Here is a 144,179-nt window from a genome sequence, read left to right on the forward strand (position 1 = left end):
TACTATCCACAACCTAGAATAAATGGAATGCTATCCACAACCTTCAATAAATGGAATGCTATCCACAACCTAGAATAAATGGAAAGTATCCGCAACCTAGAATAAATGGAATGCTATCCACAACCTTGAATAAATGGAAAGTATCCACAACCTAGAATAAATGGAATGCTATCCACAACCTTGAATAAATGGAATGCTATCCACAACCTAGAATAAATGGAATGCTATTCACAACCTTGAATAAATGGAATGCTATCCACAACGTTGAATAAATGGAATACTATCCACAACGTTGAATAAATGGAATACTATCCACAAGCTAGAATAAATGGAATGCTATCCACAACCTAGAATAAATGGAATGCTATCCACAACCTTGAATATATGGAATGCTATCCACAACCTTGAATAAATGGAATACTATCCACAACCTAGAATAAATGGAATGCTATCCAAAACCTAGAATAAATGGAAAGCTATCCACAACCTTGAATAAATGGAATGTTATCCAAAACCTTGAATAAATGGAATGGTATCCACAACATTGAATAAATTGAATACTATCCACAACGTTGAATAAATGGAAAGCTATCCAAAACCTAGAATAAATGGAAAGCTATCCACAACCTTGAATAAATGGAATGCTATCCAAAACCTAGAATAAATGGAAAGCTATCCACAACCTTGAATAAATGGAATTTTATCCAAAACCTTGAATAAATGGAATACTATCCACAACCTAGAATAAATGGAATGCTATCCAAAACCTAGAATAAATGGAAAGCTATCCAAAACCTTGAATAAATGGAATGCTATCCAAAACCTTGAATAAATGAAATGCTATCCACAACGTTGAATAAATGGAATACTATCCACAACCTAGAATAAATGGAAAGCTATCCAAAACCTTGAATAAATGGAATGCTATCCAAAACCTTGAATAAATGGAATGCTATCCAAAACCTTGAATAAATGGAATGTTATCCAAAACCTTGAATAAATGGAATACTACCCACAACCTAGAATAAATGGAATGCTATCCAAAACCTAGAATAAATGGAAAGCTATCCAAAACCTTGAATAAATGGAATGCTATCCAAAACCTTGAATAAATGGAATGCTATCCACAACGTTGAATAAATGGAATACTATCCACAACCTAGAATAAATGGAATGCTATCCACAACCTAGAATAAATGGAAAGCTATCCACAACCTTGAATAAATGGAATGTTATCCACAACCTTGAATAAATGGAATGCTATCCACAACCTAGAATAAATGGAAAGCTATCCAAAACATTGAATAAATGGAATGCTATCCACAACCTTGAATAAATGGAATGCCATCCGCAACCTAGAATAAATGGAATGCTATCCACAACCTAGAATAAATGGAAAGCCATCCACAACCTTGAATAAATGGAAAGCTATCCACAACCTAGAATAAATGGAAAGCTATCCACAGCCTAGAATAAATGGAAAGTATCCAAAACCTAGAATAAATGGAATGCTATCCACAATATAGAATAAATGGAATGCTATCCACAACCTTGAATAAATGGAAAGTATCCACAACCTTGAATAAATGGAATGCTATCCAAAACCTTGAATAAATGGAATGCTATCCCCAAACTAAAACAAATAAATGCTATCCACAACTTTGAGTAAATGGAATGCTATCCACAACCTTGAATAAATGGAATCTTATCCACAACCTTGAATAAATGGAATGCTATCCACAACCTTGAGTAAATGGAATGCTATCCACAACCTTGAGTAAATGGTATGCTATCCACAACCTTGAATAAATGGAATGCTATCCACAACCTAGAATAAATGAAATATTATCCAGTTCCTCAGCCAGTGGAAAACCATCCAGAACTTTTGAATTTCCTTCATCGGGAATAAATATACTTCTATTCTCTAATCGTAATTACTGAGAGAAACTATAAGTAACCCCTGGAATAAGCAGCGTTGAAAAAGAAAATATAAACTATGTACATTGAAAAAGAAAATGGCTAGTTTCCTGAAGGGGGAAACGATTATAATTAGTATCCAGTTGATATCTTCGGAGAAAGTGTGATGTCAACAAATATCACAATTAATGGATTTACTGATTAATTTATGGCGTTTGAGCTATATGACCAGGCGCTGGGGTTTGGGAGCCCATTCAGGGACAAAGGGTAGATGGGGAAAATCCATAGCTGTATTATCATCATGATTACTTGCTAAGTTACAACCCCAGTTGGAAGAGCAGGATGCTATAAGCCCAGGGGCCACAAGGAAAATAGCCCAGTGAGGAAAGAAAACATGGAAGACTAAAATATTCTAATAACAGCAACATTAAAAATATTTCCTATGCAAACTATAAAAATTTCAACAAACCTTCCACTGTCTTGGGTTAGAGATCTCTAGCTTGAGGGTACACTCTAGCACACTATTCTATCTTAGTTCTCTTTCTTTTCTTTTGTTAGTTGTTATAGCTAATATATGAACTGTTTATTTTAGTATTGTTACTGTTCTTAAAATACTCTATTTTAATTCTTCATTACTTCTCTTATTTCCTTTCCTCACTGGGCTATTTTCCCTGTTGGGGCCCCTAGGCTTATAGCATCCTGCTTTTCCAACTAGTGTTGTAGCTTAGAAAGTAATAATAATAATAATAATAATAATAAAAAGAAGAAAGATGGTATAAACAACCAGCAAAGTACCTGCAAGAATTAAACCTGGATATAAGGCCAATAAGAAGGACCAAGAGAGGCATAAAATCAGAAACCAGAAAGTGTGATACTGAATAATGGAAAGAGGAATTAGGTGGTGAAGTGAGCCTTGAAATAGACAGAAAGTAGAAAGAAAAATTGAAAAAGAACAAATATATGACAATCAATTGGCATAAGTATAACACTTTAAAAAAGGAACAAACACATTAAAACTAAACATTACAAACAGACCAAATGGGGAAAGTGTAAACAGTAATTTTGGTGAATATATTAACGAAGATTCAAGCTATTTTCTTTATCAGGAAAAGAAATAAATGAATAAATTGAAATACAAAAACCTTACAAAGAAGACTTAAAGAAAATAGTAAGATAATTTTGATTTTGTAAAATAAATATATAAAATAAGAAAGACATCGGAAACCTGATGTGGTTATTTCCATTTTGTAAACGAAACGTAGAAAATAAGAAAGAAATTGTAAACCTGGCGTGGAGACAAAGACAAAATATAGAAGAAATATAAACTCAAATCTAAAATACGCCGCAAGATTTCTAGATGCAGATGATACTACTCTCTTAGCATCAATTCCATCACCTAAATGTGGTAGATCTCTGGTTGCTGAATCCCTTGATAGAGATCTAGCTAAAATCAGTGCACGATCATTTTCCTTTTGTAAAAGAAATATATAAAACAAGAAAGAAATTATATCCGTGATGTGGAGACAAAGACGAAATATCGAAATATAAACTCAAATCTAAAATACATCGCAAGATCATTAGATGCGCCGTTACAAAGGCTATACCTCGACAGCGAACACAACCAATGATTCAATCTAAAAGTCAAAGATAATGAATTCGTGGTCCAAAACGTTCTTCTAACCCTTCTTATTGCCCAGCAAATGCAATTGCAAGCAATTCCCTGGAAGAGCAACGGCCTCCATAAAGGGGCGAAGGGAGAGGTTCCAATTAGGAAAAGTGAGAGAGAATCTTCCTTTGAAACAACGAAAACTCTTTGTCTCCCAAGAGACATTTCCACCACACTGGAAGAGAACAATTTTAGCCAGTGCTAATAAGAATTCAAGTTTGGTTTTAGCAATGGAGATAACCCGCGTTTCTTTGCAAATATATTGCTGTTTCTATCGGAGAGAGAGAGAGAGAGAGAGAGAGAGAGAGAGAGAGAGAGAGAGAGAGAGAGAGAGAGAGAGAGAGAGAGAGAAGTACAAGAGGTTTACACAAATAGAAATCATTGAGAGAGAGAGAGAGAGAGAGAGAGAGAGAGAGAGAGAGAGAGAGAGAGAGAGAGAGAGAGACTCCAATTGAAGTACAAAAGGTTTACACAAATAGAAATCATTGAGAGAGAGAGAGAGAGAGAGAGAGAGAGAGAGAGAGAGAGAGAGAGAGAGAGAGAGAGAGAGAGAGAGAGAGAGAGAGAGACTCACCCCAAGGTTACGCCTTCCATTTCAAGACAGTAAAGCCACTCGTTTAAATAAAAGAACAAAATTGAATCAAACAAAACCTGCAACAACATTCAGAGAATTCCCCCAAAGCAAGCAAATGCACACTCCTTCGACAGAGTCCAAAACGCCACAATTTCTATGCATTTTTTTTTTTCTTTTTTCTTTGTGCAGCTAAACTCGCCAGCGACATTTCGGAGGGCGGCGCCTTTCGGGTGGTTGCGTTTAATCTTGGGACGTGTGCCGGAAATAATTTCGTCAGCAATGGCCTATTTTGGGGCAGGATGAATTGTAGCGTTCTTAATATTTGTAGCACGGCAAGACTTCACACCAAGTCTTTTTCTTTTTTCATTTTACTGACTGAATATTCAAACAAGTACAATACATGTGTGAGGATGGGTGTAAGAATTTGTTTCGCAAATATAGCATGCATAATTTATATGTATATTACGGTGTATGTTAAGTGTATAATTGATAAGAGCTATATATATATATATATATATATATATATATATATATATATATATATATATATATATATATATATATATATATATATATATATATATATATAATCATTACTAAGCTATAACCCTAGTTAGAAAAGCATGATTCTATAAGCCCAAGGGCTCCAACAGAGAAAAATAGCCCATGGAATAAAGGAAATAAACAAACTACAAAAATAATGAACAATTAAAGTAAAGCACTTTAAGAATAACAAAACAAATCAAAACATCTTTCATATATAAACTATAAAAAGACTTATGGTATCCTGTTAAAAATTATATTTTCATAATAAAATAAATTTTTGAATATACTTACCCGCTGGTTATATAAAAGAGCTGAAATCCCCTGACGCCAGGCCAGAAAATTCAAATCTCGCGCTATCGAAGATACGCCAGGTGTACCCATCGCACCCTAGCGGTAGAACAGGTGGAACCACACACCAACTCCAGTTCTTCCATGCCTCATAGCCATACCATAGGTAGTCTCTAGAGGGGAGGAGGGTGGGTGTTAAATTTATATAACCAGCGGGTAAGTATATTCAAAAATTTATTTTATTATGAAAATATCATTTTTAAATATAAAACTTACCCGCTGGTTATATAAAAGAGCTGATTGACACCCCTTGGTGGCGGGTCAGAGACAGCTACATATAGAAAATTCACTTAAGGGTTACATACAATAAACTTAAGCAGTTCTCACCTGATAAGGAAGCTGACAGCAATGATACTCTGCCTCATTTCGTCCGCTATCCTTAAGAGATCCAGTAATCCACTCGGGCTGAAAATCTCTAGGAGCTGTCAAACGGTACAACCACCTATAACATGACAGAACCTCAACCAATACCCTTGTTACGGGTGCACTCAAGGAACAAATTGACCACCTAACCAAATCAAAGATTGCGGAAGACTGACGCCCAATCTCCACAAACAACCATAACAAACGAGTTCCAAGAGATAGAAAAGGGGTATTAGGAAAAAAGGGAACGTAGTGGTAGATCATTCACCTACTATCGCATTTGCCGCTATAAAAGGACCCAACGTAAAAAAGTCCTCATAGCGAGTCTGAACATTCTTCAAATAATGGGATGCAAAAACAGACTTACTTCTCCAAAATGTTGTATCCATCAGACTTTGCAGAGAACGGTTGTTTAAAGGCCACTGAAGTCGCTACCGCTCTGACTTCATGTGTCTTGACTTTGAGGAGCCTCTGATCCGACTCATCACACTGAGCATGAGCTTCTCGAATCAACAATCTAACGAAAAAAGACAAGGCATTCTTAGACATGGGCATCGAGGGTTTCCGGACTGCACACCACAGAGCGTCTGAGTTACCTCTCAGATTCTTAGTCCTGTCCACATAAAGCCGTAGCGCTCTAACTGGACAGAGAACCCTTTCCAATTCACCGCCAGCCAAATCAGAAAGGTTAGAAATCTCGAAGGATTTGGGCCATGGCCGAGAAGGGTTTTCGTTCTTGGCCAGAAACCCCAGTTGCAAAGAACAAATGGCTTTCCCATTCCGAAAACCAATGTTCCTGCTTAAAGCGTGTACTTCACTAACTCTTTTCGCAGTGGCGAGGGTAACCAGAAAAAGGGTTTTCAAGGTTAAGTCCTTAAATGAAGCCGAGTGTAAAGGCTCAAATCTGTCACTCATGAGAAATTTAAGGACAACATCCAAATTCCAGGCGATGGAAGCTGTTTGAATCTTCTTGGTCGTATCAAAAGACCTAAGTAAATCTCGTAGATCTTTATTATTAGAAAGGTCTAGGTTCCTGTGTCGAAAAAAAGTGTCGCCAACATACTCCTGTAACCTTTAATAGTAGATGACGAGAAGTTATGCTTAACTTTAAGGTCCAAGAAAAAATCTGCTATTTGGGAAAGCGAGGTACTGGAAGAGGAAATCGCGTTAGTTCTACACCACTCCCTGAACAACTCCCACTTGGACTGATACACCTTGATGGTTGAAGACCTTCTTGCCCTTGCAATTGCCTTGGCTGCCTTCTTCGAAAATCCTCTAGCTCTAGCGAGTTTTTCGATAGTTTGAAGGCAGTCAGACGTAGAGCTCGGAGGTTTTGATGATTTCGGGCCAAGTGAGGTTGTCTGAGAAGATCGGGTCTCATGGGAAGGCTTCTCGGAACATCCACCATCCATTCCAGTACCTCTGGAAACCAGCTCCTTGACGGCCAGAACGGAGCTATCAGTGTCATTCTGGTCTCCTCGTGCGAAATGAACTTCTGAATCACTTTGTAAAGGATCTTGAACGGAGGGAAAGCATAAACCTCCATGTGTGACCAGTTCATCAGAAAAGCGTCTATGTGCAAAGCTTCGGGGTCTGGAACCGGAGAGCAGTAACACTCTAGCCGTTTGGTCTTCGCGGTGGCAAAGAGATCCACGAGAGGTCGACCCCATAACCGCCACAGACTCTTGCAGATGTCCGGGTGCAGAATCCATTCTGTGGAGAGAACCTGACCTTTCCTGCTGAGTCTGTCTGCGCTCACATTGTTGACCCCCTGGATGAACCGCGTCAAAAGAGTCACCTTCCTTTCCTCCGCCCAGACGAGAAGCAGTCTTGCAATCTCGTACAGAGGCCAAGAGTGGGTCCCGCCTTGCTTCACAATATAGGCCAGAGCTGTCGTGCTGTCCGCATTGACTTGGACCACCTTGCCCCTGATCTGCTTTTCGAAGCCAATGAGAGCCAGATGAATAGCTAAAAGCTCCTTTTGATTGATGTGGAGAGAGGTTTGCTCCACCGTCCAAGTCCCCGAAAGCTCCTGCTTCTCTAGAGTGGCTCCCCACCCCGAATTGGAGGCGTCGGAACACAACACGAGGTCTGGGTTCCTCTGAAGTAAATACAAGCCTTCTTTCAGTCTGGGCTCGTTGTCCCACCATTGAAGATGAGACTTGATGGAAGCCGAGATGGGAATGCAATCCCTGTCGAGGCTGTCCCCTTTCTTCCAATGGCGGTTGAGATGAAACTGAAGAGGACGCAAGTACAACCTCCCCAGGGTCACGAACTTCTCTAACGACGAGAGAGTCCCCAGAAGGCTCATCCAATCTCTGACGGAGCAAAGATCTCTCTTCAGGAACGTTTGGACTTTTAGGAGGGCTGCTTGGATTCTCACCGACGACGGAAAAGCCCGAAAACTCCGACTGTGAATCTCCATCCCCAAATAAAGAATCTCCTGGGATGGAATCAGTTGTGATTTTTCCGAGCTCACCAGGAGACTCAGTTCTCTGGAGAGATCTAAAGTCATCTTGAGGTCCTTCAAACAACAATCGGCTGAGGAGGCTCTTATCAGCCAATCGTCCAGATACAGAGAGGCCCTGATTCCCCTCGAATGCAGCATGCTTGCCACGTTCAGCATGATCTTGGTAAACAATAGAGGAGCCGTGCAGAGTCCGAAACAAAGAGCCCTGAACTGGAAGACCTTGTTTCCGTCCATGAACCTCAGATAACGTCTGCAGCTGGGATGAATCGGAAGGTGGAAATAGGCATCCTGAAGATCTAAAGAGACCATCCAATCGTCCCTCCTCACAGCTGCCAGAACTGTTTTCTGAGTCTCCATAGTGAACGTCGAGTTCTGGACGTAACCATTTAGCACACTTACGTCCAGAACCGGTCTCCACCCCCCGGAACTCTTGGGTACTAGAAAAGGCGGTTGTAAAACCCCGGAGACTTAACATCCTGCACTTCCTCTATTGCTTGCTTCTCTAATAAAAGAGACATCTGCAGAAGCATGGCTTGCTTCTTGGGACCCTCTCTGTATTTGGGCAAAAGGTCCACTGGATCTGTGACTAAAGGAGGATTGGCCAGGAAGGGGATCTTGTAGCCTTCCTTTAACACTTGGACGGACCAGGGGTCCGCTCCATTCCTCTCCCAAGCCTCCCAGAAGTGAGTCAACCTGGCACCCACTGCTGTCTGAAGGAAAGGGCAGTCAGACTTTACCTCGGCCGGACTTGCCCCCTCTGCCTCTAGGCTTCCTTCCTTCTGGTTTAAAAGAGCCTCTTCCAGAGGACTTCCCACGAAAGGACTGAGGTCGAAACCCAGAAGATGATTCCTTAGGTTTACGAGAGGAGAATGGCGGAGGCAAAACTTTCCTAGTCGAATGAGTAACTAAGTCATGAGTGGCCTTCTGCGTGAGGGCAGTAGCCACCTCCCCTACCAATTCCTGCGGAAATAAGGTATTAGACAAAGGTGCGAAAAGAAGGCCCGTTTTCTGGTAGGGAGACACTCCTGCAGAGAGAAAAGAGCACATCGTGGCCCTTTTCTTGAGAATTCCAGCTGTAAACAAGGCAGCAAGTTCGTTGGAGCCATCCCTCACACCTTTGTCCAAGCAGGACATCAAATGAACCAAACCACTAGTGTCCGTTTCCGTCATATCAGAGACCCTCTTACTCAAAGCCCCCAAAGCCCAGTCCAAGAAATTAAAAACTTCGAAGGCCCTGAACAGACCTTTAAGCAAATGGTCGAACTCTGGAATGGACCACCAAATCTTCATTTTCCTTAAGGCAAGACGACGAGAAGCATCTACCAAACTTGAAAAATCCCCTTGGGCAGACGAAGGAAAACTCAAGCCCAACACTTCACCAGTCTCGTACCACACACTAGATTTAGAGGCTAACCTAGCGGGAGGAAAGGCAAAGGCCGTCTTGCCAAAAGATTTCTTGGAGTCCAACCAAGAACCCATTAATTTCAAGGCCCGCTTAGAGGATCGAGAAAGAACCATCTTGGTATAAACTGGAACCTTGGTAGCTTTACCTAAGATGAATTCAGAAGGCGGAGAACGAGGGGCCACAGGGGTAAGTTGATCCGGGAAAATTCCAGTCAGAATAAGCATAAACTTGCGAAGATCCACAGCATGCTGATAATGCTTCTCCTCCTCATTCTCAGAGACTTCCTCAATAGGATCATCCTCATCCGACTTTTCCTCAGGCTCGTCTTCTGGCAGTGCAGCAACAGCCGCAGCCTGAACCGCAGGAACGTCTGGATGGGCTGCCTGTCAAGGCCAACATCTGCGTCAACCTGATGGGGAGAAGTAGAAGTAGATTGATGCGAAACACGGACGGGTAGACGATCTTCCTCAACCAACAACTGCCTAGACCGCTTCGAATCCGACTGCTGTTGAACAGAAGAACGCTTGAAATCAGAAGGTAACTGTCGAAGATCGCTGAGAGGTCGCGTAAAGTCCGAAGACTGTTGACGCGAACGATCAAAGTAGTCAGGATGTCGACGCTGCGAATCAATGTTTTGACGCGAAGTGTCCAAAAGTTGTTGACGCGGACGATCCACTACTTCAAATCGTTGACGCGTCTCGTCCACTTGTCGACGCCGATGTTCTTCCCCGCGACCAGAATACGAAAACTGGTCAACCAAAACTCTCTGACGCGACTCATCAAAATCAACCTGGCGTTGAACACTATGACTGGGAGACCGCCTAAGCGATAACTCGTCAAGACCAGAGACCATCGAACGTCTGTGCGATAACTGGTCTGACATCGAACGCCCAGACATAACGCCAACACCTGGTTGATATGAATCCATCAACGACGAGAGTTGTTCCTTCATAGACACAAGCGCAGACCATTTCGGATCAACAGAACTCCTAGAAGGAAGATTCGCACCAACGTCACCACGCATTTCGGGGGAAGAAAGCCAATCCGATGGAAGAGGGGGTGCATGAATAGTAACAAGGTCCGAATCGGAAGGAATCATATCCACACGAACACGGTGATCTGTACGTTTGGCCGGAGTGCAAGCGCTGGGAGAACGGAAACGTTCCGGTGAACCCCACGAACTACATCCTGGACGCACAGGCGATTCCCGACGCTGTGAAACATCATGCGTCCGTTTAAGCGGTCTTGACGCGCGACGCCAGATCTCACTCCCCGACCCTTCATCGGAAGACGGGGATAACGCATGAACCTCACCTTTCCTACGATGAGGATGAACGACCTGAGCTACGGCAACAGGAACGTTCGAGGGGACGTCTGCACGATTGATGACGCTTCTCGTTCCCTTACGCCGTTCGACATTACTTCTCCCATGGGTTCGAGAGCTCGAAAGAGGTCTTAGGCTAGGTGAACGACAAGATCGTGCCGACGCACCCTCCGCAACACTAAACACATTAGCAACACTTGTCACAACACCGAGAGAGTCACGATTTTTCGGTACCACATCAGACACTGAAACACTTTCCACAGTTCCGATAGGATCACGGTTTTTCAATACCTTTAACTCGGAAAAGATTGTATTTCTATCGGCTGCTAAGGACTCAACTTTCTCACCAAGAGACAAAATAGCAGTAAACATGTCTTTCATAGTAGGTTCCTGATCTACCACCACAGGGGAAGGAATAGGATTAGGAACAGGTAAATTAGGTAAGGCTCTATCCACAGATCGGGAAGAACTACGCCTAACTCTATCTCTCTCTAGTCTCCTAACATAACGATCGAAAGTAACAAAATCATCATCAGTTAAGGAAAGACACTCATTACACCTATCATCTAATGAACAAAATTTACCCCTACATTTCACACAAATAGTATGAGGATCAATAGATCCTTTAGGAAGTCGAGTACGACAACCCTCACTAACACACCTACGCTGAGCAGGGGAGGAGTCGGCCATTTTGAATGCTAACGTGAGAGACCGACACGCAAAAAGTAAGGGAAAAAAACAATAAAGAAAATCTCAAACAAAAAGATTTCAAGATAAGAACCAAGGGAAAATAATCAACGATAGCTTAAACTCAAAAAAGAACATTGTACATCACCAAACAACTTCCCAAGAGAGTAAAACACGAGAGCGAACTTCTATATGTCAGCCAGCTATGACGGCAGAGAGAAGAACTGGAGTTGGTGTGTGGTTCCACCTGTTCTACCGCTAGGGTGCGGTTGGTACACCTGGTGTATCTTCGATAGCGCGAGATTTGAATTTTCTGCCCTGGCGTCAGGGGACTTCAGCTCTTTTATATAACCAGCGGGTAAGTTTTATATTTAAAACATAAAAGCATGGGCTGCAATTTTGAACTTTAGAAGTTCCACCAATTTAACTATCTGATTAGGAAGATCATTCCACGAGTTGGTCACAGCTGGAGTAAAATTCTGGAATACTGTCTTGTATTGAGCCTCATGATGAAGAAGGCATGGCTATTAGAATTAAAAGCATGCCTCAGAATTATGGAAAATCGTATGCAACATGCACAACGAATTAACTGAACGATGGTACCAGAGATTAATAACTAAGATCAGGAATATGAAATTTAATAGACTGTAAGTTCCTATCCAACAAATTAAGATGAGATTCGGCAGCTGAAGACCAGACAGAAGAAAAATGCTCGAAACAAGGCAAAATGAAAGAATTAAAACACTTTTTCAGAATAGATTGATCAACAAAAAAAAAAAAAACTTTCTCAATAAGCCAATTTTATCCAATTGAGGAAGACAGACCTAATGTGTTTCTCAAAATTAAATTTGCTATTAAGAATCACACCCAAAATTTTAAAAATCATTCAGTTAAAGAAATATTATCAATGCACAGATCCGGATGTTGAGTAACCACTGTCCTTGACCTACTTGCAATAATACTTTGAGTTTTGTTAGGGTTCAACTTCATGCCCAATTATTTGCACCATGCACTAATTTTAGCAAGATCTTTATCATGAGATTCAGCAACCCCAGACCTACATTCAGGAGATGGAATTGATGCAAAGAGAGTAGCATCATCTGCATATGCAACGAGCTTGTTTTCTAGGCCAAACCACATGACATGTGGATATAGTGGGAAGAGTAATGGGCCAAGAACGCTACCCTGAGGAACACCAGCTATCACATTCCTATACTCACCATGGTGCATATCAACAACTCTTTGTGATCTACTAAAAAAAATTCAATAATAGTTCTAAGAAAAGATCCACCCACTCCCAATTGTTTGAGTTTGAAAATAACAGAATTATGATTAATGAAGTCATAGGTAGCACCGTACACACACACACACACACACACACACATATATATATATATATATAAACTTTCTTCACTTTATCTAAGGTGGATCCTGAAGGGTAAATATATCCTCACAATTCTCGCCCTACAAACGTAAACCCAATGATCTAACAATCCCCCCCCCCCCCCCAACAGGTAAAACCTCCAGAAAAAAAAGCAATTAAATTAGCCACTGCTACATTGTGGATGAGTCCGCCGTGCAGTAAAACTTCCACAACATACATGGCTTCACAAATCTACACAGCAAGCTCATCAGCAGTGTCGAATCACCCAAGACATTCTGTAATATACACCTGCATCTTCATTGCAACGCTGAGCTCTCCGAGTATAAAAGCCTTTCCTTCCAAAGAAGTGTTTCATGAAAACTATTGAACCCTTTCTATACCTTCCTCTACTTGAAGGTTTAATGTTTGTTCATAAATGGTAGAGGCAAGGGACAGGACATATCATAGAAGCTGAGCATATGATTATGATCAATACCAAAGCCTTCTCTCCATAGAGGGCCTGGCAATGACTGCTAAGGACTCACTATGTAGACTTATAGGTTCCTGTTAAACCGCTCATCCCTAGCTCACAAAGATGGTGAGGTTGCAGATCCTACTGGAAACTATCGGGTTTGAGCGGGTCTCAAATTCTCCTTCTACATCTACTTTTGTTGCTCATGAATTGCAGAAGCAAGGGACAGTGACATTGACCATATATACATATGATCAGCATCCAAAGCACCTCTCCACCCAAGCTAGGACCAGGGAGGGCTAAGCAATGGGTGCTGATGACTCAGCAGATAGACTATAGGCTCCCCCAAACCCAACATCCTTAGCTCACAAGGATGGTGAGATTGCAGATATAAAAAACTTTTGAGCTCGAGTATGACTTGAACCTCAGTCCAGCTGATTACCAGGCATGAACTTTTCCCAATCGGCTACCTCAACTATCATCCATTCTATCTATATGACCAAACCTCTTTAAAATGCTCCGATCCATCCTTTGACTTGCCCTTGTTTTTTTACTAAAGCATTCCACAACCCTACGAATTTTCTCAGAGTATACTGTACATACTAAGCAAGCTGTTCATCTCAACAGCTTCCAACTATTTCCTTTCATTTCCACACACATCCAACCACATACCTATGTGAGGTGAAATGACCCATAATAAGCACAGCGGCATAGTAGTACAAGATTCAGTACTCAACTCACTTCTAGCTACTGCCTGTCGCTAGTACATTCAGTTGATAATGAGTACCAGTGTTATTGGGTTAAAGAAAATGTGCTTGGGGCTAACCCCAGTTGCCACATCATATGTGATGACATTCTGAAATATCAGAGGGCTGCAACCTTCTGGTGTAACCCCTTTCAAAAGAAGTACTGTACAGTATTATGGGGATTTTCTTTTTATCATTAAGCCTTTTCCCCTGAAACGTAGTGACTCCAAAGAAAAGGAACCACACCAATCACTGGCAAATTCTCATTTCAACAAATGAATTGTGGATAGATCCTGATGAAAATTTCTACATTATTGGCCACTTCCTACACTGACACAGAAAGCTCTCCAGCAGTACACTGAACTTCTTACTCGCACAGTACTAATCATTTCTCTTACACCCACTCCCCAGCCTTTTGTATCATCATCCCATATGCAAACATCCATAAGAATAAACAAAAACTATATGCAAGAGAAGAAAGATAAGAGTAAACGTGAGCAGGAATGTGTAAAAAATGAGGAAGATGGAGTAATAAGTGTTTGTATGGATGGTGAATGAATAAATGTTGCTAATTCATAGACAGCAAAAATCTAGGAGTAACTATAATGGATGAAGGTAAGGTAAGAGGAGAGGTGTGACTGACTCTGATTAGGAAAGTGAAGAAAGTTAGCTAAGTGTGAGCAAAAGATTATTAAGAGATTTAAATTATCTATGTAACACAAGGTAGATTTATACGAAGGATCTGTCGAGCAAACTCTCCTTAATGGAAGTGATGTAATGATGCTAAATGCAACTAAAAGGATAACGGCTGAAGATACTGATATGAACTACTTGTGTATATGTGGTATACATGGTGTAAAAAATTGACAGGGACAGAAATATGGAAACAGAGGAAATGGTAGAAATGATTACATATGTGAAAGCATGGATTAGATATTAAGCTGTTCAGTCATGTGGAGAAAATGGACGACAACTCATCTGTGAGTATTTAATACAGAGGAGCTAGGATGTGGAAGGAAAGAAAGCCGTAGAAAGGTTTGGATAAATGTCCTGAAGGACATATTGGAGAGAAAGAGCCTTAATATCTGGAAGATCAGGAGTGTGTTCAAGATAAGGGTAAATGATGCGATGTGTATAGAGAAGCTCAATGCACTACTCGTGAGCTTTTTGTGATGGGGTTTAAAGCCACAAATCTTGAGTAACTTTTACTTCACTGAGGTTTCATTCACAATTCTTCAGTAAAGCAATGAATGTGGCAGTGAATTATGTTGTTTTTGCTATTGGGAAAAAGATTTAATGCTGAAAAAAATTAGAAAAACTAAACAGTATTGTATTTAATACACAAACATGATACAGTATATACTGTATATGTATATGTATATATGTATATATATATATATATATATATATATATATATATATATATATATATATATATATATATATATATATATATATGTATGCATATATACATATATATATATAATATATATATATACAGTATATATATATATATATATATATATATATATATATATATATATTACAGTATATATATACAGTGGTACCTCTACATTTGAATTTAATCCGTTCCACAACCGACTTCGGGTGTAGAAAATGTTCGTTTGTAAAAACGAATTTTCCCATAATACATTGAAATAGGATTAATCCGTGGTTGAGCCCAAAAACCTATGATAACTCCTTAATAAATTACTACACATAATTACACATGACAATAATGTACACTAAATTAGATACTAGACAGGTAAAAATGAATAATTATAAAGAAATAATAAATAACAAACGGGTTTTTAGCGTCACTTTACTTTAGAAAGTCCAGCGCAGGTGTCGGTCTTGCTATGCAGAGAGGAGACGGACGGGCGGCGAGGAGCTAGAGAGGGTGACTACGATAAACGTACACTACCATAACTTATTCTAACTTACACTAAGTGAACTTTAACCTAACTCAGCTTATTTATTTTTATTTTTTATTTTTTTTTTTACATTTTCTATTTTTATTTTTGATGATTAATATTAATCACTTTCACTCTACACTTAAAATTGATTGAATTTTTTTCTCTTCAATCTTTGCCATTTTCTTTGTTTCACTTTCTTTCGCTTCACTCTTTGCCGTTTTCTTTGAACCACTTCCTTCCTCTTCATCACGAGTTTGCTTCGTAGTTTTTTTAAAGAAGCTATCGATAGAAAGTTGCTTGGTACAGCTTTTCAGAATGTTTCGAAAAATAAGTTAGGGAAACTTCATCGAACTGCGCAACTACACGACAAACCTGCAATTTTTTGGATGGTATTTGTCGATGAAGTCGACCACGTCTTGATATTTTCCTAACACCTCTTTTATTTGCACCAAACCTAACACATGCTCTACCTCCTCGATCCCTTCCTTGTCATCACTCATGTGCTCAGACATAGCATGGAGTACCTTGAGCTCCTCTGTAGTAAGTTCGTCGTGATGTTCTTTTGCAAGTTCACTCACGCAGATGCCACGCTCATGCTTTTCAATAATTTCTTGCTTTACTTCTAAAGAAAGCATTTCCTTATTCCTTTTCTCACCACTACCACTACCACTTGCAAAACTAAGCCTTTTAGGACCCATGATTTACGTAAAATACCGTAAAAGGATGAACATAAAAAATCACGATTAAAACACAGTTAATAGCAGAACGCACAGGGCACAACCACAAGAAGCCGACGAGAACAGAGGAATGTCCCAAGCCACGCTAATTGAGGGTCCCTCGGAGGTAGAAATACTGCCTTCTATCGGCGGAAATAAAAAATACATCCGGCGCTATGAGTACTATTTACGTGTACGGGTATTGTTTACTTCGTGTGTCGAAAAAAAATTCGGGTGTAGAGCAGGAACGTGTTCGAATTGTACTTCACGTGTCGAAAAATTCGGATACAACCGGTACAACGAAAATTGCTTACTTCGTGTGTCGAAATAAAATTCGGGTGGAGTCGAAAAATTGCTTGAATTTTACTTCGGGTGTTGGAAAATTCGGATGTAGATAAGTTCGTGTGTAGAGGTTCCACTGTATATATATATATATATATATATATATATATATATATATATATATATATATATATATATATATATATATATATATATATATATATACTGTATACTGTAAGGACACCGCTCCCTTCATCGTCCAGAAAATCAACAAACTTTATTTATTTGAAATCTCCTTTTGCCACACCGTGGTTTCCCATGTATATGTATTCCACTCTATTAGAGCTACATTTTGACATATGTACTACTGTATTTCATTACATGTTTCTGTTAACTCATAATTCGTATATTTGTAAGTGTAAGAAAACACATATTTTGGCGGGCAATTCAATCTGATTTGGCGCCAGCGCCATCCTACCTTTCCGTCCGCACCTTGTAATATACTCCCACGCACATTTGAATAAAGTATCAGTTGATCTTGGTGACGCTTGTCTCACTGTCCTTACAACTGGTGACCCCGGAGTTGAAAGTAGCATCAGCGGTTTTGGCTTTGCCATTAACGGACTTATTACGGACGTGCTACCTTCTCTATACTCCGTTACCTTAGGCGTAAGGTTCTCCCACACTTCGGTGCATGCAAGGCAGTAGGATGAGCTTAACCGTCATATCAACTTCTTACCTCTTCGCCGACTTGTCGTCTGGCCACGATGCAGGAAGCAACACGCCCATCGCACCCAACGGCCTCGCCTCCACGCCCAAAGTCAAACTGTCGCCCTTTTCTCAACACAACACCGCTTCCTGGTTCCTGAGAGCAGACGTACTCTTCCGCGTCGCTAGACTCCTGCGCCAAGGCTGACATTGTTCTCACCTCCATACCTGAAGAGGTATTCGACAAGATTTCCCCATGGCTCGACGCCCAGGCAGGCCAAGTTTCATACGACGACCTGAGAACGAAACTCATCGGTATCTACTAACTCTCCGTCTCAGCAAGGGCACAGAAAGTCCTGGACCTCGCCGGCAAGCCCATGGGTGACACCTCTCCTGTCGAGGCGTGGGACGAGTTATCTGGCCTGCTTATGCTCCCCAAAACAGACAGCAATGGCCAACGACATGAGATTAGCTTATCTCGCGAGATCTTTCTTCGACGACTACCACAGGACGTAAGGGTCCAATGAACGAACTCCTGTCGAAGGCTCAGAAGCTCCACGAGGCCTCCAAAGCATCTCGCCTCGGAGCATCATCGTCAGCACCACCTTCGTTCTCCTCCTTCAGCAGCTGCTCTTCCATAGACTCCTCGGCAACGGCCCCTGAGGACGATGAGATCAACGTTCTATCAAGAAAGAAACCGCTGCAACCAACACGACCGAACCCTAGGACTAACCCGGCATGGTGCTTCTACCACCAACAGTTCGGCAGCGACGCCAAGAAATGTAGAGCACCATGCAGTTTCCCTAGACGATAACGCCAGAAGCATCCACCTGCCACCATCGCAGCCGCAGTTAACCAAAACAAGAGTGGTTTCTATATCCTCGATACCATTTCCAACCGTAGACTCATGGTAGACACCGGCGCAATGCAGTCAACGTTCCCACCTTCCAAATCCGACCTAGACCGTGGTCCCGACAAAAACGCTCCCTCACTCATCGCCGCCAACGGATCTCCCATACGGTGCTATGGGATTAGGACCCTCAAGATATCTATCATGGGCCGTTCGTATTCTTGGCCCTTCGCCATCGCTGACGTCAATCGCCCCCTCCTCGGTGCGGATTTCCTCGCCCACCACGGACTCCTTGTCGATGTCGCTAACAAACGTCTCATCAACACGGGAACCTGCCAGACCCGCGCCCTAGAATACGGCCCTGCAACGATGTCCGTATCCACCGTAACGACGAATCCCTACGCCGACCTCCTACGAGAATTTCCCGAGGTTTTCAAGCCCGAGCTCCGACACTCGCCAGGTTCCCCGTTCAAGCACGGGATCTACCACCACATCACAATGACAGGACCTCCTACTCACGCCAAATTCCGCCGCCTCACGCCCAAGAAACTGAAGAGTGCCAAACGCGCCTTCGAGGACATGGAACGCATGGGTATCTGTAAGAAAGCATCGAGCCCCTGGGCATCGCCCCTACACATGGTAAAAAAGCCGGACGGGTCCTGGAGACCTTGCGGCGACTACAGGCGCCTCAACCTCATCACAATGCCCGATCACTACCCGCTGCCCAACATGCAGGACCTAACGAACGCGTTGCACGGCGCGAAGTATTTTACCGAGATGGACTCCTCAAGTCTTACTTCCAGGTCCCCGTATTTCCGGAAGACATCCCGAAAACTGCCATTGTAACGCCGTTTGGATCCTATACCTTCGCATACTCAACCTTCGGTCTACGCAACGCCGGGGCGACCTTCCAACGACTAATGGATAGCATTCTGGGTGACCTACCTTTCTGCGTCTGCTACGTCGACGACATCCTGATATTCTCAAAAACCAAGGAGGAACACCGGAGGCACGTCCGCACCGTCCTCAAACGCCTACAGGAGAACGGTTTGGTCGTACGTTTCGACAAATGCACGTTCGGTGCGGAAGGAGTGGATTTCCTTGGTCACCGCGTATCCTCGTGCGGGGTAAAACCCATGACAACCAAGGTCGACGCCATCAGAAAGTTCCCGATACCTACGACCATCCGCCAACTTCAGGAGTTCCTGGGGATGGTCAATTACTACAGGCGCTTCATCCCCAACATCGCACAAACCCTGTCACCCCTAGACAACGTCCTGAAAGGAAAAGCGAAAAAAATCGAGTGGGGTTTGCCCCAGCAACAGGCATTCGCCCGGACGAAGGATGCCCTCGCGAATGCCACCACCCTAGCGAGTTTCGACGACAACGCGCCCCTGCGACTAACGACCGACGCCAGCAACGTCGCCTGTGGGGCTGTGCTGGAGCAACTCGTCGATGGTTCTCCTCGACCGCTGGCATTCTTCAGCAAGAAATTGAAACCCGCCGAAACAAGATACAGCACCTTCGATAGGGAACTTCTCGCCGTCTACCTCGCCGTCCGCCACTTAAGGCACATCTTGGAGGGCACTCCCTTCACAATCGTGACGGACCATCAACCCCTCGTACACGCTTTCACGAAATCGACAGACGCATGGTCCTCCCGACAACAACGTCATCTCGCAACAATCGCCGAATTCGGGTGCACCATACGTTACGTCCCAGGAAACAAAAACCCAGTCGCGGACGCCCTTTCAAGGATTGAAATTGACGCAATCCACCTGGGAATCGACTACGCCAATCTCGCAACCGAACAACGCACCGACCGAGAAGCACAGGATCACCTGACGGGGCCATCCGCGCTCAAGATAAGTGCGATTCCCCTCGGACTAGCAGGAGTAACTATTCTTTGCGACACCAGCACCGGCCGCCCACGTCCCTGGATACCAGCCTCCTGCAGAAGGAAAATACAGTACAGTATTCGATATCATCCATGGACTTTCACACCCCTCAGGACGCACCACCGCTCGCCTTCTGTCTGAAAAGTTCGTCTTGCCAGGGATAAAAAAGGACGCCCGGGAATGGGCGAAGTCATGCATCAACTGCCAGTCAAGCAAAGTCAGCCGTCACACCGAATCGGGGGTAGGCGATTTCCCCCAGCCAAAAAGACGTTTCGGTCACATACACATCGACGTCGTAGGACCATTGCCCCCTTCTGGATCTGCTCGCTACCTGCTTACGATCATCGATCGCTCCACGAGGTGGTTGGAGGCATCGCCGATGACTGAAGCTACGACTCAAGCATGCGTCGAAGCCCTCCTGTCAAGCTGGGTGAGCAGGTTTGGCGTTCCTGACGACATCACGACAGACAGAGGCCCCGCTTTTCTCTCAGAAATATGGCTCGCTTTGGCGAACCTGATGGGGACGACGCTCCACAGCACCACGGCATACAACCCTGCGGCAAACGGCATGGTCGAAAGAACTCACCGTGCCCCCAAGGCGTCCCTGATGGCGAGCTGCACCGACGGGAACTGGAAATCACGACTTCCTTGGGTACTCCTCGGCCTTCGCACCGCCCCTCGCGCAGACGGCGAACCTTCGCCCGCCGAAAAGGTTTACGGGGAGGCGCTCGCAGTTCCTGGCGAATTCTTTCCCACATCAACCGACGACACGCAGCTGGATCACCTAAGGGACATCGCCAGGAAGTTCAGGCCATGTCTCAAAACTTACCAGGACAGAACCAAGCACTTCAAGCCAAAAAACCTGGATGACTGCGGGTACGTTTTCGTCCGTGTCGACGCTCATCGACAACCACTAACTAGACCTTATCGAGGCCCCTACCGGGTAATTAAGAAGACAACAAAAGCCTTCCTTCTCGACGTCCATGGCCAAGAGGACTGGGTCTCAATAGACCGCATGAAACCAGCGTTTCTCGAAGGAAGCGACACCGCCTCCGCCGGACCTGGCAGATCCAGAGTGCCACCTCAAAACAAGGCGCCCAACGAAAGAAAAATCATCAAACGACGACAAGAGGAAGAGATCCTTACGCCGACCGCCGGCGCGCCCCTCCGTTCAAAAACAAGAGGAACCCTCCGACGCCCGAAAAGATACGAAGATTGATCATCAGCCCTCTACGCCGCCTGATGTCTTGGGGGGGGGGGGGAGTACTTGTAAGGACACCGCTCCCTTCGTCGTCCAGAAAATCAACAAACTGTTTATTTATTTGAATTCTCCTTTCGCCACACCGTGGTTTCCCATGTATATGTATTCCGCTCTATCGGAGCTACATATTGACATATGTACTATTTCATTACATGTTTCTGTTAACTCATAATTCGTATATTTGTAAGTGTAAGAAAACACATATATTTTGGCGGGCAATTCAATCTGATTTGGCGCCAGCGCCATCCTACCTTTCCGTCCGCACCTTGTAATATACTCCCACGCACATTTGAATAAAGTATCAGTTGATCTTGGTGACGCTTGTCTCACTGTCCTTACAATACATATATACATATATATATATATATATATATATATATATATATATATATATATATATATATATGTGTGTGTGTGTGTGTATGTCAAGTTTAGCTCTCCCCATACCTCAGGCAGGGGTGAGAGAAGTAGTCATACCCCGGTAAGAAGGGAGTGCGTGTGTGCATAGGCCTACCTATCTAAATATTTAGCATTCATTTTTGATGGGTTGCATACACAAGTGTGTATGTATGTATGTATATATACATATTTCTGTAAGTACTTGAACAACCACTGTAAAAGATGTTACACTATACTGAACTGAAGATCTATAGCAATTGTATTTAACCATCTTAAAGAATACACTACTTAATAAATGCTATAGGTCATTCCACAGTTTTACATGAAAGCTTATGAAATGAATAATTTCTCAATAATATTTCAAAGGTCTTCACACTCCCCAAGAGAGATTAGTTCACAAATGGCACTAGATGAGTTGGAAGATCCAGGCCTACATGGCTGAGGACTATGAAGCATGAAGTAGGAGGTGGTGAATGGAGAAGTATTGATTTAAAAGTTCAGATGATGATGATGATTTCAAAGGTAGGCAAAAACAAAATGAATTTATATTAAGTTCTTGAGTATCCTAAGATAAATTACATTATCAAAAATACAGAAACTCAATTCTGCCAAAAGAGTAAAGTATAGAGTACTTTACAATATAGTATTTACTTAAGTTTGTCCCAAGCACAGAAACCTTATGAGCAATGGATATTGGAACCCAAACAACAGCAAATCCACGTTTCTAATCCACAGCACGACAAAGGCCTTAGACATTTTAATTCACGTCTGGGATTTGGCCAGTTTTCATCACCACTCTGGCCAGTGTGAGTTGGTAAATGTAGGAGATTTTTGTCAGATCACTCACAGCAAACCCACCTAGTATGGGTGGCCGTGACTAGTATAGCTTTGCTGAGAATGGCGATACAAAAACCCTTTGACCGCGTTAAGGTATCCATACTCAGAAAGGTAACCCCATATGAGGATTAATAGAATTGAGGGTACACTCAAGCACATTATTCTATCTTGTTTCTATTCCTCTTGTTATTTTGAAGTTTTTACCCCCCCCCCCTTTGTTATTTTCAAGTTTTCATAGTTTATATATGAAAGATTCATTTTACTATTATCATTGTTCTTAAATTTCTCTTGTAGTTTTTCCTTATTTTCTTTCCTCACTGGGCTATTTTCCCTGTTGCAGCCCTTGGGCTTAGAGCATCCTGCTTTTCCAACTAGGGTTGTAGCTTAGAAAGTAATAATGAAAATAATAATAATATAGTAATAACAATAAAAATAATAATAATAATAATAATAATAACAACAATAATAATAATAACAACTTGAAGAAATGGCACAGACAGATCTAGTGTAATTTGCAATGGATCACAATGAGGTCTGAGAGGAAATAAAGCAACTTAATGAGAATGAATAAAAATAATTACTGTATGCTGTACAATTTCTGCTTTTTGTTAGTGCATCTATCACCTGACGTAGAAATGTATTATCATTTTCTTATGGATACTCACAACTTTAGAGTACAGTGCAAATGTTACTGATTACTGTACTACTTCTAAATTAAGAAAACCATTTCTACAAGCCTCTTCCTAATGTCATTTTCCATTCCACCCGTTATTCCTCCGTAGCTGCTTTCACTGACTTTTGACATTTCTTTTACCTATAAATGTCTCGTTTAATAAATCCTCACTCCAATCAAATCAAAATGCCAGAAAATTTTTATTTTGGATTTTTAATTCACACTATAGTAATCCCATCAGTATACCAGGTTATTCTTGTTTAAGGGTTTAAAGGTTACCCGTGAATGGCAGAAGCAAGGGACAGGACAATGCCCTCAAGACTGACCATCTATACATATGATCAGCAGCCAAGCCGCTTTCTATCAAGTTAGGACCAGGGAAAGCCAGGCAATGGCTGCTGATGACTCAGCAGGTAGACTTATAGGCTCCCCCAAAACCCCATCCATGGCTAACAACGATGGTGAGGCTGCAGACAATACTAGAAACTATTGAGCTTAAGCAGGTCTCGAACTCCCGTCCAACAGATTACCAGTCAGTACAATTCCAATGGGCTACTACTACTTTTTAATTGACATTATTCTATATAGCCGTCAACAGGTATTATAGCGAAGATGGGAGATACAGAGGTATGAAACGCAATAAGAAATCAGGTTATTATGAATGGATCCCATTATTATAATCCATTCTTTTAAAATTGACCAGAATGTATTTAAAATATACTTAAATCTTCAACAAACCTGCATATGAACACAACAAATGACCTTATAATCTACAATACAGTACTTGCATTGCCAAACAGTACTGTATTCAACTTGCAATTTTACACTTAACTATATTGTATAATTGTTTCTGAGTAAATTTATTAGATGTGAGAGTACCAAAATTCATGCAAAATCACATCAACAATAAAATATAGGCACAGGCACAACAAATATCTCCGACATATACTTATATTATTTTTCTCATAAATTACTTTTAGCATTGTTCTAATTTTAGCCTACCTAACCTAAGGTAGGAGCCATTGTCTTACATTCAGTCAGACAGTTTAAATTGATTGGTGAAGCTTGCCTTTGTACACACGAACAATACTTTCAAGTCCATTTACTTATATAACTACTTTTTTATATTTACTGATAATCCTTTACAAAATCATTGTCACCTACTAAATACAATTCTTATTCAGAGCTGGCCTAGGTCTAGGCCTAGCTTAAGCTTTGGCTGAAAATGCGTTTGTGTCGTATTTTATTCACTATTCTAAATTAATTAAACAATACGAATGAGGAAAAACAGCCTTAAAAACACGATAAATATAATAATAAGAATAAAAATTGACATCCCTGACAGAAAATAGGATGGCAACATCGAATGATATCAGCCTGACATCAAAGTTGCCAAACATGTCCTAAGTAAGAAAACTTCGTTATTTTTAAATCCTAAGTTATTAAAATCAGTCTTAACAAGCAAACTAGCACAGTTTGGAAGAAACTTAAAGTAAAAAGGGATCATTATTCACAATTTTCATTAATCATGCAACTGTTTGAGTCAAGATATGAGGACAATCTGCAAGGGCGGACAGGCAACGTAAACCAGTTACGGGAAAGTTGAAAAAAAATACGTAATTTAACATAATTAGACGGATTTTTATTTCATAAAAACCTGTCGTCAAACTCCTGTTGCTATTACAAACAAACTGATTTGCTTACGTGTCCAAGATGATTTAGTTCGCTCGATAAAAAGGCACATAATATAACACAAGCAAAATTAGGTTCACATTGGCGCCGCGCAAGTCAATTTAAGTCAAACGAGACACTGAAAATTATCTCAAATTCCCAATCTCGACTTATGACATAATTAATCAGCTGGTAATTATGCTGCAGAGTGCCATGAATTTGCTACAGTAATTAGGATCCTAATTCCAATATTTCATATATAAAATGTTGATATAAAAGCATTTATAATACCACAACACAAGCAAGACTAGGTTTACATTGGCACAAGTCAAACGAGAAACTGAACTGAATTTAAGTTTATCTCAAATTCTCAATCTCGACTTAAGACATAATTAATCGGCTGGTAATTATGCTGCAGAGTGCCATAAATTTGCTACAGTAATTAGGATCCAAATTCCAATATTTCATATATAAAATGTTGATATAAAAATATTTATGATACCATACGATACAATATGGTCCAATTGTAAAGCCTTCGAAATTATCCATTATCTTGAATTCAATTAATGACAACAAAATGCCTTCTGGAATGACGTTCAAGCCATTGAATTCCATGCTAGGTTAACAATATATTGCCAGTAATTATCTAATAGTACTAACAACCTAGATGATTGTTTTCTTAATGTCATTTTATCATGTGTATTCCAGGGCATTCATTATTTCACACAGCTTATTGCTCGTTTATTATCAAATCCATATTATCAAAGCACTTAATGCTTCGTCAAACCAGGTTGACGAACCTGCTTGTTAAACGGTTCGAAAAATTGGAGTCAGCCACAAGGCATAAGGTTTATTGACAATGAAGCCCCGCCCACAAAAGACAGGCGAGAAAAAGACTCTCCTCGAACCGTTCGACGAGCGTGATCGACAACCAAATACCCTTCTTTCGCACTTCGAACATCACTTCAAACTCTTGGCTGTCGAACTGCGTTCGACGAACGGTTCGACCGTGTAAACCCGCCTTTAGCGAACAAGAAAGTCTTCAGTTTCCTCTTGAAAGCTTTAATATATTCAGTAGACAGTATATCTAAGTAAATCATCCATTGTTTATATAGATACAGTTTCAGTCAGTGGCTACAGAACTTGGTTTTATCGTATGCCAAAATGGGCCAATTCATTTGTAAGTTTAAGATCCTTATTTCATATATATTGTATCTATTGTATATCAAATACCGAATGAAATTGCTTAATGATGGCACTGCATAAATTAACGCTTTTTTCTTACCAGGAAATAGCTTCATTCAAGCAAATAGATAAATACAGAACTAAATAGATCACTTGCGCTTCCTGGTTCTTGTTTCCTGATTGCTCACTCCGCAAAATAAGTTTGCAGGCACTCCTTCGTCGTCCAGAAAATCAACAAACTCTTTATTTATTTGAATTCTCCTTTCGCCACACCGTGGTTTCCCATGTATATGTATTCCACTCTATCAGAGCTACATTTTGACATATGTATTATTTCATTACATGTTTCTGCTAATTCATAATTCGTATATTTGTAAGTGTAAGAAAACACATATATCTTGGCGGGCAATTCAATCTGATTTGACGCCAGTGCCCTCCTACCTTTCCGTCCGCACCTTTTAATATACTCCCACGGATCTTACACAAGGTAGGGCAATCTATACAGACAGACAGACAGACAGACGCACATTTGAATAGAGTATCAGTTGATCTTGGTGACGCTTGTCTCACTGTCCTTACAATAGGTTCAAAGTTTCTAAGCTTATTCTTATCAATGTAATTAGGCTTATTTTACCTGTACCACAAGTGAAATAATATTGACATTCTCAATCTTTACCTTTATCCCATTCTATCTTAAAATCAGCAAGGATAACACCCTGCTATCTTCAGTTTTGTTGGCAAAGCATCGTGGTCAGTTAGTACTTTTTTTAATTCTTTCAACGGCATTGGCCTACTTATAAATGTGACCAGATTCCTGCTAGGATTTTGCAACGTACCGAAACTTATGTCTAGTTTTGTTAATAGTCCTAATTTTGGGCATGAATATATTTATTTTTTAAACAAGTTTTACTGTCCAGTCGTGTCTGATTCTACGTGACTGAAAGGATTAATGAGGAGAATCATTTAAATATTTAGGAACTGAGATATCTAATACAGGATCTTTAGAATTTGAGTTTAATGGAAGATTGAAAAAAAAAATCAGACAACGGCTGGGTTAACTAAAATTTGGAAATCAAATCGCCTGAAATTACTTTAAAAAATCATGCTATATATCAGTTTAGTGAGATCGTGGTATGACAATGAAACAATATCCAACAGATTTTGTAGATTTGAGAACAAATCCCTCAGAAGAATATTGGGAGTTAAAAGGTTGGACAGGATTAGAAATGAAACTATAAGAGAGATTACTCGAGTGCCATATGTGGATTAGATCACGGCGAGGGGTAGATGGAGATGTTTTGGACACGTTCTTCGCACTCCCCAAGAGAGATCAGATCACCAAAGTTTCAACTGGGCTCCACAAGGCACTAGAAGAATTGGAAGACCCAGGCCTACTTGGCTGACGACTATGAAGCGTGGACTGGGAGATGGTAAATGGAGAAGTATTGAATTAAAAGTTCAAGATAGAGACGACTGGCGAAATCTAACCGAGGCTCTTTGCGTCAATAGGCGTAGGGGATGATGATGATGATAATATACCTGTCTGTCTGTCATTCATATCTCTATTTTTTTTTTTTTTTTTTTTTTTTTTTTTGCGTTGTTCATATCAAGGTGATGGCGTATCTCCATGAGCCTTGATTTGTATCTGTTGAAAGAAACCAGATATACACTAGAGTTTTAGTTTAATATTTGCATTTTACTCCCCCATATTCATTCTTTGTTTGTATGCAGTCTTGAAAAAATTTACAATTATCTGAAAGATTGTGTGTTAGTTCATATTTTATTTGTTAAATATCCATTCATGAACTACGAGTAAATGGTGGAATATCAAGATTAAAAAAAAAGTCCCTGGCACTTCACTATCGTGGTCATTTACTCTTTTGGTTTCCTTGTAAACACACCAGCCTACTATTTTTTATAGTTTTCCTCTACATTTTTATAACCCAGCAAAATATGTGAATGGTTTGGCAAGTTGAATATGCCACTACAAATATAGGCCTATCATTGAAGCTTTAGACCATGGTGCTTAATTAAAACTTCATCCTAAACCCCGATTCTTATTCAATAGTGGGTGGCTATGGATCATAAAACGAACAAGACAGTATTATTATTATTAGCTAAGTTACAACCCCAGTTGGAAAAGCAGGATGCTCTACTTAAACTCAAGGGCTCCAACAAGGATAAATAGCTCATTGAGGAAAGGAAAGAAATAAACTAAACGAGAAGTAATGAACAATTAAAACAACATTAAAGAAAGATCTTTCAATAATAAACTATAAAAAGAGACTTATGTCAGTCTGCTCAATACTAAAATATTCGCTGCAAGTTTGAACTTTTGATGTTAATTGGTCACAATCTATTTAACTGCTTGATGCAATTTGGACGTAGAATATTACGTGTTCATTCTTCACGATTACACGTCACGATAACAGCAGTACAGTAGCACATTTGATAATTTTGATAACTCATATCAGAACGGTTGCAATGCAATGACACCATTGCCACAGAACTCTAGACGAGTACTAACACAAAATGCGCATTTTTTTCTTTGTTATTCTTATTTACTGTTTGATAAGTATGTTACAGTCTGCAACATTGCATGAGCTAGAGCCCGTGAATATACAACAACATGATAAGTACCAGGGTATTCTTTTAAACCTGGTAAGTACAGCGTGAGCCGTTGACACGCTGTAGGCCTATGATAAAAAAAAGACGAGTAAATAATTACAGTAGTTGCACAAATAACAAAAAACCTACACAGATTTTATCAGATATTGTTAGGCAACATTTTTCTTTAACAAACTTTATATATATATATATATATATATATATATATATATATATATATATAAACATATATGTATATATATATATATATATATATATATATATATATATATATATATATATATATATATATATATATATATATATATATATCCCGCGTCATATTATCTTGTGGCATTTCCCCCCGAACACTTTTTCCTTCACTGAATACAGCAACACGTATTTTTTAGGCGCAAACCATAATCACACGTATAACATGATTTACATTGTTCTTTAAACTGCATAAAGAACAGCGATGAATATTCAGTAATATTCTAGCATCTCTGGCAGTTTTTGCCCGATGACGTTCCTAAGTTCTTAGTTTCTAACCAATGGCACAGTGCCACGTATTATAGTAAGACTTGTTGACATATAAGTCTGTTGTTCTACAACTACCCGTTGTCGAATTAAACCCGCTCCCCTTGAAAACTGACATGGCATTGTGACTGGATTCTCATCAAAATTTCTTGAATACAGTATTAATGTACTTGAGTTATGCCTATTAGTAGATCAATCGATAACCAATATAGTAATCTTGTTATATAAGATAAGAGATTTGAACAATTCTGGGTTAAACTTCGTTATAATGCCATCTCGGGCTTTTGTTGTAATTTATATTTTTCTTGGATAAAGCACGCGAAAACAAAACAATTCTCAATACATCATCGGGGCTTATAATCAGTGAGAAAAAAAATAGCTTATGCTAAGTATCGAAATTTTCTAATTTCTGTGTTATTGCTCCTCACTGACATGTATACTAGCTGTCATTAGTTTGTAATTTTATTTGTTTTTTCGGTCTCTGCACAGTGACATGCTAATTTTTGCCATAATGTTCCACCCACTAATTTTGGAACTTCAATGGAAACGCCGTAGCTTCTCTTGATGCGTTACTATTAGCTATCACTTTTTGACGTCATGTATCGACAATTTTAAGTAGGTAAGCTATGTACTCATGCCCTTTTCTCATGTTTCTACGAATTTTTCTTTGAATTGACTAATAAATAATCTAGATATAATTCAATCACTCCTTTTGATTGTGTCCTCCCGTTAAAAAAATGTAGTCAGGAGTTGATTTTCAAATTGAAAAATCCCAGTTGAGGTATGGGCATCGAGGGGACATATCTGAACATACTGCAGACGAAGCTATTAGGCTACTTTTGAATAATTACGTAGAAAGATTAATATTCCATCAGAAATAATGTTCCAAACAGTACATAATTGCATTTTGTGTACCGGTGATTGATTGAAATTACTGGCAGTGTCACAGTAAAGCTAGAAAGAAGAAACGTGTTTAATGCATTTTATGTGTGAGCGATATCACCATTTGAAAAACTCTCAATAACACTAATTGTACAAATATTTTTGCAATGAATTCTGCACTTCGTTGTACTGGAATACACGGATAAATTCACTCCAGAAGTTTGTAAAATTGGAATCTATGACTGAATGGGATATATATGCATTTTGTGGACAAGTGCTATGGTTTAAAGAAGAAGAAGAACAATAGTATTGTTTTGTTTTGTATGACGTCAGTCAGTCAGACTTGGACTGTCACCGAAGTAACAATGTGGAACGCTACGATACCGGTCAAGATTTTCCTTGTGTTACTGTTATTATCGATATCGTGCCCTTCAGAAGGAGGGAAAAAGTACAAAGTAGACGTGAAAAGGACTAAAGTGTACGGCCCAGGTCTTGAACCGGACAAAATCGTTTATCCTGTGCGTTATTTCTTCATAGAAGTGTATGACACTAAGGGCAACAGGTGGGTGACGGTCAATGACTGCGGTAACTCTTTACATTGTTATTTAGATAATTACAACGTTGTGGTTAAATTATCTCGGCAAAGATTACTCTAAACTGTTAATGTAGCAAGGTTTTCATAGTGTAGAATTAATAAAAACAAAGCTATTCGTGTGTTAGCATAGAGAAAGGCACTTAGAATTTTAACCCCTCTTTTAAAGACTCTTGAACTTTACATAGCTACAGGCGAGTGTGTAAACCGTATAGGGTAAATATATGATACTTTAATTTTTAGCCAAATACATGAACCATATATTTTTTCTCCCACCCGCTATCTTGTGTTTTATGCATTTCTGACATTGATTATTGGGCAAACCACCCGTTTATGAGTTTTCTGACTCCCTTACATAAAGATAATTAAGGGAGCCTCCAGTGGGAAATCTGGTTTATTTTGGGTGGAGAGATGTCATAAACGAGTGATTTGCAGAAATGTTAATGTTCAGAAATGCAAAATAAATAGAAGAGAACCAGATGGAAAAATTTATGATTCATGTAAGTGTCTGAAAATTGAAGTAGGTAATTAATTTTAAAGAAGTAAACAGCATCACCTTTTTAAAAAAATAAATATTCCCTCATTTTATGATGTATTTTCAATGAATATGACCTTATTTTATTAAGGAAAGGTTATCTAAACCCCCTTTCCCATCCTACAAGCCTGGGATTTTGGGTGTGCAAAAACAGGACAGGTTGGGATAGTTTCAGATTTGCATGTTAGGAAAAATACAACTTACGAATTTGTCATTTTTATTTGCATTGAAAAATTTTCTTTTTCAAAGAAAACTCGTTTTTCAATAGGAAACACCTGTTTTTTTTTTTTGTAGAAAAGCTTTTTTCATCCTTAACTATAAAAAAAACTGAAATTTGTGCATTTTAATTAAAACTTTTCAGGTGCAAATTACAAATGTAAAAGATACCGAGTCAGTAATTAAAATGTGGGAAGATATTTACCATAACACAATATTCCTATTGAAGAAGGTGAGAAGTGTTCCTGGTGTATTTACAGGTAGTTTGTATCGTTGTGATGCAAAAAAATAATTGGGGGAAACCAGTATTTTTCAATTTTTAGAGATCTTAAAACCCCAAAAGTTATGATTGAAAAACCACATTTTAAAAAGGATACAAGCATAACACCAGCCACTGAGGGGAGGCCAAGCCAGCCTCAACTTGATGCCGGTCCCAAGCCCGGGTGAAGGGGAGGGTTGGCGGCAGGAGAGGATATCCAGCCATAAAAAATTAGCCGGACCCAATATGGCTAGTGGAGATTGTGATATTAACCCCTGATGAAGTGTGGGGCAGAGGTAGATGGAGAACACTGGCCAGACACATCGACCCCACATAAAAGTGGGACAAGATGCAGACGAAGAAGACAAGCATAACACCACCTAATATGAGGTTCCCCACCTAACCTAACCTAGGAGTCATATTCTTACCTACTGTGGGGAACGCCTATGCCCTGCCTGCTACCCTGCCTCTGACTGCCACATTAGTAGCTTAAACTAAAACTAAGTCTCAACTCTGTGTTTGCTTCCCAACCTTTTTATCATAAGCACCAAAAAAGTTGCAGTACTTTTTTATCATAAAAACCCATCACTTTACAACTGTGTAAATGTGCATCATCTGTATAGCCAAACATGCCCTTTCTTGCTTTTTGCTAATTGTGAGTGCTTTTGCTTTTTTTTCCATGTCCTGTCTCGCTTTTTATTTGAAAAGCCTTTTGATTTGTTAAGGTTTTGTGCATTCCAGTTTACCGTTAATTTGTTCCTGTGCACAATACAAACCTTCCTCCCTTTACTTTGGAGTATCATTTCGGTGAAGCTGAAACCAGCCGATGAGCTTTTTTGTCAGTGTAACTACCCACTGCTAGTTAGGGGGTGTTGGGTGTTAGGTTAACCCTCCCACTCACACCAGCACTAGCAACTAACCGCAACTTTTTATTTTGGCTAGGTAGAATAACGATTCAATCTTTCTCTCTCGCAAAACAAACCTTTTAACCGGTTACGGTTAAAAGCAACTAGCCTAAGATTTATTTTTGAGCTGTCTTCCTTACAGGGGTTCCCTGTGCAAGGAAAGTAGCAAGAGGCCTTTGGCCTCTACCTCTGCTGCTCGCCCAATGTTCGCTATGCTTCAGCGGGCGGGCATGAGCAGTGACTTACAAGAATTCCTCGGAGTGGCTTGTCGGGTAAACCTTTGGGGTAACTCAGAAACGAGCTTCAGCTACGTTTCATAGGCAAAACACTATGTCGACCTTCAACTTGAGCTTAGCTCATTGACGGGAACCAAAGATTACTGCCCGGAGGTGTTGAGCAACTTTCCCTTTCAAGGGAGAGTTCCCCCACCAGCCACTGTCCAGTCTTTCCTCATGCAGGGAGAATAGCAAACAGCTGCAACAGAGATTGGTCGCCTTTCCCGTCCGCGGGATAGACTTTGTTCATCTGTGGGGTTTCCTCTGGTGGCACTTGGATTCGTCCATGCACCGTCCTTGCTCTTCGGAGCTTGTCGATGAATGAGTTAGGTGAATGCTTACAATTCATAATCACTACCGCTGTACCCTTATGCCATCCAACGGGGATGGCATAAGGCTATCCACCATCCCCCTTTTTTTGGGGTTAGGAGTACTAAGACCTTAGTACCCGAGGCAAGGGTTTGCAAGACCTTCGCCTCGTGCGAGACACTCCCCTTGCGTTACCCAAGGGGAGGTTTTGCGAGACACTCGGCCTTGCCTTACCCGAGGCGAGGTTTTGCGAGACACTCGCCTCGCCTTACCCCATTACAGGTTTATGAAAACTTCATCGCCAGCGCTAGTGTGGTGGATACTACTGGATCTACAGTAGTCCTAAAGGCAAGAGTCAATGCTGGCGTTTTTCAATATTAAACTTACCCGATAATCATGTAGCTGTCAACTCCGTTGCCCGACAGAATTCTATGGAGGGATACGCCAGCTATCACAATACTAGAAGGGGGTGTATTTACCAGCGCCACCTGTGGCCAGGTACTCAAGTACTTCTTGTTGACACCTCCTCAATTATTCCTCTGTCGTGCTTCCGGCAAGACATTCTGGGATACGCTTATGTTCTTGGAGTATTTTCTTCGACTTTGGTGAAGTATTTCTCTTTGATTTCGGCTGTCGCTTTACTGGAAACTTCTATATTAGCTTAGTTAGCTTTTGGAATTAATTTGATTAATTTTGGTGACGAGAGAGTATGAACTCTCGTTCACCTTTCAATGGCCGACCCTTCCCTTAGACGGAAGTGTTGGTGTCTAAGAGAGTATAGACTCTCTTTCTTAAATTTGCTTAACAAAGTTATAGATTTATTTTATATCTCTCCGCCTCTTATAGGCCTCCTCGATTAACTTCCTTTTATTATAAACTCATTAAAATTAATTTTTATATTTGTTTATATTCGACCTTCCTAATAGTAGACGGTCTTTTACCGAAGTTAATTAACTTTGAGCCCGTCATTTCGGTTTTACCTGTTAACATATTATGCTATTTTAATGTTTTTGAAAGAATTTCTTTGATAGTCTCGTACTGTTTTCAAAGTTGAACTAACGTTTTGTTTTGTCTCTGCAGTTGTTGACGTTCAGAACGTTCAACTTGCACTCTATCGTTACGATAGAGAAAGAATGTTCACGGTTTCACGTTGCAGTAAGAGTAACCGTGTCTAGCGTTTTGTTCATTCTTTCTTAACTTAATGGTTTTGATCCTAATAAAGGAACTTTTCAGTTTTTTTCCTTTAACAATAATATGTTTTAACGATATATATGATTGGGCTCTTCTCTCAGGTTCTAAGTCAAGAGAGAGAGAGAGAGAGAGAGATAGAGACGGAGGGAGAAATAGGATAAACGTTTCATTCAAGCCTGCCAGGCGTACGAGTAACGTCGTTATCGTTTTTTGCTCTTCTCCCTAGTCTCTTTAGGGGAAGAAACTAAACGTTTCTAGAGTAATCTAGTGTTTAGTCTCTTTCCAACCACTGAATTATCTTTCATTAGATTTTTCTGTTACATTGTAATTCTGTTGTCGCAATTACTAACTTTGAGAAAGGATAGAATTGCGTATTTCAGGTACAAACCACTTAAAGTTTCGAGTTCAGTGAAATAAGTGCAAACAGAAATCAAAGTGATAAGTGATTAGTGCGTGAGGGTACTTTTGTGCGCGCCAGTCGTCCTCCCAGTCCGGGACCTCTTGCAAGCTCCCAAGCCCAGGGGAGAAGCAATGTCGAAGGGCATAAGGGTTCAGCAGGCCTTGATCGGCGCACAGAAGTATTCTCGGTGGTTGTGGGCGTGTCTTACCGAGACCGTCACTCCCACCCGCAGACGATTGAGCCCTTATTTTGCTCGTCTGCAGAAGAGATTAGGGGAGAAAATAAAGGCAGAGTAACGCTGGTCTCAGGTCTCAAGACTTCTTAAACGTTAAGTCCAGACCTATGCCAGACGTACGAAGTTAAAGTTCACAACCCGAATGCAGTCATTGGGTTAGCTCTGACTCTCCTCAGTCATCAGTTGATTACACTCCGACTAAGAGGAGTAAGGTTCTGCCACAACAGATCTCTGCTGTTAAGGCTTTACCTCAGCAGAACTTAGTGTCTGCCGACCCCAAGTTAACTCTACTGCAGTCCATACAGTCACAACTTTCGGTCTTGATGCGTGAGTGACGGGCTGAGAGTGTTGCACCGCCTGCACTCCCTCCACCTGTTCTCGCTGCACCTGTGCTCGCCCAGCCTGCACCTGCTCCGCCTGGTCGCAGCACCATCTGCCAGGCGTACGATGTTGTGAACTCTACTACAGTCCATGCAAGCACAGCTTTCGGACTTGATGAGTGAGTGTCGGGCTGAGAGTGTTGCTCCTCCGCCTCCGCCTACACTCCCTCCTCCTACACTCGCTCCGCCTGATCACAGTACCATCTGCCAGGCGTACGATGTTGTGGACTCTACTACAGTCCATGCAAGCACAGCTTTCGGACTTGATGAGTGAGTGTCGGGCTGAGAGTGTTGCTCCTCCGCCTCCGCCTACACTCCCTCCTCCTACACTCGCTCCGCCTGATCACAGTACCATCTGCCAGGCGTATGATGTTGTGGACTCTACTACAGTCCATGCAAGCACAGCTTTCGGACTTGATGCGTGAGTGTCGGGCTGAGAGTGTTGCACCTCCTGCACTCCCTCCACCTGTTCTCGCTGCACCTGTGCTCGCCCAGCCTGCACCTGCTCCGCCTGTGCTCGCCCAGCCTGCACCTGCTCCGCCTGGTCGCAGCACCATCTGCCAGGCGTACGATGTTGAACCACTTTCGGAGTTTGCTGTTCACAGTGTTGTTCAGCCTCAGCCTTCTTTAAGGCAACCCTTGCTTTGGGATCAGGAGAGTTACACTCTTCCTCCTCCTCCCCTTGCTGCTCCACCAGTGGTGCAACTCTCGGTTGGGGTACAACAACCTCTCCCCTCCGTGAGTCTGTCTGCTCAACCAGCGCTGCACCGAGTTCAACCCTCATCTAGGCAAGCTCATCTACACCATGCACTTGCGCCTCAGGAGCCTCAGCTTGCTAGAACTTTACCTTGTTCTGCGCAGCCTCAACCTTCTCATGCTCCACTCATCTCTCAGGAACAGGAACGGACTACTCCGCCTCCGTCCTCCGCTCAGCTGGTGCAATCCTTGGGTGCAACTCTTGCTAGGAGTCAACCTCCTTCACCCTTGCACCTGCCTTCTGCTCCGTCTGTTGTTCAGCCTATGCAGTCTGAACCTCAGGTTTTCCATCAAGTTGAGGAAACCTCTGTTGTTGTTCCAGCTCGTTCTGACTCTGCTTTTCAGCATACCATGGTTTAAACCCCATGCAAGCATGCATAAAGCACTCTAGCACTGGTCATGGAATTTCTGAGAAATGTTAAACGCCATGCACACGCTCTGCTTTCCTTTCAGCAGGCTCTGCTTACAGCAGGCTCTGCTTACTACATGCTCAGCATTCAGCATGCTCTGCATTCAGCATGCTCTGCATACAACATGCTCTGCATTCAGCATGCTCTGCTTTCAGCATGCTCTGCATTCAACATGCTCTACATACAGCATGCTCTGCATACAGCATACTCTGCATACATCATGCTCTGCATACCTTACCGCATGCTTCTCAGCACATCTTGGGTTGTTGCCTACTCACTAGACTGTCAAGCAGTTTCATAACGTTGCCTTCTAGTCTGCTGCTTTGCACCAGTGAACTCTCACTCAGAGAACTTAGCTTTTCTAGGATAAGGTCCCTGTAGATGAGAAAGTTCTTTTCTCCCTCCTTCTGATATTCCCTTGAGGACTCTGTCATTTGGAGGGAGCCTTTAGCTGCATAACCTCTTATGGACTTTTATTTAAGCATAACATGCTTACAGGGAAGGTAATGGTTACACTTCAGCCGCTAATCCCGTCTGTTACCACACCTGGTCCGATAGACCTTGAGCTGTGTTGCATGACATGCAGTCCAAGCTTAGTCCTTGTTAGAGGATTTTTTGTTTACGGAGTCAATGTGTCACGGGGAAGACGTTCAACAACCAACAGAAGGGACTTGTTGTGACGCAGTGCGGCAACCTCAGCAACCCGTTAAGGAGTTGTCTGTACGACCCAGACAGTCTAGACAGATTCGGGTTGTCACTGTACTTCCTCGCTTGCCCATGATTGACAGTTTACAGACTGTGCAGCAGTATCATGATCTTGTGTCCGGCTCCGTCAGACGACTGGCTTTTAAGAGCTCCCTCAAGTCGTCGCTGTCTGGAGATTTTCAAATGGACCTGGATCTGACCAAGGAACTGGGCCTCCTGGTCAATTTTGAGGAGTCTCAGCTCGTTCCATCCCAGACCATTGTCTCCTTGGGTATGGATCTTCAGAGTCGAGCTTTTCGGACTTGTCCGTCGGCCCCAAGGATCTTCCAAGCCCTAGAATGCATCCAGAGCATGCTGAGAAGGAACCGATGCTTAGTCAGGCAGTGGATGAGTCTAACAGGGACACTTTCATCGCTGGCCCTGTTCATCGAGTTAGGGAGACTCCACCTCCGCCCCCTTCAGTATCATCTAGCTGCTCACTGGATAAAGGACATGACGCTAGAGACGGGCTCAGTTCCTGTTTCCGAAGAGATGAGGTCTACTCTAACGTGGTGGAAGAACAGCATTCTTCTCAAGGAAGGTCTACCTTTGGCTGTTCAGACCTCCGACCACCGTCTCTTCTCGGACGCATCGGACACGGGCTGGGGTGCGACACTGGACGGACAGGAATGCTCGGGAACATGGAATCAGGAGCAAAGGACACTTCACATCTATTGCAAGGAGTTGTTGGCAGTTCATTTGGCCTTGATAAACTTCAAGTCCCTCCAGCTTAACAAGGTGGTGGAGGTGAACTCCGACTACACCACAGCCTTGGCTTACATCTCCAAGCAGGGAGGGACTCATTCGAGGAAGTTGTTCGAGATCGCAAGGGACCTCCTCATTTGGTCAAAAGATCGAAAGCTCACGCTGGTAACGAGGCTCATTCAGGGCGATATGAATGTCATGGCAGATCGCCTCAGCCGGAAGGGTCAGGTCTTCCCCACAGAGTGGACCCTTCACAAGAATGTTTGCAGCAGACTTTGGGCCCTGTGGGGTCAGCCAACCATAGATCTATTCGCTACCTCGATGACCAAGAGGCTCCTCTTGTTTTGTTCTCCGATTCCAGACCCAGCAGCAGTTCGCGTGGATGCCTTTCTGCTGGATTGGTCCCATCTCAACCTGTATGCATTCCCGCCGTTCAAGATTGTCAACAGGGTACTTCAGAAGTTCGCCTCTCACAAAGGGACACGGCTGACGTTGGTTGCTCCCCTCTGGCCCGCGAGAGAATGGTTCACTGAGGTACTGCAATGGCTGGTCGACGTTCCCAGGACTCTTCCTCCTAGAGTGGACCTTCTGCGTCAACCTCACGTAAAGAAGGTACACCCAACCTCCACGCTCTTCGTCTGACTGCCTTCAGACTATCGAAAGACTCTCAAGAGCTAGAGGCTTTTCGAAGGAGGCAGCCAGAGCGATTGCCAGAGCAAGGACGACATCCACTCTCAGAGTCTTTCAGTCTTAATGGGAAGTCTTCCGAAGCTGGTGCAAGGCCAATGCAGTTTTTCCTCAACCAGTACCAATGTAACCCAGATTGCTGACTTCCTGTTACATCTAAGGAACGTAAGATCCCTATCAGCTCCTACGATCAAGGGTTACAGAAGTTTGTTGGCAGTGGTTTTCCGCCACAGAGGCTTGGATCTTTCCTCCAACAAAGATCTACAGGACCTCCTTAGGTCTTTTGAGACCTCAAAGGAACGTCGGTTGTCCACTCCAGGCTGGAATCTAGACGTGGTCCTAAGGTTCCTAATGTCATCAGGATTTGAACCGCTCCAATCAGCCTCTTTTAAGGACCTCACATTAAAAACTCTTTTCCTCGTGTGCTTAGCAACAGGTAAAAGAGTAAGTGAGATCCACGCCTTCAGCAGGAACATAGGTTTCACATCTGAAACGGCTACATGTTCCTTGCAGCTCGGTTTTTTGGCTAAAAACGAGCTTCCTTCCCGTCCTTGGCCTAAGTCGTTCGAGATCCCAAGCCTGTCCAACATGGTGGGGAACGAACTGGAGAGAGTACTTTGCCCAGTTAGAGCTCTTAAGTACTATCTAAGAAGGTCAAAACCTTTACGAGGACAATCAGAAGCCTTATGGTGTGCTATCAAGAAGCCTTCTCTACCAATGTCTAAGAACTCAGTTTCTTACTACATCAGGCTTCTGATTAGAGAAGCAAATTCTCATCTGAAGGAAGAAGACCTTGCTTTGCTGAAGGTAAGGACACATGAAGTGAGAGCTGTGGCTACTTCAGTGGCCTTCAAACAGAACCGTTCTCAGCAGAGTGTTATGGATGCAACCTATTGGAGAAACAAGTCAGTGTTCGCATCATTCTATCTCAAAGATGTCCAGTCTCTTTACGAGTACTGCTACACCCTGGGTCCATTCGTAGCAACGAATGCAGTAGTAGGCGAGGGCTCAGCCACTACATTCCCATAATCCCATAACTTTTTAACCTTTCTCTTGAATACTTTTTATGGGTTGTACGGTCGGCTAAGAAGCCTTCCACATCCTTGTTGATTTGGCGGGTGGTCAATTCTTTCTTGAGAAGCGCCAAGGTTAAAGGTTGTGATGAGGTCCTTTAGTATGGGTTGCAGCCCTGTATACTTTAGCACCTTTGAGTTGATTCAGCCTCCCAAGAGGAACGCTGCGCTCAGTAAGGAAGACGATCTTATTAAAGGCAGAGTAACGGTTCAAGTCGTCTTCCTTACCAGGTACTTATTATTTCATTGTTATTGTGGATAACTGATTATATGAAATATGGGATACTTAGCTATCCTTTAATCTTGTACACTGGTTTTCACCCACCCCCCTGGGTGTGAATCAGCTACATGATTATCGGGTAAGTTTAATATTGAAAAATGTTATTTTTATTAATAAAATAAATTTTTGAATATACTTACCCGATAATCATGATTTAATCGACCCTCCCTTCCTCCCCATAGAGAACCAGTGGACCGAGGAATAATTGAGGAGGTGTCAACAAGAAGTACTTGAGTACCTGGCCACAGGTGGCGCTGGTAAATACACCCCCTTCTAGTATTGTGATAGCTGGCGTATCCCTCCATAGAATTCTGTCGGGCAACGGAGTTGACAGCTACATGATTATCGGGTAAGTATATTCAAAAATTTATTTTATTAATAAAAATAACATTTTTCAAATTCTTGTTCACTTATTTTCGCTGGCGTTCATGAATGCTTACCAGCGTTTTGCTGACGTTCGCTAGCGTTTTGCCTAGTATCAGATGGCACACTGATTCTCGCTGATGTTCACGAGCGCTGGCCGGCGTTGGCTGACGATCGCCAGCGTTCGCCTATTTTTCACCACATTTGCTGCGAATGTCTAGCATGAATGTGGCAGTGACTTGCCATTTCCTGCTTCATCTTCCCCTCTCTTGGGGGGCATCATTTGGGGACTGCACAGCTGACCTCGTTCTTTTGTGGGTGAGTAGCACGCTCTTTGGCCAATCACATATACTGTACATGAATATATGTGTTATGTCCCGGTCCTGTCAGGGGGGAGGCGGGAAGAAATGTACAATAGTAGAGGGCACAGCCCGAATAGCTTCAATGTGCATTCCAACAGATTGATTCCCTACTCTCCAGCAATGATTGGCCTGGCTGTTATTCTACGAGGATAATGTGGAGCAGGATCCCTCAAGGTATCCCTATATAGAGGCCATCCTGGGACAGTTGCCAGTAGTTGGTTTCAGATTTCCACCCACCTGAAGGTGAGTCTCCACAGTAAAGAGCGGAAGGTTTGTATATTGCACAGGAACAAATGACATATTTGGAAGTAATACAAATCAGGAGCTCTTTACAAATGCTGACCCGCCAACACCAACCCCCTGAAAGTCCTGCCACAATTACAAAAGTGACGGTTAGTCACTAGTGCTGGTGTGAGCGGGAGGGTTAACCTACCCCACTCCACACACGCCCCTCCACTAACTAGTGGTGGGTAGTTACACACTGACAAAAAAGCTTATTGGCTGGTTTCAGCTTTGCCGAAATAATACTCTACAGTAAAGAGGTACAGGATTGTATTTTCGTAGAAACTAATGACATACCGGAATTTGGAAGTAATACAAACCTGGAATTCTTTACAAATACTGACCCGCCAGCACCAAACCCCTGCCGCAATTACAAAAGTGACGGTTAGTCACTAGTGCTGGAGCCCTTGGGCTTATAGCATCTTGCTTTTCCAACTAGGGCTGTAGCTTGGCTTGTAATAATAGAGGAGACCTAGAGCTCATAATGTTAAGAGCAGGAGTATGTCTCCAATTATTATTATTATTACCAGCCAAGTTACAACCCTAGTTAAAAAAGCAAAATGTTATAAGCCCAAGGGCTCCAACAGGAAAAAATAGCTTAGTGAGGAAAGGAAACAATGAAATAAATGATATAAGAAGTAATGACAAATTTAAATAAAACATTTAAAAAAACATTAGCAACATTACAACAGATAATGCATACATAACTATAAAAAGACTTGAGTTAGCCTGTTCAACATAAAAACATTTGCTGCAAGTTTGAACTTTTGGAGCTCTACTGATTCAACTACCCAATTAGGAAGATCATTCCACAACTTGGTCACAGCTGGATTAAACCTTCTAGAATACCGTGTAGTATTGATCCTCATAATGGAGAAGGCCTGACTAAAACGAATTAACTTCATGCCTAGTATTATGAACAGGATGGAACTGATCTGAATGTGAAGGATGGTCAAAATTATGAAAAATCTTATGCTACATGCATAATGAACTAATTGAACGATGGTGCCAAAGATTAATACAGTATCTAGATCAGGAATAATGAATTTAATAGACCGTAAGTTCCTGTCCAACAAATTAAGAAGAGTCTTTATGAAAATTACTCTGTTACGCAGGCCTTGTCAGCAGGCATGTGGAAGAGTCAAATGATGTTCACCACTCACTTCCTGCAAGACGTGACCCACAGGAAAATGGAGACGTTCTCCATTGACCATGTGGGGGCTACACAATATAGTAAATGGTTTAAACACCTCAGGCTCCTTGATGGATGAGTTGTAGATGGTGGAGGCAGAGTTTAACCATGGTTGAGTCTGGGATGGATGACAAAGAATGACTGGTTCTTTCTTTCTTTCATCTTCCCCCCTGTGGGGGAACAGCACCTACGGTACTCTGCAAAGCTGGCCTCCGCTGTCTGCAGGTAAAACCATTTCCTTTGTATAACCTGGTATAGAGAGATATACTTGTTAGGTCCCCATATTCCCTGGTGAGGTGTGTTTGGGTAACATCTGTGATTGATTCTAAGATTCCTACGTTTCTGAGAATTCTTACTCAGGCTAGTCACACTGCTAGTATCACACAATCACGCAGATTGCTCAGGCCACTAGCTGTGCTTTGCATGAAATGTTTAGTGAGGTGTTAGGGTTTCTCCCTATTACGTGTGAAGGACATACCAGAAAACCGCGGATCAAATACCAGCCAGTTGTTTTGGACTTCCTCCCTTGTAAAGGGTGAGTTAATTCCTCTAAATAGCGAGGGTTTGTATTTAGTGTTGGAACGAATAACAAATTTGAAAGTAATTTGTATTTTTCCTAACGATACAAACCTGTAGCTATTTATACAAATTGCCCCATCAACACCTGTCCCCCAATTAGTCCTGCCTGCAATAAAAAGTGATGAGACAATATAGGTGGGTGAGTGGGATTGCCGACTACCCCCCCCCCCATGCTAATTAGCGTAGGGTGGTTACATCTCGCTAAAAGTCTTATGGCTAGTCCTCCAGCTTTGCTGAAAGTATAATCACTGTAAATAGCCACAGGTTTGTATCGTTAGGAAAAATACAAATTGCTTTTAAATTTGTTATGTTGATATTGCCTCTGGTTATACACACACACTGTTTCCAATGTGTGTGTGTCTTCCTTGATTTATATGGTGTACTCCCTTTGTTGTTAATGTTACTATGGAGTGCATCATACATGATTAATTCACCCTACAATGACTGCACACTGGCATTTGATCTGGGCCTTGTCCCTGCTGCTTTTGGATGTTCTCTGTCAAGCAATTAATTCTTAAAGCAGTTGAATATTCCTGTGACAGTGTGTGCATTTAATCTTACTTTTTTTTTTACTGGTAAAATGTATTAACTTTTATGTGGTTTTTTAGTTGAGCTGTTTATCACACTTTTTTGTAATGTCATACCTTTTTATATGTACAGTATTCTAGAAATTGTACTTATCCACAGAATTAATAAGTCTGTGGGCAATGCCTTTAAGCTACAAGTGGAAGGAGAATCTGCATCTGGAACGTTTTGCCGAGTCGGAACAAATGTTTTGGATCGATATGATGGATCTTACATTGTGAGGTAGGTGATATTTTATCACAGTATTTCCATGAATCTTACTTTTTCAATATTAATCTTACCCGATGATCATGTAGCTGTCAACTCTGTTGCCCGACAGAAATCTACGGTCGGGATACGCCAGCGATCGCTATACAGGTGGGGGTGTACACCACAGCGCCATCTGTGGTCAGGTACTCCAGTACTTCTTGTCAACACCACCTCAATTTTTCCTCTGTCGTGCCACCGGCTAGACCTACTTGGATACGCTGTTGATTCTGGAGTTATTGTTCACGATTTGGTGATGTATTTGCTCTAGATTTTAGCCTTCGCTATTCAGGAAGCTTTAACATTAGCTTAGCAAGTTTTTGGAATTAATTTGATTTAATTTTGGTGACGAAGAGAGTATGAGCTCTCTTTCACTTTTAAATGGCCGACCCTTCCCTTAGACGGAAGTGTTGGTGTCGAAGAGAGTATAGACTCTCTTTCTTAATTTTGCTTAACAAAGTTATAAATCTTTTCTCTCCGCCTTTTATAGGCCCCTTCGATTAACTTCCTTTTATTATAAACTTATAAAAATTAATTTTTATGTTTGTTTATTTGCGACCTTTCCTAATAGTAGGCGGTCTTTCCTTGGAACCGAAGTTAATTAACATTGAGCCCGTCATATCGTTTTTACCTGTTAAGATTTTATGCTATTTTAATTTTAATGTTTTTGAAAGAATTTCTTTGATAGTCTCGTACTGTTTTCAAAGTTGAACTAACGTTTTGTTTTGTCTCCGCAGTTGTTGACGTTCAGAACGTTCAACTTGCGCTCTATCGTTACGATAGAGAGAGAGTATTCACGGTTTCACGTTGCAGTAAGAGTAAACCGATTCTAGCGTTTTGTTCATTCTTTCTTAGCTTAAATGGTTTTAATTCTAATAAAGGAACTTTTTATTTGGGAAATCTTTCAGTTTTTTTCCTTTAACAATAATATGTTTTAACGATATATATAATTGGGCTCTTCTCTCAGGTTCTAAGTCAAGAGAGAGAGAGATAGAGACGGAGGGAGAGAGAGGAGGATAAACGTTTCGTTCAAGCGGGTAACGTTATCGTTTTTGCTCTTCTCCCTAGTCTCTTTAGGGGAAGAAGGTAAACGTTTCTAGAGTTTTATTCTTGTTCCAAGGCTTTATGCGGTGAGAGATTTTAAACGTAGTTTATTTGATCTAGTGTTTAGTCTCTTTTCCAGCCACTGAATTCTTTTTCTTTCATTATGTTTTTCTGTTACATTGTAATACTGTTTTCGCAATTACTAACTTTTAATGAATGATAGAATTGCGTGTTTCAGGTACAATCCACTTAAAGTTTCGAGTTTAGTGAAATAAGTGCAAACAGAAAATCAAAAGTGATAAAGTGATAAGCGCAAAGTGTTACAGTGTTGCGTTCGAGGGTTCGTCTGTTCGTGCCAGCTGTTCGCCTAGTCTGGGACCTCTTACAAGCTCCCAAGCCCAGGGGAGAAGTAATGTCGAAGGACTTATGGGTTCATCAGGCCTTGATCGACGAACAGACGTTTCCCTCCGTGGTTTCGGGTGTATCCACTCACGTAACCGACGTGATCACCCCACCCACACAAAGACGAGAGAGCCCATTTATTCCTCGTCTGCGGAAGAGGTTTCTCGCAGAAACCATGGACCAAATCTTGCAGCTTTTAAGTGCAAGTCGGTCCCTTCCGCGCAAGTCCAACTCCTAGGTGTAGCCACTGCCACTGGGTCAGTTCGAACTTGCTGCAGTACGACAACTGCACACCTCCCAGAGAGGCAAGGTGGTACCGCAACAGGCAGTAACTCCGTCTGTTGCCGCACCAGCTGTTTTAGACCCTCAGTCTCAACGGACAGTAGCTCCGTTTGTTGTTGTCTTTCATAGACCCTAGTGGTCCATGCTGCAGACTATACAGTCTCAGCATGCTCCTTCATACAGGAGTATCATGCTGGAAGGTTGACAATGCAGCCTGTTAACCTACAACCCGCCGAGGTTGTGCGCTCAGCAGATACTGCGGCTGCCTGCTCCCACCCTCCACCTGTGAGAGCTCCACCTCCGATGCGCAGTCCACCCTGCCAGACGCATGTTCTTGCTGCGCCTCCTGCTTTCATGCGTGAGTTGCTGGGTTCCAGCACTATGAGGCAACCTCCTCAACCCATGAGGCAGGAGCCTCATGCTATGCGGCAACCTCCTCTTCCCATGAGGCAGGAGCCTCATGCTATGCGGCATCCTCCTCAACCCATGAGGCAGGAGCCTCATGCTATGCGGCATCCTCCTCAACCCATGAGGCAGGAGCCTCATGCTATGCGGCAACCTCCTCTACCCATGAGGCAGGAGCCTCATGCTATGCGGCATCCTCCTCAACCCATGAGGCAGGAGCCTCATGCTATGCGGCATCCTCCTCAACCCATGAGGCAGGAGCCTCATGCTATGAGGAGCCTCATGCTATGCGGCATCCTCCTCAACCCATGAGGCAGGAGCCTCATGCTATGCGGCAACCTCCTCTTCCCATGAGGCAGGAACCTCATGCTATGCGGCATCCTCCTCAACCCATGAGGCAGGAGCCTCATGCTATGCGGCATCCTCCTCAACCCATGAGGCAGGAGCCTCATGCTATGAGGAGCCTCATGCTATGCGGCATCCTCCTCAACCCATGAGGCAGGAGCCTCATGCTATGCGGCAACCTCCTCTACCCTTGAGGCAGGAGCCTCATGCTATGCGGCATCCTCCTCAACCCATGAGGCAGGAGCCTCATGCTATGCGGCATCCTCCTCAACCCATGAGGCAGGAGCCTCATGCTATGCGGCATCCTCCTCAACCCATGAGGCAGGAGCCTCATGCTATGCGGCAACCTCCTCAACCCATGAGGCAGGAGCCTCATACTATGCGGCATCCTCCTCAACCCATGCGGCATGAGCCTCATCCCTTGCAGCATGAGCCTCATCCCATGCAGCATGAGCCTCTTCCCTTGCAGCATGAGCGTCATCCCATGCAGCATGAGCCTCATCCCATGCAGCATAAGCCGCATGCCATGCAACAAGCTCTGCATATACAGCATGCTCTGCATACAGCATGCTCTGCATACCTTACAGCATGCTCTGCATTCCTTACCGCATGCTCCTCAGTCACACATCTTTGGTTGTTGCCAACTCACAAGACTGTCAAGCAGTTTCATAACGTTGCCTTCTGGTCTGCTGCTTTTGCACCAGTGAAACCCTCACTGAGAGAACTTAGCTTTTCTCGGATATGGTTCCTGTAGATGAGAAAGTGCTATCCTCCCTACTTCTGATATTCCCTTGAGGACTCTGTCATTTGGAGAGGAGCCTTAAGCTGCTTAGCCTCCTATGGACTTTTATTTAAGCATAACATGCTTCCAGGGAGGGTAATGGTTCCGCTTCAGTCGCTAACCCCGTCTGTTGCCACACCTGCTCCCATAGACCTTGAGCTTTGTTGCAAGACATGCAGTCCAAGCTTAGTCCTTGTTAGAGGATTTTTTGTTTACGGAGTCAGTGTGTCACTGGGAAGACGTTCAACAACCAGCAGAGGTGACTTGTTGTGACGCAGTGCGGCAACCTCAGCAACCCGATAAGGAGTTGTCTGTACTACCCAGACAGTCTAGACAGTTTCGGGTTGTCGCTGTACTTCCTCGCTTCCCCATGGTTGACAGTTCACAGACTGTGCAGCAGTACCATGATCTTGTGTCCGGCTCCGTCAGACGACTGGCTTTTAAGAGCTCCCACAAGTCGTCGCTGTCTGGAGAATCTCAGATGGGCTATGGATCTGACCAAGGAACTGGGCCTCCTGGTCAATTTAGAGGAGTCCCAGCTCGTCCCATCCCAGACCATTGTCTACCTGGGTATGGAGCTTCAGAGTTGAGCTTTTCGGGCTTTTCCGTCGGCCCCAAGGATCTACCAAGCCCTAGAATGCATCCAGAGCATGCTGAGAAGGAACCGATGCTCAGTCAGGTAGTGGATGAGTCTAACAGGGACACTTTCATCGCTGGCCCTGTTCATCGAGTTAGGGAGACTCCACCTCCCCCCCCTTCAGTATCATCTAGCTGCTCACTGGATAAAGGACATGACGCTAGAGACGATCTCAGTTCCTGTTTCCGAAGAGAGGAGGTCTGCTCTAACGTGGTGAAAGAACAGCTTTCTTCTCAAGGAAGTTCTACCTTTGGCTGTTCAGAAACCCGACCGCCGTCTCTTCTCGGACGCATCAGACACGGGCTGGGGTGTGACTTTGGACGGACAGGAGTGCTCGGGAACATGGAATCAGGAGCCAAGGACACTTCACATCAATTGCAAGGAGCTGTTGGCGGTTCATCTGGCCTTGATAAACTTCAAGTCCCTCCAGCTTAACAAGGTGGTCGAGGTGGACTCTGACAACACCACAGCCTTGGCTTACATCTCCAAGCAGGGAGGGACTCATTCGTGGAAGTTGTTCTAGATCGCAAGGGACCTCCTCATCTGGTCAAAAGATCGAAAGCTCACGCTGGTAACGAGGTTCATTCAGGGCGATATGAATGTCATGGCAGATCGCCTCAGCCGGAAGGGTCAGGTCATCCCCACAGAGTGGACCCTTCACAAGAATGTTTGCAGCAGACTTTGGGCCCTGTGGGGTCAGCCAACCATAGATCTGTTCGCTACCTCGATACCTAGAGGCTCCCGTTGTATTGTTCTCCGATTCCAGACCCAGCAGCAGTTCACGTGGATGCTTTTCTGCGGGATTGGTCCCATCTCGACCTGTATGCATTCCCGCCGTTCAAGATTGCCAACAGGGTACTTCAGAAGTTCGCCTCTCGCAAAGGGACACGGCTGACGTTGGTTGGCTCCCCTCTGGCCCGCGAGAGAATGGTTCATAGAGGTACTGCAATGGCTGGTCGACATTCCCAGGACTCTTCCTCTAGGAGTGGACCTTCTACGTCAACCTCACGTAAAGAAGGTACACCCAAGCCTCCACGCTCTTCGTCTGACTGCCTTCAGACAATCGAAAGACTCTCAAGAGCTAGGGGCTTTTCGAAGGAGGCAGCCAGAGCGATTGCCAGAGCAAGGAGGACATCCACTCTCAGAGTCTATCAGTCTAAGGGGAAGTCTTCCGAAGCTGGTACAAGGCCAATGCAGTTTCCTCAACCAGTACCACTGTAACCCAGATTGCTGACTTCCTGTTACATCTAAGGAACGTAAGATCCCTTTCAGCTCCTACGATCAAGGGTTACAGAAGTATGTTGGCAGCGGTTTTCCGCCACAGAGGCTTGGATCTTTCCACCAACAAAGATCTACAGGACCTCCTTAGGTCTTTTGAGACCTCAAAGGAACGTCGGTTGTCCACTCCAGGCTGGAATCTAGACGTGGTCCTAAGGTTCCTTATGTCATCAAGATTTGAACCTCTCCAATCAGCCTCTTTTAAGGACCTCACATTAAAAACTCTTTTCCTCGTGTGCTTGGCAACAGCTAAAAGAGTAAGTGAGATCCACGCCTTCAGCAGGAACATAGTTTTCACATCTGAAATGGCTACATGTTCCTTGCAGCTCGGTTTTTTGCTAAAACGAGCTTCCTTCACGTCCTTGGCCTAAGTCGTTCGAGATTCCAAGCCTGTCCAACTTGGTGGGGAACGAACTGGAGAGAGTACTTTGCCCAGTTAGAGCTCTTAGGTATTATCTAAAAAGGTCATAACCTTTACGAGGACAATCAGAAGCCTTATGGTGTGCTATCAAGAAGCCTTCTCTTCCAAGGCCTAAGAACTCAGTTTCTTACTAAATCAGGCTTCTGATTAGGGAAGCACATTCTCATCTGAAGGAAGAAGACCTTGCTTTGCTGAAGGTAAGGACACGTGAAGTGAGAGCTGTGGCTACTTCAGTGGCCTTCAAACAGAACCGTTCTCTGCAGAGTGTTATGGATGCAACCTATTGGAGAAGCAAGTCAGTGTTCGCATCATTCTATCTCAAAGATGTCCAGTCTCTTTACGAGAACTGCTACACCCTGGGACCATTCGTAGCAACGAATGCAGTAGTAGGCGGGGGCTCAGCCACTACATTCCCATAATCCCATAACCTTTTTAACATTTCTCTTGAATACTTTTTATGGGTTGTACGGTCGGCTAAGAAGCCTTCCACATCCTTGTTGATTTGGCGGGTGGTCAATTCTTTCTTGAGAAGCGCCGAGGTTAAAGGTTGTGATGAGGTCCTTTAGTAGGGGTTGCAGCCCTTTATACTTCAGCACCTAAGAGTCGTTCAGCATCCTAAGAGGACCGCTACGCTCAGTAAGGAAGACGTACTTAATAAAGGCAGAGTAATGGTTCAAGTTGTCTTCCTTACCAGGTACTTATTTATTTTATGTTATTTTTGAATAACTAATAAAATGAAATACGGGATACTTAGCTTCTTTGTTAACATGTATGCTGGTCTCCACCCACCACCCTGGGTGTGAATCAGCTACATGATCATCGGGTAAGATTAATATTGAAAAATGTTATTTTCATTAGTAAAATAAATTTTTGAATATACTTACCCGATGATCATGATTTAATTGACCCACCCTTCCTCCCCATAGAGAACCAGTGGACCGAGGAAAAAATTGAGGTGGTGTTGACAAGAAGTACTGGAGTACCTGACCACAGATGGCGCTGTGGTGTACACCCCCACCTGTATAGCGATCGCTGGCGTATCCCGACCGTAGATTTCTGTCGGGCAACAGAGTTGACAGCTACATGATCATCGGGTAAGTATATTCAAAAATTTATTTTACTAATTAAAATAACATTTTGATTAGAAGTTATTAACAACTGCGAGTGCCAAATCAACAACCTCTTAACTAAACAATAAAAAAATCTTGGAATATGGCAGTTGTTCCAGAACTAAATACAAAGCCTATGCTCTTTATGTAGGAGTGCTATTTCGGCGATAGCTGAAACCAGTCGATAAAGCTTTAGCAAGGTGTAACTACCCCAACTAGCGGAGGCGGGTAGCTGGGGGCTTACCAGCTAAACCACTCACACAAGCACTAATAAACAAATGTCACTTTATTTCGGCTCGGTAGAGTAAAGATGTAGTCTTCCTTGCCTGTCAAAACCTTTTAACCGGTCGGCGATTAAAAGCAACGGGCCTGAAAGTTAATTTTTTTTTTCTTTCAGATATTGACCCTGGACTTCCCTTTTTTGTGAACTCCGTTTCTTCCCTTAGTGAAGCAACAGGCCCACTTCGGAGGGAAGTCTCTTCCATTGTCGCTTGTGGGAACCCCTACCTTCCTTTGGAGCTTTCGGGTCTCCCCACTAAGGAATGGTTCTGAGAGTGTTTTTATTTCGGTTATGGAACAAATGACAAATTCGAAGATAATTTGTATTTTTCCTAACCATACAAACCTTAGCTATTTACACATATGTGCCTGCCATCCCTGACCCCCAAGTCAAGTCCTACCTCTAAGTGAAAGTGAAGCAAGTCACCGGTGTGTGGGGGGGAAGGGGTAGCAAGCTACCCTTCCCCTACCCCCCGCTAACTAGCGCGGGGGTAATTAACCCTCGTTAAAACTATTGGCTCGTCATTTCAGCTACGCCGAAAGGTAAACTCAATGTAAATAGCTAAGGTTTGTATGGTTAGGAAAAATACAAATTATCTCCTAATTTGTCATATTTATTGCTGGAACATATGACAAATTTGGCATCATTTTTATTTTTCTTAACTATACAAAACTGAAGCTTTTTACACATACTGCTCCCGCCATCACCTTCCCCCATGAATCCTGCCACAATTGTAAATGATGTTTGTTTACTAGTGCTTGTGTAAGCGGGGTGGCTGGTCTATCCCCGCTACCCCCATCCGCTAGCCAGTGGTGGGTAGTTTCACCTCGTAAAAGCTTTAACGGTTAGTTTCAGCTATCGCCGAAATAATACTCATACGTAAAGAGCTTCAGGTTTGCATAGTTAGAAAAAATAAAAATACAAATAATTCCAAATTTGCCCTTTTTATTTGTGTTGTATCTAGCTTATGAAATTTTAAATCTGTATTTTTTAGGTACCGCATCTATCAAACCTGCAGGGCAACTTCTATTCATGTGCTTTACAATAATCAGGAAGTTGCTGACTCTCCTTATAAAATAAAAGGTAATAGATTCCTTTAATCTTAGTACAGTAGATGACTGGTTTTCCTGGTAGAGTAATGGTACTGTTATTAACAAACAGATAAATGTCATTGGTTTATGTACTTTTTGATTGGAAAAAAATAAAAATAGCAAAGGAAATGTTTGAATTGAAATACTGTACTGTACTCCCACGTAAAGAGTTCCAGGTTTGTATAGTTAGGAAAAAATACAAGTTATTTCAAATTTGTCTTAAATTCTCTTTTGTAATTGTGCATTACAACTTAATTTCATCGTTCCTTTCTTCCTTTTAACAAATCTAATCAAGGGCTGCATGATTTTGATGGAGCAAAGTTTGCAATTTATATGAAGCTTAAGCATAAAGCATGGGTTGATGTGCTGTTTACTGTTGTTATGCTCCTTTTAACTGACAGCAATTTCTGTTGGCAGACCCTATATATGCCGAGGACTGCTATTGCCCAGTTGGAGACGTCAAAGCCTGGAAAGAACTCGCTGGATGTGCGAGTTCATACCCTCAAGTTGAGCAGGATTTGAAACCTTTTGTGGAAGTAGATTTTGATCCAGTTCTTAAAGACGCTCAACAAAGGTTCAGCCATGCCGGATCTCGAAGTTTTTGTAACTACGTCATTAAGGATAACAAGGCATGTTTTAATATGTTCTGTGTTAACATCGCCTTATTATTTTGATCTTCAAATTTGTTTCACATGTAGAATTGCCGTATTTTATATTAATCTCTAAATTCCTCAGGTTTATCGCAAGTGCTACGGTCAGCATGTCGGTTTCAGCATGTTCATGGATAATATCCTGCACTCCATGGTCAGGAAGATGGTCTTACCTGACATAGAGTTTATTATTAATCTTGGTGATTGGCCACTGGTGGATCCAAAGGTAAGGTTTAAACAAGTTATTGTTACAATACTTGAACCTTCTTGTGACTTATTATGATTCCACTTTTTTCATTTTGTGAATAGCAACAGAAGACGTTTTTTTAATTTTTTATTATGAATATATAATTTATTCTATTCCAGAAATTGAATATAAAAATATTTCATATTGACACAGTCAGTATATGATATAAAAAGAAAAATGGTACTTTCAATGTTCAGTAATTTTAGTTGGAAACTTCCTGGAAATGGCTGCTATGCCGACAATAAAATGCAATCTACTTGAGTGTATATTTTCGTCCATACTTTTCATTTGTTCCGTAACTTGAATACAAACCTACGCAATGCTGAAAGGACGAGCCATTAGAAATTAGGAAGGGTTAACCACCCATCCCACTAATAAGTGGGGGATGGGGGTGTAGTAACTACCCCTCTCACTCACACACCTGGGATTACTTCACTTTGTTTCTGGCTCGGAAGGAGAACGGTTGCCACTGCTCTTCTTCACCAATTTGGACTGCCATTATTAATGTTGTTTGCTTTTTCTTTTCAGTTTGTGTGTGTGTACCTTCCTTGCTGGCTATGTGTACCTGCCCTGGACCGGAGGGCCACTCCTGCGGAACATTCATGTCTGCTGAGGATACCGAACCCCACCGATTGTATCCGGCTTGTAGGGGGCAATGGTGTGATGTGGATAATAAAAGCGATGAGTGTTGGGAATGGTCTGCCTCCCAGTGGAAAAGGTTTAGGCAATGACGAATAAGGAGTCTAAAGGGGATTATTCTCCTTCGAAGGTTTTTTCGAAGCAGAAGCAGAAGAAACACAAAGCTGCTTCTTCGGTCCCCTGACCTTCCTCCGAAGCTCCTTTTTCTCTCTACTACTACTCCGGGAACCGTTGAGTAGTAGCGCAGACCCTTTAACTCCTGGACAACTTCAGTCTTCGAGGTGGTGTTGCTTCCCCTAGCCGTTTGCCTCTCCAACGGGGGAATCCTTGTCTCTTTCTCCTTTTTTACTGGTGTGGTCATCCCTGGGGTTGCCCGGTCTGCCTTCTAAGGAGGTGTTGCTGCAGCTTCTTCAGCGGAATGCGGAGTAGCAGCGCTCGTCTGCTTTGGAGCTTGATCCTTTGGCTTTTTGTTGACCTTATGGTGTTGGAGGATTTGTCTGCTGTCCCGCTGGTCAACTGTTCTTGCCTTGTCCTCTGCCCCTTCTGCCGCCGCCAAGGACTTCGCTCCCCCCCTCACCGACAATCCTTCGGGGGCAGAGCAAAGTCCAAGGTATGTCTCTCCTACGAGTGATCACCTCTCTCGTTCACAAGAGAGACCACTCATATTGACTTCTCTTTGGAGGCCTGTTGATGATCAGCTTGCTGATGAACCTCCCCCTGCAGAGGCTTTTGATCATGGTTGCCTCCCTTGCCCTCTTCACCTCAAACGTGCTCCTTCGCCCTTGGTGAAGAGATGTTTGTTTGGCTCTTTGGCTCCTTCGCCCGTATCTACGGACTCACCTCGATCTCATTGTTCGCCAGCCTTGCGGCGTTCAACAGACTATCTTGCCTCGTCTTCTGCTTCAATGGACCTAGATTTGTGACTCTCCTTCTTGTTCGACAGCTGCCTGTCATTCATCGAAGAGGATTCGTTCACTATCCTCTCCGACTTGCCGAGGTCTCGTTTGCCAGCTTTGCGGTGTTCAACAGACTTATCTTGCCTCGTCTCCTGCTTGTCAATAAACCTCGTTTCATGACTCGCCATCTAGTTCGACAGCTGCCCGTTGTTTTCCAACAAGGATTTGTTCTTGATCCTCTCCTACAGATGTCCGTCCTTCCAAGGGTCACATCCCTTCTCCAGGTCACCGATCGGCAGTGCGCCAATCTCCGTACCAATCTCCAACTCGTCAATATCCGTTACGCCAACCTCCAGTGCTCCGGTCTCCAGCTCACCGATCGCCAACTCTCCAATCGACAATCTATCATTCACCAACTCATCAGGTGCCAGCAGCTGGTTCCTCGCCGACTTGTCAGTCCTTACCATCTTGTCAGCAGCTTTCGGCTGTACACCGGTCTTCCAGTCGTTCCCCAACAACTCGTCTCTCTCCCTTAGAGGAAAGCAAGCTTCACCAACCACGAGCTTCTCGCCATTTGCCGGCTCATCAATCACTTAAGCGATCGTCAGACAGATGTCAGCCAACTTTCCGTCTGTTGGATGTGTGTAAGCGCTCTACCACATCGCAACGACCTTCAGAACCAGCTCCTGTTTGGCACCATCATACGCCAGATCTCCAGCGCTTTTCGGAGCATCAGAGGTCACAGGAAAAGAAGCCTACCTGACTACCTCCTCAAGCTTTGGCTCTCTCTCCTGAGAAGCGTAGGTCTTCTCCCCATCGTTCGTTGTCGCCTCATTCCCCTCCCCACAAACGCAGAACATCGCGTTCTCCGGGGAAGGTGGAAAAGGGCAAGCTTCAGCAATTTAAGATTCCTAAAGTTCCTGTTCCTCGGAAGTGGACCACAGCACTGCAAGCTCCTTCAAAGAACTTCTTCCCTTTAGGGGAACTCTCTGACAATGCCTCCATCAGTCAGTAGCTGTGGTTCGAAGCCTTGATTAGATGTCAGGATGCCTAAAAACTCTCAGTTAGACTAAAGGAGTTAATATTTCCAATTCACTGAAGCTATCTCTCCTCTTACAGAGTCTCGAGCTTACCTGTCCTCAATCGGAAGTTGGACTTCCTCCATTGAACGTGGTTCCTGTTCTTCGTTCCCTTAAAAATCACTACACCAGGCATCAGATCTTCTCCTGACACTGAAGACGGTTTTCCTTCTCGATTTGGCATTGACCAAGAGAGTTAGTGAACTTCGTAACCTTTCCTACGACTTCTCCCATTCAAGGGGATGGGGAGAGGTAGTGCTCGGCTTTGTCCCTGAGCTTATCGCCAAGACTCAAAATCCGGGAGTAGCGGCTCCTAGATTCGGGCTCTTCTGGATTGAGCGTCTCCGTAATGTAACCGATGATCAACTGCTACTTTGTCAAAAGAACTGCAGGAGCTTGCCCCCAATTGAAAGCACTCTTTGTTATCGCGGAGAAGGTCAAGAGAACGATAACCAAAAACACGATCTCAGCGTGGATTTGCCAGGTCAAAGATGGGGTATTGAATCGTGATCCTTCTCCGCAGACATGGAGATCTAGAGTTCACAACGTTAGGGACATCAGTACGTTGTCAGCGTTTAAAAAGAACTACTCTGTGACGCAGGTCCTTCAGATGGGTGTATGGAAGCATTAAACGACCTTCACTGCCCACTACCTACAAGGTGTGACCCAGAGGAACATGGAGATGGTCTCCATTGGTCTTGTGGTGGCTGCACAACAAGTGGTTTAAACAACTCAAGCGCCTTAATCGACAAGTAGCAGATGGTAGAGAGGAGAGGATACCCGTGATTAAGTCTGGAGTAAATGATGAGAATGACTGGCTCTTTCTTTTTATCATTTTCCCCTCTCTTGGGAACAGCACGTACGGTACTCTGCAAACTGGCCTCTTCTCTCTGCAAGTAATAATTTCTCATGTGTAACCTGGTATACAGTAGAAATATATACTGGTTGCGTCCCCATACCCCTTGGCGAAGTTGGATTGCATAACGTCTATAGTTGGTTCAAAGAATCCTACGATTCCTGAGAATTCTTACCTAGACTAGTCTTATTGCTAGTATCACACAATCACATGGATTGCTCAGGCCACTAAACCGTGCAACTGCACTGAGTTTTAGCGGGGCATAAGGGCGTTCCTCCTTATGCTTACATATTATGGAAGGAAACCTCAGGTCAAACCCAGCCAGTTGGTTAGGACTTCCACCCAGGATAAGTCTTTCCTAATAAAGTGCGAAAAGGTTTGTATTTAGTGTCGGAACAGATGACAAATTTGAAGTAATTTGTATTTTTCTTGACAATACAAACATTGAGCTCTTTTTACAAATTTGGCCCACCATCACCTATCCCCTACAAGTCATGCCTGCAGTCAAAAGTGACGAGACAACAGCGGTGTGTTTGTGAGCGGGGAAGCCGGTACTACCCCCCTACCTCCCTCTAACTAGCAATGGTGTAGTTACACCTTGCTAAAAGTCTTATGGCTAATCTTCCAACTTCGCTGAAAATATATTCCCTAATAAGGATCTCAAGGTTTGTATCATTAGGAAAAATCCAAATTACTTTAAATATTTAATTTTTCTGAAATACTTCTTGCTGATATACAGATGCGTCTCATAACTCGTAGCTTCTTTTATGCCATAAATTATGATTTTAATGGATAGAAACTGATAAAGATTAATGCTTAATGACATCTTAGTATTTCATCAAATCAATCAATACTGTATTTCAGTACTGTGCAAAACGTAGATTTAGTTTATAAACTCTGAGAGTAAGATACTGTACATTTATTGGCTGTGTATTTCATTAGTGTACTAAATGTAGTTTTATTTATTCTTTATTTTTTTATAATTGAGTAATGCATTTATATTTATTATATGCTAAGAGTTTAACATACTCTATACCTTTTTATTTATTCTTTTGGTATCTTAAACTTGCACAAAACTTACCTCTCTCGCTTTCTCTTTGTCCTTAGACATTATAGCCAAAGTTGTAGTAAATTTGATGTAAGTTGGATATGCTATGGCCTACTTATACAGTAGTTTGACTTTGCAAGTACTTGCAGCATTTTAATTTCTTATCACAGTGGTTAAGCTAGAATATTTAGAAGAAAGTATTACAGTACAGTAATACCTTGAGATACGAGTGTCCCAACATACGAGAAATTTGAGATATGAGGAAAGTTTCAAGCAAGCTTTTGTCCTGAGATACGAGAAAAAATTTGAGATACGAGGCAGTTCCCTATGCGGCCACCAGGTGGCCGAGTGTGTGAGAGGCTTCTCACCAGGACAGCATCGCTTGGTCTTTCCCGTCGTATCTCCGTCGCGTTAAGTTTATCTCCGAGCATAGGCCGTAGTGTTTGGTTTTTTACGTGTTTTTTGCTTTAATCAGTGCAGAATTCAGTGAATAAGCAATGGGTCCAAAGCAAGCGAGTGCAAACAAGGGTAGTGAAAAGAAAATGCGTATGATGACAATCGAGATGAAGCTTGAAATAATTGAAAAACATGAGAGTGACTGAGCTGGCTCGCCAATATGAGAGGAGTATATCGACAATATGTACCATCCTCAAGCAGAAGGATGCTATAAAGAGCACCAAGCCTTCCAAAGGAGTATCCATCCTTTCCAAGCTGCACAGTGATATTCACGACGAGATGGAGAAGCTTCTTTTAATATGGATAAAGGAGAAACAGTTGGCGGGAGATAGCGTGACCCGAGACGATCATATGTGAAAAGGCCAGCAGAATCTATGATGACTTGAAAGGGAAGCAAGCAGCTGAGAGAGGGGAGACTTCGACGCCAGCGGAAACCTTCAAAGCCAGCGGTGGCTGGTTGGATAACTTTAAAAAAAGGACTGGAATACACTTGGTTGTGAGACGTAGGGAAGAAGCAAGTTCCGACTCGATAGCCGCAGCGGACTTCGTCACAACCTTTGCCTCGGTTATCGCCCGACATGGCTACATCCCCCAACAAGTCTTCAACTGTGATGAAACTGGCCTTTTCTGGAAGAAGATGCCCAGGCTGACATTCATCACAGCAGTGGAGAAGAGACTACCGGGCCATAAACCCATGTAGGACCGGTTAACTCTAGCCTTGTGTGCCAATACCAGCGGTGACTGTAAGGTCAAGCCACTGCTGGTGTACCACTCTGAAAACCCACGTGCTCTCAAGAGCCATAGGATCTTGAAAGAAAAACTGCAAGTGATGTGGCGCGCTAAGGCTTGGGTTAAGCGGCATTTTTTTACAGAATTGGTTAATCTGTGCTTTGGTCCGGCAGTCAAAAATTATTTGGCTGAGAAAAACCTGCCAATGAAATGTCTCCTTGTCCTCGATAATGCCCCTAGTCACCCTCCTGGTCTCGAAGAGGGCATTCTTGATGAGTTCAGGTTCATCAAGGTCCTTTATCTCCCACCCAACACCACGTCACTCCTCCAGCCCATGGCCCAACTAGTTATTTCCAACTTCAAAAAACTGTACACGAAGCATTTGTTTAAGAAATCCTTTGATGTCATAGACAACACCAATCTCACCCTTCAGTATAGTCCATTGCTTAAAAATTATTGACGATGCAGGACAGGGTGTCATAAGAAGAACTCTTAATTCAGCATGGAAGAAATTGTGGCCAGCTTCCATCACTGAGAGGGAATTTGAAGGGTTCGATACGACAGACCCTGATGACCCCGAACTATTGTGATGGATGAAATCGTGTCTCTTGGAAAGTCCATGGGGCAGAAGGTAGACGAGGTAGACATAAACGACCTTGTCGAGGAGCATCAGGAAGAGCTCACGACACAGGGATTGATAGAGCTCCAGGAGATGTAACATTGGGAGGTGTTGCAGGAGCTCAGTAGCGAGGAGGAGGTGGAAGACGAGGGCCGCCTTTCTTCGACAGAAATCAAAGACATGTTAGCGAAGTGGCAGGAGTTTTCTGATTTTATGGAAAAGAGGCACCCGGACAATTTGGCGTGTGGTCATGCGTTAGCCTATTGTGACGACTTTTGCGTGCGTCATTTTCGCAACATTTTGAAGGGGAGACAAAAGCAAACATCCCTAGATAGGTTCCTTTTAAAAAGGCTGTCAAAAAGTGAAGGTGAAAGCGAGGCAAAAAGAGCCAAGCCGGAAGAAGAAGAAAAGTAAAAAAAGGAAAATGAAAGCAAAATTAGAATTACTGTAAGTTTAGTGTAACGTAAGATTAACATTTTATTTTTAAGTGTGTGTACAGTAAGCTAATTTCATTTAAGTTAAATTTAAAGTTTCTAATTTAATTTAAGTTAAATTTAAAGTTAAGGTTATGTTACGTAGTGTTACAAAAGTGTTGCGTATCGAACGTGTTGCTGTTGAGTCTCTCTCCTCCCCATCCTCTCTCCCTCCTCCTCCTCCGCACACTCCACTGTTAGCTGCTACCGTCTGTCTCAAAGGTAAAAACTCCATAATAATGTTACATTTTATTCAGCATCATAACCAGTTCATAGGTATTTGTTATTTTGTGAGCGTAGAATGTGAATTAGAACAACTAAAAACGGTTTTCTACTGTGATATGCAGTTTTTAGGTGTTTTTCATAGGGTGGGAACAGATTAATTTTTTTAGTTATTTTATATGGGAAAAATTAATCTGAGATACGAGCAAATTGGCACACAAGCTTGGTTCTGGAAGTATTAAACTCGTATCGTATGGTATTACTGTATAGGAATTGCTTTCTTATAATGTTTTACTGTACTTATATAATTTAGGTATGCTACAATTATCAGATTGCTTAGTAGTAACTTTGTCCTTTAATTATCCTTGCAATTAGATTACAGTTCTTTCTATGGCATCAAATTAACTTTTAGTATCACATTTTGGATCAGTTTGCTGCCATTCTCAACTTTTTGTTTTCACAGGTGGAGCCACTAATACCAATCTTTTCCTGGTGTGGTTCTGAAGATACTGCAGATATTGTGATGCCCACATATGATATTACAGAAGCCACCTTAGAAATGATGGGCAGGTATGTGGTTTTAGAATACAATACTTCACTTTGTATATTAGGGTAGAAGCTCTCAAGGCAAACCCTTATGGGGGTGCTGCTGCTTATAGTTTGCCTTGGAAGAATAACATTTCCAGTTGTAGAATCATGTTAAATGATAGTGCTGAGCCTCTTGGAATTAGATAGTTTATGTCTTGAGTTCTGGAAAAGAGAAAATTCCATATTTAAGAAAGGGGAGGAAGTGCAAGGCTGTTGGAATAAACTTTTTTTAACCTGCATTATTAATGATTTTGTTTTACATGAGTTTGGCTCCATTGTTAGAACAGCTATCATTGAGTGAGTGAGTGAGTGTCCAATAATCCTTTACTATGATGGGAAAATTTTTCTCTATTCCTCTTCATTGATGTAACATATTTCCCGTGTCTTAAGACGCTACAAGTGGTAAGGCAGTTTCAGAAAAAAAAAGAAAAAAAAAATGTGCATTTTAAAATCTTCTTAGCACAATTCCCTAGTCAGCGACTCTAGCGTGATTATTGTCTTACACAGTAACTTTTCTTATTTTGGGTGTATTATGAAATGTTCAAGTTAATATTAATTAGCTATATGCTGATTGTCCCAATTTTATTACATTTTCATATAAGAAACCACTAAACCAGTCTTAGTTTCCACCACAACTACACGTTTAGTCATAGTGTTTGGTGTTTCAAGTGTTGTTTACATGAAAGCAGCTTTGCCAAAGGTTCAAAAAATTATTTTAAAGAGGTAAAATTCTAGTAATATTCCCAAAATTCCTCATAAAGCCTATAAATTTTCACACAAAATGTAATTGTTGATTAAAAAAATCTAGACATTCTTTTAGGTGGAATAACTTGCTACTGTTAATGTGATTCTAGGTCTAGTTACTTTTCTGCAAATACTGCAATCAGCAAACAGAAGTTTTTTCCAAGGTCGTATTTAGTAACTGTCTATTTGTATTATTTTGTAACTCAGGCAACAAAGTCATTATCAATATATTGCTTTATTACAAAATATCAACAAAAAATTAGAAAATAGATGTATACTGCATAAACAACTAATATGTCATAGCATCATCTGCTATTAGACCATTAGTTGGCATGTTTTGTTGTAGTAGGGGGTTAGCGAGTCATCAGCTGATTACCGGAAAAAAAAATAATTGCTACTGTACTCTATTAAATGAAGTGCAATATAAAAATAAAGGAATTTATTACATATGAATGATAATTGTAGGTTTATATTCTATCTCTTGTCAGTTTGAGTGCTTATATGCCAATAGTTGGGTGTTTGAGGGGTGTCAAACTCCCTTATACGACTTTTTCTTAAGTGTTAAGACGCAGGGTGATTTTGGGGGGCATTTTTCGTGAAAAAAGGTGCGTGTTATGACACGGGAAATACGGTTTTAGTTCCGAGAATGTTTGTTATTTTGAAGTAGCTGTTCGAGTCCCCATAAGTCTTCCATTTTATGATAGATAGTTGATAAATATATTACCATAATAACATTTACATGTAAAATTGGATAAACATTTGAGGAGTGTTTTCTCATATTTTATAGCTTTTCAGTACAGTTCAGTATTGAAATTTTTTCTTATATTGGGATTTATGGTATTGTGTACAAATATTTTGCGATATATTTTTTATGAACTTGTCATTTTTAAATGCCATCGACCTTATGAAATAGATGAGTATTTCTCTTGATAGCTACATCAATAGAAACATTATTTCTGGGCTCCGACCCGTGTCGCCCAGTGAAATGCTCCTTTAGCACCATTTCTAAGGTATATAACTGCTTTTTTTATTGCCTGGTTTTTATGATAACAGTAATTACATATACGTGTGCATATTTTCGGTAGGTTGGCATGCCTGATCGCCTTCGGCGTTCTATTTCACATTTAATTACTTAGTTTACTACACTGGGCGACACGGGTCTCTCGCCCAGAAATAGATTTTTCCTTTGTCAAAATCCCTTTTTGTGGCTTTGTTGAAGTTTTCATTGTTTATAAATAAGATTCATCTTGTTGCTATGTCAGTAGCAACATATATTGTGGCCATGGATTGTTGTCATCCTTTTTATTTCAGGGTGACCTTGGACTTGTTATCTGTGCAGTCAAACAATGATATACCCTGGAAAAAGAAAAAGTCGCAGGCATTTTGGAGAGGACGGGACTCCCGTCGGGAGCGACTCAAATTGATTGATATAGCTCGGGAGCACAAAGACCTCTTCAATGCTTCATTAACAAATTTCTTCTTTTTCAAAAATGAAGAAGAGAAGTATGGACCTAAAGAGAAGCATGTCTCGTTTTTCAAATTTTTTGATGTGAGTCTGTGTCCCATACATCGTCACACATGCATGATGAACCAAATACAGTATATTTTCACCACTTAAATCTATTCTTCCAGATTGACAGTTTTTATTCAATTCTCAGAGCTTTACATTCTCGTGGAGGTGGTTTGTATTAAGTGGAAACTACAAAGCAACAATTTTTTTTGTGCATAATCATTTTAAAATCATCTAGCTTCTGCTTTGGTCATGATGCTCATTGATGGTTGACAAAGAGAGCTGCTTTGTTGATAATAAGTAGAGGGGCAGCCAGATATTTTGGGAGACCGTCCTTACTACCCGGGAAATCCTATTATACCTGCTAAAAGTTGCCACTTGATTCAATTCTTATGTAATGAAGGTAGGCAGACAGTTAATGACATCGGAAGTCAGTATGAGTAATTTTGATCTATTATTTTATAATACTTATCTTCTTTACAAAGCAATTCCTCATTTCCCAACCCTTGCCGTTCAATTATTCCACCATATACAGTAGCATCCACTCTCAGTTTGATCTTGACCACTACTAAACCACACCCACTCAAGTCTGTCTCAAACATCTTAGTATAGGAAGTTTATTACTTTCAGATTCTACCAGGTGGCAATTTCCTTTCATTTCTGAGTCAGCAAAATCTGCTATTCTCTCATTGCATGACATGCTTAACTCCATTTTATGCTGTGGGATACTTCAGTCTTTGCAAGTGCTGAACCACCTATTCATGTTTGGTTGGTCTTGACCTTTTAAAGAGGAGATAGTATAGCATATAAGTCAATGGCTGAGGCTATTTATGCCTAGACCATAAGGGTTTTTTTTGGACTGTATTGGAGAAATGCAAAGATCGTTAGTATCCATGAACATACCCAATCATAATGAGCCGATTTGATCAGATGACGCGAAGGAAAATACCAGTTTCAAAGAATGTCTTTGTTTAGAACGTAAACAAAGACATGGCATTTACCATCCTTGATAGAAATATCGTCTGAGATGAAAAGAGGAAGCAGAGCTTGAAAGAACAGAGATGAGAATGCTGAGATGGATTATTGGAATATCACTACAAGATTAGAAAATGATGAAATAAGAAGAATGACGCGAGTAGTAGAAATTACAGAGGTGATGAGAGTACCACGGCAGATGATGTGGTCATGCGTTGAGGAGGGATTAGGGGGAGGGAGTGAGGAGGGCTTGGGAGGAACCTGTTAGGAGGAGAAGTTTGAGAGGGAGGCAGAGAATTAGATGGTGAGTTAAGGGGAAGAATGATATGAAGAGAAGAGGTTTGGTGGAAGAGGATTCCTTTGATAGAAGTAATTATAGTGGTGTCTAGCTCAGAGAACATGGTCCAAATGGACAGAGGTAACAAAATAACAGTTGGTCTTGATCCGTTCACAGTGACAATTAACATGGACCCCATTGTTAAAGACCCAGTTAGGACTGACATAGTTGAGACAAATTGTAAAGCTATTAAAATTCAAGTTAAATAGCTTGGGAGTCCCAAAGATAAGATTAGGAGGTTGTGTTTGCGTTCGAGGAAAAATGAAGTATTCTTTTTTCATTTTCAGCATTATCTTTTATATTTCTTCAAGACTTCAAACTTGTTATTTTATTGTTATTGGAAGTTTACAATGATCACCAAGTTTAAATTTATGATTCAAGTTTATGACTTTTCCCTTCTAATTGACTAATTTCTTTTTTGTTCACATATGTAATTAACCTCCTTTGACTCTGGAGTATTCTTTTTCCATCCTATCTGAAAGATTGCTATAATGTTTACCTATATAACCCTTGTCAGGAAGCATGGGTTCCCTCAACTCATTTTATTAGTAATACAGTAAAGTAGTAAGACTACAATACTGTACAGTACAAAGAATTATATATGGGATATAAAGTAATGTAGTACGACTATATTGCCCCATTTCAAGATTTATGGCTCACTTGAATAATTCATTCTCAAATGAGAATGTAAATTGGAGCAAGGTAAAGTTAAAGTCTGTTGGAAAGGGAAAAAGAGAGATTTAAAGTAAATGGCCGAAAGCAATGCAAAATTAATGAAATTAAAGACCTTTGCAATTGTGCCGTCACTATTTGTGTATGAGATCAGTTACGAAACTTTCAGTTCTAGTTTATTTTTTTTATGGAACTTCTTAGCATATTTTAGCTTGTCAGGTAATTTCAAGTTTCCTGCAAGGGGACTCATTATAAATTCTGTGATAACCTGTAAATAACTATCCCTTTAGTGTTAAAATCAATAGAAACCGTCTATTACTGGCAAAACCCATTGTTATTTATGAAACCATTACTGCACAGTGTTTACCAATTTTTCCAGTGCAGTACAGAATATTGAAACCAAGCAGGTTTCACATAACTGAAAGACATCTTTCTCTTTTGCATTATACAGGTCTAATCTTTCTTGTTTTGATGTTTTTATCTGATCATATTTGCAACTTAGTTTCAAGTTATTGGTGTTTCAGGTATTGGCAGTCTGACAAGTGCAGGGATCATTCTTATGTAAGATAATTTCTAATGAACCTCAGTCCTTACTAAGCTTGCCATCCAAGATTTATTGTTTCTGTTTCTAGAAAATGTATCATTATCCTCTAGGAAAATCCATTCTTTATGTATATTATTTGTGAATTATAAACATTTCTAAGTCAGATATTAGTTGTGCATGAATTGTTGGTCATGTTTGTTTTTGTCTAATTATTTTTAGCATGGCATAAGATGTACTTTGAATTTGATATGATATTGAAATTTTTTATATTATTGGTGCATGCGTGGTAACATATAATTTCAGTAAATTTTTCCATTACTGAAAACTATCTCCTCATAGGTGAAGACTTCGAAGTAAACTTGAAAGTTTTGGTCAAAGGTCTCTTGGCTATTATAAATATTTTTTGGTTCTTCTGTAAAGTGGTTTTGTTTTTTAAATTGAAACATCACAATGACAAGGAGATAAAAATGCAATTTTTTACGTCTATTAGATTATATTTGCTTTATTGTGGAATGGTAATTGGTTTATTCCCCTCAGAAAGTAGATTCTGTTACTCTTAATTTTATAAAGGTTCCTACTTTCAACTTAATTAGATGCATTTGAAGGCTTTATTTAGGATTTAATGTGTAGAATATGCTTTACATATCAAATATGTATTTAAGAAAACTGATAGTGACCCTTATAGAGCATATTAAGAGCTATTATTATAGTTAGTAGTGGTAACTTTGATAAAATACTTGAACTCCCAAAGGCAATTAACATGAGAATAATGTGTCACTTTAAATGCTAATACACTTTGTTATTGGGTCATTACATAATTTCCTTACTGAAAATTACACAATTTTCTCTGTTCCAACAGTATAAATACCAGCTGAACATCGATGGAACTGTTGCAGCGTACCGATTTCCGTACCTTTTAGCAGGAACTAGTGTTGTTCTAAAGCAAGAGTCTCCCTATTACGAATTTTTCTACCATGACTTGGAGCCATATGTCCATTATATCCCTTTTAAGAGAGATCTCTCGGATCTTGTTGATAAGGTAAGACACGAAGAATACATGAATATACAATATAGGCTGTAATATCACATATTACTGTTTAAGGAAACTTGTACTGTATGGTTTCTTGATTAATTTGGCACATTGAATATTCTACTTATATCCATGAATTTATCTCTTATATAATGAAGAGCAACTGTTTAGCTGTATATATATATATATATATATATATATATATATATATATATATATATATATATATATATATAAATATATATATACAGTATATATATATATATATATATATATATATATATATATATATATATATATATATATATATATAATTTTTTTTATTTTTTGTCACACTCACCTCTCCCCATTCCTCGGGTAGGGGGAGAGAGAGAGGAAGTAGTCATATCTTGATAGGAGGGGGTTGCATGTGTGTGCATATCTACAGTATCTAGGTATTTAGCAGTAATTTTTGATGGGTCATGTACACTTATTCAATATTGTCACTAACTAGTTTCTCTCTTATTTACAGTATTAACGTCTTGCCTCTTACTTTTGTACCAGTGTTTTTTTTTTTTTTTTTTTTTTTTTTTTTCAAAAAATTAATATTTTTTTTTATTACAGCAAAATAAAGAATGGCCTGACAAAAAACTACAGAAATCTGGAAAAGTGTTTAATGCAATTTTTTTTTATAAACCTCTATATTGTGTTTATCAAGTGATAACAGAGCTAAGCATTATCACTAAGAAGAGATTGTAAAAATAGTTAGATGCAAAATACTTTTCAAAAAAGTCAGTTTTGGCAAGTTTACTTTGCACACAACATAAACAAATTCAAAGCCTAAACCCAGCTATGGCCAATCAACTTAGAAGATACAGTAACTAGTTAACGGTAAACAATGAATCCATAGAACCATCTTTCAACCAATTTAACCCTTTAACCCCCAGGCTATTTGGAAATTTCCAACACTTAACCCCCAGGGGGTTATTTTTTTCCCAGCACATTTTGCAGTATATTTTTTTTTTTAAATTGCTCTATTAGCCTTAATATTTGTCATAGAGAGGTCAGGTTGGTCTCATTCTCTTGGAAAATGCCTGAATTTTTTCAAAAATTATAAAAAATATGAAAAAAAAAAAAATTTATAGCATTTTTTTGCAAGGACGTACCGGTACGTCCATGGGGGTGAAGGGATGGCTTTTGTGAAACGTACCAGTACGTCCTTTTGGAGGTAAAAGGGTTAAAAAGACGAAAAGTACTAAAATATATTAAAATAACTGAAGTGTTAGGGATTTTACAAGTAGCTGTGAAAGAGTGCTGATATAAGAAAATAAGGGATTTTGATAAAGGAAAAACATATGGTTGGTGAGATGCCGTGTGGTCTCCAAGGACTTGCCTGTAAAAGAAATAGTGTTTTCCCTGCCTTAGGACATATGTATTAACATGCAAGGCACGGACTCAGTGTGTAGAAGGGAGACCCACGAGTTTGCTCTATTGAATTCGTCATAGCACCCCCAATGCTGAATTCGTCTGCTAACTGATGATATATCACCCACTGGGAGAACCATTACTAATTCTGAAGACAATGCTTACCGTCTTACAACCATCTTTTCTTAACCCTTTTACCCCCAGGCTATTTGGAAATTTCCAACCCTTAACCCCCAGGCTATTTTGAAATTTCCAACCCTTAACCCCCAGGGGGTTATTTTTTTCCCAGCACATTTTGCAGTATATTTTTCAATATTAAACTTAGCCGGTGATCATATAGCTGTCAGCTCTGCTGCCCGACAGAAAAACCTAAGGACAAAATACGCCAGCGATCGCTATACAGGTGGGGGTGTACATCAACAGCGCCATCTGTCGAGCAGGTACTCAAGTACTCCATGTCAACACAGAACCAATTTTCTCTCTGTCGTGCCACTGGCAAGACCTACTAAATACGCTGTTACTAACTGGATTTGTTTTCACAACTATTTGGTGAAGTACACTATTCCAGTTTTGAGCTTTCGCTATGCAGGGGTTTTATCTTCATCTCAAAACTTGAACTCGTTTTGGATAGATTTAATTATGGTGACAAAGAGAGTATGGACTCTCTTTCACTTTTAAATGGCCGACCCTTCCCTTAGACGGAAGTGTGTTTAGGTTTTTAGTAATTTTGCTTAACACGTTATAGATCTATATATTTTATATCTCTCCGCCTTTATTAGGCCTCTTCGATTAACTTTCCATTTATTATAAACATATAAGATTAATTTTTATGTTTTGTTTATATGCGACCTTTCCTGATAGTAGGCGGTCCTAACTTGGAACGAAGTTAATCAACGTTGAGCCCGTTATATCGTATTTAGCCTTTAAAGAATTTAAAACTTTTTAAATTTAATGTTTTATGAAAGAATTTCTTTGATAGTCTCGTACTGTTTTCAAAGATGAACTAACGTTTTGTTTTTTAGACTACGCAGTTGTTGACGTTCAGGACGTTCAACATGCGCTCTATCGTTACGATAGAGAGAGAGTGTATCACGGTTTCACTTTGCAGTAAGAGTAAATCGATTCTGACGTTTTGTTCATTCTTTCTTAGCTTAAATGGTTTAAATTCTAAATTAAAGGAACTTTTTATTTGGAAAACCTTTCAGTTTTTTCCTTTAGCCAAATAACATGTTTTGACGATATATAATTGGGCTCTTCTCTCAGGTGCGAATCAAGAGAGAAAGAGAGAGAGAGATAGAGACGGAGGGAGAGAGAGGAGAAAAACGTTCCGTTCAAGCGGGTAACGTTGTTCTCGTGTTTCTCTCCTCCCTAGTCGCTGTACGGGGAAGAAGGTAAAACGTTTCTAGGGTTTTATTCTTGTCCCCAGGCTATGTGCGGTGAGAGTTTGTAAACGTAGTTTATTTGAACTAGTGTTTAGTCTCTTTTCCAGCCACTGAATTCTTTATCTTTATATATGTTTTCTGTTTTTGCTAGTTTTAATTTCGATTTCAGTGAAATAAGTGCAAAACAGAAAATCGAAGTGATAAAGTGATATGCGCAAAGTGTTACAGTGTTGCGTCCGAGGGTTCGTCTGTTCGTGCCTGTAGTTCACCTAGTCCGGGACCTCTTGCAAGCTCCCAAGCCCAGGGGAGAAGTAATGTCGAACGACTTATGGGTTCGTCAGGCCTTGATCAACGAACAGACGTTTTCCCTCCGTGGTTTCGGGCGTATCTACCCAAGATCGCCCCACCCACACAAAGACGAGAGAGCCCATTTACTTCTCGTCTGCGGAAGAGGTTTCTCGTAAGAAACCTTGGACCAAGGTCTCGCAGCTTATTAAGCGCAAGTCGGTCCCTTCCGTGCAAGTCCAACGGCCCAGTTGTAGCCACTGGGTCAGTTCGGACTCGCTGCAGTCTTCCGATGACTGCACACCTCCTAAGAGAGGCAAAGTGGTACCGCAACAGGCAGTAACACCGTCTGTTGCCGCACCTGCTGCTGTAGACCCTAAGTGGTCTTTGCTACAGTTTATGCAGACACAGTTAGCATCTTTTATGCAGGAGTATCGTGCGGAGAAGGTTGACGCTGCACCCGTTAGCCTACAACCAACCACGGTTGTGCGTACAGTACACGCTGACGCTACCTGCTCCCGCACTCCGCCTGTGAGAGTTCCACCTCCCATGCGCAGTGTACCCTGCCAGCCGCACGTTGACGTTCACAGACGCACGCTACCCTCCGTTGACGTTCGCGAGTTACCACAACAACAGGAGGGTGGAGGTAAGTTGCTTTGTTTTGACACTGTGCGTCAACCTCCGCAACCCACTGTGGTTACCGCTACTCGCCCGCAGCAGACTAGTCAGTCAGGAGTAGAGGCTTTGCTTCCCCACACAGCTATGGTTGTTGCCAGCTCACAGACTGTCAAACAGTTACATGACGTTGCCTTCTGGTCTGCTACTAATGCACCGGTGCTGTATGTCCTCACGCACCTGTTGTGGTTGACAGTTCAGTTTTTGACAGTTCACAGACTGTCAAGCAGTTACATAACGTTGCCTTCTGGTCTGCTACTAATGCACCAGTGCTGTATGTCCTCACGCACCTGTTGTGGTTGACAGTTCAGTTTTTGACAGTTCACAGACTGTCAAGCAGTTACATAACGTTGCCTTCTGGTCTGCTGCTAATGCACCAGTGAGACCCTCACTGAGATAACCTAGCTTTTCTCGGACAAGGTTCCTGTAGATGAGAAAGTGCTGTTCTCCCTCCTACTGATATTCCTTTGAGGACTCTGTCATTTGGAGAGGAGCCTTAAGCTGCTTAGCCTCCTATGGACTTTAATTAAATCATGATGATTTTTTAAGGATCTTCGTCCGGATCTTGTAACTGCTGCTCCTCGTTCGCCTCACGTCAGTACTTACACTAGGCCTAGCTACTTCGAAGCCGTTGTTGTTAAGCTAGTGCTCTCTCGCTCTCCTAGAGAGCATTACGATGGCTAGGCGACTGGTTTTTGCACCAGGAGGAGTTTTAGGGATACAGCCTTTGATTTCCCTTCTTTTAAACTGGCTTATAGAGCGAGAGTCTGATAGGACACGAGAGAAGTTCTCGGCTTAGGAGTTCATGCCTCTGCCCAGGTAGACTTCTCAATTCTGGTAGACTCGCCCTGGCGCCTAGCCAGGAGACGCTCCAGTTGTTTACAGGTCAACTTCTCAACTTTTGTCGAGCCTTTGAAGTTTTGCTGTACTATTATGTCACTCATAACAAGGCTTCCAGGGATGGTAAATGGTTCCGCCTCAGTCGCTAACCCCGTCTGTTGCCACACCTGCTCCCGTAGACCCTAATGGGCTTTGCTGCAAGACATGCAGTCCAAGCTTGTGTCCTTGATAGAGGACTTAATACGGAGAAGAACCTTCTGGCCAACAACCTTCCTACCGGTTGGTTGTGCGCCCTGTTGACGCTGAGGTATCCTACTCGCGTCTGCCAGTTGAGGTGGTTCCTCCACCGATGCGACCCAGTGTTGGTTGCCAGTCGCACGTTGACGTTAAGCGACGCTCGGAGGTGGTTGTTGACGTTCAGTGTGTCACTAGGAAGACGTTCAACAACCAGCAGAGGTGACTTGTTGTGACGCAGTGCGTCAACCACCTCAGCAACCCGGTAGGGTGTTGACTGCACAACCCAGACAGTCTAGACAGTTTCGGGTTGACGCTGTACTTCCTCGCGCACCCATGGTTGTTGACAGTTCACAGACTGTGCAGCAGTGCCATGATATTGCGTCCGGCTCCGTCACGCATCCACCAGTGCGACCGGATTCAGCGAGTCAGACGTTGCCCACTCCGTTGCCGTTTCCTCATCAGTTTCGGATGAGGAACCCTCTGATGAGGACGTTGCTGAACAAGACGATCAACCCCCAGCCCTGCTATCCATCCAGAAGATGCTGAAGAAGGAACGCTGCCCAGTCAGGCTGTGGATGAGTCTGGTAGGGACACTGTCATCCGTGGATCAATTTGTGTCACTAGGAAGACTACACCTCCGTCCTCTTCTATACCATCTAGCTTTTCACTGGAAAAAGGACAAGACGCTAGAAGCGGTCTCGATCCCGGTTTCCGGAAAGATATAAGTCTGGTCTGACTTGGTGAAAGGACTGTATCAACCTTAGAGAGGGTCTTCCCCTGACTGTTCAGACTCCCAACCACGTTCTCTTCTCGGACGCATCGGACATAGGCTGGGGTGCGACATTAGACGGTAGGGAATGCTCGGGATTATGGAACTCGAGTCAAAGGTCAATGCATTTTATCTGCAAGAAGCTACTGGCAGTACGTCTGATCTGGAAAAGCTTCAGGTCTCTCCTTCAAGGCAAAGTGATGGAGGTGAACTCGGACAACACCACGGCTTTGGCGTACATCTCCAAGCAAGGAGGGACCTATTCTCTGACATGGTACGAGATCGCAAGGGACCTCCTCACCTGGTCAAAAGGTCTAGACATTTCACTAGTAACGAGGTTCATCCAAGGCAACTTGAATGTCTGGCAGATTGTCTCAGTCGGAAGGGACAAATAATTCCAACAGAATGGACCCTCCACAAGGATGTATGCAAGAGACTTTGGGCCACCTGGGGCCAGCCAACCATAGATCTCTTCGCAACCTCGATGACCAAGAGGCCCCCAATATTTTGCTCACCAATCCCGGACCCAGCAGCAGTTCATATAGATGCCTTTCTACTAGATTGGTCACATCTAGATCTATATGCATTCCCTCCGTTCAAGATTGTCAACAAGGTACTGCAGAAGTTCGCCTCTCACGAAGGGACAAGGTTGACGCTAGTTGCTTCCCTCTGGCCCGCGAGAGAATGGCTCACCGAGGTACTTCGATGGCTAGTAGACGTTCCCAGAACACTTCCCCTAAGGGTGGACCTTCTACGTCAGCCACGCGTAAAGAAGGTACACCAAGGCCTCCACGCTCTTCGTCTGACTGCCTTCAGACTATCGAAAGACTCTCGAGAGCTAGAGGCTTTTCGAAGGAGGCAACCAGAGCGATTGCTAGAGCAAGGAGAACATCCACCCTTAGAGTCTACCAATCGAAGTGGGAAATCTTCCGAAACTGGTGCAAGTCAGTATCCGTATCCTCGACCAGTACCTCTGTAACTCAAATAGCTGACTTTCTCTTATATCTGAGGAAAGAACGATCTCTTTCAGCTCCCACTATCAAGGGTTACAGAAGCATGTTGACATCAGTCTTCCGTCACAGAGGCTTAGATCTTTCCAACTATAAAGATCTACAGGACCTCCTTAAGTCTTTTGAGACCACGAAGGAGCGTCGTTTGGTTACACCTGGTTGGAATTTAGACGTGGTACTAAGATTCCTTATGTCAGACAGGTTCGAACCGCTACAATCAGCCTCCCTGAAAGATCTCACCTTTAAGACTCTTTTCCTGATATGCTTAGCCACAGCTAAAAGAGTCAGTGAGATTCATGCCTTCAGCAAGAACATCGGATTCTCATCCAAAACGGCTACATGTTCTACAACTTGGTTTTCTAGCCAAACACGAGCTGCCTTCTCGGCCTTGACCAATATCGTTCGATATTCCAAACTTATCGTATGGTTGGAAATGAACTAGAAAGAGTCTTATGTCCTGTAAGAGCTCTTAAGTTCTATTTAAAAACCTTTACGAGGCCCGTCTGAAGCTTTATGGTGTTCAGTTAAGAATCCATCTTTGCCTATGTCAAAGAATGCTTTATCCTATTTTATCAGACTGTTAATACGAGAAGCTCATTCCCATCTGAATGATGAAGACCAAGCTTTGCTGAAGGTAAGGACACACGAAGTTAGAACTGTCGCAACTTCCGTGGCCTTTAAACAAAATAGATCTCTGCAAAGTATATTCGACGCAACCTATTGGAAAAGCAAGTCAGTGTTCGCGTCTTTTTATCTTAAGAATGTCCAGTCTCTTTACGAGAACTGCTACACTCTGGGACCATTCGTAGCAACGAGTGCAGTAGTGGGCGAGGGCTCAACCACTACAATTCCCTAATTCCATAACCTTTTTAATCTTTCTCTTGAAATGTTTTATTATTGTTTTTGGGTTGTCCGGAAGGCTAAGAAGCCTTTCGCATCCTACTTGATTTGGCGGGTGGTCAAAGTCTTTTCTTGAGAAGCGCCTAGATTAGAGGTTTTGATGAGGACCTTTAGTATGGGTTGCAACCCTTCATACTTCAGCTCCTAGGAGTCGCTCAGCATCCTATGAGGATCGCGAGGCTCAGTAAGGAAGACGTACTTAAAAAGGCAGAGTAATTGTTCAAGTCGACTTCCTTACCAGGTACTTATTTATTTTATGTTTGTTATTTTGAATAACTGCTAAAATGAAATACAAAATACTTAGCTCATAATAATGTCAACATATATGCTGGTCTCTACCCACCCCCCTGGGTGTGAATCAGCTATATGATCACCGGCTAAGTTTAATATTGAAAAATGTTATTTTCATTAGTAAAATAAATTTTTGAATATACTTACCCGGTGATCATAAATTAAAGGACCCACCCTTCCTCCCCAATAGAGACCCAGTGGGCCGAGGAGAAAATTGGTTCTGTGTTGACATGGAGTACTTGAGTACCTGCTCGACAGATGGCGCTGTTGATGTACACCCCCACCTGTATAGCGATCGCTGGCGTATTTTGTCCTTAGGTTTTTCTGTCGGGCAGCAGAGCTGACAGCTATATGATCACCGGGTAAGTATATTCAAAAATTTATTTTACTAATGAAAATAACATTTTTTTAAAATTGCTCTAACAGGCTTAATTTTTGTCATAGAGAGGTCAGGTTGGTCTCATTCTCTTGGAAAATACCTGAATTTTCTAAAAAAAAAATTATCAAAAATATGAAAAAAAAAAATTTTATAGCATTTTTTTGCAAGGACGTACCGGTATGTCCAAGGGGGTAAAGGAATGGCTTTTGTGAAACGTACCAGTACATCCTTTGGGGGTAAAAGGGTTAAGTCATAAGAGAAGGACATTTTCCTTTGCGCTCCTTATTGGTTGTTATATGTGTATAAACTACTGGATAAAATTTGTTTTGAGCATTAGTAATGGTTATCAGTGGGTGACGTGTTGCTAGTTAGGAGACTAATTCAGCATTAGAGGTGCTGCAACAGGTTTAATAAGGTGAATACATGGGTCTCTCTAATATACACTGAGTCCTTGGAATTACAGAGTATCTAACCCCAAAAAATTCTGTAATTACTTGCAATTAGCTTAGCTAATGGCCACTCCAACAGTCCAGGTGACAGAGGCTATCAACTGATAATTACTTGCTAACAGTACTGAGCTGTATCGTAGGATTAAGATGAATTATTTAAGGGCAAAGTATTCAGAATAATTATGGACATAGTTACCTGTTACAGTGATTTTTACTGATTTAATGCTATAAGATATGCTAATATAATTATTAGAGTTTGGATTTACTAGTTTAGTTTTAAATATTTTGATCAGCTATAGATCTTGGTTTAGACAGGAAGCCATGTTTTGCTTCATGAAGGAGGTGGTTTTACAAGAATTGTTAGTTAGATATTGTAATTTCCTTATTATTTAAATTTATTTGAAAGTAGAGATGAGGACTGTAAAAGGGAAGTAGTGAAGGTTAAAGAGTTAGTAAAACCAGAGGTAAAAGTGAATATCAAGAAAGGTGGGAAGTGGAATATGATAGAGTGAAAGTGAGAGTAACTGGTGTTGAGGTGCCAGTGATGGGAGATGAGATTGAAAGAGAGATTACAAGAGAGAAAGTGAAGAGAGCACTAGATGAAACGAGAGTAGGAAAAGCGCCTGGTAAGGATGGTGTGGGGACTGAGATGTTAAAGGAAGGGGGTGTGATTGTACTTGAATGGTTGGTGAGATTGTTTAATATGTGTTTTATGTTGTCAGTGGTACCAGTGGACTGGGTGTGTGCATGTATTGTACCTCTATATAAAGGTAAGGGAGATGAGCATGAGTGTTGTAATTCAAGGGGTAATAATTTGTTGAGTGTGGTTGGAAAAGTTTATTGTGGAGTGCTAATTAATAGGATTAAGGATTAGACAGAGAATGCCATCTTAGAAGTACAGGGGATGTATGAATCAGATTTTTACAGTTAGGCAGATATGCGAGAAACATGAATCAAAAGGCAAGGAGGTGTATGTTGCCTTTATGAATCTGGAGAAAGCATATATAGAGTTGATAAGGAAGCAATGTGGACTGTGATGAGGTTATATGGAATTGGTGGAAGGTTGTTGCAAGCAGTGACGAGTTTCAACATAGGCAGTAAAGTGTATGTTAGGATAGGAAATGAAGTGAGCGAGTGGTTTCCAGTGAGAGTGGGGCTGAGACAGGGATGTGTGATGTCCCCATGGTTCTTCAATTTGTTTGTTGATGGAGTGGTGAGAGGTGAATGCTCGAGTGCTTGGTCGAGGATTGAAACTGATAGACGAGAGTGATCATGAGTGGGAGGTAAATCAGTTGTTGTTTGCGGATGATACTGTACTAGTTGCAGACTCGGAAGAGAAGCTTTGTCGATTATTGAGACTTTGGAAGGGTATGTGAGAGAAGGAAGTTTAGAGTTAATGTGGGTAAGAGAAAGGTTATGAGATGCACGAGAAGGGAAGATGGTGCTAGGTTGAATGTCATGTTGAATGGAGAGTTACTTGAAGAAGTAGATCTGTTTAAGTACTTGTGGTCTGCTGTTGCAGCAAATGGTGGAGTGGAAGCAGATGTACATCAGAGAGTGAATGAATGATGTAAAGTGTTAGGCATGAATGTGAAGAGAGTTCTGTATGAGAAAGTGATTGTACCAACTGTGATGTATGGATGTAAGTTGTGGGGAATGAAAGTGACGGAGAGACAGAAATTGAATGTATTTGAGATTGTGCCTGAGGAGTATGGCTGGTGCATCTCAATTAGATAGGGTTAGGAACAAAGTAGTGAGGATGAGAGTGGGTGTAAGAAATTATTTAGCAGCTAGAGTGGATGTGAATGTGTTGAGGTGCTTTGGCCATGTAGAGAGAATGGAAAGTAGCTATCTGCTGAAGAAGGTGATGAATACTTTTTTCGATGTTTGCTACCCCAAAAAATTGAGGGAAGTACCTTGGTGAATAGATGGAAAGTATTACACACAGTATACAGTTGTCTTGAAAAATTAATCATTTTACTTTACTTAATGAGTTGCCTGTGGAATTCCAAATTTAACTGTTGTCATAGGGAGATGAGGTTTTGTTTGTGTTTTTATCCTGGATGTTGGTGTGGTTGCCTTTATCAATAATGAAATATCTTTTTCCAGATTAATTGGGCAATAGAAAATGATGATAAAGCACAAGCGATAAGTCAAAATGGGCGCAAGTATGTACAAGGAAATCTTATGCCAAAGGATATCTATTGCTATCATGCTGCTCTGTTTGAAGTAAGTATTTATTCAGATTTATGTGTCCGCTTTACTTGTAATTCAATATTTGTTTGCTATTCAAGCCATCTATTCAGTCACTGGTTCTCCAGCTGGTACTGTAATTAGAAATCTATTATGATGTTCAAGAAACTTTTGGCCTATTTAATTTTTTAAGGGGTCTTCTAATTACTGATGTGATTTTCTCTACTAGTCTATGTGATATAACTGTCCCCAGTTCTTATCAGTTTATTTACTAAATTCCAATAGTACTGTAGTGCTTCCATCACATCATTATATATATACTAGTTCCTCAGTTGTTCCGTAACCAAAATAAAAACCACGCTATTTACATGGGGTTTTACTTTCGGCATAGCTGAAATGACGAGCCATTAGAATTTTAATGAGGGTTAATTACCCCTGCGCTAGTTAGCAAGGGGGTAGGGGAGTGGTAGCTAGCTACCCCTCCCCCCCTCACACCCCGGTGAACTGCTTCACTTCACTTTTGGCTCGGGCGATGAGCAGATGTCTCTGCTTCGCCCTCGCATTATTGACAGCCTTAATTTTGTTTTTCTTTTTCTTTCAGCTTGTGTGCTTGAAGTTGGCTTCATCCTTCCTTCCCATCATGCGGAAGTGCCCTAGCCTCCCCAACCGCCCTTGTGGAACGTTCATGTTGGCGGTCGAGATGGACCCTCACTCCTTATGCCCGCAGTGTCGAGGTCAACGGTGGGAAAGAGGTAATACCTGTAGTGAGTGCAGGGAGTGGCCTACCTCCTAGTGGGAGAGGTTTGCCCGGCGGCGTAAGAAGAAGCCTAAGCGTGACCGTTCTCCTTCAAGGGTTGCCTTGAAGAAGGAAGGTTCCAAGGACTCTTCTTCCGCCGCCCGAACCTCCTCCGAAGCTCCCACTCGATCGGTCTCTCGCAAGAGGCCAGCGAGTGGTAGCGCAGGCCCTTCTTTTGTTTCCCAATCTCGGGGTTCGGGAGAGGGCGTTGCCTCCCATAGTGAGGCAGCTCCTCCTCCCACTCCGGGGGAGGGCATTGATTCTCTTGATGACCATGTTACTAACGATGATCTCTTACAGCTTTGGGCTTCCTTGGGGCTTAAGGGCTCGTCCTCCTAGGAAGCCCTGTTTGACCTGATCCAGTTGGGTGCAGATGTCAAACAGTCGCTGGTAATAGCAGAGGTAGATCCTCTGTCTATTGTCGACGTTGTTGTGGCAGAGGCTTCCGACGGGTTGGGTCAAACCCCTGCTGCGGTTGCAGTTGTTGCTGAAGGCTCGGTTCCCCCCTCCGAACATCCTTCGAGGGAGGAGCTGGGTCCAACGGTCTCTCCTGCTGGTGACTCTCTCCCTCGGGGGAGTGCACTGACAGAGACTCCTCTTCGGAGGACAGATGATGGTGTTGCTGTGCCTCGAAGTCGTCTTCGCCGTAAGGCTCGCCCTCCTCTTCGCCGTAGAGACCTTCCTTCTCCCTACAAGGGAGTTAGGAGGCGCCTCTTCGGATCTTCGCCTTCGACTTCCCCCGCAGAGGATCCTCCTCGTCGAGAGCAGACCGTTGAAGCTGCTTCCTTGGACCTCTCCGCAGATCGTTCGCGATCTCCGACGCCTGCCAGACCTTCCAGTCTTCCATCTCCGTTCCTGGATGCTGATGCGCAGTGGGCGCCCACGTACCCCGTTGTCCAACGGGCACCGGTCCCTTCGGGGCAGGAGGGCTCTTCCCACAATGTGGGTGAGTCCCTCGAGCGCCAGGTCTTACCTGCGCGCGCGCAGTCCTAGAGGTTCCTTAGCTAGCGCACAGGCGCTCACAGGTCCCTCTGGACTCGCTGCGCCTGGACGATCTCCTGAGTCTCGCCGTAGATCTCCTGCTCGCCAGCGCCCTCCTGCACGCCAACGCTCACCTACGCGTCAGCGCTCTCCTGTGCCACAGAGACCTCCTGTGCGCCAGCATTCTCCAGCTCGCCAGCGCACTTCTGTTACTGCTGCGCGCCATCGGTCTCCTGAGCGTCCACGATCTCCTGCCATCGCGCGCACTCTCCTGTGCGCACTCTCCTGTGCGCACTTCTAGGTCAGCCCGAGTTCCTGCGCGGCGCGCCCACGAGATGTCTCCTGAGCCCGCCCACGAGCGTTCGCCTTTGTGCACATCTTCTCCCTCTGGTCCTGCGCCCCAGTTGGTTCTTTCTGAACACGCAACTGCACACCAACGATCTCATGCGCGCCAGCGACCTCCTACGCGCCCGCGCGATCCTTCGCCTGCGCACAAGCGCTCTCCTAAAAGCCAACGCGCCCCCGCGCCAGATCGCCACAGGTCTCCGACACGCCCACGTGCTAACTTGCCTGTGCATAGTCGTTCGCCTGTTCGCGCTACGCACCATCGTTCGCCAACTCGCCAACGCGCCGTCGCTCGTCAGTGCGCCATCGCTCGCCAACGCGCCACCGATCGCCTACGCGCCATCATTCTCCCGACCGCCAGCGCTCGCTCTTGGAGCCACGCGCACCCTCACCTGCGCGCCCACGCACACCTTCGCCTGTGCGCCCGCTCGCCCACGCGCGGCCGTGCCTTTATCTCCTCGTGCCCACGCCTTCATCTCCGCGCATGCGCCCCAACGTTTGCCCGCGCGAACCAGCGATTCAACCATCGCGCAAGCGCCAGCGCGACCTCGCGAGCGATTCCCGCCAGGTTTCGCAGCGCGCCCAATCGTGCGAGTCTTCGGGGACGCGTGCTTCCAGATCCTCGTCTTCGCGATCTCCACCACGCAAGCGCAGAGCTGCGCACGTCCAGGAGCAGGAAGAATATTCGGAGAGGTCCACGCAACATTCTTCCTTTCAGGCAGGCCCCGTAGTATCCACTCCCAAGGATCAGCCGATCCCCTTCCCTCCAGCGGGTGTTGCTGACACTGCGTCAGTCAGCCGCCAGCCTTGGTTCGGGTCCCTGATCAAAGCGGTCGTGCTGGTGATGAAGCCAGCCCTCACTGATCTGGGACTGAAACCAACGACACCCGCGTCCCCGCTGAAGAGAAGGAGAGGAGTGGACTTCGTGGTTACTCCTCCCAGGGTTAAGTTGGCTCCCAAGAAGTCCGTCGGGAAGGCCCCTTCCCCTTCGCAGACGCTTTCCCCTTCCTCTGTGGACGAAGCCTCTCCGTCCTCAGGAGAATCCAGCAAGGTAAGACGTTCTCCCACGGCACCAATGGGAGAAACCCCACCTCGAGGAAGAGAACCGTCTCGCGTGGAGAGGAGTCCCCAGACTTCTTTGCTTGAGTCCTGTATCCCTCCCAGGAGGGAGCCTAAGGACTCGAAGACGGTTCCTAAGTCTTCTATCCGGATTCGACCGGAGCTACCAAGACCCCAGGAGAACGTCCACGTATCTCCCCAAGTAGAGCTATTGGTGACAGGAGACCTTGCTGCCAGTCCACAAGGAGGAGAACAGCACGAGTCGGAGCATACCTTCTGGCAGATCTTGAGTCTAATGAGGCAACTCAACGGATTCAAGGACCCTGAGTCCGCCCCTCGCAAAGGCAAGGATACGGTCCTGGACCAAGTCTATGGTACCCAGAAGCTCCCAAGGGCCAGCACGGCTCTGCCCCGGTCCCAGGGAGTGAAGAGTGCCAGAGACAAGGTTGAGGGCCAGCTCACCGAACTTGCTTCCTCCAGCCGTTCCTCTGCCGGGAACAAACTCCTCCCACCTCCTCGTGTACAGCAGAGGAGGTACTTGGAGATCATGGGGGAGTCTTGTCTAGCTCTTCCCCTCCACCACTCTGTGGAAGAGCTCTCTAGGGGGGTTTCTCTCGAGAAACTCTCCGCCCGGCAGGTGACATTCTCGGCTACGGAGATCCTATGCCAGGAGAAGGTTGCGAAGTGTGCCATGCAGGCCACTTTGTGGCTGGACACCTGGCTGGGGTCTCTGGGTATCCTGTTGCGATCGGAGGACTTGTCCAAGGAGAGCACCAGGAAGGCCCTTGAGACTTTCCTCCTCTCGGGCACGCGCTCCACCGAGTTTTTAGCTCACCAAGTTTCGAACTTGTGGGCAAACTCGATCCTAAAACGTCGGGATGCCGTGACCGAGAGGTTCCACTCTAAAGTCCCAGCCGTGGATGTCAGCAAGCTCAGACACTCCTCCATCCCTGGAGAGAGTTTGTTCGAGCCCAAGGATGTGAAACGGTCAGCTGAGAGGTGGAGGAAGTCGAATTAAGATTCGCTCCTCCAAAGGGCCCTTACATCTCGGCCCTACAAACCTCCAGCTCCTCAACAACAACTTCAGCAGCCTCGTCAGTCTAGAACATAGAGACAGGCTCTGGCAGCAAAGGCAAAGGTGTCTAAGCAGCAGCCCTTTCCTGTCAAGGACAAGAAAGGCGGAAAGTCCTCCAGGGGAGGTAAGAATCCTAGGGGGAGCGGCCGAGGCCGTAAACGCTAGGATTGGCAATCCCCCTGCATGTCCACCAGTGGGGGGATGCCTACAAAGTTGCGCGGACAGGTGGCAGCAACTCGGGGCTGATTCCAGGACGATATCTGTGATCAGCCAAGGATATCGCGTCCCGTTCATAACATCTCTTCCTCCCCTGACAGCGAATCCAGTGTCGTTGAGCTCCTATGCCATGGGATCGGTAAAGGGGCTAGCCCTTCGGGCAGAAGTCGAGACCATGCTCAAGAAGGATGCTCTTCAGGAGGTCGTTTATGGCTTCCCAGGCTTCTTCAGTCGACTCTTTCTTGTAAAGAAGGCGTCTGGAGGCTGGAGACCTGCCATCGACCTCTCAGCTCTGAACAAGTTTGTCAAGCAAACTCCGTTCAGCATGGAGACAGCGGACACAGTCAGACTTGCATTGAGACCGCAAGACTTCATGTGCACTCTGGATTTGAAGGACGCGTACTTCCAGATCCCAGTCCATCCGTCTTCCAGGAAGTACTTGAGATTCAGCCTAGACTACAAGACCTACCAGTTCAAGGTGCTGTGTTTCGGTCTCTCCACAGCACCTCAGGTGTTCACCAGAGTGTTCACCCTGATTTCTTCGTGGGCACACAGGATCGGCATCCGTCTCCTCCGCTATCTGGACGACTGGCTGATCCTGGCAGACTCGGAGTCGACCCTTCTTCGACACAGAGACAAGCTTCTGGGACTTTGCCAAGATCTAGAGATCATGGTAAACCTCGAGAAGTCTTCTCTGCTTCCAACTCAACGACTGGTATGTCTAGGCATGATATTAGACACCAATCTCCACAAAGCCTTTCCATCAGACAACAGGATAGCAAGGCTGAGGAGGGTTGCAGTGCCTTTCCTCAGACAAGAAGTCCTTCCAGCCCAATCTTGGTTACGTCTCCTAGGTCACCCAGCCTCCCTGGCCCGTCTAGTTCCGAACGGCCGCCTCAGGATGAGATCCCTACAATGGAGGCTCAAGTCCCGGTGGAACCAAGGCAACGATTCCCCGGACACTCTGGTCCCTATGGGACCAGCGGAACGGACGGACCTGCAGTAGTGGCTGACCGACGAAAACCTTCGAAAGGGAGTGGATCTTGTCGTCCTTCCCCCGTATTTGATGCTGTTCTTGGACGCGTCAAAAGAAGGGTGGGGGGCCCACGTTCTGAACCAGAGGATCTCAGGCCTATGGTCACAATCAGAAAGGTGCCTCCACATCAATTGCTAGAAATGAAGGCCGTCTATCTGGCCTTTCAACAGTTCCAACAGATCCTGGCGGGCCACTCCGTGGTGGTGATGAGCGACAACACCACAGTAGTGGCTTATATCAACAAGCATCTTGCAGTAGAGATACTGAGGTGGACCGAAGTCCACTCGATTCCACTATCAGCTTGCTTCATTCCGGGCAAAAGGAATGTGCTCGCCGACAGTCTGAGCAGGGCATCGCAGATAGTGACTACCGAGTGGTCTTTGGATCCTCAAGTAGCCAACAAAGTCCTGACTTTGTGGGGTTCCCCGACAGTGGACCTGTTCGTGACAGCTTTGAACTTCAAGCTGCCGCTGTACTGCTCCCCAGTCCCGGACCCCAAGGCTCTCTGGCAAGATGCCTTCCAAAAACAGTGGGACAACATCGACGTCTACGCCTTTCCACTGTTCTGTCTGATGAGAAGGGTGCTCAACAAGACCAGACTATCGGTCAATCTGTCAATGACCTTAATAGCTCCGCTATGGCTTCGTGCAGAGTGGTTCCCGGACCTTCTGCAGCTCCTGACGGAACTCCCGAGAGAACTCCCCCCACGACACGAGCTACTCAAGCAACCACACTGTAACATCTACCACAAGGCCGTAGCGTCGCTTCGGCTTCACGCCTGGAGACTATCCAGCGTCTCCTCATTGAGAGAGGCTTTTTGCAACAAGTTACGGAGAGGATGTCTCGACACCTGCAAAAGTCATCCGCAGGGGTCTACTAGGCAAAGTGGAGAGTCTTCTGTGGTTGGTGTCGTGGGAGGGGTATCTCTCCCCTCGATGCCACTATTCCAGCAATAGCGGAGTTTCTCGTGTATTTGCGGGAGGAAATGCGCCTTTCAGTCTCGGCGGTGAAAGGCTATCGCTCAGCCTTAAGCCTGGCCATCAGGCTAAAAGGAATAGACATTTCTTCCTCGCTGGAACTTTCTTTACTCATACGAAGCTACAAACTTATCTGCCCTCAGTTGGAAGTGAGACCACCTCCATGGAACGTGGTTCGCGTCCTCAGGTCTCTTAAGAGACCTCCGTTCGAACCATTACGCCAGGCCTCTGATCGACATCTGACTTGGAAGACGGCGTTCCTGCTCGCTTTGGCTTCAGCCAAGCGAGTCAGTGAACTTCATGGTCTCTCATACGACGTTGGCCATTCAAGGGGATGGGGGAGGTAACTTTTGGGTTCGTCCCTGAGTTTGTAGCCAAGACTCAGAACCCGGGAGTGCCGGACCCACGGTTCGACTCCTTCAGGGTCTCGAGTCTCCGTTCTGTAACAAATGACCCAGACCATCTGTTAATATGCCCAGTGAGAAGTCTGAGGCGTTATCTGAAGAGAACGGCTGCAGTCCGTCCTCGCGTGCAAGCCCTGTTTGTGAGCACGGGAAGGACGAAGAGGAGGGGCACCTCACCAAGAACACTATCTCTGCCTGGATTCGAAGGGTCATCCACCACGCCTTGAATCCAGACCCTCCTCCGTCACGTTGTCCCAGAGCACACGATGTCAGAGGCATCGCTACGTCTCTGGCTTTTAAGAGAAACTTCTCGGTGACGCAGGTGCTACAAGCTGGGGTCTGGAAGCGTCAAACGACCTTCACAGCCCACTACCTGCAGGACGTGACCCACAGGAGCCTCGATACGTTCTCTATCGGCCCTTCGGTGGCTGCACAACAGCTGGTCTAACCTCAGGCTCCTTAATGGACAGGTAGCAGAAGGTTGAGGGCATTGTTACCCAGTTTTAGACTACATGAATGAAAGAGTATGTCTGGCCCTTACTTCTTTCTTCATCCTCCCCTCTCTTGGGGAAAGCAGCATCCTGGGTTCTCTGCATAGCTGACCTGGAACCTCTGCAGGTAGACCATGCTTCCTTGTGTTCCTAGTATTAAGATAATACTGTCGCGTCCCCCATACCCTGACGAGGTGGTATTGGGAACGTCCTAGCCTAGAATTCCATCTAAAGGACTTCAGGTCAACTTCCTAGGACGAGTCACACTTCAACCCTCCACACACAAGCTTATGTAGGCCGCACGTTCCTTGCGGAGCAAGGAACTTGCGAGGTGCAGGGACTCTTATTCTCGAAGTGCTGCTCACTCGGATTCTGAGTCCCCGGGTAAAGCCAAGACCAGTAAGGCCGGGACTTTCCTCCCTACCTATGGGGTAAGTCACCCCATGTAAATAGCGTGGTTTGTATTTCGGTTACGGAACAAATGACAAATTCGGAGATAATTTGTATTTTTCCTAACCATACAAACCTTAGCTATTTACACATATTTGCCCACCAGCCCTGTCCCCCAAGGCAAGTCCTACCTCTAAGTGAAGTGAAGCAGTTCACCGGTGTGTGAGGGGGGAGGGGTAGCTAGCTAACTAGCGCGGGGGTAATTAACCCTCGTTAAAATTCTAATGGCTCGTCATTTCAGCTACGCCGAAAGTAAAACCCCATGTAAATAACTAAGGTTTGTATGGTTAGGAAAAATACAAATTATCTCCGAATTTGTCATTTTAGGAGTATCGTTTAGGGAGTGAGCTCGCAACCTAAAATGCTCGTATCCAAATCAATTTTTTCCAAAGGAAATTTACTTGATCCATTCCATATGTTCGTAGGTACACATATGTACTCATTTTTAAGTTTTTTATTGGTAATTATAGTTAGAATTATAACTCCTAGCATTAAAGTGAATTCAAGTGAATAATTCACAATAAGAATTATAAATATTGACAATTAAACTCGTACTTTACCATTGAGGAGATTCATGTCTGTGTGAGGGAGATGAGAGAGAGAGGAGGAGGATGAGGGAGTCGCTGCTGGGAGGGAGACTCTCACTCCATGAGAACTTCTGGTAAAGTATCAGGAGTTCTCTCTTTTTGAACAATGTTCATTATTACTAACAAAATCACTTGATTTACACTTTCTGGACACATGATCTTTTTTACACTCTTACACTCAACTTTCACAAGAATCTTATCTAGAGATGCCTGCATTGTCCTTTTCTTTAAAAACGTGAAAATGAGACATTGCATTGTCGGTGCACTGCTTGGGTGGCATAGGAGCACTATGTTACTGATTTATGTCCATTGTGTGCTAGTCTCATTAGTACTTGTCCATTGAAGATCCTCATACGGACTAAATTATTTTGTCGCAGACCGATGCAATGCCCGTAACCAAATACGAATTTGTATGCTCGTAACACCTGCTACCCAAATTTGTATGCTCGTAACACCTGCTACCCATAATTTATATTTGTTCCGTAACTGAAATACAAACCACGCTATTTAATATGGGTACTGTATTACTTTCGGCGTAGCTGAAATGACGAGCCATTAGAATTTTGACGAGGGTTTACTTCCCCCATCGCTAGTTAGTGGGGGGTAGGAAGGGGTAGCTTGTGCCTGTGCGGTGAGCTCACTTTTACTTTGGCTCGGTTGGTGATCGGACGTGTCCGCTTTCACCCTCGACTCTTTGACAGCCATTAATGCTTTTTGTCTTTTTACCTACTTTTTCTTATACTTGTAATACAGTGATACCTCTACATACGATCTTAATTCATTCCAGAAACTGCTTCGTATGTTAAAACGATTGTATGTTGGAGCAAATATTCCCATAAGAATACATGGTAATTTATTTAATTCGTTCCTCAGCCTAAAAACCCATAATAAATCCTTAATAAATGGCTACACATAATTACACATGACATTAATACAATAACTGTATAATAGATACATATTACAAACCAAAAAAAAGAATAATAATAATGAAATGATAAATAAAAAATGGGTTGTAATGTAACACTTTACTTTAGCGACAGGCCAGAGCAGGTGTAGGGACTTCTACGCACGAGGAGACGGAAGATCAGCGAGGAGGTAGGGACGGTGACTTTGTACGATAACGTGTACGATAACTTACACTAATTTACACTACTACGTGAACTTTAACTTAACTTAGCTTATTTTTTTTTCATTATAATTTTATATTTTTTTTTTACATTTTTTCTTTTCTTATTTTTAATTTTCATCACTTTCACTCGATTCGGTCTTCCTTTTCCTTGCTTCACTTTCTTTCTTTTCATCATGATCACTAGACCGTTTTAAAGATCTTTTAAAGAAACTATCGAGTGAAAGTTGCTTACTGCGGCTTTTGAGGATTTTTCTAAAATGCGTTAAGCAAACATCATCGAACTGCGCAACAACACAGCAAACCTGAAGTTTCTGTGGGTGATGCTCGTCGATGAAATCAACAACGTGTTGATGATATGCCAACATCTGTTTTATTTCTGCCGTACCTAAAATTTCGCCTACCTCCTCGATCTCCTCCGACTCACTCAACTGCGCTTGGAACTCATCATGCTGCATAGCTTGCAGCTCCTTGAGTTCCTCGGTGGTGAGCTCTTCGTGATGCTCATCGACGAGTTCGGTGATGTCATCTTCATCCACCTCCAGACCCATGGACTTGTCAAGGGATACAATCTCTTCGACGTCTTCCTTGGCGGCAAGCACAGGTTCATTCTCGGGGCCAAAACCTTTGAAATCTCTGGGAGCAACAGCATCAGGCCAAAGCTTCTTCCAAGCGGAATTCAGGGTCTGACGAGTTACTCCCTCCTAATCCTGATCAATGATCTTTAAGCAGTGCACGATATTGAAGTGGCTCCTCCAAAATTCACGCAAAGTTAAGTTGGTGCTTTGCGTGACATTAAAGCACTGCTTAAATAAGTGCTTGGTGTACAGCTTCTTAAAATTAGAGATGACTTGCTGGTCCATGGGCTGGAGGATAGGGGTGGTATTCGGTGGAAGATAGCACACCTTGATGAATTTGTATTCGTCGATGATATCATCTTCGAGTCCGGGGGGGTGAGCGGGTGCATTGTCCAAACAAAGCAAGCACTTCAAAGGCAAATTCCTCTCCTGAAGATACTTCTTGACAGCAGGGCCGAAAACTACGTTTACCCATTCCACAAAGATATGCCTAGTAACCCAAGCCTTAGAATTAGAACGCCATAGAACATGTAGCTGGTCTTTATTAATTCTATGTGATTTAAATGCCCTAGGGTTTTCGGAATGGTAAACTAACAAAGGCTTAATTTTGCAGTCCCCGCTGGCGTTGGCACAATGCGCAAGAGTCAACCGATCCTTCATTGGCTTATGTCCAGGTATTTTCTTCTCTTCGGCGGTATTATACGTTCGACTAGGCATCTTTTTCCAAAACAGACCGGTTTCATTGCAGTTGAACACCTGCTGCTCTACGTAACCTTCTTCCGCCACAATGCTTTTGAACTTTTTAACAAAGTCTTTAGCAGCCTTGGTGTCCGAACTTGAAGCTTCTCCATGACGAACAACTGAATGAATCCCGGTCTGTTTCCTAAATTTCTCGAACCAACCTCGAGACGCCTTGAACTCCTCCGTCGTAGGATCGGCTGAACTCTCCCCCGCGTCACCCCGAGAGCGCGCCGCCTTCAAGTCACTGTAGATAGCGCTGGCCTTCTCACAAATGATCGTATCGCCAATAGTCTCCTTGTCCTTTATCCAGATCAGCAAAAGGTGTTCCATCTCTTCCAGAGTAGGGCTACGACGTTTAGAAATAATCGTGATCCCCTTCGAAGGTTTCACAGCTTTAATGGCTGACTTCTGTTTTATGATCGTCGAGATCGTAGACATATTCCGGCCATATTGTTTAGCCAGATCGCTAACACGTACACCTCGCTCATGCTTTTCTATTATTTCCTGCTTTAATTCTAATGAAAGCATAGACTTCCTCTTTTTCTCACCACTGCTACTACTTCCTGAACCGAAACTAAGCTTTTTAGGACCCATAATTACGGAACACAGAAAACAACACGTGAAAAGGCAAGATAAAAAACAGTTAAAACTGAGCGAATAGAGGAAAACCACAAGATGCGCACGGGATGAGAGGACTGATCAAGGTGATGCTCGATTGGCGTCCCTCTGATGTGCTGCCGTCTAGCGGCATCAACAACAAACGACGCTGGACGCTTTCGAGAAAATTCTACGGGTAAGCGTATTTTCTACTTCGTATGTTGGAGCAATACTTTGTTTGTAGAGACAGAAATTTGGTCGAATTTTACTTCGTATATTGGAAAATTCGTATGTTAGGACAATCGTATGTAGAGGTTCCACTGTATATACAGTGATACCTCGGTACTCGACCATAATCCGTTCGGGATCAGTGTTCGACCTCCGATTTGTTCGAGTACCGAAACCTTTTTTCCCATAAGAAATAATGGTATTTATTTTTATACGTTCCTAAGCACCCCAAAATGCCCAAAATATTAATAAAACGTGTACCTAAACAACAAAAATTATTTAAATGTGTATGAAATTGGTCGGAAAACTATATAAAACAATTTTAAACCATTTACTGTACATACCTTTGAGCAGCGGTTCGATGGCATACAGGAATGGATGTGGAGAGGATGGAAGTGGGAGGTTACTGCTTGGAAGGAGAGTCCCCTTCCATGATGTGGCTGGGTAGTTCTCCTTCAGGGGTTTTTTCTCTCTGCAGTAAAAGGTCGGGCAAATCTCCCTCAGGGGTTTTTTCTCCTGTTTCTCTTCTTTGGAGGGGAATCAGGCTGGGATGTAGCAGCTCTTTTCTTTTATGAAAAACATGTCAATTGTCAGCTGCTTCTTTCTCTTCTGCACTATTCTTCTAAAGTGAGATATAACATTACCATTAATGTAGGTATTGGCTGGCATTTTCTTCCAAAATAACCCGGTCTCATCGCAATTGAAGACTTGCTGCGGGATCAAATTTTGTTCCTTAATGTATCGGTCGAATTCAACAACGTATTTTTCAGCTGCTGCCTGATCCGAACAGGCTGCCTCCCCATGCCTAGTCACACGGTGAATACCAGTTCTGTTCCGGAATTTCTCGAACCAGCCCCTGCTTGCTTTAGAAGTAAATGACGAATCACTTTCACTAGTACTGGCACTTTTCTTCACCAATTCTTCATAAATATGAAGAGCTTTCTCGCAAATGAAAGCTTCACTTATACTTTCCCAGCCAACTGCTTTTCTTTAATAAATATAAGGAGCAACTTTTCCATTTCCTCAATTACTTGTGGCCTTTGCTTACTAATTGCTGTCACTCCCTGTGCAATATTAGCTTTCTTTATCACTTCCTTATTTTTGAAAAAGGTCTAAATGGTCGACTTTGCCATGCCATACTGTAAGGCTAGATCAGACATTCGTACACCATTCTCGTATTTCGCAATAATTTCCTTCTTCAACTCGATCGTTGTTCTCACTGTTTTCTTCTTATCCTTCCCCTTATCACTAACTTTCTTGGGGCCCATTATTATCGGCAAAAAAAGACAATAAAACGCACTAAATCACAATAAATTCTCAACATGTGTTGTCGGACTGACGCTCTCTCTTGAAATGATGCTACCCGACCAAGCGAGAGTAGCCGAGATGGCCGCTCATCTCACTCGGCCACACGTTCGGCTGTTCGAGTTCCAATTTTTTGTTCGAACACTGCAGCAAAAATTACTCTAATTTTTTGGTCGAACTCCGATTTGTTCGAATTTAGAGTCGTTCGACTACCGAGGTATCACTGTATATAAATATTCTTTATGTTTATGTACAGTATACAGGTATATTTGAGTAGAGGAAAGGTAGTAAGTTTTCTTTTCAGTGTTTGTGCTGTGTGTGTAATGTACGACAACGACACCTGCGTAGTGCAAGGCCACCACGGTTCCATGTCATGGGGTACGGCCTCTCCCTCTTGGTCAATCGGTTTTTCCTTCGGCTTTTCCATTAACTCGGCCGCCGTGGGTAATCGTCATCGCTGGACTTTCTTCATTCATCTATTATCTTCGCTGTTCCTCCTTTCCTACGGGGAACTTGGATTCTCAGCGAAGGGAATGTGGGAGTTTAATTTGACTACGGTCTCTCTCTATACTCGAGGTCGTTCACCCCTTACTACTACTACGTACTATTACGCAAGTTCCTTTCCCGTTGCGGGTAGGGTTGCTATTCCGTTTATTTGTCTCAATTATTTTTAATGAAATCTAATTGTTTTTTTAACTTTTCAGCTTCTCTTTGGAGAACGCTTCCCTTCGGGAGTCAGTGGTTCTTACTATTTGTGATCATTTTTAGATGAATTACATAATTATATTCTGTTATAAGTCTTTTTTTGTTTCAGTTCTCCTACCTCCCCCTTCTCCTGTGAATGTCAGCGGGGGAGGAGGGCGCATACTTGATTTTTAATTCTTATGTTTTGCCATTCCCTCGGGGTTACTCTTCGGAGTTCCTCCCGGGGGAATTTCTGTTAAATGATTATTTAACTTTATTTTCCCAGTTAACTATGCAGTTTTTCTTCGTTTGACTAAAGTGTGCCAACAAAGCAGAGCTGTCCTGTTTGTGCCTGGGGAGTCTGCTGTCGCTGCCGTCTCTCTAGGACTTCGTCATGGGCGTTATCCCTTCTCTTAGAAGTCCTCCCGTGACAACTGTCAGCTCTTCAGTTCATCTTAGAATGCTAAGGAGGTTCGCCTCTAGGGGTAGGTAACTTCCCTTCCGAGGGAGGTTCCCTTCCCAGGTGTGAGAGCTTCCCCCTACACGCCAACAAACTCCTACGCGCTGCAGCATGCTCCAACATTCTGGTCCACACGGGCTCTTCATTCTGATTCTGCACATCAATATGATTCCTGCACTCTCTTTCAAGTCTCCCCCGTGCGCCCGCGCAAACGTGCGAGCGTTTTCAGCAGTCTCCTGCGCGCGAGGCCAGGGTATTCCCGTGCGCCCGCATCAGTGCTTTGACAGTCTCTCGTGCGCGACCCCGGGTATTCCCCAGCGCGCAAGCGCAATCACCAATATCCTCCCCCGCGCGAGGCTGCTGGACATCGCGCGGTAAGGGCGGCATCGCCACATTCCCCCCCCCCCCCCCCCCAGGCACAGAACAGCGTGCTTGCCAGTTGGGGGGAAGGTTCCAGAAAGGCCCAGGGACATGCCTTCCTTATCTTTTTATAATCGATTTCCCCTTCAGAGGGAGTGTCTGACAGCGCAGCCATCAGCCGGCAGCCTGGTTTGGGACTCTAATCAGAGCGGTAGCACAGGCTTTTAAGCGGTTCTCTCTGAGTTGAGCCACAAATCCTTGGCTACATCCACTCCCCCGATGAGGAAAAGAGGAGTTTTGGACGAGGTAACTTCTACGAGGTCGTAGCTGTCTCCTTGTAAGTCTTCGAGGCAGGCACTCTCCCCCCCTCAGACTTTTCTCCCTCACCTTCGGACGAAGTTTTCCCGCCCTCAGGAGAGTCACGGGAGGTGAGACGTTCCCCAATCACACCATAAGGGAAACCCCACCTCGCGCAGTAAAGTCTTCTGCGAATAGGGGTGGAGAAGAGCCTGCCTCCCTCGTGGTTGGAGTCCTGCATCCTTCCCGGGAGGGAGTCAAAGGACTCCAAGACAGTAACGGGAGTCCCCTAGCACCAAAATCTACAGGCTCAGACATTCTTTCGTTATGGGAACGATCCTGTTTGAGCCTAAGGACGTGAAGCAGGCGGCTGAGAGGTGTAGGAAGTCACCAAGACTCCCTCCTATATGGGGCTTTGACATTCAAGCCCTATAAACCTCCAGCACCTCAGCAACCACGTCCCACCAAAACAACGGTAGGTAAGACTGGGGTCTAAGCCCTTTCCGGTCAAGGACAAGAAAGGCAATTAGTCTCTCAGGGGATTGAAGAATCCTAGAAGGAGCAGCCGAGGCCGCAAACGTTTGGATTGCCAGTTCCCCTGCATGTCCGCCAGTGGCGGGATACCTACAAGGTTGCGCAGACAGGTGGCGCCAACTCAGGGCCGTTTCCTGGACGATTTCCGTAATCAGTCAGGAATATCGCGTCCTGTTCACAACACCTCTACCTCCCCTGAGGATGAATCCGGTGTCATTTAGCACCTTTGCCATGGGATCAGCAAGGAGGTGAACTCTGTGGGCAGAGGCCCAGATTAAAGCAAACTCCGGTCAGCATGGAGACCGCAGACACAGTCAGTCTTGCAGTAAACCGTAAGACTTCTTGTGTATACTGGATCTGAAGGACGTGTACTTCCAGATCCCAGTCCATCCGTCTTCAAGGAAGTACTTAGGATTCAGCATAGACAACAAGGAGTACCAATTCAAGGTGCTGTTTCGGTCTCTCCACAGCACCACAGGGTTTCACCGTAGTTTTTACCCTAATATCTTTGTGGGCACTCAGGATCGGCTTCCGTCCCCTCCATTATCTGGATGACGGCCTGATCCTGGCAGACTCGGAGTCACTCCCTCTTTGACACCGAGACAAACTTCTAGGACTTTGCCAGGACCTAAGGGTCAGGGTAAGTCTCTAGAAGTCCGCTCTGCTGCCCAATCAAAGACTGGTTCACCTAGGCATGATTATAGACACCAATCTCCATAAGGCCTTCCATCAGTCGACAGGATAGCAAGGCTGAGAAGAGTCACAAGCCCTTTCCTCAGACGAGAAGAGCTTCCAACCCAATCGTGGTTACGTCTCCTCGGTCACCTTTCACCCTTGGCTCGTCTAGTTCTCAACGGTCGCCTCAGGATGAGGTTTCTCCAGGGGCGACTCAGGACCTAGTGGAATCAAGACTGCGATTCCCCGGACATCATGATCCCTATGGATCTTGCGGAATAGACGAACCGCCAGTGGTGGGTGACAGGCGAGAACCTATGAATAAGAATGGATCTTCTCGTTTCCTTCCCACGGATTGGATGCTGTTTTCGGACACCACAAAAGAAGGGGGGGCCCACGTTCTGTACCACAGTACCTCAGGCCTGTGGTCAGAATCGGAAAAGTGCCTCCATATGAATCTGCTAGAGATGAAAGCAGTCTTCCTGGTCTTTCAACAGTTCCAACAAAGACCTGGCGGATCATTCTGTTGTGTGATGAGCTACAACACCACAGTAGTAGCTTACATCAACAAGCAAGGAGGTACCTTTTCAAAGCAGCTATCCCATCTCTCAGTAGAGATACTGAGATAGACCGAAGTCCACTCGATTCCTCTATCGGCTCGCTTCATTCCAGACAAAGGGAATGTGCTCGCCGACAGTCGGAGCAGAGCATCTCAGATAATGAGTACCGAGTGTTCCTTGGATCATTCAGTAGCCAACAAAATCCTGACTTTGTGGGGTTACCCGACTGTGGATCGGTTCACAACAGCGCTGAACTTCAAGCTCCCGCTGTATTGCCCCCCAATCCCAGATCCCAAGGCACTTTGGCAAGAGGCCTTCCAACAATGGTGGGACAGCACCGACGTGTATGCTTTTCCCCCGTTCTGTCTGATGAGGAAGGTGCTCAACAAGACCAGAATATCGGTCAATCTTTCGATGACCCTTTATAGCTACACTATGGCATCACGCAGAATGGTTTCTGGACCTTCCGCAACTCCTATCAGAATTACCGAGAGAGCTCCCTCCACAACACAATCTACTCAGACAACCACTGCCAACATCTTTCACAAAGCCGTAGCTTCGCTTCGACCTCACGACTGGAGGCTATCCAGCATCTCCTCACTAAGAGAGGATGGTCGCAACAAGTTGCGAACGGAATGTCTGGACACCTGCGTAGGTCATCTGCAGGGGTCTACCAGGCAAAGTGGCGAATTTTTTGTGGTTGGAGTCGTGAAGGGGTGTCTCTCTACTCGATACCACTATTCCAGCGATAGCGGAGTTCTTCGTATATTGGCGGGAAGAATGCCCCTTTCAGTCTCGGCAATGAAAGGCTATCGCTCAGCCTTAAGTCTAGCCTTCAGGCTCAAAGGAGTGGACATTTCTTCCTCGCTGGAACTTTCCTTACTCATACGAAGATAAGATCTTACCTGCCCTCAGGCGGAAGTGAGACCACCTCCATGGAACGTGGTTCGAGTTCTGAGGTCTCGTAAGAGACCTCCCTACGAACCATTACGCAGTCTTCAGATCGCCACCTAACTTGGAAGGCGGTGTTCCTACTAGCTTTGGCCTCGGCCAAGCGAGTCAGTGAATTTCATGGTCTCTCTCATAACATCGCCCATATAAGGGGATGAGGGGAGGTAACGTTCAGATTCGTCGCTGAGTTTGTGGCTAAGACACAGAACCCAGGAGTGCCGGATCCTCGATTCGACTCTTTCCGGATTTCGAGTCTGCGTTCTGTAACAGATGACCCAGACCATCCCCTACTGTGTCCAGTAAGTAGTCTGAGGTTATATCTCAAAGAAAGGCTGTATTCGTCTCCAAGTGCAAGCTTTGTTTGTGAGCACCGGGAGAACGAAGAGGAGGGTCACCAAGAATACCATCTCGGCTTGGATTCGTAGGGTGATCCATCTGTCCCTGAATCCTGACCCTCCTCCATCATGTCGCCTTAGAGCGCATGATGTCACGGGCGTAGCTACGCCCCTGGCCTTCAAGAAGAACTTCTCAGTGACGCAGGTTCTACAAGCAGGGGTGTGGAAGCGTCAGACGACCTTCACAGCCCACTACCTGCAAGACGTGACCCACAGGAGGCTCGATACGTTCTCTATCGGCCCTGTGGTGGCTGCACAACAGCTGGTTTAAACCTCAGGCTCCTTAATGGACAAGTAGCAGAGGGTTGAGGGCATTGTTACCCGGTCTTAGTCTGCATGAAAGAAAAGGTATGCCTGGCCCATATTCTTTTCTTCATCCTCCTCTCTCTTGGGGAAAGCAGCATCCTGGGTTCTCTGCACAGCTGACCTCAAACCACTGCAAGTAAACCATGTTTCCTTGTGTTCCTAGTATCAAGTTAATATAGTCACGTCCCCATACCCTGACGAGGTGGTATTGGGAAAGTCCTAGCCTAAAGTTTTCCATCTAAGAACTTCAGGTCAACTTCCTAGGACAAGTCACACATAATCCTTCACACACAGCTTATGTAGGCCGCAGCCCTTGCATAGCAAGGTGCGAGCGAGGCGCAGGGACTCTTTATTGTTGAGCGCTGACAAACTCAGATAATGAGTCCCAGGCCAAAGCCAAAAGCCAGTATGGCTGGGACTTTTCCACCCTTCCTAAGGGTTGAGTCACCCATATTAAATAGTGTGGTTTGTATTTCAGTTACGGAACAAATGACAAATTCGTAGATAATTTGTATTTTTCCTAACTATACAAACCTTAACTATTTAATCAAACTTGCCCGCCAGCCCTATCCCCCGTGAAGTCCTACCTCTTAAACAAAGTGAGCTCACTACACAGGTGTGTGTGTGGGGGGGGGGTAGCAACCTACCCCTCCCTAACCCGCTAACTAGCGATGGGGGAAGTAAACCCTCGTTAAAATTCTAATGGCTCGTCATTTCAGCTACGCCGAAAGTAATACCCATATTAAATAGCTAATGTTTGTATAGTTAGGAAAAATACAAATTATCTCTGAATTTGTCATACTTTACCCTACCATATATTTTTTATTTATATCTATTAATCTCCCCTGAAGTTCATAATGCTTCTCTCAAAGCTTCCTAATACACTACAGTACGGATTTTTACCTCAAAACACTTCCTTCCAAAAGTTAGGCCTCGAGTGTAGTGTTGAGACAGAGTAGGGGCTAATGGCAATTGCCATGTCGGGGGGTAGTGTTTCAGTCTCTGTGTCGCTCTTGCTTTAGCAAGACGACTTTACTCCCTTTGAATTTTCCAGTTACAGTACAAGTTCCATTTTGGTTATTAGTGAGAGTAACAGATGTCTTCTGGATTTGTTAATTACAGCTTTGATTGTTCAAGATTTATTTTCTGTTTATTCATAGTCTGCACTCTCTCTTTTTTGTGCCCTGGGGTAATGATTGTGATTTAGATAATTGTTGTGAAGAATATGAAGCCTTACTGTTCCCCTTATGGGAAAATGTATCCAGATGATTGCTGACCAATTAAAAATTCCAAATGTAAAAGAGAGTCACTTTTAGTGTAAAATCCAAAGTCATGGATAGTTGTTTAAAGCCGATTTGATGACGAAAATGCCGCAGCTATTAATGATTTTAGTTTTTATATGATCTTCAGACAGTCTTATATTTTTATTCTTGCTCGTTTGCTTTGCTGAGCCAAACTTTTCATTCAGTGTAGCCATGGGTTTTAATATTTGTAATATTTGCTATTATTTCTGTGAACCTGACCTTAGGTTCATCTGGTTCCTCCTCGAAGCTAGTTAAAATGTCAACATCTATCATACAAATTTGAAATATCCCATTCTCTTTTACTTCAGTAGTCCAGCTCCTCGAGTTGAGTTTAATAATTGACTAATCAGTGATGTTTTTAATGTTTTTCAATGATTATGATGGTGGAATTGATTATTTTAATTTCTAACATTTCAGGAGTGGAGTAAACGTCTGAAGTCCAAGGTAGTTGTTCGCGAGGGCATGGAGCATATTCCTACCAAAGAAAATGAGAAGCGCTTTGGAGATTGCCGTTGTCACCGTCTCGTGAAACACGATGAACTGTGATGGAATTGACGATGCAAGTAGCCACTGTGATATGCTACCATATTGAGATGCAATATTTGTTTTAATATAGCATGAATATATTGTAGAAATTGCAGAAAGTATTTTTTTAGAATTTGTTAATTTCTACTTTAGTGTAGTAAAGTTGTTTGTAATAGTAGCATGACCTTACCTTGATGGTAAGTGTACTTAGAACAAGCAGTCTACCCAGTATTATAAAAAAAATTTGAGTGCCAATTTTAGATTATGGCTGTGTTTTTGGTTAACATTTTTCATCAGTATATAAATATGTAAGTTTAGTACAGTAGATAGTATGAGTTTTTCATTATTATAAACGTTGGTGTTTTTTTCTTTTGCCATCTCTTATTTCAGGTGCCTTTAACTATTTAATATTGGACATAAAAAAGTGTAGTTCAGTATTTCACTTTTTCAGGACATAAACTAGATATAGAAAAGGTAACAAGTGTTGTTTGATGTTGGGATTGTTTATGCTTATTTTCAAGTACAAAATAAGCATTTTTTTAAATGGTATACTTACTGTGGTGCTCATATCTAATTACTTCCGGCCAATATTTTAGGTAGATTGATGTAGGTGTGAGATGCAATAATAACATAGAATAATCATATGACTGATTTATTATCGTAATTTGCCTTCTAATTCTTATTTGAAATTCATTTGATAAAATACTGTATAAAGAAATGTAAAGTCAGTTAATCACTAGATTTATTTTTCACTAGATTTACTTTTCATGCGCTGAAGTGCTGGCACTACTACATGCATAGTTTATCACTTCTGTTATCTACATCATAACTTAGAAATAGAGAGCCAGTAAATACAGGTCCACCATTGATAGCCATGAACGTTTGGTTCTACTGTATAGTCAATTTCTTTTAGCGATGCATATTTGCACCGACTCGCAGCGGTGCCCTTTTAGCTCGGTAAAGTTTCCTGATCGCTGATTGGTTGGACAAGATAATTCTAACCAATCAGCGATCAGGAATCTTTTCCAAGCTAAAAGGGCACCGGTGTGAGTTGGTGCAAATATGCCTCGCTAAAAGAAATGGACTATAAAACGTTGCTGTGTTAGCGATTTTGCTGGATTATGGGAGGTAATTTTGTAACCCACCTAGGAGTGGCTAATAATACACATCATACGTAACTTTTAATTATACATATCCTGTTCCTCTTAACAGCACTGTATTGGACTACCGTATTGGAAACTTGATTAAATTAAATACAGCATGATAGAAAATAGAGAGATATATTCATAAATGTGTTTGTATTAATGGTAATTTGGATATGCCACCTTACAAGCTTTTGATATGTAATCTAGTCTGCTAGATGCAGTATATAGACTTTTTTTTTATATCACAGCTGTAATCGAGTTAGCTTTTGGTAATTTTTTCAAACGTACATTGTTTAAATCTTTTTTGGTTTATTATATGTCGTATACAGTATTAGCCTATTGCTATTTCCATTTTTATATTAAGTAATACAGTACTTCATCAACCCCTATTAAATCAAGACCATACATATGCGTAAGTGATCTTTGGGCAGTTATGAATGAACACAAAAGAAATTAATGTAAGTTAGTGTAATTTTTATTTTCAAATGATGAGTATTGTTGTTTGGGGGGGAGTTAGTTCTTTTCTTATGGTTCTTTTTCAAGTTAAGCAAATCTGTATAGCCAAATACATATGTATTATTAACAATCCAGCAGCCTTAAAGCCTCATCCATGCCAGATGTCAAAACTTTTATTGTAATGAGCTAATTTTTATCAGTTCCCATAATTATTAATGAATTTGAAAGAGGTGTCGGGTTATCAATGGTGGATCTGTACTCGGTCGAATTTTATTTTCTGGTTGTTTACTTTTTTTTTCTTTCTTAACCAAGAAAATTTTCCAAATTAATTGATTTTTCCTCAGTTCATGTTACGTCCTTGGTCGAGACTTGAAGTTTCTTAATCCTTAAAGAATTTTTTTTATATTTTTTGTAAGAGGTTGGTGCCAGCATCGGTCAGTGTATTTGACGCTATAATGAAACCTGTGCCTCCTCTACTTGTATGGTGCTACTTTGAATGACACTGTTTTCCCAATGATAAAAGAATCCTGAAACACCGTTTAGTTTTAAGCCTTCTTGCCACAAGTTGAATAATTCAGCCACAAGTTGAATAATTCAGGAAATACTCTCTAGATAACATATTCTGCTTAAGATATGTTTTATAAGTGTGATTGTTTTTGTTATGTTTTAAGCCATTTAATATATTAATCTAGATACATCAAGTTTAGCATCAGATTCAGGCAGCAGGTTTTGTTTGAACTGGCAAGTGTATGTGTTGACTTTTAGGATCCTTATTATGTTTGCCATTTACTGCTACAAATGACAGATATCTTTCATTACTCATGTTTACCAATTGGATGCCTTTATTTGAATTTAGAATCTCAGCAATAATATATATTTTACATATAATGCATTATTAAAATATTATTTCAATGAAAAAGTATTTTTTTTTTTTACTTTATTAATAAAAATGCCTTGATAAACCGTTGCTGTCACCAAAAGGTACCTTTGGGGAAATCAGACCATCATGCAAAAATATGCTTTCCCTTTGCACACCAACCCATGGTTGTAAATCCAATGCAGTCTTGTATATATAAGAATTTTCCTATATATGCAGTACAGATATTCAGTGCTTTTATGCCCATTTAAAGATAAAGATAGTTACAGTATATACTGTTCCTTTTGTAGCAAAGTATACACATACTAATCTTATTTTCCCCTTACTGTGTGACAGCAAGGTGTTAAGTAAAGAATATGGTGCCAGTTTATGAGTATAAAGAGAAAATTCTTATGCGGTGTGATAATTATTTCCAATTATACCTGATTCTCATGATTTAAAAAAGAATTTAAGCTGTTAATTTACAGTTAGATATCAACATTACAATTTCTAGCAACTTCTGTACTCCTTATAGTTGATGTGTTTACTAAATGGAAATGAATTTCTGGTATTTCTCCATAGATTTCATTAGCCTATTTTTAAATCAGAGCTTTTGTTAAATACTGCTGATAGTGTGGCTTGTTTCATAATAGTTACATAATTTTATTTGTACATGGTGTCAGTCACTAAGTGTAATGTGACTGAACGAGGTTTGCTGTGCAAGTACATAGAGAAAGTATCACCTTAATTCATAGTGTTCCTAGGAATGACATGTTCTTTTACTACCTGTCATATCTTTTGTCATAGTTTTAGTCCCATATTTTTGGAGTTTATGCATATTTATTTTGCCTCCCTATGATAATTTTTTTTGTTTCTTTTCAGCATCTATGTGAATGATATTTTTTCAATATTAATCTTACCCGATGATCATGTAGCTGCAACTCTGTTGCCCGACAGAAAAAACCTACGGTCGGGATACGCCAGCGATCGCTATACAGGTGGGGGTGTACAACAACAGCGCCATCTGTCGAGTAGGTACTCAGGTACTTCTTGTCAACAAGAACCAATTTTTCCTCTGTCGTGCCACCGGCAAGACCTACTTGATACGCTGTTGTTTCTGGAGTTGATTTCACGCTTTTTGGTGATGTATTCTCTCTAGATATTAGCTTTCGCTGTACAGGAGTTATTATCATTACCTTATCAAGCTTTTTTGATTAGATTTGGATTATTTGTTAACGACTTGGATAGATTTTGGATTCCCCCCTTTGGCTAATTCAAGATGTCTGACCATACTCAAGTCCCCAAGTACAGGCAGTGTAGCGCTAGGGACTGTTCTAGGCGTCTTCCGAAGGCCTCTATAGATCCTCACACCGTTTGTTCCAATTGTAGGGGTAAAGCCTGTCAATTGGAAGATCGATGTGAGGAATGCGCTGGGCTTTCGGAATTCGATTTTAATGAATTCCTTAAGAATGCACGTAGGCTAGAGAAGGATAGGATCAGGAGGAGTTCGTCTCGCTCTTTTGATTTTTCCTCTCCCCATGCCCCTCAACCTATTCCTTCCCCTGTAGTGGTGACTCCCGACCCTTCTACTAGCTCTCAGCAACCCTCGATGGCGGACATGATGCGTGCCATTCAGGCTCTTGGTGACAGAGTGGAGTCATTAGCTAATGACCGCAATCAACTCTTGGCCGATGTCAAAGAGTTGAAGGAGAAAAGTGCAGTGGGAAGTGTAGTGAGTGCAAGTGCGGTGAAAAGTGTCAGTGTCAGTGTTACGCATGAGGGTGCATCTGTTCGTGCCAGTCGTCCTCCTAGTCCGGGACCTCTTGCAAGCTCCCAAGCCCAGGGGAGAAGCAATGTCGAAGGACCAAAGGGTTCGACAGGCCTTGATCAGCGTACAGATGTACCCTCAGTGGTTGCGGACGTATCTTGCAGAGATCGTCACATCCACAAACAGACGAGTGAGCCCATTCATTCCTCGTCTGTGGAAGAAGTTTCTCGGCAGAAACGCTGGACCAAGGTCTCACGACCTCTCAAGCGCAAGGTCCCTTCCGAGCGAGTCCAACGGCCCAGGTGTAGCCACTGGGTCAGTTCGGACTCGCCGCAGTCTTCCGAAGACTGCACACCTCCCAAGAGAGGTAGAGTGGTTCCGCAGCAGGCAATCACTCCGTCTGTTGCCGCACCATCCGCTGTAGACCCTAAGTGGTCTATGCTGCAGTCTATGCAGACTCAGCTAGCTTCATTCATGCAGGAGTATCGTGCTGAGAAGGTTGACACTGCACATGTTAACCTACAACCTGCCACGGTTGTGCGCTCAGCAGACACTGCGGCTGCCTGCTCCCACACTCCGGCTGTGAGAGCTCCACCACCGATGCACAGTCGACCCTGCCAGACGCATGTTGACGTTAGCCGACGTGCGGCACCCTCCGTTGACATGCGTGAGCTACCGCATCAGCAGTGGGAAGGTGCTGTCAAGCTGCCGTGTTTTGACGCAATGCGGCAGTCTCCGCAACCCACGGCAGTCCCCACCACGCACCATCACTCCGCTTTTGTTGTTGCCAGCTCTCAGACTGACCAACAGCGGCATGATGTTGGATCCAGTGCAGCTACGCATGCACCCGTGCTGCCGGATTCAGCCGTTCAGCTTTCTTCTCCTCCTTTGCCGCTTCCTCCTCAGCATTCGGATGAAGGAGTCTCCGATGACGACGAAGCTGCGCATTTGGACGATCAACACTCCGACATCGAGGAACCCAAGACTACGCCTCCCTCCTTAGACTTTAGGAAAGTCCTTGCCCTGTTTAAGGAGTTGTATCCGGACCAGTTTGTGTCTGCAACCCCGCGCTCACCTCCCTCTGAGTTCTCTTTAGGCATGCAGTCAGCAGCTCCTGCCTTTACGAAGCTCGTACTCGCGCGCTCATCCAAGAGAGCTTTAAGGGTACTGGGAGAGTGGTTGCAGTCCAAGAAGCAACTTGGGAAGACATCCTTCATCTTTCCACCGACCAAGCTTGCTTCCAAATCTAGCGTCTGGTATGCCACGGGAGAAGATCCCGGCTTGGGAGTTCCTGCCTCTGCCCAGGGCGACTTCTCAAGTCTGGTAGACTCTCCCCGCAGACTGGCTATGAGACGCTCCAAGATTTGCTGGACCTTTTCGGATATGGACCATCTCTTGAAGGGAGTTTTTCGTGCTTTTGAGATCTTCAACTTCCTGGACTGGTGTTTGGGAGCGTTAAGCAGAAAGACCTCCCCTTCGGATAAGGACTCTGCCATGCTCATCATGTCATGCATGGACAAAGCCATTCGGGATGGGTCTGGCGAGCTTGCGGCTTCGTACGTGTCTGGAGTTCTTAAGAAGCGAGATCACCTTTGCTCCTTCTTGTCGGCGGGGATCACACCATGTCAGAAGTCAGAGTTGATGTTTGCTCCGCTTTCCAAGTGTCTCTTTCCTGAAGAGCTGATCAAGGGGATTGCTGCCTCGTTGATCCAGAAGGATACCCATGACCTGGTGGCGTCATCCGCACGTAAAGTCACAGCTTTACCTTCCGTGCCTAGACCTAGGATGGACACACCAGCGTCTAGGTTCATTCCGCCCTTTCGTGGCAGAACCTCCAGCAGAGGAGGTACCCGTGCCGATAGTCAACGTGGCAAAAAGAAGAAGGGTTCCAAGTCCTCAAAAGGCAGAGTCTGACTGCCAACCTCTCCGGACAGCAGTGGGAGCCAGGCTCAAGAACTACTGGCAGGCCTGGGAGAACAGGGGTGCAGACGCACAGTCTGTGAAGTTGCTCAGAGAGGGGTACAGGATTCCATTCTTGCGCAAGCCCCCTCTAGCAACTACTCCCATCGATCTCTCTCCCAGGTACAGAGAGGAGGACAAGAGGCTAGCTTTACAGCAAGAGGTGTCTCTCTTGCTACAAAAGGGAGCGGTAGTCATAGTCCGGGACCATCAATCCCCGGGCTTCTACAACCGTCTCTTCTTAGTAGCGAAGAAGACAGGAGGGTGGAGACCGGTGCTGGACGTCAGTGCTCTCAATGCCTTTGTCACCAAGCAGACGTTCACCATGGAGACGACGAAGTCGGTGCTAGCATCGGTCAGGAAGGAAGACTGGATGGTCTCGTTGGACCTAAAGGACGCGTACTTTCACGTCCCCGTCCATCCAGACTCCCAACCTTTCCTAAGGTTCGTCTTTGGAAAGGTCGTTTACCAGTTCCAAGCCCTGTGCTTTGGCCTAAGCACGGCACCTCTAGTGTTTACCAAACTGATGAGGAATATTGCCAAATTCCTGCATTTGGCAGACATCAGAGCCTCCCTCTATTTGGACGACTGGCTTTTAAGAGCTCCGTCAAGTCGTCGCTGTCTGGAGAATCTCAAATGGACTATGGATCTGACCAAGGAATTGGGTCTCCTGGTCAATATAGAAAAGTCCCAACTCGTCTCATCCCAAACTATAGTCTATCAAGGTATGGAGATTCAGAGTCGAGCTTTTCGGGCTTTTCCGTCGGCCCCCAGAATCAGTCAAGCCCAAGAATGCATCCAGAGCATGCTGAAAAGGAACCGATGTTCAGTCAGACAGTGGATGAGTCTAATAGGGACGCTTTCATCGCTGAACCAGTTCATCGCGTTAGGGAGACTCCACCTCCGACCCCTTCAGTATCACCTAGCTGCTCACTGGAGAAAGGACATGACGCTAGAAGCGGTCTCAGTTCCTTTATCCGAAGAGATGAAGTCTGCACCGACTTGGTGGAAGGACAGCATTCTTCTCAAGGAAGGTCTATCACTGGCTGTTCAGACCCCCGACCACCTTCTCTTCTCGGACGCATCGGACACGGGCTGGGGTGCGACACTGGACGGTCGGGAATGCTCGGGCACGTGGAATCCGGATCAAAGAGCACTTCACATCAACTGCAAGGAGCTGCTGGCAGTTCATCTGGCCTTGAGAAGCTTCAAGTCCCTCCTTCTAGGCAAGGTGGTGGAGGTGAACTCCGACAACACTACAGCCTTGGCGTACATCTCCAAGCAAGGAGGGACTCATTCGAGGAAGTTGTTCGAGATCGCAAGGGACCTCCTCACCTGGTCAAGAGATCGAAAGATATCGCTTGTAACGAGGTTCATTCAAGGCGACATGAATGTCATGGCAGACCGCCTCAGCCGGAAGGGTCAGGTCATCCCTACGGAGTGGACCCTTCACAAGAATGTTTGCAGCAGACTATGGGCCCTGTGGGGTCAGCCCACCATAGATCTGTTCGCTACCTCAATGACCAAGAGGCTCCCAAATTATTGCTCACCGATTCCGGACCCAGCAGCAGTTCACGTAGATGCCTTTCTTCTGGATTGGTCCCATCTAGACCTGTATGCGTTCCCCCCGTTCAAGATTGTCAACAAGGTACTGCAGAAGTTCGCCTCTCACGAAGGGACACGGTTGACGTTGGTTGCTCCCCTCTGGCCCGCGAGAGAATGGTTCACCGAGGTACTGCAATGGCTAGTAGACGTTCCCAGGACTCTTCCTCTAAGAGTGGACCTTCTGCGTCAGCCGCACGTAAAGAAGGTACACCCAAGCCTCCACGCTCTTCGTCTGACTGCCTTCAGACTATCGAAAGACTCTCAAGAGCTAGAGGCTTTTCGAAGGAGGCTGCCAGAGCGATTGCCAGAGCAAGGAGGACATCCACTCTCAAGGTCTACCAGTCAAAATGGGAAGTCTTCCGAAGCTGGTGCAAGGCGAATTCAGTTTCCTCAACCAGTACCTCTGTAACGCAGATAGCTGACTTCCTTTTACACCTAAGGAATATACGATCCCTATCAGCTCCTACGATCAAAGGTTACAGAAGCATGTTGGCAGCAGTCTTCCGCCACAGAGGCTTAGATCTTTCCACCAACAAAGATCTACAGGACCTCCTTAAGTCTTTTGAGACCTCAAAGGAGCGTCGGTTAGCCACACCAGGTTGGAACTTAGACGTGGTTTTAAGGTTCCTGATGTCAGCAAGGTTCGAACCGCTTCAATCAGCCTCTTTTAAAGATCTCACTTTGAAAACTCTTTTCCTCGTTTGCTTAGCAACAGCTAAAAGAGTCAGTGAGATACACGCCTTCAGCAGGAACATAGGTTTTACATCTGAAACGGCTACATGTTCCTTACAGCTTGGTTTTTTAGGTAAAAACGAGCTCCCTTCTCGTCCTTGGCCCAAATCGTTCGAGATTCCAAGCCTGTCCAGTTTGGTTGGAAACGAACGAGAGAGTACTATGCCCAGTAAGAGCTCTTAAGTACTATTTAAGACGTACAAAGCCATTACGAGGACAATCAGAAGCTTTATGGTGTTCTATTAAGAAACCTTCTTTACCGATGTCGAAGAACGCAGTTTCTTATTACATCAGGCTTTTGATTAGAGAAGCCCATTCTCATCTGAATGAGGAAGACCATGCTTTGCTGAAGGTAAGGACACATGAAGTTAGAGCTGTCGCTACTTCAGTGGCCTTCAAACAGAACCGTTCTCTGCAGAGTGTAATGGATGCAACCTATTGGAGAAGCAAGTCAGTGTTCGCATCATTTTACCTTAAAGATGTCCAGTCTCTTTACGAGAACTGCTACACCCTGGGACCATTCGTAGCAGCGAGTGCAGTAGTAGGTGAGGGCTCAACCACTACATTCCCATAATCCCATAACCTTTTTTAATCTTTCTCTTGAAATGCTTTTTATTGTTGTTTTTGGGTTGTACGGAAGGCTAAGAAGCCTTTCGCATCCTGGTTGATTTGGCGGGTGGTCAAATTCTTTCTTGAGAAGCGCCTAGATTAGAGGTTGTGATGAGGTCCTTTAGTATGGGTTGCAGCCCTTCATACTTCAGCACCTAGGAGTCGCTCAGCATCCTAAGAGGATCGCGAGGCTCAGTAAGGAAGACGTACTTAAAAAGGCAGAGTAATGGTTCAAGTCGACTTCCTTACCAGGTACTTATTTATTTTATGTTTGTTATTTTGAATAACTGCTAAAATGAAATACGGGATACTTAGCTTCTAATGTTAACATGTATGCTGGTCTCCACCCACCCCCCTGGGTGTGAATCAGCTACATGATCATCGGGTAAGATTAATATTGAAAAATGTTATTTTCCTTAGTAAAATAAATTTTTGAATTTACTTACCCGATGATCATGAATTTAAGGACCCTCCCTTCCTCCCCATAGAGACTCAGTGGACCGAGGAAAAAATTGGTTCTTGTTGACTAGAAGTACCTGAGTACCTACTCGACAGATGGCGCTGTTGTTGTACACCCCCACCTGTATAGCGATCGCTGGCGTATCCCGACCGTAGGTTTTTTCTGTCGGGCAACAGAGTTGCAGCTACATGATCATCGGGTAAGTATATTCAAAAATTTATTTTACTAAGGAAAATAACATGTTTATGCAGAGGACATTATAATATATATATTCTGTCATGTATTGAAAAATATTGCTGTTGGATTTTTTTTTAAAAGACAAAAACTGCATTACTAGGGATGTTTCAGAGCTGCTATACTCACCAAGTCTTAAACCTATCAAGTTCAGTAAGGATCAGATGTAAATAATCTTTTGCAGAAATCCTGCAAAACATTACCATAATTATCCTGGACTTCTGTATCATTGTGTTTTAACCTGTACATATATGTAAGAGGACTAGAACATTTGAGACTAATCTCAGTTCTCATGCAATTCTTTGAAATCTGTCTCCAACATATGGTTTCATCATATATCCCACATATTGTATGAGTTCCATTTTTTTGCTAGATTACACGAGGCTAGGCATACCAAACTGCCATCATTTTCTTCTGACACCTGACTTCCGCCTTCCCTCCCTCAGCGTTCATAAAAACTTGTGCTGTACTTCTATTTGTACAAAGCTTTGAAAAGAGGGTCTTGTAAAAAATAAGTACTGACTGTAGTATATCAAGATGTAATTTTTTTATTCATTCAGTATTGATGTTTAGAGAAAATATTAGAACGACTTAAGAAATAAGTTTGTGTACCCACTGTGGTAAGCTCTCCCTCCAACCGGCAATGTAATAGTAGCCCTGTTCAAGTGTTAATGAATGGTGTTTGTTGTGTCTGGGCGAGAGTGGCAATTAAGAGGTAAAAATAAATATAGCACGAGTATGTACCAAAGGTTAATCCAAGATATCACTACAAAATAATAACATCAGTGAGAAGACGAAGCTTATTATCTAAAGTCAAGACTTTGATATTTTGCTTCTCCAAGAGCAGTCACATTTGAAAGTGTGAACACACTCATCTAAAGGAACGAGATTTTCTTATGCTTGAAGATCGGTCTACATAACTTATTCCATGCTGTGAGACCAGTCAACGACACAAGACTTTGCCACGCATTGAGACCTTCCTACTACCCATCCTTGCGTTGAGTTAAAGCAGCTGACTTCATAGGACTGCTCTAAATGATCTTGCGATAGTCAAGAAGCCATTCATCGCATACACAAGATCATTGGCCAGACTTCTCACCAACAACAGGCCTTCACACAATCTGTCTACAAGCTTAGTGCCATGCTGTTACATTTTATCAGAAGCTAAATCGCTTAGTGCTTCTCCTTCCTGAGAGCATGGGAGCTAAGGGCACCATGGCCTCTGAGGCGTCAAACCTTCAATCTGTCCTCCCTTTGTCTTCAGAGTATCTCTCCAATTCTGTTATCGGTCCAGTTCATGATTACAGTACACTAAGAAGGATCTTCCTAAATTACATATAAAAACCTTTTCCCTTGTGTGACAAGAGGAGCCCCTGGACATCATTCATCCAAATTCCTGATTCTGGATTAGTGTAACCAGAGAACCATGAAACAGAGCCTACATTCTTCAAGGTACTTACACACGTGAATTCATCGACTCTTTACCAGATTGAAGAAGTTCCTGCCTCCCCAGACCCTCAACCTTCTGGATCAACATACTGTACTCAACCGATTAAACCAATGGAGTCTACCTGGATGACAGGGACCCCAGTGAAATGTTTCAAGAAAGAGTGCATGGCTTTGTCAACGCACAAGTTTGCTGTTTGTAGTCCAGTTCTTGAAAGGAGGAGTCTGCTAATTACAGACAACCTTTGCTGCCTGTTATCCACAGGTCTACAGGAGTATACCCATAGGTCTCTGAATACTTTATCTGTGGCCTGGTGATAGTTGCTCAATAGATCATATGGCAAACCTAACTCCTTCCTGGGACAAGAAACATCTCGATTAAGGTAGTAGTTGTGGCAGAAGTCTAAAATTAGAGGCAAGATTTTCTGGCCCTTTTACCTCTTCTTTCTTCCCTTTTCTTGGGGTTCAGGCACTTATTTGCTGGACTGGACACTAGGAGTAGTATAAATTATACCGCATGATTGAGCAACTTTGTTTTGTTTAGTATATCCTCCACATTGATATAAGTTGTTCCTTGACTAATTCCTTGTTCTGACCTAGTCTAACACATGCCTCATCCTCATGTTCAGAAGGCTATAAGGTTGAGAGGACCTAAGTGCTTTGACATTTCACAGGAAAGTAACCAGTCAGTTTGGTTATAGGAACTCCTTCCCTTGTAAGGGCTAAGGTTTGTATTCATTTAGGAACAAATAAAAATTTTTTAAAGTAATTAGTATTTTTCCTAATTACTGTATACAAACCTGAGTACTTTGATACTCTTCCTGCCCCACAGTCCTAGGTTAAGGTCAAAGTGGCTCCTCAGTGGTCTGCTGGGTGGGCGGATCTTTCCCGTCACCCATCAGTGACTACCGTCACCTTGCTATAAATTTTGATAGCAACCAAATTTGCTGAAAGCATACTCCTATTAAAGGACTCAAGTTTGGAAAAATACAAATTACAATTTTTATTGATTTTTAAAAATTTTCTTATGTCAAATTTATCAAATTTATTCTTTATGTTAACTACCAGAATTCTAAAATTCTTTACAACTTCCAAGTAAGCATATTCATAGTTTGTGGTAACTGCTCTTCATCTGTAAACTATTTTGCAAACTCAACAAATACCAAAGATGATTTGAAATAGGAATCTGAAAACAATGTGAAGCATTAGAATTTTTATTTACATACTTGAAATCTAGAAATTTACACATACAAACCTACATGTAATGTGATGAGAGGTGTGCTCAGTGATGCAATAAAAATGAGTCATTTTAATACTTATCATCAGCAGAATGGATGGCTTGTCAAAAAATGTACATCTCCTGCACTTTCATCCACATCCTATGAAATTAAGGTGGTTTATGGGGATAATGCATTGGACACCTACAGTATGGCATTTTTTATAATCTTCAGGTATATACTCAAATAACCAGTTGTAAATGTTATGCAAAATTTCACAGAATGCAGAAGGCACACAGTGGAGATATGCAGTTTTTTTGTACATATCTTGAATGGTTGCAAAAAAAAATTAATGTAAAGAATATTGGTTGTAAGACTAATCGATAGGGATTTATGTGAACCTAGTTTGTATACATGTTTCAAAATCTAGTAGGGAAGCAGTTGTGAAAATATTTTATAAAGAGCACTGCATTAATCAGAAATGGTAACATTGTCAACATTGAATGTAATTTACCAACAAAGTCAATCGTACATTGAGACCTATAGCACTGTAAATCTAAATAGACTTGTTAACATTGAAAGGGAAACCAGAGTTCTCCATATCATAGTTAACTAGACCTGTACAATATACAAAATGAAAGCACTATACAAGAAATTAGAAATTATTTCCTATGATATGATACTTGTTTCGTCACTGATGAGTACATTGTGTGGAAGGTAGATGTCAGAAGCTCTGAATATTTCTTGAATAATTTAGCGGACTATGTTAGTGTGCTTCAACTTAATTTCTAACAACAACATTTTAACCAAGGCCATATGTGTCAGTATATAAAAGAGTACATATATTTTACATACTTGTATTCTGAAATGACAGATACTTTGTTTCATACAACTTTTATACAGTATTTAAAATTCATTTCAGGATCTATATTGAAATTAAACATACTCTGTATATATCACATGGTATAACTTTCATAAGAGATACTTTTAACAAGCATGTGCTTTACTCCCTACGCAGATAATCCTCTCTATTCCTCAAACAAGATTGCGTTCATTTTACAAATGAACACAACCAAAAGAAACTCGACCAATATAATCCATAACAATGTATTTACAAGTAATTACATTAGGATGACTTCATTTATAATTACCCCAGCCCCCTAACACTGACAAGTGCTCATTTTGGTAACCCTCTCAAGAAGAAAGTTTTAATGAAGACTTTAGACAAGAACTCTGTGGACGTCACAAAGTATTTTTGTCAAAGTTCTGTACAACCGCAGCTTGAGCACCTAAGGCTCTAGGAAGAAGCCTCACATCCTGCCTCTCAGTCATGACTAGAACACAACCTAGCTAAAAGCCACCGTAACATAAGTACAGTATTGTCCAGAAATAACACTGGATAATCCTCGCATCTTTGTCTCTTGGTATTGTAATTTCTGTGGCATTTCACCTCGTTGAAATTGCCGTAGAATAAATCCATGCGTTCAGTAGCAGGTCCCAAGAGTTATCTTCCTATTCAAAGTATCCTTTTCTTGTGATTTGACAGAATAATTAAGTTTTATCAATTTTGTGACCCCAAGGTTTATGTTTTTAATACTGTATTGAATGAAAACTCATAACGTAGATTTCCATTTATAACTTCTTTAATGTCTTGTTATATGAGTATTAATAATACATTAGTATGAATTATCTATCCCTAATAATGATCCCCAATTTGTCTGTAGGCTTTCCTACTATTTCCAGATAAGGTTACCCAGTAAGCTGCTTCCAGCTCTAGAAACAACAAAGGCCATCAAACTTAGAAGAAAAAAAATATATGTTCCTTATAAAACATAATCCAGTCTAACCATCACCAAATTCTAGGTAAAAATAGTATATAAATGTATTACAGAAACATCTATTAAGCTGTAAAGAAAAAAAATTCTTCAGCTGCTATACTGATATATATGTTGCACATTCTGATTATAAATCAAAATTTTTCTCAGTGATATCTGTATATATTTACTGTAAATCTTACGGTTATCAGATTCTATAGAACAATATACTGAAAAAAGAAACAATAGATGAATCACTCAATGCTCACTAAGTGGTTTTCTATTGTTTATGAGGCACAAGTCATACAGATCCCATGAGGTCCATTTCACACGCAGGTCAAGCACTGAACATTTTATAGTCAATTTCTCACTTGTAAGTGCGTTACGGCGCACAGCAAATGACTGTCTACGCTAATTTAGCGTACATGTCGTCGATTTGTGGAGTAAAGTACCTTTTCAGCTGAGGCCGCTTAGACTTCAGGGTAGGGGTCAAGAGTCCATTTTGGACACTGAAAAGATCTGGATGAAGATAAATATCCTTAACCTGAAAGATAAGAGTATATTGGTAAAGAAAGTTTACAATAATTAAATCTTGAGCTAGAAAGCTCTAAAACTGAATTTTATTGATAAAATTAGTTATTTCTATATACTCGCCTGATGTACACTTAGATTCAAAAGTCCGCCGACACTCAAGGGGAATCGTTCGTCAGAGGTCTCTAGTGTTACCATGACAAAACAAAGAAAGAGTTGGTCTTCTTACTACCTTCAAGGAAATGGGCGGAGACTTGTCTAACCTCAGCGAACGCTTAAAAATATTACAAATCGTGTTGCCATATTTCATTCTGTGGTATCATTTGTCCCTCGAGTATTCACTACAAATACATAAAACACACACACACACACACACACACATATATATATATATATATATATATATATATATATATATATATATATATATATATATATATTATTTTTACTATTCTTTTGAGGAGCCCAGTAGACACTTTCAATGGATGGGTAGGTGGCTGGGGGGTGGGCTAGGTAGGGGGGGGGGGGGGGATTACTCCTCCCCCGGGCAGTCCGACACTGAAGAATTTGAGGAAACAAGGAAGTCATTTGTATTTTAGAGGTTGTGGAAAGAGGTTAAGAAATTCTTGATACAACTTGTAAAATATTGTATCATTGCCTCAATCTAATTTGATAACCGTTAATGTTCCATGAAATATTGCTAACCTAATTCATAATTAGTTCATTTGTAGTAGCTAATAGCAACCGAATAAATAGCCTTTGTTGTTTTAAGGTTGATTAGTAACCAAAGTTAACTATTAACTTTGCATAATAAATAATCTGTGATGGAAACAGTAAATACTGATGACTGCATACCACTTTGAATATAATCAGTTTAGTTAATTGATTAAAAAAGGAGTTGTATTGCGGTAAATGAGACCATTATAACATTCTAGCAAAACCTTTGAGAAATTTGCTTTATTGATAAATCATATATAAAAGTCTCTTGTCCTCAGAACGACATAATTTTCCAAGATTTTGTAATGAAAGTAAGAAATACTAATTTTCCCGTAATATATTCTCTAATTTTCCAAAATAAAATATAAGCGCAGGGGGCATGAGCACAAAATGATTTCCTACACTAATACCTTGGCTGTAAGTTATCAGTGATTATGTAAGTAGCTTTATCTTAAGAAAATTACGTAGCTTGATTACGCTGACTTCTAATAATCGTGATTCAAATAGGCGTAAGTCTCCATGATCAAGTTCCTATTTGTGTTCCTTTCATTCATTCTTTATTCATTCGTTTAATAGACATCCTTGGCATTTTTAAGAAAAATTGCCTTTTTCGCCGTCAATTTTAGTTCCTAGTTTCTCACTATCCCTCCAGAAAAGAAATCTCTCCTGAGCGGCAGCAAGAAACACCTGCACTTGACCATTCCAACCTGGAACCTTTCGAAATTTGTGTGAAGCCAAAACGAGATATTCCTTAGCTGGATTAGAAAATAAGGCATTTTGAGCACTATTTCACTCACATTTTTTTATACAATTTCAATCATATTCCTTTATGATTATTTCAGTTAACGAAAATATCTTGGTTGATTTTAAAGAAAACGGGCAAATTATCCTATAGAGTACTTTCGTAATGAGCATATTAATTGGAAAACTTGTGGTAAATGGAGGACTACAGAACATAATGATCTATAGTAACTAAATAGTATAACTTCGAGCCGGACAAATGTTGGTATAAGGATTCTTTCTAACGAATCCTTCAAACACTCATAAGACAACGACTCTCTAATTAAAGCTATTATTGTTCCAAAATCTACCATTATGTGGATGAGCATTTAAGTCTAACAAAATAATTCCGTTATCGCTACTCGATGATAACTATCTCCAATTGTGCCATAGAGCCTCAGTAATTATCAAGCAAATTAAAGCTCTTGTAATAAAGATTGAATTAGCAACACAGCAAAGATTTTACAGTATATATTTAAAATTCTACTTTAAATGTCAGTGCCAACCGTTCTTAGCCACAAATACGGGCCGAAAAGGGAAGGTAAAAAATTTGATGAATAAAGGGCAAGTGACTTGCGAACTGAAGACTGAGAAGGCACATCCCCTTGAATCTGAATGACTTGGGAAATATTTTTCAGTAAAGTATCTTTATGTATTCCAAAATGTTCCTATCTATGAATATCTAAAGGCCTATGAAAGTCTTTAGCAATCAATTTAGCATTCTAAAACTAAGTTTTTGGAAGCATAATACAAACATTTTTATTGGAAACATTGCAATATCAAGCGAAAATTTCTCCTGATATGCATGAATGTCTAGAAATCAATTTATATGGTGACCAATTACTACATTTACTACTGTAATCTCTCTCTCTCTCTCTCTCTCTCTCTCTCTCTCTCTCTCTCTCTCTCTCTCTCTCTCTCTCTCTCTCTCTCTCTATGAATGTCCTCAAGGCTCGTATAACTCATTTATGGCGTTTTTATGAATACTTTACAGCATCGAGCCATAAATGAAACTGGAACAAGACTAATGTCGGATCTCCGAACAATATAATGTAGCTGTTAACGGAAGGAATTGTTAAGTTATGCCACTCCACTAATTTCTACATGCTTATACAGATTCTAGATTTATATATATATATATATATATATATGTATATATATATATATATATATATATATATATATATATATATATATATATATATGTGTGTGTGTGTGTCTGTGTGTGTGTTTTGTGTATTTGTATTGGCTAGTTGAGATGTCAAATGATACCACAGCATGAAATATGGCAACAAGATTTGTAATATTTTCCAGCGTTCGCTGAGCTTGGACAAGGCTCCGCCTATTTCCTAAGAAGTAGTAAGAAATGCAACTCCTTATTTGTTTTGTCATGGTAACACTAGAGACCTCTGACGAGCGATTCTCCCTGAGTGTCGGCGGACTTTTGAATCTAAGTGTACAAATTGCTAGGCTCTCAAAACTCATAAATATTGGCACTTATCCATTAAACTAAAAAATTTCCCTTTTTCTTTCCATCCAATATACTCAAGACTAGTGAAATAATGAGACAATCTTGTGGCTAATAGCAATAACATGACCAGGGCAAGCTATATAATTTTTGTCTTTCAGGTTTGAAGTTAGAACTATTCTCTAACCTTGTCTCCACGAGTTAGTTGGGGAATAAGGTGGGCATGTATATGAACATGTGGTAAGTATAGATATAACAAATTCTATTGTTAAAATTCTGTTCATTTCTATGAACCTCCCCTGATGTTCATGTGGCTGACTCTTCCATGGATCATTTATAATTTTTACATAAATTTAATTATTTCATTTATAATTTTCATATAATAAATTCAATTAATACCCTAAATCACCTGCAGTCTAGTTCTTGGTAACAAACTGCCTCAAATTAAAGATTTGAAAATTTAAAGTCCAGGTTGTTTTCCTTAAATTAGGGGTTTTGACAAAGTTAAAACTTATAATAGGGAAATGCTCAATGGTCTCCAAGGACTTTTTATCCTGTAAAAGCCCAGAACAGAGAATTCTACACATAAAATACCAAAGAAACATGGTCTAACCTTCTCTAGGGCCAGTGTTTTAATTATCAAATCATGGACTCAGTCTGTATAAGAAAGATCCACCGGTTCAGACTATTGAACCAGTTACTGTACTCCAAAGACTAATACTAGAGCAAGGACAGAATCATTTACCATCAAGGACAGAGATCTACAACCAAACAAACATCCAGTTCTTACATGTATGAGTGAGAAGAACTTGCCTCATAAGGGAAAAACCAGAGAGGCTAAAGGCCTATCATGATGGCCTCTCTTCTTATCCGATTTTGCTTCTTAGGCGCCACAAACAAATGCCCTTATAAACACCCTGTGCCCAGACCAACCCATAGAGCTCAGGATGTGCTGAAATTGCATATTAAATAAAAATGCCAATGGATAAGCAGTTTTTCTCACATGGGTTTTAAGAATGTACAAAGGATATCATTCTTGATAAGAGAGGTAAATAGAATATGGATAGCCCATGTAAAAAAAAGACTTGTTGGTCTGGCTATTTTGAAACTGACTACTTTCTGAAGACTTGGATCACTGCAAATATAATTGCAGGGTAGACCCTAAAGGTTATCATAGCCCAGTTGTAAACCTGCCATATAAAGAGGATGCCATTTCAGAAGAGGCTGGTTCTTTGTTTTTGGCCAAAAATAGGAAACCCAGAGTGAGAATTTGGAAACTGTCAGGAGTGATGGTGATAAACTCATGTTCTCTTCATAATGCTGCTAGTTCACCGACTCTTGTTCCCAAGGCAAATGCTATAACAAAATAGCCTTCTGGAGTAAGTAACTCTTAAGGGAATGAGGAATTATATAGTTTTACCAGAGACTCGAGCATTCTACTAGCACAGCTGTCCCTGAGAAGATCAGGAGGATATTCAAAGCTTTCGTAATCACACTCTGAGGAAACAAATCCTGAACCATCTGTTCCAGGGATCCTTAACCAATACAGTGCCAAACAATACACAATCAGCGCTATATTTATAGCATACACTTGTACTTGCAGTTCTCTTTCATTTCAAACAAGATAATCTCTAGGATCTTTTGAAAGCAGCTCTGATTCAAGGTCCACTGTGTTCAGGGTTGTCTGAGAAAGCCTGAAAGGTGGTTTGGGGGGATAAATCCCTCTCCTGAAGGGGAGGATCACTGCATTGAGAATTATTGATTAGGATCCCCCTCTCCTCAGATGACAAACTGCTGCCTGGTTGTCGTCGGAAATCTTGTCATCAGTTCCAACACTTGAAATGCTGTAAACTAAAGGGACCATTTCCCAATCACATAGGTGTCCTCTAATTGACTGCCTCTAATTGACTTCCCAAACCCAACCAGGATGTATTTGTATGAAGGATCACTGATATCAAGGGAGGGACCAACGGGACCGACATAGGCCTTGGTCCTCGCCAAATGCCCTCTTAAGAATTCTTTAGTAGCAACTAGGTAAGTGGAATCGATTATATAAAAACTATTTCTGAGCAACTCTTATCCACACCAAATTGAGGTCTTTCAACCTATTCTTCAAAACTAGATTGATTACTGAAGCAAGAAGGCCTAAGACCTCCAGTTGCAATCTGGAGGAGAAGAGACATGTAAAATTCTTTACTGAGATGCTTTTGACATACTCCAATGCAGGTCTAGCCACTAGAATACAGTATCCCTATTGGAACTACTCATTATTTTGTGAATTTGATCAGGAAACTTGATTTGTGTACCCGAGGCATAATTTTTTCATCTCTGCCCAGACAAGAAATTCTTCCAAATAGGCTTAGATGTGAACTCCATGCCAATGAAGGAATTTGATCACTGACTTTGTTAGTCTTGTGAACACCCTTGGGGAAATATTGAGGCCGAAACGCATCACTTTGAACCTTCATAAACTACTGTATTCCTAAGGCAAAACCCAAAGTAAGGTCAGAAATGAGGAGCAATAGGGACTTAAGAATATACCTCATTTAGATCTATAGTGCAAATCCAGGCCTCTCAATGTAGTAATTAGCAAGCATATATGATGGTTGTCATCTTGAATGTGTCACATCTGATGTGTTTGTTAAGAAAAGATAAGTTGATGATCAATCTTCACTTTGGCAAGTCTTTCTTCGTTACACATAATAGTCTGTCCTAGAATTCTAGGAATTCACTTTTTTCTATGCCTTGTTCTTTCAGCATTTTGCTGACAAAGGAGTTGAGTCTCAGGGTTTTGACTAGATAGAATTGGTGTTGTGGAGGAAATGTACCAATATCTTTGAATTTTACATTATTGAATGGAAGATCAAAGCTCCTGCATCAAAATGTTAGATTCACGCGAAAAAGCATATACTATGCCAGATTACCAAGGGAGTCCCACTAGATTTCCCTCTTCAACATCCATAGAAGCAGCAGCCCCACTGATTATTACCCGACACCAAACTCGGACGATTCTGGTCAAGAGTTATGATCCCCCTCTGGAGATTTCTTCTGACCCTGAAAATCCCCAGGCTGGGATGAAGGGGGAGTAGGCAGAATGCAGGAACTCCCAGAAATGGTAGACCCTTTAACAGGATCCCCAAAGAAGGACCAAATTGATGCCTCAACTATCTTAGCAATAACTGAGGATCCACAAGGGATGCAAGCTGATCGAAACCAGGAGGAACAGTGACTTAGCTAGTGGTAACCTGAATTGGAGCTGACCTAGCAAGCTTGCCAAACCCAGGAGAACCACCCGAAGGTTGCCTCCCTGGGAAGAATGAAATCTCCTCTATTGACCCCCTTCAAGTCAGACTCAAAATCTATTACTTCAAAGGAGCCTGGTCCACCACAACCCACCTACCAAAGCCCCGTACTGACAAATCCAATGCTGCTAAGCAGATGGGTTCTTGGCATTCCTTACTGGGTAAATACTTGGAGAAATCCAGATCTTGGCAAATCCTTTCACCCACATTGAAAGAAGAAAAATGGTACTTTCTCTCAAGCCTACCACTAATGGATAAGTAGAATGAATCCATTGTAAGCAAATAGGGCAATTTACAGGGTTCCAAGCTTTGCCTCAAGATGCAGAAGAGTTGAAATGAAAGCTGGTTTATTACACCCACCTTGGCTGCATTTAACTTTGATTTCACTCATCTGTGATATTAGCACTTGGGTTTTATATATAAGAAAAAGAAGCTTGGATAAGGCTAACTTCTTTTAACTATGAAGCAGATAGTTGCCTTTACAATGAATCAAAGTTAAGTAAGGGAAAGAGGCCATAAGTAGGTCTTACTACTACTACTATGGCTGTCCACTGAGTTGATGACAACTAATTCTTCCTTAAATAACTATGGGAATGATGATAAAATTAGTCCTGCTTCCTTGAATAATAACTATGGTGATGATGATTAAATTAATGCTGCTGTTACTGATACTATTGTGTATGACTGTGCAGACCAATCCTAGAACCACAGACTCTACTGCACATCTGGCAGGTTCAGTGGGGGGCCTCCCATAGGATGATTTTGCCTTCGATCCCTGCTTTACTGTCTTGCTAGGTTTCATTCATCTTTTAGTCTTGTTACTTCCACACTGCACAACAAACGCCACAGTGGTCTGTTGGAAGCACTTACTTCAAGATCGCCTGGATTAATGTTGCATTTCTTAAGTGTTGCCTTTATATCATCTTTACATCTTTTCATTTGCCCCCAGGTTTCTACGCGAAGTAAAGAGCTGTCCGTACAAGACCTGACGAGGGAGGCGGTGTTCTGGCATACATATATTATGTCCAGTAAATCTTTAATGTCTTTTTGCTAGTGTGGCCTCTATGCTGATGGATTTGGCACATTGTAATATTTCTGTATGCTAGACTTTATCTATCTCTGTTATTCCAAGGATGCATTGTGAGCATTTAACATGGCATGGAAGGCTTCCATAGGTTTTGTGTGGCGACAATATACAGTACAGGATTCTGCACCATATATTAGGGTGGAGAGGCATACAGCCACATAGGCTGAGACTTTAGTATCTATCTTTAGGTTGTTGTCGAATACTCTGGATCAAAGGTTGTTGATGCTTGGTTGATTCAGGATATGATCTCTTCATCTATGTTGTGCTTCATGGAGAGCACACTGCCAAGAGAAATGAAACTTTTGACTTGTTTGGTATTTCCTCCGTTAATTTGGATTGTTAAAGGCTGTTTACTATTATTTCACTGAGCAATCACTTCTGTTTTATCAATATAAGTCCCATTGCTTGATAGATGGAGGAGACTTTCGAGACTGTGTTGGAGAGGCTAAGAAGTGTGGGCTACGAGAACGCAGTCATCAGCACATTGGGAGCTCTACAAGATGTGCTATTGTGGTTTTTGTTTCTGCCTGCAGATGCCCAAGGTTAAAAAGACTACCGTCCAAGTGAAAATTGAATTTTCAAACCGTCATCAAGATGCTGAATTTGATGGCAGAGAAGAGTGACTACTTTTAGAAAGATGTTGAAGATGACAGGAGCCAGGACGCATCCTTGTTTCACTCCAACTTCGACATTGAAGGGCTTAGATTTGCTCTTTTTGCTAACTACACTCTAGTCAAACTCCATGGCTTAAGAAAACCAATAGATAGGAAAAGGGAATTGCATATCTAATGTGAACCTCAATCGTCTTTAAATAGAAAAAATAAAGACTTGAATAAGGCTAACTCGATTGAACAAAAAAAATTAAGAAGGCTAATCCTCCATCGCCTAACATTCAAGAAGATAGTCGTCCCTTCGATGAATCGAACAGTAAGGAATGGAAGGCATAAATAGGTCATACTTTTCCATAACAACATAGTAGTCGAAACCCATGGCTTAATACTGATGAGCAGGAAAAGAAATTGTATATCTAATGTAAAGTTCAAATTGAGTAGCACTCCCATCCGTCCAATCCCTATTTCCAATGAATATGGGAAGTAGTAGGCTCTAATTACAGGGGAAATGATACATCCAAACACTTCACTCCTGCCATAAGAAAACCTTGGGGGAGGGGAAAAGGCAACTCCCCTCCAATCATGTTCTTACATTAACGAACAATCTATAAAATGGTGAAAATACAGCAAAGAACAGGTTAATGAAAATTTGTTGGTTATTAATTCTTCCCTTATTCTCTCTCCTAATGACAAGCATCACGAGACACCAAACTATTTCTCATTTAAAGGCTAGGGAAAAAAAATAATTCCACATCATTGCCAAACTCCACTGTGGTTGGCTTACCCCAGCCATTGTTCTTGACCTTAGCTACTTTATTGTCTCATTACTTTATTTGAGGTCTAAATATATTGGAAGGAAAGAAAACAGGAAATATTTTAGTTTTAGGGGATAAATGTTAATATAACAGCTTCAAAATAGCAGCACTATGAACATCAAGAGATGTTCACAAAAATAATACTTCCGCAATGTTTTGCGATTAAAACAAAATCAGAAATAGTACCTAGCCTCTAGCAACTATTTTATAATACAAGTATGTTATAACATGGTAGTGTTATTGTGAACAAAAACAATTTACTGTAGAAAAGATAAGCCTTTTTAAAATACTGTAATATGGCACTTTATTACTATGCTATCTATAGAAAAGATAAGCTTTTTAAAATACTGTAATATTTCATTATAACATATCTCCCTCATTTTGATTCCCGAGAAAGAAAAGGTTGAATATATCTTGAATATGAAGCAATCTCAAACTTACCTGTTCGAAAGATTTCAATCCAGCTTCTTTACCAAGGTTAGTTATATCATCCATAATAAGCTGTTTTACATGAGGGTTAGCGCAGAGGACTGATAACGTTCCTGGGATCTCCTGCTCTCTCGCCCAGTCCTTCACAGCTTCAACGTCCGGTACAATGATGGCAACTACACAGGACTGCAAAAAGTATTCCAGTAAATAAAATTGTTTCCTGCATTAAGAATCCGATTATATAGTAATCATGTGATTAACTATATTAAATGAACATTTTGTGAGTTTATTAAACTATGAACATCATGCAAACTGCAAAGATAATTTACATATACAGAACTAAAAACCCTTACTGACCTTCAAACTTTCACCATGGACAAACACTTGAGCAACATATGGCGATCTGACATAAATATTTTCCACCTTTTCAGGAGCAATATATTCTCCCTGTGATAACTTGAAGATGTGCTTTTTACGGTCAATGATTTTTAACGTTCCAGTCTGTAAAAAAGAGAAATATTAACCACTAAACTGACAACAGGAAGTTTGAAACACAGGGCCATGCAAACTTGCTGCCGCTTGAAGAGAAAGTATACCGTAATTTGCACGTGCAGGAACAAAGCACACTTATTTAGCACATTACTTAAATGCCATTCATCATGGCCCAGTTTCTATTAATTATACATCACTAACAATATACTGAAGCATGTTTTTTTTTTTTTTTGCATTGCCACATTTTACTTTAAGAAAAATAGTCAAATTTAAAAAAAATTTCCTCTATATTGTTATAAACTTTTCAAAAATATTTAATTTACTAAATTAGACTGATTTACTCTACTATGTTAGAACAAATCCTTTGAACCATCTTTAGGAATTGCAGATCAACTTAGGTAAATCAAATAATTTATAAATGAAATGAAAACCTCTAGGATAAACACTAGTTCTTGAAGGGTTAAATGTAAGGTTTGAAGATACCTCTAAGCTTCACTTTTCACTATTGATGGAAATGAGGGTAAATATTTACAAAGCATTTATTGTGATACCTCAATTAGGTTATATTCAGAGGTTTCATCCAGTTTCTTACTACTATCAAAACTATCCTTATTCAAATTTTTTCACATTATACAATGAAAGAAATTTCAGAACTTACAGGAAGCCACTGTCCTATGTCTCCAGTGTGAAGCCAGCCTCCGGCATCAACAGTTTCTCGAGTCTTTTCAGGATCCTTGAAGTATCCTTTGAAAACATTTGAGCCTTTTATGCATACTTCACCCTGACCTGTAGAAAAATAAATGCATCTTTGTCATTTGGAAGTTAGGTATACCAGTTTGTCAGCAAGCTAAACATTATGTTGATTAAAATAATGGGGAAGTAAGTTGAAAATATAATTCAGGTACTTTTAAGGAGACCTATTTTGACTCACCCTGTGCAGCAAAATAACCCATATCTGGAACATCAACGAGTTTTATAGCATTGCATGCAATCGGTGGTCCCACATGGTCGGGTCTGTAGTCACCCTGGATGGTTAGTGTTGCGGGAGCTCCACATTCTGTTTGACCGTAACCTTCGACAATCTGAAAAAGAATCTTATAAAATACCCCCAAAAATGTCAGTCTTAACCCTTTTACCCCCAGGCTATTTGGAAATTTCCAACCCTTAACCCCCAGGGGGTTATTTTTTTCCCTACATTTTGCAGTATATTTTTTTAAAATTGCTCAAACAGCCTTAATTTTTGTCATAGAGAGGTCAGAACGGTCTCATTCTCTTGGAAAATGCCTGAATTTTCTCAAAAAATTATCAAAAATATGAAAAAAAAAAATTTTATAGCATTTTTGTGCAAGGACGTACCGGTACGTCCATGGGAGTAAAGGGATGGCTTTTGTGAAACGTACCAATACGTCCTTTGGGGGAAAAAGGGTTAACCTACACTATTTCATATATCGCTTCGTATGCAATTAATTATGCATGTGACCTGTACACAGTATACATTACACTGTGAAGTTAGAAGAAACACCGATAATCAATGAGGGATACTGTATTTATTGAATATTATTGTAAACTTCCTACAGTATAAAGCAAATTTCAGGTAAATCAAGTCAAAAATTTTTACAAAATGATCCATCACTACAAATTGTTTACTGTACGTCCATACTGAACGTTCACATAAATTCTCTAAAATAGTTGGGGTAGTTTTATGGCAAAATAGATAGTGAAACCTACTGATGTATTTATGAATAAAATTTTTGTCATTAAGTCACAGTTGCAGATAATTCTGGTTAGAGGGAAATTACTTTGTAAAACAGTACACCATGAAAAAAGTAATGACACACTTACTTTACGTTCACTATCAGAAGTACACAGATCCTTCCATCATAGGCAATGGTGACATGAATTAAATGCTTACTGCTTTGGTTAAGAAGCTTTGAATTAATGAATTATATTGTAAGTTTCAAAGTGAAGTTTTATCACTTTCATCAGTAGCTATGCAGTATACGACTACTGTGCAGTTGTTTGGAATGTACCATATATGCTAAAGCTTGATTAGTATATGCTACATATGTGTTTAATGCAAGACCACCAATACGAAGGTTGAAAACCACCTCAAATCATAAAAAGATTTTAAATGAGTATGAATGCAACAGTTACTGTACTGCTAATACTTACAACACATCCTAAAGCAACTCTCATGAAAGTGAGAACGTTTCCTGCTAGAGGTGCTGAGCCCACAACCAATAATCTTAGTCGACCACCCATTCCATCTTGCACTTTCTTGAACACTAATTTGTCCCAAATTGTGTTTCTTCTTACAATGCCCCTGAAATAATACAAATTACATAGTATTTTACAAACATGTTTAGCTCTTGCAAATAAACACTACAATACAAATTATTTTCACCTTGACTTAAAAGAGAGAACTTTTGAGACATTTTACAATGTGATGATGTTTCAACTAGTACATAAAGCGCACAACATTTCTAGAAATTTTCAAATGATTTCCAGAGATTCAATTTTATTATATATAAAATTTTATTAGAAAAGTGTAAAGAAGGACCTTCTTTCACCGGGCGTCACAGGTCTCTTCCCAGAAATAGATTTTTCCTTCGTCAAAATCCCTTTTTTTTTCAAGAATGCTGTACAGTACTTGCTTTTTCAGTACAGAGGTATTTTGTTGTTGGGTCATCAATATAATTCTTATAATCAAGTATTCTAAATTAATGTAAGCCTTATAATTTGAACATTCAAGTACAGTATACTGAATGGTATAAATAGACTCAACATATGACTGTTTAAAAAAGGCATCTATTAAAATACATTACTGTATCACTGTACTATATATGAATCAAAACTTCCTTCAAATAAATGCTATGAAGAATATACCTTCATACTGGGAAATAAAATTCTATTACCAACATCAATGAAAATAATCACCTAAAAACTACTGTACAGTACTAAAGTTGCAAATCTATTATACTAAATTAGAAATTCTATTGCTACCATACCTTTCAATATCTGATCTTTTACTTGAGACGGCCATTTTCAACATTAGCTTCTTTACTGCAGAACCATTCACAGCAGTGGTCACTTTGTCATAAACGCGATTTAAGAGACGTGGGACGGACGGGGTAATGGTTGGCCTCAAGGCCTTATAGTCATCTGCTAAATTACGAATGTCGCCACTAAAGAACCCTACAGCACCACCAGCTATATAAACTGACACCTCACAGCATCTCTCCAGCATATGCGCAAGTGGCAAAAATGACAGCATAACATCACTCTGAAAAGAAAAACGACCTAGAATGAATATTCAAATATTTAAAATGTAAATAGATACTACTTACAAAATAATAACGCACTAACATCACTTTAAATTGGAGGATATAAAAACAATTAACAAATCCATACAGTACCTTGTGTGGTTTGTGTTCAGCGAGCTGTAAGAGCGTGGCAGAAACGTCGGCAACAATATTTTCGTGGGTAAGCATCACTCCCTTTGGATTACCAGTTGTTCCTGATGTGTAACAGATAGTACTCAAGTCTTCTGGTTGAGGAGGCTGAAAGAATTAATACAGGATAAGTTAAGAAAAATCAATATATCATTAGCATGACAATTTGTTCTTTATTTCATTTACTCCGCTATCATAATGTAAAATTATCTTTTATGCAAGATATTAGTTAGATAATTTAGATTTATTGATTTAAAGGAAATGCTGAACAGACTATTTCCCACAAAACTTTCCTACAGTTTTACATTAGGTAATTCAATTAAATTAGGTTATAGCATTCATGGGCTACCCTGCATTAAAATAAATTCTAGTATGGTGAACTAGTTACGCATGGTTATCAATTGCCGTAATATGTTATTTTTATTAGTAAAATAAATTTTTGAATATACTTACCCGATAATCATGTAGCTGTCAACTCTGTTGCCCGACAGAATTCTATGGAGGGATACGCCAGCTATCACAATACTAGAAGGGGGTGTACTTACCAGCGCCACCTGTGGCCAGGTACTCAAGTACTTCTTGTTGACACCTCCTCAATTATTCCTCGGTCCCACTGGTTCTCTATGGGGAGGAAGGGAGGGTCAATTAAATCATGATTATCGGGTAAGTATATTCAAAAATTTATTTTACTAATAAAAATAACATTTTTCAATATTAAACTTACCCGATAATCATGTAGCTGATTCACACCCAGGGGGGTGGGTGAAAACCAGTGTACAAGATTAAAGGATAGCTAAGTATCCCATATTTCATATAACAGTTATCTCAAATAACAATGAAATAATAAGTACCTGGTAAGGAAGTCGAATTGAACCGTTACTCTGTCTCTTTTTTAAGTTCGTCTTCCTTACTGAGCGCAGCGTTCCTCTTGGAGGCTGAATCAACCCAAAGGTGCTAAAGTATACAGGGCTGCAACCCATACTAAAGGACCTCATCACAACCTTTAACCTCGGCGCTTCTCAAGAAAGAATTGACCACCCGCCAAATCAACAAGGATGTGGAAGGCTTCTTAGCCGACCGAACAACCCATAAAAAGTATTCAAGAGAAAGGTTAAAAAGTTATGGAATTATGGGAATGTAGTGGCTGAGCCCTCGCCTACTACTGCATTCGTTGTTACGAATGGACCCAGGGTGTAGCAGTACTCGTAAAGAGACTGGACATCTTTGAGATGGAATGATGCGAACACTGACTTGTTTCTCCAATAGGTTGCATCCATAACACTCTGCAGAGAACGGTTCTGTTTGAAGGCCACTGAAGTAGCCACAGCTCTCACTTCATGTGTCCTTACCTTCAGCAAAGCAAGGTCTTCTTCCTTCAGATGAGAATTTGCTTCTCTAATCAGAAGCCTGATGTAGTAAGAAACTGAGTTCTTAGACATTGGTAGAGAAGGCTTCTTGATAGCACACCATAAGGCTTCTGATTGTCCTCGTAATGGTTTTGACCTTCTTAGATAGTACTTAAGAGCTCTAACAGGGCAAAGTACTCTCTCTAGTTCGTTCCCCACCATGTTGAACAGGCTTGGGATCTCGAACGACTTAGGGCAAGGACGGGAAGGAAGCTCGTTTTAGCCAAAAAAAAAAAAAAAAAAAAAAAAAAAAAAAAAAAAAAAAAAAAAAAAAAAAAAAAAAAAAAAAAACCGAGCCGCAAGGAACATGTAGCCGTTTCAGATGTGAAACCTATGTTCCTGCTGAAGGCGTGGATCTCACTTACTCTTTTACCTGTTGCTAAGCACACGAGGAAAAGAGTTTCTAATGTGAGGTCCTTAAAAGAGGCTGATTGGAACGGTTCAAATCCTGATGACATTAGGAACCTTAGGACCACGTCTAGATTCCAGCCTGGAGTGGACAACCGACGTTCCTTTGAGGTCTCAAAAGACCTAAGGAGGTCCTGTAGATCTTTGTTGGAGGAAAGATCCAAGCCTCTGTGGCGGAAAACCGCTGCCAACATACTTCTGTAACCCTTGATCGAAGGAGCTGATAGGGATTTTACGTTCCTTAGATGTAACAGGAAGTCAGCAATCTGGGTTACAGTGGTACTGGTTGAGGAAAACTGCATTGGCCTTGCACCAGCTTCGGAAGACTTCCCATTAAGACTGATAGACTCTGAGAGTGGATGTCGTCCTTGCTCTGGCAATCGTTCTGGCTGCCTCCTTCGAAAAGCCTCTAGTTCTTGAGAGACTTTCGATAGTCTGAAGGCAGTCAGACGAAGAGCGTGGAGGTTTGGGTGTACCTTCTTTACGTGAGGTTGACGCAGAAGGTCCACTCTAGGAGGAAGAGTCCTGGGAACGTCGACCAGCCATTGCAGTACCTCGGTGAACCCTTCTCTCGCGGGTCAGAGGGGAGCAACCAACGTCAACCGTGTCCCTTTGTGAGAGGCGAACTTCTGAAGTACCCTGTTGACAATCTTGAACGGCGGGAATGCATACAGGTTGAGATGGGACCTATCCAGCAGAAAGGCATCCACGCGAACTGCTGCTGGGTCTGGAATCGGAGAACAATACAAGAGGAGCTTCTTGGTCATCGAGGTAGCGAATAGAACTATGGTTGGCTGACCCCACAGGGCCCAAAGTCTGCTGCAAACATTCTTGTGAAGGGTCCACTCTGTGGGGAAGACCTGACCCTTACGGCTGAGGCGATCTGCCATGACATTCATATCGCCCTGAATGAGCCTCGTTACCAGCGTGAGCTTTCGATCTTTGACCAAATGAGGAGGTCCCTTGCGATCTTGAACAACTTCCTCGAAAGAGTCCCTCTCTGCTTGGAGATGTAAGCCAAGGCTGTGGTGTAGTCGGAGTTCACCTCCACCACCTTGTTAAGCTGGAGGGACTTGAAGTTTATCAAGGCCAGAATAACCGCCAACAACTCCTTGCAATAGATGTGAAGTGTCCTTTGCTCCTGATTCCATGTTCCCGAGCATTCCTGTCCGTCCAGTGTCGCACCCCAGCCCGTGTCCGATGCGTCCGAGAAGAGACGGTGGTCGGGGGTCTGAACAGCCAAAGGTAGACCTTCCTTGAGAAGAATGCTGTTCTTCCACCACGTTAGAGTAGACCTCATCTCTTCGGAAACAGGAACTGAGCCCGTCTCTAGCGTCATGTCCTTTATCCAGTGAGCAGCTAGATGATACTGAAGGGGGCGGAGGTGGAGTCTCCCTAACTCGATGAACAGGGCCAGCGATGAAAGTGTCCCTGTTAGACTCATCCCCTGCCTGACTAAGCATCGGTTCCTTCTCAGCATGCTCTGGATGCATTCTAGGGCTTGGAAGATCCTTGGGGCCGACGGACAAGTCCGAAAAGCTCGACTCTGAAGAACCATACCCAAGGAAACAATGGTCTGGGATGGAACTAGCTGAGACTCCTCAAAATTGACCAGGAGGCCCAGTTCCTTGGTCAGAACCATAGTCCATTTGAAAATCTCCAGACAGCGACGACTTGTGGGAGCTCTTAAAAGCCAGTCGTCTGACGGAGCCGGACACAAGATCATGATACTGCTGCACAGTCTGTAAACTGTCAATCATGGGCAAGCGAGGAAATACAGTGACAACCCGAATCTGTCTAGACTATCTGGGTCGTACAGACAACTCCTTAACGGGTTGCTGAGGTAGCCGCACTGCGTCACAACAAGTCCCTTCTGTTGGTTGTTGAACGTCTTCCCCGTGACACATTGACTCCGTAAACAAAAAATCCTCTAACAAGGACTAAGCTTGGACTGCATGTCATGCAACACAGCTCAAGGTCTATGGGAGCAGGTGTGGTAACAGACGGGATTAGCGGCTGAAGTGGAACCATTACCTTCCCTGTAAGCATGTTATGCTTAAATAAAAGTCCATAAGAGGTTATGCAGCTAAAGGCTCCCTCCAAATGACAGAGTCCTCAAGGGAATATCAGAAGGAGGGAGAAAAGAACTTTCTCATCTACAGGGACCTTATCCTAGAAAAGCTAAGTTCTCTGAGTGAGGGTTCACTGGTGCAAAAGCAGCAGACTAGAAGGCAACGTTATGAAACTGCTTGACAGTCTAGTGAGTTGGCAACAACCCAAGATATGTTGAGAAGCATGCGGTAAGGTATGCAGAGTATGATGAATGCAGAGTATGCTGTATGCAGAGCATGCTGTATGAAGAGCATGTTGTATGCAGAGCATGCTGAATGCAGAGCATGCTGTATGCAGAGCATGTTGTATGCAGAGCATGCTGAATGCAGAGCATGCTGAATGCTGAGCATGTAGTAAGCAGAGCCTGCTGTAAGCAGAGCCTGCTGTAAGGAAAGCAGAGCGTGTGCATGGCGTTTAACATTCTCAGAAATTCCATGACCAGTGCTAGAGTGCTTTATGCATGCTTGCATGGGGTTTAAAAATCAACATAATGTTTACCTTACATTCATAACTCATGATTCATATTTTTGCCATGGTTTGAAAATGGAGGTAAGGTATGCTGAACAGCAGAGTCAGAACGAGCTGGAACAACAACAGTGGAAGGTGCAGAAAGTTCCTGTTCCTGTGGTATGAGTGGAGCGTGAAGAGACCGAGGTTGCGCAGAACAAGGTAAAGTTCCCGCAAGCAGAGGTGTCTGAGGCGCAGGATCAGGGTGCACGGGTTGAGCTCGGTGCAGCAGCTGAGGAGACTGACTCACAGGTGGAAGAGGTTGTACCTCCACCGAGAGTTGCACCACCGGTGGAGCAGCCAGGGGAGGAGGAGGAAGAGTGGAGTAATCCTCCTGATCCCAAACCAAAGGTTGCCTTAAAGAAGGCTGAGGCTGAACAACACTGGGAACAGCGAACACAGAAAGAGGTTCAACATCGTACGCCTGGCAGATGGTGCTGCGACTGGGTGCAGCGAGTGCAGGCGGGTTGAGCACAGGCTGAACGGGTGCAGGTGGAGGTGCAACACTCTCAGCCCGACACTCACGCAACAGGTCCGAAAGCTGTGCTTGCATGGACTGTAGTAGAGTCCACAACATCGTACGCCTGGCAGATGGTGCTGCGACTGGGTGCAGCGAGTGCAGGCGGGTTGAGCACAGGCTGAACGGGTGCAGGTGGAGGTGCAACACTCTCAGCCCGACACTCACGCAACAGGTCCGAAAGCTGTGCTTGCATGGACTGTAGTAGAGTCCACAACATCGTACGCCTGGCAGATGGTGCTGCGACTAGGTGGAGCGAGTGCAGGCGGGTGCAGCACAGGCTGAACGGGTGCAGCCGGTTGGTGCACCACCGGTGCAGGCGGGTGCAGCACAGGCTGAACGGGTGCAGGCGGTTGGTGCACCACCGGTGCAGGAGGAGGAGGAGGTGCAACACTCTCAGCACGACACTCACGCATCAAGTCCGAAAGCTGTGCTTGCATGGACTGTAGTAGAGTCCACAACATCGTACGCCTGGCAGGTGGTACTGCGATCAGGTGGAGCGAGCATAGGCGGGGGGAGTGTAGGCGCACTCTCAGCCCGACAAACTGATGACTGAGGAGAGTCAGAGCTAACCCAATGACTGCATCCGGGTTGTTGAACTTAACTTCGTACGTCTGGCATAGGTCTGGACTTACGTTTAAGAGGTCTTGAGACCTGAGACCAGCGTTACTCTGCCTATATTTTCTCCTCTAAATCTCTTCTGCAGACGAGCAAAATAAGGGCTCAATCGTCTGCGGGTGGGAGTGACGGTCTCGGTAAGACACGCCCACAACCACCGAGGATACTTCTGTGCGCCGATCAAGGCCTGCCGAACCCTTTAATCCTTCGACATTGCTTCTCCCCTGGGCTTGGGAGCTTGCAAGAGGTCCCGGACTGGGAGGACGACTGGCGCGCACAAAAGTACCCTCACGCATAACACTGACATACTTTGCGCTAATCACTTATCACTTTGATTTCTGTTTGCACTTATTTCACTGAACTCGAAACTTTAAGTGGTTTGTACCTGAAACACGCAATTCTATCCTTCTCAAAAGTTAGTAATTGCGAAAACAGAATTACAATGTAACAGAAAAAACTAATGAAAGAAAATTCAGTGGCTGGAAAGAGACTAAACACTAGATCACTCTAGAAACGTTTAGTTTCTTCCCCTAAAGAGACTAGGGATAAGAGCAAAACGATAACGACGTTACTCGTACGCCTGGCAGGCTTGAGGGAAACGTTTATCCTCTTTCTCCCTCCGTCTCTATCTCTCTCTCTCTCTCTCTCTTGACTTAGAACCTGAGAGAAGAGCCCAATCATATATATCGTTAAAACATATTATTGTTAAAGGAAAAAACTGAAATATTTCCCAAAAAGAAAAGTTCCTTATTAGGATCAAAACCATTAAGTTAAGAAAGAATGAACAAAACGCTAGACACGGTTACTCTTACTGCAATGTGAAACCGTGAACATTCTTTCTCTATCGTAACGATAGAGTGCAAGTTGAAACGTTCTGAACGTCAACAACTGCCGAGACAAACAAAACGTTAGTTCAACTTTGAAAAAGTACGAGACTATCAAAGAAATTCTTTCAAAGACCTTAAAATAGCATAATATGTTAACAGGTAAAACCGAAATGACGGGCTCACGATAATTAACTTCGGTACCAAGAAAAGACCGCCTACTATTAGGAAGGTCGAATATAAACAAATATAAAAATTAATTTTAATAAGTTTATAATAAAAGGAAGTTAATCGAAGAGGCCTATAAGAGGCGGAGAGATATAAAATAAATCTATAACTTTTGTTAAGCAAAATTAAGAAAAAGGGTCTATACTCTCTTAGACACCAACACTTCCGTCTAAGGGAAGGGTCGGCCATTGAAAGGTGAACGAGAGTTCATACTCTCTTCGTCACCAAAATTAATCAAATTAATTCCAAAAGCTAACTAAGCTAAAATAGAAGTTTCCAGTAAAGCGACAGCCGAAATCAAAGAGAAATACTTCACCAAAGTCGTGAAAATACTCCAAGAACATAAGCGTATCCCAGAACGTCTTGTCAGAAGCACGACAGAGGAATAATTGAGGAGGTGTCAACAAGAAGTACTTGAGTACCTGGCCACAGGTGGCGCTGGTAAGTACACCCCCTTCTAGTATTGTGATAGCTGGCGTATCCCTCCATAGAATTCTGTCGGGCAACAGAGTTGACAGCTACATGATTATCGGGTAAGTTTAATATTGAAAAATATTAATGGTAGCCAAATATCAAATTTATTTTTCGAAAAATGTGATCCATAAAAGTGGTATAACTTGTTTAACAGTATATTGACAAATTTATAAAGTTATGCCATGAACATTACAATGTACAGGGTACAGTACTTGCAAGAAAAAAATAATAATAAAAATCAGTAACTCTTAAACTTTTAAAATACTTTGGGGTCAAGATTTCAGACAAGTAACAAAATCATATACAGTATGCAACAATATTCCATAAAAAGGCACTTGAAATTTATTATACTGGAATCCATTATTTAAAAAATTTAAGTTTTCTGTTTTTACCTATTTACTGCACAGTAATTAATTTTGAAATGTGCAAATGGTATGTTTTACAGATAATACGATTGGTTAAATACTTTTGAATATATTCAAAATTGACAGTGAGTATTTTCCTAATTTATTTCTACATTGAGTGCCCTCACTGGTCCCAATGTCTTGCCTTTGGCCTAAAATGTTATTTTCATTAGTAAAATAAATTTTTGAATATACTTACCCGGTGATCATATAGCTGTCAGCTCTGCTGCCCGACAGAAAAACCTAAGGACAAAATACGCCAGCGATCGCTATACAGGTGGGGGTGTACATCAACTGCGCCATCTGTCGAGCAGGTACTCAAGTACTCCATGTCAACACAGAACCAATTTTCTCCTCTGCCCACTGGGTCTCTATTGGGGAGGAAGGGAGGGTCCTTTAATCTATGATCACCGGGTAAGTATATTCAAAAATTTATTTTACTAATGAAAATAACATTTTTCAATATTAAACTTAGCCGGTGATCATATAGCTGATTCACACCCAGGGGGGTGGGTAGAGACCAGCATTACATGTTGACATTATTATGAGCTAAGTATTTTGTATTTCATTTTAGCAGTTATTCAAAATAACAAACATAAAATAAATAAGTACCTGGTAAGGAAGTCGACTTGAACAATTACTCTGCCTTTTTAAGTACGTCTTCCTTACTGAGCCTCGCGATCCTCATAGGATGCTGAGCAACTCCTAGGAGCTGAAGTATGAAGGGTTGCAACCCATACTAAAGGACCTCATCAAAACCTCTAATCTAGGCGCTTCTCAAGAAATGACTTTGACCACCCGCCAAATCAAGTAGGATGCGAAAGGCTTCTTAGCCTTCCGGACAACCCAAAAACAATAATAAAACATTTCAAGAGAAAGATTAAAAAAGGTTATGGAATTAGGGAATTGTAGTGGTTGAGCCCTAACCCACTACTGCACTCGTTGCTACGAATGGTCCCAGAGTGTAGCAGTTCTCGTAAAGAGACTGGACATTCTTAAGATAAAAAGACGCGAACACTGATTTGCTTTTCCAATAGGTTGCGTCGAATATACTTTGCAGAGATCTAAATTGTTTAAAGGCCACGGAAGTTGCGACAGCTCGAACTTCGTGTGTCCTTACCTTCAGAAAAGCTTGGTCTTCCTCATTCAGATGGGAATGAGCTTCTCGTATTAACAGTCTGATAAAAAAGGATAAAGCATTCTTTGACATAGGCAAAGATGGATTCTTAACTGAACACCATAAAGCTTCAGACGGGCCTCGTAAAGGTTTTTAAATAGAACTTAAGAGCTCTTACAGGACATAAGACTCTTTCTAGTTCATTTCCAACCATACGATAAGTTTGGAATATCGAACGATATTGGTCAAGGCCGAGAAGGCAGCTCGTGTTTGGCTAGAAAACCAAGTTGTAGAACATGTAGCCGTTTCGGATGAGAATCCGATGTTCTTGCTGAAGGTATGAATCTCACTGACTCTTTTAGCTGTGGCTAAGCATATCAGGAAAAGAGTCTTAAAGGTGAGATCTTTCAGGGAGGCTGATTGTAGCGGTTCGAACCTGTCTGACATAAGGAATCTTAGTACCACGTCTAAATTCCAACCAGGTGTAACCAAACGACGCTCCTTCGTGGTCTCAAAAGACTTAAGGAGGTCCTGTAGATCTTTATTGTTGGAAAGATCTAAGCCTCTGTGACGGAAGACTGATGCCAACATGCTTCTGTAACCCTTGATAGTGGGAGCTGAAAGAGATCGTTCTTTCCTCAGATATAAGAGAAAGTCAGCTATTTGAGTTACAGAGGTACTGGTCGAGGATACGGATACTGACTTGCACCAGTTTCGGAAGATTTCCCACTTCGATTGGTAGACTCTAAGGGTGGATGTTCTCCTTGCTCTAGCAATCGCTCTGGTTGCCTCCTTCGAAAAGCCTCTAACTCTCGAGAGTCTTTCGATAGTCTGAAGGCAGTCAGACGAAGAGCTTGGAGGCCTTGGTGTACCTTCTTTACGCGTGGCTGACGTAGAAGGTCCACCCTTGGGGGAAGTGTTCTGGGAACGTCTACTAGCCATCGAAGTACCTCGGTGAGCCATTCTCTCGCGGGCCAGAGGGAAGCAACTAGCGTCAACCTTGTCCCTTCGTGAGAGGCGAACTTCTGCAGTACCTTGTTGACAATCTTGAACGGAGGGAATGCATATAGATCTAGATGTGACCAATCTAGTAGAAAGGCATCTATATGAACTGCTGCTGGGTCCGGGATTGGTGAGCAAAATATTGGGAGCCTCTTGGTCATCGAGGTTGCGAGGAGATCTATGGTTGGCTGGCCCCAGGTGGCCCAAAGTCTCTTGCATACATCCTTGTGGAGGGTCCATTCTGTTGGAATTATTTGTCCCTCCCGACTGAGACAATCTGCCATGACATTCAAGTTGCCTTGGATGAACCTCGTTACTAGTGAAATGTCTAGACCTTTTGACCAGGTGAGGAGGTCCCTTGCGATCTCGTACCATGTCAGAGAGTAGGTCCCTCCTTGCTTGGAGATGTACGCCAAAGCCGTGGTGTTGTCCGAGTTCACCTCCACCACTTTGCCTTGAAGGAGAGACCTGAAGCTTTTCCAGGTCAGACGTACTGCCAGTAGCTTCTTGCAGTTGAAATGCATTGTCCTTTGACTCGAGTTCCATAATCCCGAGCATTCCCTACCGTCTAATGTCGCATCCCAGCCTACGTCCGATGCGTCCGAGAAGAGAACGTGGTTGGGAGTCTGAACAGTCCGGGGAAGACCCTCTCTAAGGTTGATATAGTCCTTTCACCAAGTCAGACCAGACTTTATCTTTCCGGAAACCGGGATCGAGACCGCTTCTAGCGTCTTGTCCTTTTTCCAGTGAAAAGCTAGATGGTATAGAAGAGGACGGAGGTGTAGTCTTCCTAGTGACACAAATTGATCCACGGATGACAGTGTCCCTACCAGACTCATCCACAGCCTGACTGGGCAGCGTTCCTTCTTCAGCATCTTCTGGATGGATAGCAGGGCTGGGGGTTGATCGTCTTATTCAGCAACGTCCTCATCAGAGGGTTCCTCATCCGAAACTGATGAGGAAACGGCAACGGAGTGGGCAACGTCTGACTCGCTGAATCCGGTCGCCCTGGTGGATGCGTGACGGAGCCGGTCGCAATATCATGGCACTGCTGCACAGTCTGTGAACTGTCAACAACCATGGGTGCGCGAGGAAGTACAGCGTCAACCCGAAACTGTCTAGACTGTCTGGGTTGTGCAGTCAACACCCTACCGGGTTGCTGAGGTTGACGCACTGCGTCACAACAAGTCACCTCTGCTGGTTGTTGAACGTCTTCCTAGTGATACACTGAACGTCAACAACCACCTCCGAGCGTCGCTTAACGTCAACGTGCGACTGGCAACCCACACTGGGTCGCATCGGTGGAGGAACCACCTCAACTGGCAGACGCGAGTAGGATACCTCAGCGTCAACAGGGCGCACAACCAACCGGTTGGAAGGTTGTTGGCCAGAAGGTTCTTCTCCGTATTAAAGTCCTCTATCAAGGACACAAGCTTGGACTGCATGTCTTGCAGCAAAGCCCATTTAGGGTCTAGGGAGCAGTTGTGGCAACAGACGGGGTTAGCGACTGAGGCGGAACCATTTACCATCCCTGGAAGCCTTGTTATGTGTGACATAATAGTACAGCAAAACTTCAAAGGCTCGACAAAAGTTGAGAAGTTGACCTGTAAACAACTTGGAGCGTCTCCTGGCTAGGCGCCAGGGCGAGTCTACCAGAATTGAGATGTCTATCTGGGCAGAGGCATGAACTCCCAAGCCGAGAACTTCTCTCGTGTCCTATCAGACTCTCGCTCTATAAGCCAGTTTAAAAGAAGGGAAATCAAAGGCTGTATCCCTAAAACTCCTGCTGGTGCAAAAACCAGTCGCCTAGCCAACGTAACGCTCTCTAGGAGAGCGAGAGAGCACTAGCTTAAAAACAACGGCTTTGAAGTAGCTAGGCCTAGTGTAAGTTCTGACGTTAGGCGAACGAGGAGCAGCAGTTACAAGATCCGGACGAAGATCCTTAAAAAATCATCATGATTTAATTAAAGTCCATAGGAGGCTAAGCAGCTTAAGGCTCCTCTCCAAATGACAGAGTCCTCAAAGGAATATCAGTAGGAGGGACAACAGCACTTTCTCATCTACAGGAACCTTGTCCGAGAAAAGCTAGGTTATCTCAGTGAGGGTCTCACTGGTGCATTAGCAGCAGACCAGAAGGCAACGTTATGTAACTGCTTGACAGTCTGTGAACTGTCAAAAACTGAACTGTCAACCACAACAGGTGCGTGAGGACATACAGCACTGGTGCATTAGTAGCAGACCAGAAGGCAACGTCATGTCACTGCTTGACAGTCTGTGAACTGTCAACCACAACAGGTGCGTGAGGACATATAGTGTTCACTCGAGACTGCTTTGACTGTCTATACTGAGCAGTCAAAACAACTCTAGAATGCGGAGGTTGACGCACCGCGTCAAAACAAAACAACTTAGGTTGTTGTTGTAACTCGCGAACGTCAACGGAGGGTTCCGTGCGTCTGTGAACGTCAACGTGCGGCTGGCAGGGTACACTGCGCATGGGTGGTGGAACTCTCACAGCCGGAGTGCGGGAGCAGGTAGCGTCAGCGTCTACTGTACGCACAACCGTGGTTGGTTGTAGGCTAACGGGTGCAGCGTCAATCTTCTCCGCACGATACTCCTACATAAAAGATGCTAACTGTGTCTGCATAGACTGTAGCAAAGACCACTTAGGGTCTACAGCAGCAGGTGCGGCAACAGACGGTGTTACTGCCTGTTGCGGTACCGCTTTGCCTCTCTTAGGAGGTGAGCAGTCGTCGGAAGACTGCAGCGAATCCGAACTGACCCAGTGGCTACAACTGGGCCGTTGGACTTGCGCGGAAGGGACCGACTTGCACTTAATAAGCTGCGAGACCTTAGTCCATGGTTTCTTACGAGAAACCTCTTCCGCAGACGAGAAGTAAATGGGCTCTCTCGTCTTTGTGTGGGTGGGGCGATCTTGGGTAGATACGCCCGAAACCACGGAGGGAAACGTCTGTTCGTTGATCAAGGCCTGACGAACCCATAAGTCGTTCGACATTACTTCTCCCCTGGGCTTGGGAGCTTGCAAGAGGTCCCGGACTAGGTGAACGACAGGCACGAACAGACGAACCCTCGGACGCAACACTGTAACACTTTGTGCATATCACTTTATCACTTCGATTTTCTGTTTTGCACTTATTTCACTGAAATTGAAACTTTTACTGATTTCTACCTGAAACACGCAATTCTACCCTTCATTAAAAGGTAGTAATTGCGAAAACAGTCGTATAATGCAGCTCATTAATACTAGCAAAAACAGAAAACATATATAAAGATAAAGAATTCAGTGGCTGGGAAAGAGACTAAACACTAGTTCAAATAAACAACGTTTACAATCTCTCACCGCACATAGCCTGGGGACAAGAATAAAACCCTAGAAACGTTTTACCTTCTTCCCCGTACAGCGACTAGGGAGGAGAGTAACACGAGAACAACTTTACCCGCTTGAACGGAACGTTTTTTTCTCCTCTCTCTCCCTCCGTCTCTATCTCTCTCTTTCTTTCTCTCTTGATTTCGCACCTGAGAGAAGAGCCCAATTATATATCGTCAAAACATGTTATTTGGCTAAAGGAAAAAAACTGAAAGGTTTTCCACATTAAAAGTTCCTTTAATTTAGAATTTAAACCATTTAAGCTAAGAAAGAATGAACGAAACGTTAGAATCGATTTACTCTTACTGCAAAGTGAAACCGTGATACACTCTCTCTCTATCGTAACGATAGAGCGCAAGTTGAACGTCCTGAACGTCAACAACTGCGTAGTCTAAAAAAAACTAAACGTTAGTTCATCTTTGAAAACAGTACGAGACTGTCAAAGAAATTCTTTCATAAAACATTAAATTTAAAAAGTTTTAAATTCTTTAAAGGCTAAATACGATATAACGGGCTCAACGTTGATTAACTTCGGTTCCAAGTTAGGACCGCCTACTATCAGGAAAGGTCGCATATAAACATAAAAATTTATTTTTATATGTTTATAATAAATGGAAAGTTAATCGAAGAGGCCTAATAAAGGCGGAGAGATATAAAATATATAGATCTATAACGTGTTAAGCAAAAATTACTAAAAACCTAAACACACTTCCGTCTAAGGGAAGGGTCGGCCATTTAAAAGTGAAAGAGAGTCCATACTTTCTTTGTCACCATAATTAAATCTATCCAAAACGAGTTCAAGTTTTGAGATGAAGATAAAACCCCTGCATAGCGAAAGCTCAAAACTAGAATAGTGTACTTCACCAAATAGTTGTGAAAACAAATCCAGTTAGTAACAGCGTATTTAGTAGGTCTTGCCAGTGGCACGACAGAGAGAAAATTGGTTCTGTGTTGACATGGAGTACTTGAGTACCTGCTCGACAGATGGCGCAGTTGATGTACACCCCCACCTGTATAGCGATCGCTGGCGTATTTTGTCCTTAGGTTTTTCTGTCGGGCAGCAGAGCTGACAGCTATATGATCACCGGCTAAGTTTAATATTGAAAATTCTGGTCTTGAAATTTTTTTTTATTTATCTTTCAACTTGTATGATTTTCCTACAAAATATATTCTTTTGTACTTAATAATAAAAACTACAAATAAATAAACAATTTTATTTTTTGCATTTGAGCTCATGGCTGTGAGCAAAGTCACTCCAATATCAAATACACGTTACAATCTTCAACCTCAATCCACAAACACTTGCCAAATTTTTTAAGCTAGCAATCTGATAAGCAGCTTTTCATATTGGCTCAGAGCCCACAAATATATAACTTGATAAGCAGCTTATCAAGTACTGAAAACAACAGGAACAGACTGTCAAAAATAACTTTACCGTGCAAAGTTTGAACTCCAGAATGACTACCAGTTGAATCCGACTGCCCATCTAAACTTCCAAGCCATGCCCCCTAATTATTCTGGTTTCCACAAAGGAAAATAATTTTATTCTAATTCACCTGGTTCAAACAAAATAAATTATACTGATGTCTGAAAAGTTGAGGATTAATTAAAATACAGTATGTTATTAAGACTAGTGTGAATGACAACAAATGCTACAATTAATTCCCCATTATGTAAGTACTGTACCAGTATAAAAAAATTTTAAAATTTGTATTTTTCCTAGCATTACAAATCCCAGTCTTATAAAAATAGGGATATATCTTCAGCTGCCCTGGAGCAGCCATGGTATCGTAAGCAAGGAAGTTGGTAGCATGAAGGGGAAGCACTGCTGATCCACCACCTGTCATGAAATAGCCACTTTTGTCTTTAGGGCTAGGGCTGAGGAGGGGGGGGGGATTTAATCCAAATTACTCGGGTTCGTATAGCTAGGAAATACATTACTTTTACTATGTGTTTTGTTCCTACCCTTATACAAATCTTTAGATTAGAGAGAGGCAATCACTGGTGGGAGCAAGTCCCCCTACAACGAAACTGGATGGTTCGTCCTTCCTCCTCCTGTAAGGGAGCAAGGAAGGTGACTTACACAAGCTCAAACAGCCAATTATAGGAATCTAGACACTGCTAGAGCCTTAGCCAGTGCATACTGGCTTAAAAGGAAGCCAAGACTAGGACATGAAAACCTATCTTCATGACAAGAAGATGGCTTTGGCAGTATCAAACCAGGCACATCGAAAGAAATGTCCAGTTTAAGACACCGATGTATCCTCACCCTTGCCAGGAGTAAAAAGAGTTGCTTTTTGGGCGATGCAATCTGCAAGAAAAGAACCCAGTACTGTAAGTCACCTGCATCAGACGTCCAACCAGCATGTGATAGTTGTGGCTGCTGCATCCCCTTGAGAGGGGAACATGAAAGAGGTAGAAGAGCCTGTTATTCTACCTCTCCTTGAAACATATGCGAAATGTGTGACCTTAGCAGGGTGCATACCAAATCCTGTAAGGAAGCTGGGAGTGTTAAAGAACTACCGAGTAGCCACCTCAGGACCCCAAGGAAAGGTGTCGAAGGATCTGTGGGCAACGTCTTTCGGTACAGAGAGACAAATGTGATCCTACATCTTCAGACCTAACCTTTGGCTAAAAGTATGTCAAAATGTAAACCGAAAGGCTATTGACAGTGACAGAGGATACATAGGAGAGGTATGCAGTGACTAAAGTCACATCTGTAAGCAGGCAGCCTCACCAAGTCAGAATGAACAGTGTTTGGACACTTTCTTCTTGCTCCTGCTGGGGCAATGAGAAGGCTGTAATGCTCACATGTGAGGTGTCAAGTCGTCCTCGAATAGCACTGCAGTACCCCAATGTGACACCAGACATTTCCGTGCCAACTTGCACAGAGTGGCAGGACTGGCTCTGAAACTTGTGTTTGAGATAGACTAGTAGTGGGTATTCATAACAATCTGTCAGATGACAAAGTCGACAATCCCTCAAAAATTTAAAATGAAGAGCCTGAAAATCTTCTACTCTTTTGCCAAAGCAGAAAAGTGAGACAGTCTTAAGATAAAACTCCTGGGAAGCCCTCCTCAAATAGGCAAAAGGGCTATGTGCCAGTGAGGACGAGGACCATCTCAGAATCTTAGTTCCAGAATATGCAGTAGTGCTCGAAACCTCCTTCAAGCATGGACTGAGCCTCCACAAGGTGGGATCCAGGCAACATAGAGGAGCCTCTACTTCACCAATTCTTGACACGGGAAGAAGAGACAGGCTTGAGGGAAAGACCATAAAATTCCCTTTTAACATTGACAGGAGGTGGGAGTTGTTGTGCTCTGAGGATTATAACCATCCCACCCAAGGAACCAAGTCCAAGGGTAGGCAACACTGCCTTCTGAGGAGGGACAAACTCTACCGAGAAGATTCTTCGCCAGTGGCAGGTAAGAAAGTCCTGGGTTAGCTGAAAAGTACTATGACCACAAATACACATTCTCTACATTCCCCCATTTTAGTCTCTCTCTTTCTCCGGATCTACCCGAGACCTAGTAGAACAGGACACTAATCAACTTTGAAGAGGGAGGGCAGGGCACACCAGAGAATCCCATGAAAGAGACCAGAGAGGTGGGCGAACACTTTCCACTCTACCTGGATGGTGTGGGTACTTGATTCCTTGAGGGAACGTTACCTATTGTCAGTATGTCAAAAGTATCTGCCATAATGGTCTCACAATCGACCTGAAGAGTCCTTTTTCACTATCAGGCAGGCACGTACAGGTGACACTTGGTACGAATCGGGTAATTCCGTCCTGATGTCGGGACATTCTTCTTCTTCTTCTTCTTCTTCTTATTACAAGCTAAGCTATAACCCTATTTGGAAAAGCAAGATGCTATGAGCCCAGGGGCTCCAACAGGGAAAAATAGCCCTGTGAGGAAAAGAAATATGGAAATGAATAAACTACAAAAGAAGAATTGTTTGATAATCTCAGGGCTGTCAGGTGTTTGAGGACAGAGGAGAATGTGGGAAAAATAGGCTAGAATATTCAATGCATGTACTGTACATAGCAAAGAAAAAATTAGCCGTAATCAGAGAGAGGGACCCAATGTAGTACTGTCTGGCAGTCAATGGACCCAAACTCTCTGAGTTATGGTCCGAATTATCCTCTTCTTGATCGAAAGAGGTAGAACACTCCAAAGGAGAGGGCGAGGGTGTGCTGATTACAGTAACTCCCTCGCATGAAACTTTTAATCACAAATAAATACAAATAAAGATCTGACCATCAAAAGAGCAGTGTGACAGTACATTTGTATCCCTTGAGACTAAAGAAAAAAGTGGCTATTCTATGACAGGAGGGTGGGCAGAGCTTCCCCTTAGTACACCCTGTCATTAACCAATGACCTAGCCATTCCTGCAGTGAAATTACGAACATTGTAAAGTACCGTACATAATACAATATTGTATAATTTAATACCACTACACTACAGTATATTTACAAATCTGTTTCCCTACAGAATCTTGGTTTTTCTCAACAGTAAAGGCGCTGTCCCACAAGCGAAATTCGGGTGGGCTTTTTCTGAATTTGTCGTTGACATCAAGTCGTAATCAGGTTGTCACACACGTTTTTCTTCATGGTCTGGTTGATGTCGTCAAAGCGTAAACAAACCATCTCAGCGGTGACTTCCCGGACTGATAAAACAACTATGCCTAATAACACAAAGTACTTCTGGATTGGGCTTGTATGTGTTTGATGATGTTGCATAGAATAAGAAGAAAAAAAATAAGTCTGGGTTTAGCTCTGGTTAACACGATGTGAAAAGGAAAGCATATATTATAGATTAGCGAAGGGACTGAGCTTGGAAGACAAGGTAACCATGAAGAATTGGATTAGGCTGACAAAAGAACAGTTCAATCATCTATTCAGGAAAGTTTTCCCTGAATCGTATGGTGATTTTTTTTTTTTTTCTTTTTTTTGAGACCTGTTTCCATGAAACTATCATGCTTATGATCCCATAGGCTTCTTCCGATGACTTGAAATTTGCGCTCAAGATTTAAAAAAATGGTAAAGTCAACGGTATCGAAAGGTTGAATTTGATCCGTAACATTTTCAAAATTCGTGACAACTGCACCAAAAAGTCATCAAAACACGAAAAGTCAACATCAAATAAAAAGTCAAAATTTCGCAAGTGTGACAGCACCTTAACACAGTATTTCTATACCTGTGTACATACTTATTCTGGTTTAAGTACTATGTTCATGTTTTGTTAAGTATACATAAAAGTATCTGACTTATAGTACTCTGAAATTTGAGTCACAATTATTTCTATTATTATTATTATTATTTGCTAAGCTACAACCCTAGTTGGCAAAGCAGGATACTATAGGCCCAGGGGCACCAAAAGGGAAAATAGCTCGGTGAGGAAAGGAAACGAAAAAATAAAATATTTTAAGAGCAACAACATAAAAATAAATATTGCCTATATAAACTATAAAAACTTTAACAAAACAAGAGGAAGAGAATTAAGATAGAATAGTGTGCCCGAATGCACCCTCAAACACGAGAACTCTAACCCAAGACAGTGGAAGACCATGGTACAGAGGCTATGGCACTACCCAAGATTAGAGAACAATGGTTTGATTTTAGAGTGTCTTCTCCTACAAGAGCTGCTTACCATAGCTAAAGACTCTCTTCTACCCTTACAAAGAGGAAAGTAGCCACTGAACAATTACAGTGCAATAAGAAAAATTGTTTGGTAATCTCAGTGTTGTCAGGGATATGAGGCAGAGGACAATATGTAAAGAATATGCCAGACTATTCGGTGTGTGTGTGTGTGTGTGTAGGCAAAAGGAAAATGAACCGTAACCAGAGAGAAGGATCCAATATACTACTGTCTAGCCAGTCAAAAGACCCCATAACTCTCTAGCAGTAGTATCTCAAAGGGTGGGTGGTGCCCAGGCCAACCTACTATCTCTTACAGTAGAGCAAAGTGATTTCCCAAGACCTGACACATTTCTTATAAAAATACGCATCGGAAACTGGGAAATGAAGTAAAGGTGAGCAGCTTTGCTATTTACAATGAACCGTGCAAAGTCCTTTTTCAAA

General features: G+C 42.5%; 2 protein-coding genes across 2 annotated transcripts in view; one reads left to right on the forward strand and one right to left on the reverse strand.

Moving 5' to 3' along the window:
• The first annotated feature begins 30,635 nt into the window (after positions 1-30,635).
• On the forward strand, positions 30,636-99,012 carry LOC137627877 (protein O-glucosyltransferase 2-like). The gene is made up of 10 exons (XM_068359310.1): positions 30,636-30,865; positions 43,721-43,840; positions 51,843-51,931; positions 52,357-52,568; positions 52,675-52,815; positions 60,317-60,423; positions 62,497-62,734; positions 66,083-66,262; positions 76,984-77,103; positions 97,003-99,012. Exons 1-10 carry the CDS (start codon positions 30,669-30,671, stop codon positions 97,129-97,131), a joined length of 1,533 nt encoding a protein of 510 aa, XP_068215411.1. The 5' UTR covers positions 30,636-30,668; the 3' UTR covers positions 97,132-99,012.
• Positions 99,013-109,580: 10,568 nt separating this feature from the next.
• Positions 109,581-144,179, reverse strand: part of LOC137627878 (long-chain-fatty-acid--CoA ligase 1-like) — a 39,926-nt gene continuing 5,327 nt past the window's right edge. Inside the window, exons 4-11 of the mRNA XM_068359311.1 lie at positions 125,060-125,203; positions 124,652-124,926; positions 123,816-123,966; positions 122,575-122,725; positions 122,302-122,429; positions 121,509-121,652; positions 121,164-121,337; positions 109,581-111,955 (exon numbers count right to left, since the gene is read on the reverse strand). Of these exons, the coding sequence (XP_068215412.1) occupies positions 111,818-111,955; positions 121,164-121,337; positions 121,509-121,652; positions 122,302-122,429; positions 122,575-122,725; positions 123,816-123,966; positions 124,652-124,926; positions 125,060-125,203 (1,305 nt within the window). The 3' untranslated portion in view covers positions 109,581-111,817. The remainder of the gene's footprint in view (positions 111,956-121,163; positions 121,338-121,508; positions 121,653-122,301; positions 122,430-122,574; positions 122,726-123,815; positions 123,967-124,651; positions 124,927-125,059; positions 125,204-144,179) is intronic.

Source organism: Palaemon carinicauda, chromosome 35 (genome assembly GCF_036898095.1).
Source record: "Palaemon carinicauda isolate YSFRI2023 chromosome 35, ASM3689809v2, whole genome shotgun sequence".
Lineage (NCBI taxonomy): Eukaryota > Metazoa > Arthropoda > Malacostraca > Decapoda > Palaemonidae > Palaemon > Palaemon carinicauda.

Bases quoted from the DNA above. Each gene is read 5' to 3' on its own strand.
- LOC137627877 (XM_068359310.1), top strand. From the start codon at position 30,669: ATGTGGAACGCTACGATACCGGTCAAGATTTTCCTTGTGTTACTGTTA. The intron at 43,841-51,842 runs GTAGGTGATATT...TGTATTTTTTAG, and splicing joins GATGGATCTTACATTGTGAG to GTACCGCATCTATCAAACCT. The intron at 66,263-76,983 runs GTAAGACACGAA...ATCTTTTTCCAG, and splicing joins TCTCGGATCTTGTTGATAAG to ATTAATTGGGCAATAGAAAA.